Source organism: Tenebrio molitor, chromosome 5, assembly GCF_963966145.1.
Source record: "Tenebrio molitor chromosome 5, icTenMoli1.1, whole genome shotgun sequence".
NCBI lineage: Eukaryota > Metazoa > Arthropoda > Insecta > Coleoptera > Tenebrionidae > Tenebrio > Tenebrio molitor.
This window is the reverse complement of record NC_091050.1, coordinates 19423340-19567518: the sequence shown is the minus strand read 5'-3', so window position 1 is coordinate 19567518 and position 144179 is coordinate 19423340. Positions and strand designations below refer to the sequence as shown.

The window sequence follows — 144179 nt, the reverse complement described above, 5'->3', positions numbered from 1 at the left end:
CATTCAATGAATTGCCTTCAGACAATGTTCTGCGGAATCGCTGGCTTGAAAGTTTAAATATTTGCCCAGGTAGGGATTTGAAAAATCTTTTAATCAGTAATAGACTTGCGTAGGGTTATTCTAAATTATTGTAGTCGAAGTAGGCCATGCCCAAGTTATTACACTTTTGCCGTCGCTGTCATTGTCATTTTTTAGGTGAAAAGTGCGGTGATGAGATTTTTATTTATTTTTGTTAAATTACCAATTGAATTCAGAAATATTGAGTTGTTTTGCACCCAATTTAACTCCCGTGTGTACTCATTTATTCAAGTCATTTTGATGTTTTTTTTTATGTGGAGCGGCAACCATAAATTTTACATTCAGTTTTCACGTCTCCGGTAAATTCCTCGAATGCAGTTGCTCGAAATCAAATGCTCGTAATCAATTGCTCGATTGTAACTTTTCTCGAAATACAAGTACCTTGAACTGCAATTTCTCGAAAATGTTTTGCTCGAATTTATATTGTCGAAAATGTGTAATTGGAGTGTAATTAGTAATTACGGACTAGTCGTAAGTAATATGTACCGTGCCTTCAAATAAATTCGGAATTAGAGTGGGCTGTGATTTATATATTTTATCTAGTAACGGTTGGTATACTCCGTATGCACGTTTTTTGACAGAAGACAGACACAGAAACTGGTTTGGCGGGAATTAATCTGCAGGCATACAACCGTTTTCTACATAACGTGAAACAATTGAGATGGAGAGTTTAGTATTTTTCACTGCTTTATGTTTTGGAACTAGAATTTAAAAACGTGCAATCTATCACCGTACGGAGTATAATAGACGTTTTCCGTTGACCGCTTGTTAATTTAAATATTAATGAATTAATTTGTCTAATATAGTGTACCTATTTATGCACGTCATTAATATACTATTTTTCATTAATCAACGATATTTGCGATTTTGACGTTTTGGTGATATTTTGACCTCGAATATGCATTCTTTGCACTTACCAACACTGCAGCAGGTAGTGCAGCAGGGTTTTCTATATTTTATAGCTCCATAACTGCACAATTACGAATTCACTTTTTCAAAAGCCGACCTTTTTGGTTATAATTCGCACGTCATATTTTTCAAAGGTAACTAGGTTTTCTTAGCAACTGTGATTTTTACGTGAAATTGGATGTGAATGGAGTTGACGTCTTCTGACACTCTTTGTGGAAAAGTGAATAGAAAGTGTTGAAAAATTTAAAAATAGCCCACCCTGAGGACACAAAAAGGATGAAGGTATTTTATAACGTCTCATCTTTATCGAAAAAGATGAAATTGGTTTTGATTTGACTTTAATTTGAAATTTTGTCACAAAAAAAAAGTTTGCGGTCAACGAAAAATTTTTGTAATCAACTCGTTTGTTAATGGGCGATTAATAATCTCAACTATTAAAGGCACTCACTCGCTACACTCGTTCGTGCTTTAAAGAGTTTCGCTTATTAATCGCCTTCATTAACAAACTAGTTTATTAAATAACTATTAACGCGTGTACTGTGCTGTCCAAGGTCACTGCTGTGCCTTTAAAAATTGCATGTTAAAGTTTGTCCAGCGAGAGATTGGTTGACATAAAAATCACTAAATTCTACGTAGAGAAAGTAATACCTAGCGCACCTAAAATTTGAAATATATCCTTCAAGCAGTAACATTTTTGCCCTGAAATGATGCTCTAATTAATGTATTCTAGTGCATTTTGTAGTGTTGGGTTAATTTAATACAATTTAAAATCTCCCAATCTCTCGCTGGACGAAATTTACCAACTTCATAATAAAGTCACAGCCAACTCTAATTCCGAATTTATTTGAAGTACTACTCAGTTCACGATTCCTCAGTTCTGTAATTTGTAACAGGAATAATAAAAAACACAAATTACAAATGATTACCTTTATTAACAAAAATGTTTACGTTTACGAGCCTGCATCGAAGTGGAAGGACATCATTTTGAGCATTTAATATTAGATATTTATGCATTAAGGCATGATTTTTACCTGAGGTTGACGTGTTTATAAACCGAGGGGAAAAACATGAATATCTCCCGTGGTGCATAGAATATTTTATTTTTTAGTGTCTGTACTTAAAAGTTAAAATTTTCTTAAAAATATTTTGCAGGAAAGATTGCGTAAATATATGGTTGCTATAGTTTGGTTCTCATGACTTTGTTGTAAACAATGTGGAGGGGGAAAAAATTTGAAATATCCCAAGGGAGTTACGAGTTGTTTTTCATAATGTGTATCTATGACGAAAAGAAACAATATCGTGTTACTAACTCAAAACACCATAAATTACGAAAGCGGCAAATTTTCATTGTATCGGTACCGTAAAGTAGGAATCCCTCTGTTCATATAAAACTGGTGCCACGTCCTACTTTCACCATCTTATCGACGAGTTAATCGTCATCTGAATCAAATTTACTAGATGATTCACCACTACTATTGCCAACAAATATTAATGGTTCCACTTGGTCTTCTAAAAGTGGATCTCGTTCCCACCATTCTTTAATTTTGCACCCGAATATGTTGAACACAGTTTTAGATTCACTGAGTTTCGGACAAGTGTCAAAGCAGGCAAGTTTTATTACAAAACCCAACATTTAAAATGAATGCTCTATAACATAAAATCCCAAGGCGCCTATCAGTTTGGACCCGAGTCGTTTTTAAAAGTCTGTAAACAAAAAACACTTGGTTAACGACTGAAAAACCAAGTAAAAAAATCACACTTGTCTTTTGAAAAAAATACTACAAAAAAAAATCAAGGCAACGATTCGCATTACGGTTTATCCTGTGCCAAACCTGATATGCAGGGAAGCGAAGTCAATTTTTTAATTGGTAAACAAATAAAACTTTTAAATGTGTCTTTTGATGAGCAGAAACTTATTAAAAAAAAAACTGGTCATTGTTCACTTTAAGGCTCGCGTTTACCTGAGTTTGAAACGGTCGAAAAAGTGGATTTTCGATTACGTTTTTTGAGAAAACAGTACGAGATGAACGTTTTCTCTCTTTACTACATAAATTATGAACATTTCTATTAGTGAACTATGAAGAGAAAAATATAATTTTGTTTTGACGAATTTGTTAAAAAACCACAAATAAAATGCTCTGCTTAGAAGCTGTGTAGGCAAAACGAAAAGAGATATCGAAAATATCTCACGTCATTCACTAGATATTGTTGTGAATGTGTCGCAGACGAAAAGTGGTGTTTCCTTCTTGAATACTAGTTGAAAAAACCGAAAAAAATTGAAGTCATTTTTCAACGTTAAAATTTTACGTTGTAGACAACCAACCCTACATGTTACCTGAGCTAACAGCTTACGGAAAAGGGACTATACAAGGGTACAAATTACATCGGCCTCCTCCTAAGAAATTAGGAAAAACTTATAATAGGTATTTGCATTTTTATTCCAAATTTATAACAAACGATTTGAGCTTTATTAACAACAGTCAATAATACTGCTGCTCCATCAGGAAAAGCTTCATCAGATTATTATATCACCCATTTTAATATTAGATACGCAAATCTCTGTCCTTTTTTTTTTAAGTGGAATAATAATTTCCAGTAATAATGCACTATAAAAATAAGCACAATTTTTTCCTTTATTTCATGTCAAAATTCACGATCTCTAAATATTTTATTTTATACTATCCGGTAGATGTTCGATTACATTATCAATTTGAGTCCGGTAGGTGAGTTATAAGTTATAACAGTATCAGAGCCGGAAAGTGTCGCTAAGCAACACTTACCGGACTGTTTTATTTTTCTGACATTGAAAATTGCAAAAGTCGAAAAATATCCACTTGAGTGCTTCGAAATGATCGATTTGTAATACGAAAGTTGATTAGCAACCACAAGTGTCATTTTTTGAGGTTTTAATTTCTCGAGAAATTTGTGAAAAAACGATACGAGTGTTGCGTTTTAATCAACTTGAGTATTACAACAGATTATTTCAGAAGGACGAATGTATGTAATTCGGTAAGATTATTTCATGAATAAAGTTGTTTAATTAAAGTCCTTTAAAATGTTTGCAAGTTGCTCGTCAGAAGCTGACGATTCATGTTGACATTTGATATAAAAATAAAAAATGTGACACTAGTATTCACCGTTGTCTTAAAAATAAAAAAATAAAACATTTGAAAAAGGACAATAAAAAATTATCGAAAAATTATCGCTGTAATCCAAAAAATAAAGCCTTACGATTGGTCGAAAACGATGATGAATGAAATAATCATTGTAAAAGCAGTAGGAACGGCCGTTGCCCCAGGAAAAAAGATGATGCAATTTTCACAAAATAATGTGATTTTTGAAATAAAATTATGATACAGAACAGACTTCCAGTATGAAATAATAGTACACATATTATTACATGAGCAAGTACAGAATAAGTAAAGAATAAAAATCGTTACTTGCCAGTACCTATAAATCCTATAATCCTATACTTTGTCTATAGCAAATTTATCTGACTCTAAAAGCCCGACTAATAAACCGATAATGTTCAATTATTCACCGAAGGGACACAAGATGAAACCAACCATTTCATTGTATTTTTACCTTAAAAATATTTTGCCATAAGGGTCATTTTTGTCTCATTCATAATTCTTGACAAATCAGGTAGAAACTCCGAACTAATATTCATTCCCTCATCTGCAGGGAGTAAATGCAGATTTAATCGTAATACTTTGGGAAAATACAACTACAGAACTACACAATGCTGCTCCCTGTATTTGGTGAATATTATACAGAAATTAAACAATTTTTTTTTCAAAAAAATCTTTGGACAGGTCAATTTTAGTTTATAAAAATACATATTTTAATACAAAATAAAATTCCAAGCAGTGATTTGTTTTCGAGTTATGACGTCATCGATAGTTTTTTTTAAATAGAAACCCCCTATTTTTGTTCTTGATTCTGATAGGCCTTTTAATTGTCTAAACGCCAGTATAAAAATTTTGTTATCTTACATAAGGAAATTTTTGAGAAAAAAAAAAATAAAGTTGAAAAAATAAATTTTATAACAAACAAAAACGAGTCAAAAACTGTGTTAGTAAGTACTTAAAATTATGGAATTCAATGTTCGAATTGCCATCCTCCAGCTTGTTGACAATAAGCAAGTTTATGAAGAAATTCCCCCTGTTTAATTTTCTCTAGTTTTATCCACACACCCAATCAAAATTGAAATTTCTATACGTTGTGTTTCTGATAAATGAGTCATTTTCGAAAACGTTTTGTAAAACAAATAACACATACGAATGAAATTGACAGTAACATTTGACTGTTTGATTTACCTACTTGATTTTTTGACTTGTTTTTGTTCTTTATAAAATTTAATTTTTCCAACTTTATTATTTTTTTTCTTAAAAATTTCCTTATGTAAGATAACAAAATTTTTATACTGTCATTTAGACAATTAAAAGGGATATCAGAATCAAGAAAAAAAAAATAGGGCGTTTCCATTAAAAAAAAACATCGATGACGTCATAACTCGAAAACAAATGACTGCTTGGAATTTTCTTTGGTACTAAAATATGTATTTTTATAAACTAAAATTGACCTGTCCAAAGATCTTTTTGAAAAAAAAATTGTTTAATTTTTAAGGAATTTATTCCATACTTTTGCCGCTCACTGTAGTTTTATTAGTCGGGCCTTCAAAGTCAGAAAAATGTACTATACGATGTAGGTATATTATGTACCTACAAAAAATAATAAAATTAATTCTTAGCTCAATATTTTTAATTTTTTAAAATTTAATGTTCTTTTTGTTAAAAAAAAAATAGGAGAAATACAAAGGAAAGTCGGAAAATTCGGACAAACTTCAAAAATTATAATTTTTGTATGCACTCTCGATCATTACTGACGACATTTGTAATTGATTCTCTTTTTTTTTGTTCGGTTTGTTCCCGGGATGGAAATAACTCAATTGAAAAAATGTTTTTGGAAAATTTGGAGAAAAATCTGGAAAAACGCATTCCACCCTAAATTAAAATTACATCCGTTTTTACTTTTGTGTTGTTTCGCGATCCGTCCAACAAATGTAGTTGTTTTATTTCTATACCAATTTATTTCACTGTCGGATTGTTCACTTGAACATCGATCTTGCAATCGAAATGTAAATAAAACACCTTGAGATTCATTGTAATTTCAAATTTAATGGAAGAAAATAAATCATCATCACAAACTAATTTGCTGAAATTTGGATTGGACAAGACAACGTCTGTCGGGTCAGCTAATAAATAATAAAATGGAATGAAACAACAGTTTGCAGTGCAGCCAAAGCCAATTCAGATTTGGCATTGTAGGACTTGTCTTTCCAACACAAAATTTTATTTTATCTCCGTATTTAGGTACGGAACAGGACAGGATCGTAATCGTAATCCTCTACCCCTACTGAGCGTTTGTGACCAATTCAAGGTACCTGCGTCCTCGGTTTGTTTGACCCAAGGAGGTTTGACCAAAATATAAATTTGTAAATAGAGGACCCACTGTACATCAAGTTCGAAATTTCTTTCAGGTAAACGCGAGCCTTAAAAATATTCTTCACTAACATAATGTTGTAGGCAAGCCTTTCCAATAGTGCTGTTAGTGTACCGATCCCGATTCAAATATTCCCTGTCTTCGCAAACAGTCCTTTGCTTACTTAAATTTTCTTTTCTTTTCCTTCGTCTGTTTCCAATGTTGTGCGTATTAACAAATACTGGATTTCGTGAAATAATTAAATTCATACTCACATCTCCATAAATTTCGTTGTATTTAAGAATATGTATATTAGGAATGATTATCTATGCAACTAATATACTTAACTAACCGAAAATTTCGATTAAAATGTAATCATTGTGACAGAAAGCCAAGTTACAAACCGCGTGGTTCCGATCTCAAATCCCCCGTTCGCTAGCGCCAAACGGCTTACAAGTGCATAATGGTATTTTTGTAATTTGCTTCTATTTTGATTCTCTAATAGACATATTAACGAACGCGACGTCATCATCTGAGATGTCCTTATAGCCATTATTTCATGGAACATTTTACGAAAATTTTTAGGTTGGCAAAGCTTGATTCGTCATGCGTGTCAATTTAAATTACAAAATGTGCAAAGAATGATTTATCAGGATTTATCAAGCAACAAATTCGCGACCATATTTGAAAGATTATCTTTCATATTCGTGTTTTGTGACAGAATTAGGATAAAACAAAAGGCGACTTTGAAGATTTGATCAAATTTTCACTTTTATTATTAAGACATTACCAACCGCCACGAAAATCCCTAAATCGAGGAAAGTAAACATTTTTGTTTAAAAACGGCTTAAAAAGGGCAAATTACAAAAAATAGTATAAAAAACTCGTTTCATAAGACTTTGAAGCACTCATTCTTTAAAATAACTCGTGGCTACGGCACTCGTTTTTTAATCTTGAATTCGTGCTTCAAGACTGGTCTTATGAAACTTGTGTCACCAAAAAGTGGTCAGTGACAGCTCCGGGCTCTCAGGGGGTTTTCGGGGCATAGGGCGTGGGTTCGGATTATAAAAAAATGGGCGCCAGGCAGCTATTGTCTTGAGCTGGTTGTTAAGCTTGTCCAGCTGCCGGGACAAGTGCTCAGTTTCTCGGATGCTTCGGAGTCAATACGAAAGAACTTAATTCCTTGCGAATTAAATAATTGGTTTATTCAATTTTTGTCCAACAGTCCAGGAAATTCGAAATGCTTACTTAAGTGTGCACTGGTCCGTGGAATTGGCAACGTTACTCTACGTAATTTTGTTAATTGAAATTTCGAACCAGTTCACATTAATGATCTTATTCAATACCTTATTCTGGTCTTATCAAGAAAGCTTTCCTTTACAGGTGACCTTGTAACTTATTTGTGAATAAACTTAAAATTAATACAACTCCGATAAAAAAAAAAACGAAAGGAAAATCTGTTGCATGCGTGAAACAAGAATGAAGCGCAGTCTTCTGCTTTCATAAATTTACAACGTTAATTTAACATCGATTCTATAATTGAAAAAATTGCAAATTTACTGGAAGTAGAAGAACTGCTACTAATAATTGAAATGTGAAATTTGAAAACTTGAGCTTTGTGAAGTCTTTCTAAAAATTTGAAATTATTGAAATGCGAGATTTTTACAAATTGAAACGGTTCTAAATATTGAGAAGCGGGATATTTGAGGCGTTCTTTGATTTTTCGCAAATCCGCAATTAAATTGTGCGACTTATCTTACGCCGGTAACGTGGTGTGACCTTGACGATTTTCTTTAGTCCTTGGTGAAACGGTACGTGGTCCGATGACCTTAATGGACGGTTTGCGGTCTGGCGACGACCACTCTGACGAACGATGTGGCGACGATCACCCCATATAACGATAGTCCTGGTGAACAATCACCCTAAAAGCGACGCGGCGACGAATGACCCTAAAGAACAACGTTCCTGGTCCGAACTATCGCCCCAAATAACGATGACTGGTCCGGCTGACCCTAAAGAACAACCCCTAACGAATTGTCGTTAGTGTTGCGAAACTCAATCGATTCGGTAATTACCTTTCCGCTGAAAGGGGTTGCTTCTCGATAATTCGAAGGAGGACTTTCCGGTTCTCCTTCGCGGTACGGTAACGGTAATCTGGCTCGAACTACCCCTAACGGACGAAAATTAGTGAAGTGAATTCGCTAATGAAGGATAATTACCTCTATCTCGCTAGATGACGAGGGGTTTCTCGACCACGGCAAAACGGTAAACGGTAAAACGGTAAATCTTCGGGCTCCTCGACGGCCCCGAAGGCTGGCAGCGCCGGACGATAAGCGCCATGGCGTTCGGCAATCCACCCACAGGGATGATTGCGGATCCCGAACGCCACGCACGTGATTCGCAGCTCGCGACTTGCGGCACCTGCCGCCCGCTCGGCGGTCGCCGACCGAGTCCCGGTTATTGTACTGACCGCGCATCTTGATGACAACTTCCGGCGATCCTACACTTGCACGCTAAATGACAGATGGTCGAACATGGCGCCGGTTTGTTTACGTTGGACTTCACCGATCGAAAAATCCGGATGTCGAAGCGGTAATGTGTCGGTGAGTCCACGCGTAACACACGATAGATGTTGACGGCAATTTCCCGCAGGATCTCAAAAGGTTGGACACCACAAGGATGAAGGAAGAAGGTTAGGGAAAAGAAGAGAAGAAGATAACTTTCCGGCAAGTCACGGGAACAAAAGGGAATCGGAATTAACTTTGCCGTACGGTTACCCGAGCTGAGAAGAAGAAGAGGAAGGATTGAAGGAAAAGGAAAGGAGAAAGAAGAAAAAAGCGAACGATGAATAGATAGGCCGCAGCTAGACAGCCTAGAGGCGTGAGGCCACCTCAGCCTAAAATTTAGGGGCTAACATGTGTGATTCCAGCCGCCCCAAAACTGGCTGGCACAAAGACTCTACAATGAAAACTCTAAAGAAACCGCGAAAGAAACAAACGAAAACCGAAAGTGAAACTGAAAGCGAAACCGAAATAAAACTGAAAGTGATCCGATAAACAAAAATGAACCCTGAACCGATAAACTCAAAATGAATTGACTGACGGCACAAACAAACTGAATTATTTCGAAATGAGCGTCCCCAAAAAAGGTTACGGCAGGGTGGGCGCGTCGCGACGTCATATGCCGTGCGTTGTGTTGCTTGTTCCTGATCTTCGAACAGCGATCTTATTGTCCCGCGAGCATAAGTAGGACCTCTTGGCCTCCTACCCCGGCCAAAACGAATAGTGGCACTTTGACCTGCTACACTACCCCCCTCCTCAAAAAGAAAAAAGAAAAGGTAACGCGGTTGCCTTTTTCTTTTTACACAAAACGAAGATGAAGTCTTCTCAAAAACGTCAAAATTTGTTCAATGGAAAAGTTTTGATTCCGCCACAAAATGGCTAGTTGATATCTGCGCGTATCAAACGATTGAAAACTGAATCTCAATGTCAATTAGTACTTGAGTACTGCGGTATGATGTAAGTCGAATTCGGGATATGTCATAAATGGGGTTTTTCAAATAAACTTTTCCTGAACAAACTCCACGGTAAAATTTTTGGTCTCGATCATTTCAAAAAATTCGACGAAAAAAAATGCAACGCAATTTTCGCTGCAGCGCTCGAAAACGGAAAGTGAAAATGCGACGAAGCGTTTTCCACGATTCCACGGAACGTCATCCGCAAAAAAATCGCTCATAGAGACACTTGGAGGTCTTCGAGTGTCTGACCTTGACATTGGCGAAATGTCCACCGTTTCTCCGATTGTGCGACAAGGATGGAACTCAAACAAACATGTCACCCGAAAAAGTGTTTCGCAGCGCGATAACGTTCTCAAAAAATTTCTTATCTGTGAAGACACGAGATAAGACTGAATACAATCCGCTAATTTTCTCTGCAAAATTCCTGCTTCTCTTACACGGTAAAAAAATTGAAAACTGAAATTTCTCTGAAACCCAAACCCAAAGCTCCGATTGTTGAACAATGAAAAATCTGTGATCTTGCCAAATCTGTAGTTGAGTCACAAACACGATAAACAAAGCTGAATGAGCCAAACTGACCAAATTTGCGGAATTCAAACGAGGAAGCAAAATCGTCAAAATTTGTGACTGCTACAAAGTTGACAAATCACACCCCTAACAAATCGCGTCAAAATTTGTGGCGGCTCGATTGACTTGACAGGCCCTCGAAAATCCAAGCGTCAAAATTTGTGGCTGTCAAATGCAAGCGAGCCCTCGAGGCCCAAATTGGTTTACAAATTTCGCGAAAATGAAGATGAGCGATAAACGAAAATTTGTGGTTGCTCCAAAAAGTCGGGAAATCGGGCCCCACGTTGTGGGCGTCAATATTTGTGTCACCAAAAAGTGGTCAGTGACAGCTCCGGGCTCTCAGGGGGTTTTCGGGGCATAGGGCGTGGGTTCGGATTATAAAAAAATGGGCGCCAGGCAGCTATTGTCTTGAGCTGGTTGTTAAGCTTGTCCAGCTGCCGGGACAAGTGCTCAGTTTCTCGGATGCTTCGGAGTCAATATACGAAAGAACTTAATTCCTTGCGAATTAAATAATTGGTTTATTCAATTTTTGTCCAACAGTCCAGGAAATTCGAAATGCTTACTTAAGTGTGCACTGGTCCGTGGAATTGGCAACGTTACTCTACGTAATTTTGTTAATTGAAATTTCGAACCAGTTCACATTAATGATCTTATTCAATACCTTATTCTGGTCTTATCAAGAAAGCTTTCCTTTACAGGTGACCTTGTAACTTATTTGTGAATAAACTTAAAATTAATACAACTCCGATAAAAAAAAAAACGAAAGGAAAATCTGTTGCATGCGTGAAACAAGAATGAAGCGCAGTCTTCTGCTTTCATAAATTTACAACGTTAATTTAACATCGATTCTATAATTGAAAAAATTGCAAATTTACTGGAAGTAGAAGAACTGCTACTAATAATTGAAATGTGAAATTTGAAAACTTGAGCTTTGTGAAGTCTTTCTAAAAATTTGAAATTATTGAAATGCGAGATTTTTACAAATTGAAACGGTTCTAAATATTGAGAAGCGGGATATTTGAGGCGTTCTTTGATTTTTCGCAAATCCGCAATTAAATTGTGCGACTTATCTTACGCCGGTAACGTGGTGTGACCTTGACGATTTTCTTTAGTCCTTGGTGAAACGGTACGTGGTCCGATGACCTTAATGGACGGTTTGCGGTCTGGCGACGACCACTCTGACGAACGATGTGGCGACGATCACCCCATATAACGATAGTCCTGGTGAACAATCACCCTAAAAGCGACGCGGCGACGAATGACCCTAAAGAACAACGTTCCTGGTCCGAACTATCGCCCCAAATAACGATGACTGGTCCGGCTGACCCTAAAGAACAACCCCTAACGAATTGTCGTTAGTGTTGCGAAACTCAATCGATTCGGTAATTACCTTTCCGCTGAAAGGGGTTGCTTCTCGATAATTCGAAGGAGGACTTTCCGGTTCTCCTTCGCGGTACGGTAACGGTAATCTGGCTCGAACTACCCCTAACGGACGAAAATTAGTGAAGTGAATTCGCTAATGAAGGATAATTACCTCTATCTCGCTAGATGACGAGGGGTTTCTCGACCACGGCAAAACGGTAAACGGTAAAACGGTAAATCTTCGGGCTCCTCGACGGCCCCGAAGGCTGGCAGCGCCGGACGATAAGCGCCATGGCGTTCGGCAATCCACCCACAGGGATGATTGCGGATCCCGAACGCCACGCACGTGATTCGCAGCTCGCGACTTGCGGCACCTGCCGCCCGCTCGGCGGTCGCCGACCGAGTCCCGGTTATTGTACTGACCGCGCATCTTGATGACAACTTCCGGCGATCCTACACTTGCACGCTAAATGACAGATGGTCGAACATGGCGCCGGTTTGTTTACGTTGGACTTCACCGATCGAAAAATCCGGATGTCGAAGCGGTAATGTGTCGGTGAGTCCACGCGTAACACACGATAGATGTTGACGGCAATTTCCCGCAGGATCTCAAAAGGTTGGACACCACAAGGATGAAGGAAGAAGGTTAGGGAAAAGAAGAGAAGAAGATAACTTTCCGGCAAGTCACGGGAACAAAAGGGAATCGGAATTAACTTTGCCGTACGGTTACCCGAGCTGAGAAGAAGAAGAGGAAGGATTGAAGGAAAAGGAAAGGAGAAAGAAGAAAAAAGCGAACGATGAATAGATAGGCCGCAGCTAGACAGCCTAGAGGCGTGAGGCCACCTCAGCCTAAAATTTAGGGGCTAACATGTGTGATTCCAGCCGCCCCAAAACTGGCTGGCACAAAGACTCTACAATGAAAACTCTAAAGAAACCGCGAAAGAAACAAACGAAAACCGAAAGTGAAACTGAAAGCGAAACCGAAATAAAACTGAAAGTGATCCGATAAACAAAAATGAACCCTGAACCGATAAACTCAAAATGAATTGACTGACGGCACAAACAAACTGAATTATTTCGAAATGAGCGTCCCCAAAAAAGGTTACGGCAGGGTGGGCGCGTCGCGACGTCATATGCCGTGCGTTGTGTTGCTTGTTCCTGATCTTCGAACAGCGATCTTATTGTCCCGCGAGCATAAGTAGGACCTCTTGGCCTCCTACCCCGGCCAAAACGAATAGTGGCACTTTGACCTGCTACAAACTTGTCTTTTAATATACTATTTTAGAATTTGCGTTTATAATACGTCTATAAACGTCAGTCAGTAGGAGTCGTTTATGGCTTTATAAAAGTACACTGTACTTTAATGAAATTTTTATCAATATTTCAGTGTATTAGACCAAAAAACTTCCAATATTAATGTTCAAACTTTACTTTTTAACATCTGTTGCAGATGTAGTTGCATCCGTTACCCTGAATTACCAATTAATACGAAATTCCCTAGAATTTGAAAATTTATTTTTTTTATTTAAAAATTAAAACAAGGGTGCAAATTCTAAAAAATAACAAAAAAAACTGGTTTTATAAGGGTATTGGCGCACTCGTCCCATAGAAAACTCCCCTGCGGGTCGTTTTCTACACCTGGGACTCGTGCGCCAAATCAACCCTTATAAAACTCGTTCTTTAATATACTTACTATTTCCTCAAATGAACAGGTCGGAGACAGCAAAGAGTCTCGACTATTTAGAAGGTCGTGCTTAAAAAAATTAGATGTTAAATAAAATTGGCCGATGATAAGTAGTGGAAACTGTTAAATATCGTTTATTTTATGGGAATTCCTGGTGTTTGTTTCTAAGGATCAATCCTTGGGACGCGTTCTCGAAATGACTTTCCATATATATATATATCTTGAAATAATATTAAATATTATTTACTTTTGAAGTATATTGTATGATGTACAGTTAAAACAAATAAATTTTAGTATTTACTAATGTTCACTTGTGCAATAAAAAGGTAATTTTTCTAACTTATTTGCTGGCGAAGCAAATTTCCTACATTGATGATTTTGAGCCTACTAGGTTGCCACAAATTTGGTTAGGTTGGAGGCTTATGTGATTTCTGGTGACAAACAAAAGATACCGTAACCGTAAGAGAGCGAATTCCTTGTAACAGTTGCATATGGCTCTATTTCTCGCCAAGTCATGGATGTTTTTTCGTTTCACAATCAATTTTGGTTTCTGGCGGCATATTTAGTTGGACTTAATCTCTCAATTCATAGTAACCAACCTTAAGCATTCAAAATTACTTTTGAAAATTTATTATTTCCCTAAAAGTTCGAATTCTAGGGAGTGATTTATTTTTGACACGAGAGTACATTATTCTTAAGAATTTTAGCTTAAATCTTCTTAGTAAAATGTTTGTATTAACGGAGATAATTGATTGTAAATTTTTATTGTTTTCTAAAATTTTGAGTCCGGTTCTGTCTATTTTTCCGCTGTACTAGATTAATAACTGACGTGGCCCAGGATGGTGTCTTTCTGGAAATCGCTCTGCGTACTCTCTGGACGCTGCAGCTGCATTCTGATAATGTGATAACATTGCTCATACATTAGCAACATATCTGTGAGCTCATAATTTTCCTAATGATAAAGCCATTCCGACTAATTAGATGACAACTCTGACAGTATTTTTGATTAACGTCCAAGCTCATTTGATTCTTTTTTGGTCAATTCTAATTACTAATAAATCAGCGCAAATTTGAGGACAGGTTTCAAAAATTTCAAAAAAATTAACTTATTGTATCTTCATTGTCGTAGACATTTTACTAAGGTGATTTTGGCTAAAACTCTTTACAACAACGCATACTATTACATGTTAAAAGGAACGCCTTATCTTCGAAAACACCCTATATAATTAATGACAATCTTTTGAAATTTGGGTCGGTAAAAGGATGTCCTATATACCGGGTGAGTTAAGTTTTACCGCCCTCACGATTAAGTCTATTAAAAAATTAGTAAAAATTACGAAACTTTAGGGTTACATTCCCTTGATATAAGGCTTCAAATGTGCGTAATCAATTTTCTCTTATCACCCAATTCAGAGCCATAAAATAAAAAAAAAATCGATTATGACAAAAAAAAAATTTTTTTTCCGTACAGGCTCATAATTCACAATTAATTCAAAGAGCACATTTATGAAATTCGCATCAAAAGTAAATTATTCGTTTTTGAATTATTTCAATTTTAACATTAAGAGCGAAAAATGACCAAGATGTACAACTGCAGTGTCATAAATAAATCTCATTGTTGGGAAATATCTGTTGACCACTTTTCTAGTAATTAATCCCTAAATTAAGTCCCTAAAGAGTACCATAAACAACCTACATACGTCAACTTCTTTTGTGGAACTGACCGCCCAATTTAATAATAAATCATAGCTAAATTTTGCACTTTAGTATCAAATTCCATTTATTTCAAAAACCGGTGATGTTTTCATCATTTTAATGACATCAAGTTTTTCCTGAATGTTTGAAAGGACTCTCAGTGAAAAATTATGTAAATTATTGTAACGGTTATTGAATTAAAACAGAATCTTTACCTGTTTCATTAAAAAAATTGAAATTTCTAGACCGTTCTACAGTAATACACAATCATTTCTAAATTTCTTGAGAATTTTAAATTGATTAGAAGTGGGTGTTTTCGCTCGGGCGGTAAAACTTAACTCACCTGGTACAGTCAATTAAAATACGGGGTCATAAATGATTGTCTCATCGCAGTAGGCGTGGGTGACATAGTTCAATGTGCCGCAAGCTTTATAAAATGATAGGTAGCGCTGCTGGCGGTAGTGTAAATTTGTCTACTAGTTTGTCTAACGTTGCGAAGCTAGCGGCACATCCCAAATTTGTGTGGGTTTTCAAAGCCAACTGCGATGGGACAATAATTTATAATGATCCTGTATTAGGTGGTTAGTACTATTGCGGCCAATAAATTTCGTCCACCCTTTTGTTGTCATTTCACAAAAATTGGGTGTAGTTTAACCTTTATTGTTATTATGATGGACGTTTGCAAATTAAAGTTTGAAATGTATTATTAATTTATTACTGTCACCCATAAGAACATTGACATAATACAGGGTGTCCCAAAAATGGCGTACTAACTACTTACTACCGTATCCAGGATGTTTAAATGTACACGAAAAAAATATGGAAAAAATTTTTGAGACAAAAAAATTAATTATTATTATTTTTATTATTAACGGTAATACAATGTAAACAAAGATGTCATCGTACATCATTACCTTGCAATGTTACCGTAGTGGATTTAAAATATTTTTTTCGATTTCCAAAGCTTCTAAATTCACTATTGTGCAGAATTAGATATTGGTAATGAGTAATCTTGTACTTTGTGATAATATGTACGATTAGAGGTAGCTGTCATGACAATTTAATACATATATTTCAAAGTAATTTTCCTGTTAAGTGCCACTTTCAAGGACCGCCAAATGAGCAATTAAGTCCAATAGAATTTTTTGAACATTTTTCTGACGTTTACGGTAGTCTCTTCTACACCGTAGTGCACCGTTAGTACGCCATTTTTGGGACACCCTGTATGTCAAGATGTGAAGTGAGGTTATTCGTTCCTAAAGGCTGCTTTAGGGCACACGTGAGTGGAATGACAGTTGTGGACGAAATTTTTTGGCCGCAATTATACCTACTTAAAGTCTGTCTCAATTCTAAATTTCCACCAACACTGCATTCTACGTTACAAATACAACCGGCAACACTGTTTGGTAAAAAATGTGTCAGGTTGTATTTGTAAGGTTATCATTTTCTGTGTCGTCTTTACAACTCAAGATTTTAGAATAAAGGAAAAGAACGCTGCCAACCTTTTTATCTCTTCGAGACAGTTTACTAGACCATTTTTCATTTTAGCGTCAAGTAAATTACGTTGTTTTCGATATATGTTTATAAAATACATAATTACATTGCCAACTTTGGTTATAACAATCCCTAAATTAGATTTTTTTTATTATGCCAACATAATTCAACAGGTGGTGGAAATTTAGAATTGAGACAGACTATATGAAATAAACTAAAAAATTTACATTTAAAATTGCAAATGACAGCAAATGTCACGGGAGTTTTCTGAATAGCTAATACTAATGGAAAACTGTAGATATACATCCGTTCTCTATCCATAATTTTTTAATCAAATTAAATTAGATAACATTGTTCAAATTTGAATGTCGCAACAATCATGTCATATTTCTGACAGGAAAAAATATTAAATTGGGTCAGTTTATCCAACATGATAAAACCCCTTATTCACATTCATCGTGAATCGATTACAAATTTCAAATTTTAATTTGCAAACGTCAATCATAATTGTAAAGGTTAAACAAGGTACCTTACCTATACCTAGTGTTAGGAGAGGTATAATTAACCGTTGTTAATTAACCTTAATTGACGGTTAATTATATTGATAGAAAAAGTGTTAATTAACAGTGTTAATTAACCATGTTAATTAACAAAAATTGGCTGATTGTCCATGGATATATCTGTTAATTATCCTGACTGGTAAAGTAAACTCAAGTTGCAAAAAAAACACGGTTGAAAAATTAGGTTGGTATTAGCTGTCATCGTGTTTGGTAACTTTAATTTAAATCTATTTAAGATCTACCTAACCTCAAATAAATAATTACTAAAAAGTTCTAAAAGGTCGCTATAATTGAAATTTTTTAATAAACAATTGTCAAAACGTTATCATGTTGGTATGAGCCAAGTAGTGGTTTTCATGATAATACGATTAGTCACACTGAGTGTCAAAATTTTTTTAATCTAACTGAACCTGCGCCCTGACGAGCAAGACTTTATTTCAAATTCGAAAAATATTTCCGCTGATTTCTCATTAAATTTGTTTTGAAAATGAATTCGCGGAAAACAGGTCCGGAAAGTGAAATGAACATAACCTTAACTATGATTTAGTGTCAAATTGTTACACAGCTGGTCCATATGTGCACATTTTGGGGTGGTACAGAGTGGTTTTTTACTTAATTTTGACAATGACAATTGTTTATTAAAAAAATTTCACTATACTTATATAAAGTCCGTTTTTTTATAATGAATTGTCAGTGTCAAAATACAGAAAAAGACCAAACTGTATATTAAAAATCATTGACATTTGGTCCAGTTCTACCTCAGTTTCCCCCTAGATTATTATTGGTTATGTTGCATGTTGCATCATGGCCTACTAAATCTGAACTGCGCTGCGCTTATTACGGCCCACTTACGGCCGTAACAAACTATAGTCCAATTTTTTTTTTAAATCAATTGTCAAAGTGTTGTCATGTTGGTATAAGCAACTGGTTATTTGATAGTTATTGGATTGGCAACGTAAAATGTCAACTGTATGTCAGTCATTTTGATGTGAAGGCGCCTGCGCTATTGAAGCCGCAATTACATTTAAATAAAAATACAAAGTTAAATGAGTTTCCGAAAACAAGGATCTAACACAACGAGAAAAATTGGCTATGATTAGATTACGTGAAGAAATGCAGACAGAAAAACCGACCATGCTAAATTGCAGTAAAGATGCACATATCATATTCGAGGTAGTTTCTTTTAATATATGGGTTCGTCACTGCGAGGAACTGATTAGAGAGGACTGAAAAAAATTGATGGGAAATCTACCAATTGAGGACATTCCTCTTCCGCAGAATCATAATCAGAAGATGATTGGGAGTTAGATTCTGAAAATGAATAGGTAAACTGCTTATATAACCCAAATAAATTCCCATTTTCCTGTATATGTTCAGTTGCACTTTTCAGTGTCATTAATCATTATCGTCTTTATTTCTTGTCTTTTGGTATAAAATTTGGTTACACCTGAAACTTTCCTGACATTTGAAAATTACTGATATAACCTCAAACCTGATCTAGGGAGATTTTACGATAGAGGTGTCCCGAAACGAAAGGTTTTACGGTGTTACAGCCTGGTCTTTGAGGGAATTTTGACATTGACAATTGATTTAAAAAAAAAATGGACTATAGCTGAATGATTGATTCGGCTAACCTCAAAAAATCTACCATAGATAAAATAAAGACAAATAGAATGAAAAGAGGCCTATCAATTTTGTGCAACAGAATCCGTGGTAATGGTTTATCGCACCGTCCACAAGCCAAGAGATGGCGCAAATTAAACTTTTGAAATCAAAGTTGTCTCAATTCATTTCATTTACTTTCATGCCACGAAGTATTGTTATCACGTCTTTTCTAAAAATTTAAATACGACAATTCGTGTTCGTGGCTAGAACTGTAATACTATGAAGCTGTGTAGTGTTCAAAAGTGCTAGCACCCGCCACATGTTCCCCAATCCTTTAAAATATCCTGCGCGGTTTCGGGAATGGTTACGAAGAATGGGCAATGTTTATCTCTTCGAAATCGATCAAATGAAAGTTTACAATGGATATACGGTTTGTGCATCCACATTTCAGACTTTCCGATTACGACACGAACAATAGAGTGAAAAATACGGCAATACCTAACCAGATATCCGGTAACCAAATACAAACTTCAAAAGAAAGTAACCAGTTTTCTGTTGAAAAAATCAAATGCCGTGTGAAATTATTCTCAAAATTTGAAATGAAGTTAAAAGGTAAAGTTTTGGGGGATGATGCAATACATTTTTGTTTGGCACAATCGAAAAAAAGAGACGTTAAACTAAAAGGGCGCAAATACACTACAGAAAATAAAATCTACAAACAATCTAGGAGAGCTTATCCAATATTAAGAGAATTTTTTGCACTTCCTACGCTGTAGAAATGTATAAGAAGATGTTGAAAATAAAAAATAAACCTGTTTTTTATTATCTTTTTTAAATTATTAAATAATAAAAATAAAGTAATAATGGAAAACATCCAGTAGGCTATGGAATATTGCACCGTCCACAACTCAACAGATGACGCCACATTTGCTGCTCAAAAAAAAATCAAGGGACTTTGCATTCTATCATGGATTTATTAGTACTGGATACGGTGTACAGCCATCATAGTTGAACAAGACATACCATCTATTTCTGTCGCTCTCAACGCATTATCTGGGTATTAGCACCATCCTTTAGCGAGTCCCCCGACTCTGATTGGTTTACATTCTCAATCTATCAATTATTTATTACTCTCCTGTCATTCGTGTCATCTTTTTTCTAATCTGTTTCTCTGAAGTTTGCATAGTTCGAGAGTATTTAAACCGTTAACTCTATCAAGTATTATTGTTTAAGAACTTGAACGTATTAAGAATGACTAATTCGTCTAAAGCCAGGTATTTTTCACTCTAATGTGAAACACTGACAATGCTGTTGGTAAAGATTTCACAAAAGAAAATCCAGGTTTGGACTACAAAGGTGAAGAGAGTTGTCTGCCTTCAACAACTATCTATATTTTTGTGAACCACTTAACTTTAATTTGTGCGTAAATTCAAACTCACAAGTATCCATGAAACTTAGAAAAAAACACCAAAATAAATATTAATCGTAACAGATTCTTATATTTATTCATTATTAAATAATACAACTTTGTTAAGTTTACTTCTTATCTTGTTTTTGTTTAGAGCTTTCGCAGTTTTCTTACATTCGTAGTATATTTCCCTTTGCTCATCAACATGTTGGATCATATTTACATGTCGTTTTGCTTTTCGAGGGCTACTAAAATGCTCTACTGTTACATCTGCATTATATCTCGAATCTGCTGATTGAGTAGCCGTAGTTTTATTTTCTAACAATTTTTAAAAATAGGTAAGTAAGTTATGAAAGAGAAATTAAATATTTAAGTTTTATACGCTCTACCTTTGTTGCCACTACAATGTTCTTCTGCGAAATTGAAATTAAAGGGGGCATTAGGTGTGGTAGGAAAATTCAGGTATTGTGAAGATACCTATACAAACCCTTTTTACAATTTTGCATGGTTTTTTACATTCATCCTAATCAGAATTCCGAAAATGTTTTGAACAAATAACCGCATCGTTTGCAACTTTGATTGTCTCTTCCACACTGATATCCATTTGTTTCTTAAGAAGGTTTCTTTTGGAAAACTGAAATCATTTTTTCACCCAGGTTTTCGGTATTTGTAAAGAATCGTCTATTTTAGGTACATACCAGTGAAAAGATAAGTCTTGTCTTGAAGAACTATAAGGAGTAGAACAAATTCTGCAGGTTTTCATTATTGCAATTATTCTATTTTACGAATTCAGGAAGTTTTATGACAGTTCAGACCACAGGTTCAGACTTTTGAATTAATTTCAAACTTCAAAATTGACATTTGCGAAACATCAAAAACATCAAAACGACATACGTATTGTAATAACAGAGAGAAACATATTTTAATACAGGTTAGAATGAAATGGGGGAAGGTACCGAAGTCTGTGATATGTTTTTTCAAAGTCGACATACGTTTATAGGGTATTGCCGTATCGAGTACTAATAAATCCATGCATTCTATTTATCTTTATTTTATCTATGAAATCTACCCTTAACTAGCGACATCTCTTTAAAAATATTAAACTACAAATCAAGTAAATTGTCAGAATAATTTAAATTTCCTTGAATTTCATCAAGGTTGAAGTACTAACATGGGAAAATAGTGCGTTGCATGTGGAGAAAATAAAAACAGTTATTTTCAAATTCCCAGCAACCTCTAAACCAAATCCAAAATTGATAAAATTATAACAAAAACTAAATGAAACATTTCATTGTAATACATGTTTCTTCTTTATTATCTACAGCAACTCCAGAACCCTTGTTACGATTAGTTTGGCTTCAAGACCGTGGGGTCTGTAAATTTGGGGGGCTTTTAAAAAACTTGGCTAATATTGCCACACAAATTTTATAATATTTAATTCCAAAAAATCCTTGTCAACCACTGATTACTACTTTGCATCCACATTTAATACAGAATTCCATATTTACCTGTGATAAACACAAAGATAAAATTTGTAAAGTTATTATCCAATTAGTAATGAAACCAATTTTAAACATTTGTTTATAAAAAAAAAAACAGATTACGATAAAAACGAAATCCATTCAGAATAAACTCACAAGTAGGAAGATTTTAAATTGTCTTCCTGCAGATAGTTTTACTTTTAATTTTTCTACTGTGCTCTATCCATTTTCAGATTTTGCAATTCCATTTTATATTTAAATACGGAGTGATCAAGAATGACTGAGTCTGTTAGTAACAATGAAATTTGGCAAATTTAAAATTTACCAACGAAGGTTAATTTTTGTAATAGTATAAACATAACTTGCATTACCAAGAATGTTTTTAATGTCATCTCAAGTTAAAAAATCCGGTCAGTGCGTGGTCAGTGCCAATTACTAGACAAAAATCACCAGTATTTTCAATTGTTTCATTGCCAACAGACTCAGTCATTGTTGATCACGCTGTATTATGTTTCATAATTTGATTATTGTAATTATTAGGTATTCTTACGTTCATGAAACGTAAGTATAATCTGTTTCAAAATCAAAAATCCGCCACCTGTTGAATTATGTTAGCAGAAAAAAAGAAATCCCTAGAATAAGTTTCATTTTTTGGGTTGGCCCAACCTCCCGCCAAAATTTGACATTGAACTGTTGAGTTTATTTACGTAACACAAAATAATTATTATGTACAAAAAGGTGGTAGCTACCGTATCATAACTTTTGAGTGATATAATAAAATGAGAATAAAAAACACGAAGAATTACGACCTAAACAACTGTCAACAGTTTTCTTTCATAACCCCACTTTTTTCTGACATTTGCAAACACACTAAAAACAAAAGTTGGGGACGTTGTCGGTTGTATTTTCGAGGTAGAATGCAGTGTTGGTGGATTTTTGATTTTGAAACAGATTATATACGTGAAAATTTATTTTACGTCAAAATGACAAAATAAAAAGTGTTAACCCAACAAAATAAACACGTTATGTGATTGTGATTGGATAATTTCAATTCAAATTACATTTTTCTTTTCCATTTCGCTAACAGATGGAGTTGGTTAAGGGTAAATTCAAGGTTGGTAGAACTGACTAATTTGTATAATAGGTTGCCTCGTTGCCATTTAAAGCAATATAATGCATTCATTTTTGCAATGACGAACTAACTGAAACTTTTTTTTTGTGAGATTTTTTTACAAAATAAATGAAAATTCGACAGTTGGCAATGATTTAAATTGTAATATTATTGTCTTATTGTCACTGCCAAAATGAATGAATTTCCAAAACGGAGTAAAGCATGAATAAGCAAGCAGACGAACCAGCACATTTTAAAGGCTTTCAACAAAATAAAAGAAATTACTCATGGAGAAACGTAAATACGTAAAGTGCAAAATTGTAGAAGCAGTGGCGGATGTTTCTTTTGGTAAATCCAAATCTAAAATAAAACTCTCCCTAAGTGCTGTACAGGCTTCAGTCCCAGAAGTATGTACAAAATTTTAAATGAAGAACAAGAACAAGGCTTATGGGAAACTTTAGCATCCATGACATATCCCCAATTATTGTTAATTTGGTTGAAGATTCCGATTCGGACTTAGAAAACAGCGACGATGACGAGGATGAGTAGCAAAATGCAAAATTATTTCACTATGCTTTGATTGGGATCAGTTTTGACAGAACAAATGACATAACCCATAACCTAACTTTTTAAAAGCCCAAATTCGCGGTAAAAAGATGTGTTCACAAGACTAAATTTAGTAACTCTAGTTCGTCATTAGTCATTACTAAAGTGAATTGATTATAGTTTGAATTTTTTCCCCCCGCAAAAGTTACTCGTGACGTTACAGTGTACTAAACTTTTACCACAGAGTCTGTCGATCATGCATTAGGTGTTCCCTCGCTAGAATAAAGCCCAAAAAGCCCCCCAATAAACTCCACGGAGCTTATAAACCTTGGGTTCTTTTCGAACACCCAAAATGTCTGGGTTGATTTTACGTCACGAGTTACTTTCCCCCCCGCCCCGCAATTTTCAAAGAGGTCAGTTCTACCAACCTTGGGTAAATTTTTTGAGGTTAGCGGAATCCGAGCTTTGTTACGGCCGTAATAAGCGCAGCGCAGTTCAGATTTAGTAGGCCATGGTTGCATATGTTTAAGAGTTTGAGACACGTGTTTAATTTAAATTGTCCAATGGGACAATCGGTGTCCAGCGAAATATTGGTCAACATAAAAGTCATTAAATTCTACGTAGATCAAGGACTAGCTAGCGCATGTAAAATTTGTCGAAATATATCCTTCAATCAGTGAAGCAGTAACAATTTTGCCATGGCATGAACTTATTTCGTCCATCCATTTTCTGTCAATTCATAAAAATTGCGTGTAGTTAGCCTTTATTGTCATTATAATTGACGTTTGTAAATTAAAATTTGAAATTTATTACTGTCATGCATAAAAACATAGACAACACATGTCAACATGTGAAGTGAGGTTATTGCTTCCTAAAGGCTGCATAAAAGTGGAATAACAGTTGTGGACGAAACTTTTTGTCCGCCATTGTACTTACCATTAATTTTATCGGAGTAGGAAAGGAGTATTCATAGTTGGTGTGTATTTACTAGTCAGTTGTTCGTATTTCTGTTTAGTTACTCATCACGTGGACGGCAACGCCACAACACAAAACACGTGCAATATAGTGTAATCAGAGAATACAGTGTAATCGTCTGAATCACGTCTGAATCGTCATTAAATATCATAGTCATAGATAAAGACCAAAAATAGATAACTAACTCGAGTCCCAGAGGTATCCATGGAGTTGGAGGTATCGAGCTTCTGCGCCATCTATTTTTCCTACAAAAAGTTGAAGGAAAAGTCGGTAAATGTGTTAGCAGATCTCTGTATAATAAAGAAACCATTGGTCTGTGAAGCACGTACACTAGCGCTCTGCGGGGATCACTCAAATTACACTTTTGAACAGGCCGGTTATAATACAGCAGGTCGTGCTGTGAAGAAACCCACAGACCACGACCCACAGATGATTAAACATAGTAAGACTGTCTAGATCTATTCAAATTTCAGCGACGCGCTAACGTAGGGTCGTACTAGATGCTAGATGTATAATAAGTTGCATATTCTTCAATTATCGAATCGAATGTATAATTAGTTGCATACGGCCATATTTTTTTTTTATTTATCTGTTTTTCATATTATGATTTTATTTGTAATAATAAACAAAGAAGCAAACAAACTATTATCCAAACATTTTATTCCACATTTTAACATTAACAATACTGTAATAAATAATAACATATGTAGGTACATAACATTTTTGTTTTACAATACAAAAATTTCCGATAATAATGCGGAATCTGGAAAAGTGCCCCGAACGCTTGCAGCGTTTCCAGGTTGAATGGCAAGGGAAATCCTCTCGAAAAGGAAGTTCTTTGATTTTGAATCGCCTGATTCCACAATAAGTCGGTTTCCGATGGCATTAATGAAATCGATGGGTTCTTTGCCCCAAGGGCCCAAGGTTTTAAAGGCTAAACCTTTAAATATGTAATTTGACGAAATAATTGAACTGTTCCAAATTCACACAATATAACACTGACATATAATACAAAAATTAATAAATATTTAGAACTCTGCTATGAGAAATCTTTGGTGTTTAGAAAAAATTTCGATTTTACCATTTATAATTTCAGCAACAGGAATAGTACCGCAATCTTTTTTTAAAAATTTAAAAATTTTGGACTTAGAGAACACATTGGTGGTTGAGATTCAAAAAGGTAATGAAAAAAATGTTGTTACACAGTCTAGGACTGATTTACAAATCTATGAGGGGCGTGATGACCAACTCAATAGACCGGGACCAATGGCTTAACGTGACTTCCGAATCACGAGATAGAATATAGCCTTTTTTTTTTTCGCCCTGGGTCGGAATCGAACCCGCGACCCTTGCGTCCCTGAGCCGAAACGGACTCCCTTAGGCTATATTATGCTCATGTCATATCGTAAGGAAATTCCTTAACATTGACACAGAACATAAAACACAAAAAAGTCAAAATGTGGAGGCGAGACGCCGGTAATTATGTTGATAAGCACTGCACTATTACTTGATAGTATTATCCGTAATAGTGTATGTACTCCGGCAAAATTGCCGTGCCGCCGGGTGGAGATGGGATAGTAAGAATGAAATGAAAGACGAAACATAGAACCAAGAAATATTTATAACATTGAACCAGTTACATGTTGAAAAATATTTAGCCGTCTCTCATACTTTTTTCCCGATTTTTTTTTGTCAAATTTTCTTTGAATATCCTGTAACGTTTTAAAAATCACTAGTTTAATAGTTACTGTTAAAATTTCATTTTTTAAGTCATTATTGTGGACGTTACATGTTATCCAATCAAAGTTAATTTTTTTAAAGAGGATTTATTTCAATTTTTGCGTAAAGTTATTAACTGTCCCGGAATTATTAATATAAAATTGAACTGCATCAAAAATTGCAGCCACACAAAAGCATAAATCTTCAGTTGCATAATTTAGTCATAACTTTTTATCATATTCTTTATATAACGTAAAAATGTGCCGTTGATCTAAATTTTTAGTTGATAAATTTTTTATGCAATAGTCACAATTAAATTTCGTTTTTAATTTATTCATCAAAAAACCACACACATAAGTCAATGATTGATAATCAAAATTGTCCGTAAAAGCATTATTTATATTAAAAACAGGGACTTGAAAATTCATCAGTTCATTTTGACTATCAGCAACAGTTGTATGTAATGGTAACATTAAATTTTGTGACAAAAAGTTTCGTAGATTGTCCAAGATTCTACCTTCATCCTTTTTGCAATTTTCGTTGTAACTTTTGTTTGAACTTAACTTATTTAGGACGGTCGTTTTCAAACAGGAAATAAATTGAAAACAATTTGGTTTAATATTGCCAGCCCCACATTGTCTGATAACAACAAATAAATTTTCTATTGGGTCTTGATTTAACATTCGTGTTCTTAAAAATTTGAAACCCGCTTTTTTACAAATTTCCCAGACATATTTTACGGCTTCAATATTGTTAAGCCAACCATGCTTAAATGGTATATCCTCTTTGGTTAGCCCTGTTTCTTCACTATAAAATTTCCAACTTCTAATTTTGTATTTAATTTATTCCCAAAAGTTCCAATGAGTAGAATTTGAAGTTAAGGCACATCTTAAACGTGGATTACACTTATTAATTTTGATTCCCGTCGAATTAAAGCTATCAAATAAATCGTTTACATCTTTAATAAAATATGCAGTTTCTAATGCTTCAGATGGTATGTGGCTACAATCCACCATAGTCTCTAAAGCTGCCGCCATGGAGGCACTAAGGGTTTTTGCAGCCACAGAAACTTTCATTTTTAAAAGACGATATCTATTTATATACCGGGTGTATTATGAAAAACCTTTGGTGCTGTAACTTCCTTATTTTTCATACGATTTTAATAAATGATGTGTCAAACAAAATTGTTTTAAATGGGCTACAACTTGAATTGATCCAATATTTGTTCTTGAGTTCTGTTTTTACACAGATGATAGTCAACTTTTTTTTTCAAATTGCACTATTAAATTTTTTTACTCAGTTTTATAGAGAGTTTTATCTTGAATATAAAAATGTAAACAACCATGCTCATGCATAGAAACAAAAAGAAGAAATTAAAAAATAATGTTTTTTTTTCAGAGATGATTTAGTAAGAAGAATCGTAGCAGTATGTGAACAAATACCACCAGAATTTTTATTAAACGCCGCAATGGACGTCAGTGGAAGGTGTCGAATATGCCTTAGAGAGAATGGAAGTAATTGCTATAGTAAAGTTATGGTTACTTGATTTTTGGAATTTTTTATTTTTTTTCATTAAAAACAAATTTTTGATTTTTTATTTTAATGTTTGTGTATTCAGAAGATAAACATCTATCAGAATAAAGATAAAAAAATATACAGTGCAACTTAAAAAAACAAAGTTAGCTGCGGTCTGTCAAAAAATATAATGTAAAAAAAAATCATAGCATGTCGGGCTATAGTGTTTCTAAAACGATTTTGTTTGACGTATCATTTGTTAAAATCGGATAAAAAATAATAAAATAATAGCACCAAAGATTTTTCATAATACACCCGGTATCTGACGTTGTTATGAGAACTCTTCAAATGATCATTGTGACGGGTATTGCTAAAAATATGCAAGAAATGCTGAAAGTAAAAATTCACAAATTTATTAAGAGTAGATGAGATTATGAGTATTAATTGAGATCATTTAAATTTATAATTAGAGCAGGCTATGACTTTAAAATTATATTGGCAACACCACTGACACTTTGATTTGAATTGTCAAAGTGACGCTTCAAAATTCAATAGAAATTATGAAACGGCGAGTTAACAGTTGTATCCAAGCCGGATGTTCGATACAACAACTGTTAACTCGCAGTTGGATATTTTTTGTTGAATTTTGAAGCCTCACTTTGACAAACCAGATCAAAATGTCAGCGACACATGCAGAAACACATGCATTGCCGGCCTAGTCCGGCTAAAAGTAGGGATTTTGAGTTGTCATCGGTTTCGGTTGGCATTTGTTATCAGAATTCTATCAAACGTCAATGTTTGTTCTGTGGATGGCTCGTTAAAAATGTTTTTCTATTTATAACAACGTACAAACTACAAAGAAGCATTATTTAACTAAAATTAATTAATTAAAATTACGTTTCGAGCCACTTCTTGAATATGGGCTGATGTATTTATTACAACAAATGTTTCAGAAAAATGTCAAAAACAAAACAAATTAATTAAATTCAATAAATGTCAGGAAACAAGAGCGATGTTGATTTTAAAATTTAAATATTTAAATGTAAGTGTTGCCAACACAAAAAAAGTCCCTAATACCAATTATTAAAACAAGTGCTTTAACTTCCATTTAACAAAAATCCGCAGAAGTCGGCACAAAAAATTTTGTGTATCACACGTCCAGAAACTGTTTTGCGAGCATTCGTACTTACAATACTCGTCTATCGACTCGTATTCCAAACCGCACTCATGCTCGCAAACGTGCAGTTTCTGGCCTTGTGACACAAATAACTATAAATGATCTCACGCCTCACGGTATAATAAAAATTAAATGTGTTCCCCGGTTTCATCCTCTTCTATCGCATTTTCATCAGAAATAGTTGCTACAGGTTTCCCCATTACAGTTCCCACAAGCTCGCGTGCAAAAAAGTCCTGTTTTCCTACATCCACAATTTCCTTCGCAGCCAGATTTACGTTTGCAGAAAAATTTGTTTCACAGTCTAGGACTGGTTTACAAATCTATGAGAGGCATGATGACCAACTCAATAGACAGGAACCAATGGCTTAACGTGACTTCCGAATCACAAGGTAGAATATGGCTTTTTTTTTTAATTTCGCCCTGGGTCTGGATCGAACCCTCGACCCTCGCGTCTCTGAGCCGAAACAGACTCCCTTAGGCTATATTCTACTTAAACAATATACATATACAGGATGTTTTCGAAGTTGAGGTGTTCCTTGTAACACGAGGTACGGTGGCCGGCAAAAAAAGTTAGCCTGTTAGCCATCATTTAAATGTCAGTGTCATTAAAGCATTAATTACACATTTGGATTTTGACGTAACAGAAAAGTGATGGCTAGTTTTTATTGCCGGCTATACATTATTCTTAAGAGTTTTAGCCCAAATCTTCTTAGTAAAATGTTTGTATTAACGGAGATAATTGATTGTAAATTTTTATTGTTTTCTAAAATTTTGAGTCCGGTCCTGTCTATTTCTCCGCTGTACTAGATTAATAACTGACGTGGCCCAGGATGGTGTCTTTCTGGAAATCGCTCTGCGTACTCTCTGGACGCCGCAGCTATCATATCTGTGAGCTCATTATTTTCATTTGATTTTTTTTTGCCAATTCTAATTTCTAACAAATCAGCGCAAATTTCAGCAGGATCGGTTTCAAAAATTTCAAAAAAATTAACTTATTGTATCCTCATTGCCGTACACATTTTACTAAGGTGATTTTGGCTAAAACTCTTTAGAACAACGCCTTTAGAAGAACGCCTCAACTTCGGAAACAACCTGTATACACGGTGTCTCAGCTAAGACTTTCGAGCCTAATAACTCGGTTATTTTCCAAAGGATTTTTGTGAAATTTAAAATGCAGATATTTTTGACGCCGAAGAATAAAATCCCATTAATGCAATTACCCAAGTCTTAAAAACGTAATTTTTACATGCCTTTTTAAAATGTTGAATCACTTAAGATTTACATCAAAAAAATGCTATAGGGAGAAACTCGTCCTCGAAAGACGTCTTGTTTGCAAGAAAAAAGCAAAAAATTGTGTTAAACGTAGCTGCAGATGCAAAAACGTAGACGCGTATGAAACAAACGCGCTATTTTGCAGAATTTTGGTCATCCCTTTTCGCACAAACGCAGGTGGCATATTTGACGTTTATCTTGCTAACCTTACAAACATTTACAAAGTTAAAGACGTAATTTATTATACTGGATTATTTAATTCTTCCATAAAGGACTAAAACACGATCGGGATATTTTAGCAAGGTAATTTAGTTCACGTACGCTTTCTGTGTCGTCAAATAAATTGACGACTCTCTTAACCTTACATTTTGTAAAGCCTACATTTGGATAGTGTTCCAGGAGAAAACGAACTGTATCATTGAAGTTCTTACGACACTCTCCATGGGCAATTTTTGTTTCCTTTTTCAACAATATTGAAATTTCTGCCGCTGTAGTCTATATAGTAGGTACTATGCCGGCCAAAAAATTTTGGCCGTCATTGTCTGTCAATTAAAAAAACAATATTTGTAATCCGTACTTTAATGTCATTATGATTACCGTCTTGATTATGAACGTTATTTTTTGGGTGGTAAATTTCAAAACTCAAAATTATTTTGTCATTTATACTACACAGAACGTTTACCTCAGGTTATCTATGTACGATTGTTCTAATTTCGTTTATTCATGTCGGATTTTTGGAATATCTGAGCTTCAAACAGTTTAAATTGATTGTCAAAATGACAAGAATCGAAAGTGGGGTTACGATTCCTAAATTATTATTATTTACACTTTACTTGAATGTCAAGAAAGTGACGGCCAAAATTTTTGGCCGCCATGTACAGTGTGATGTGATCACTTTCGATTCTTGTCATTTTGACAATCAGTTTAAACTGTTTGAAGCTCAGATATTCCAAAAATCCGACATGAATAAACAAAATTAGAACAATCGTACATAGATAACCTGAGGTAAAGGTTCTGTGTAGTAGAAATGACAAAATAATTTTGAGTTTTGAAATTTACCACCTAAAAAATAACGTTCATAATCAAGACGGTAATCATGATGACAATAAAGTACCTACGGATTACAAATTTATTTTTTTTTGAATTGACAGACAATGACGGCCAAAAATTTTTGGCCGGCATAGTAGGTACGTACGTACTAAGGCGAGCATGGAATTTCACGAGAGGCTAAATAACCCAGGACGATCCTTCCCAATACGCATGCGTTAGTAACTTGGGTGCTTTGTTGTTGATGTACCGCATCCGCATGGTACTGTACCACGTGCTGCACGTAAGGCAAAGAACAGTAGATGAGTAGAACACAAACTAAAGATATAATTGTTTTTAGAATCTTTTAATAGGTCTATTATTGTATTCAATTTGGAGTCGTTTATGGCTATCTATTAAAGCACTCGTAGTTTAATAGATCTCTAAGAAAATTTTTATCAATATTTCAGTGTATTATTGTGATTTACACCAAAAAACTTCCAATATTAATGTTCAAACTCTACTTTTTAACATCTGTTGCAGATGTAGTTGCATCCGTTACCTTGAATTACCAATTACATAATACAAAATTCCCTAGAATTTGAAAATTTATTTTTTTTATTTAAAAATTAAAAAAAAAATCTAAAAAATAACATAAAAAACTCGCCCACGGGTCGTTTTCTAGACCTGTCCAAACATTTCATCACAGTTTTTTTAGCAGCAACATCTAAAATCGTTTCCTCGGAAACGCATACATTTAGTAGAGTTACCTTCAGGCAGGCGTGTGGGATTGGTTATCTTAAATCGTTTTCATTTCAAAACTAATATCGTTTTCCTACTACGTATCTAGAAAGTTTCATCTACTGCCCTAGCAACACACTTGTAATCGAAAGTGAATCCTATCTTGCGTGTGGTTGCTAGCTACGAAAGTAAAATACTTACGCGACTAGGAGATTCCTTACTAAATGGAAAACAGCAACACATTTTATAATAATATGTAGTTTAATTAGTCCAATTGAATACAACAAAGGAAAATTAATCTACTTATTCACATTTATTGTGATTTATGAATTGTTGGAAAGTTAGGTTATATCGCTCACCCGACTTGACAGGCGACAATGAGCCTAACGTAATTCCAGCGGTTCTTTCAATTCCGTCACATTCCATATTTTGCGGGAAGACTTGTTGCATAAATACCAATAACCGCAAACTATCAAACTAACATTATTACGGATTACACGCACTTACACAATTCACGCCGTTTGAAGACGAAAAATAAAATGTTTGTAAAAGCTGTTGCTATGGTTTTTACTTCCAAGATCCAAGGACGGTCGCGATACGGCACAATTTTTGCTATTTTTTTTTAACATTATAAAATGTTGGTGCTTCGTAGTAGGAAAAATTTAATACAATATACACGATGCGCAAGTTTCTTCTTTCACCGCGGAGGTTTCACGGCCCTCGGCTGTCGCCTCGGGTCTTGAACTACCTCCTTGGCAAAAAAAGTTCACTTACGCATCTGGTAATGTAAATAACTATCATGCAACTGCAATATGTCACAAGCCACAAAGCAGAAATTTTTCAGGAGACGATTAAAACTTGTTAATTTTAGTTTAATTCATAGTTAATTTGTTACAACATATTGGTTACAAGCAGATATAATACAGAAATATTTGTTTCTAGGTTAAGACATATTGCAGGCGACTGAATAATCATGTTCTCTGTCCAATGATACAATAAAGTATATTTTCACTTTTTTGAGGGTTACGACAAATTACGGTTGCATGAACGATATGCTTTTCACGTTTGTTGTTGCAGAATCCTTCTTGGATTAAATATTAAAATTCACAGTTAACAGCTGACGCGCGAGTTCTGGGACACCTGTATAAATGAGTTTACTACATAAAGGTCTTTTATTAGATACGCAAGTGTTGTTCTAATTTTTAAACAATAAATTTGCGATATTTTCTAAGTCCGTGAACGTCAAATTTAAATAACGCGCAAAATTATAGGACTTGCGCACAAGTATGGAATGGCCTGGGTCATTTAGCCTCTCGTGGAATTTCGGGCAGCAATTTACATGTCATTTAAAAAAACCCAATGTAGTCTAAGCTTTATTGTCATAAATGTCATAATAATTAATTTTGACGGAACTTCAAAATAAACTGTCACAATTATTTTACATTTTAGTTATTGATTTCCAAAGTTTAATAAAAAAGACGGTTTAGTTCTCTGAAAATCACATCTAAGCCCTTGCAGCGTTTCAGAATTGATGAATGCAATTTGCAAAATGATATGAGACAATAGCTGATATTAAAATTAGGTTATTAATACGTCTAGCACCTAAAGCCTATTTCACATTTTATATCAGTCAAATTTCAAATTTCAAGTCTGCCCGAAATTCCGTGCTCCCAATAGTACTCACCTAAGTACGATTCAATTTATACACAAAAACAACTGGACTTCATTGTAACTTACTGAAAATATGTTCTGCAGCCTAATACAAACACCATCAATACGTTTTAAAGTCGCTTATAGTGAAATTTTTTTAATAAACAATTGTCAGTGTCAAAATGAAGTAAAAAACCATACTGTACCACCCTAAAATTTGGACATATGGACCAGCTGTATAACAATTTGACACCAAATCATGGTTAAGGTTATGTTCACTTCACTTCCCGTACCTTTCTTCCGTGAATTCATTTTCAAAACAAATTTAATGAGAAATCAGGAGAAACCTTTTCGAATTTGAAATAAACTCTCGCTCGTTGGGGCGCAGGCTCATACCAACAAGACAACGTTTTGACAATTGTTTATTAAAAAAATTCAACTTATAATTATGATTACGGTTTACGGTAAATTCGGCAACATGTTACGTCCATTTTGATAGGTCCGCATGTCAGGCACTTTAGTGACAGCAGAGATGACAGAAATCAAACATGTATCCAACGTTAAAAAATGAAATCATAGCCTCCCCTTATGCCAAAACATCGTGAATGGTAGGTATAGAGTGTCTATAAATGATTGTGGCATCCAAGTATCTAGGCTTTGATTGTGTGCCGACTCTTTCACCAGAAATCGAATAATATTAGCCTGATCTACGATGTGCAACCCCAGAACAAACTGGTTTTACTGGTTGCCTATTGCGTAGCTTGACAAAATTAATGCTTGCAAAAAAATTAAATAAAAATAAATTAATGAAATGCATTATTGATAAGTCTCAACACTCTCGACAAATTATGTATTTATTAAACACTTAAGAAGGTGAATAACATCAGTGATTCAGTTAAAAGAGTAACAATATAAATTAAAGGAATGGTTCGAAGTGTCCTCCATGTTTGTTTTCAGCAAAGGATATTTGCTTCGAGAATTGGAATCGTTAATTACAAAGGTGGTAGGTATATTGAAATTAATCATAAAAACAGAAATTTATTCACCACACGTTAATATAAGTAGGTACCTACCTATACAAAACAAAAAAAGAAAGAAACAGGGTTGGTGTACAATTCCACTGATAAAGCAGAAGTCCGTTTTTCTACACCAAGCCTGCCAACAGAAAATAAATAGAACAACACGTATTGTTTTAGATAAACTTTTGTCCTCGACATTTATACATATTCACAATTGAAACATGTTGGATATTGTGTACTATTTAAATTGTTTCTGTACTTTGTTTGGAAATTACATTCGTCACACCTGACACACCGATCTATATTGTTTGGAAATACTACGAACAGTTCTTATTTGAATCTTTGTTTAATAATCTTTTAGGTAGTCCTCTTGTTTCTTGACAAACCAGACGTTTATGTCGTTTTAAGTGGACTTTCCGTTTCGTCTTAAATTCGCACTTGCCACAACTGTACCATTGAAGAGCATCAGCTGAGGGATGAACAACTGTCTTATGTCGTTTTAAGCTGTAGCTCCGTACCGTCTTAAATTCGCACTCATCACAGGTATACCACTGGATGGCATCTGTTGAGAGATGGTTAATTATCTTATGTTGTTTAACGCTTCCCCTATATTTCGCTTTGTATTCACATTTATCACAGCTATACCACTTGGCCGTATCTGCTGAGAGATGAATTTTCTTATGTACTTTTAGATAGCTGTTTGCTTTGGTTTTAAATTCGCACTTATCACAGCTAACAGTATCTGCTGACAGATGAGTTATCTGATGTTGTTTTAGGTTGTTCTTTGTCTTCGTTTTATATTCGCACTTATCACAGCTATACCACTGAACAGCATCTCCTGAGAGATGAACTAACTTATGTTGTTTTAAGTGATCGTTCCGTTTCGTCTTAAATTCGCACTTATCACAGCTGAACCTTTTAACAGTATCTGCTGACACATGAATTTTCTGATGTTTTTTTAGGTTGTCCTTGGCATTCGTCTTAAATTCGCACTTATCACAGCGATACTGCATCACAGCGATCACAGCATCTACTGAGAGATGAATTCTATGATTATGTCGCTTTATCGAATCGATCCATTTCGTTTTAAATTCGCATTTATCACAATTATACCAGTGTATGGCATCTGCTGAGAGATGATTATTCTTATGTAGTTTTAAGCAATCGCTCCGTTTTGTCTTATATTCGCACTTATCGCAGCTATACCACTGGATGGCATCTGCTGGAAGATGAATTGACTTATGTTGTTTAAGGCCGCTCTTATGTTTCGTTTTGTATTCGCATTTGTCACAACTATACCACTTGACCTCATCTGCTGAGAGATGAGTTTTCTTATGTTGTTTTAGGCAGAAGTTCCGTCTCGTCTTATATTCGCACTTATCGCAACTATACCACTGGATGACACCTGTTGAGTGACGAATTGTCTTATGTTCTCTAATGTTTCTGGTAAATTTCGTTTTGTATTCGCATTTATCACATCTATACCACTGGACAGCATCTGCTGAGACATGAATTATTTTATGTTGTTTTAAGTCGTAATTTCGTTTTGTCTTAAATTTGCACTTATCACAACTGTACCATTTAACAGCATCTGCTGACAGATGATTTTTCTTATGCTCTGTTAGGTAGCGGTTTTGTTTCGTTTTAAATTCGCACTTATCACAATTATACCACTGGATGGCATTTGGTGGGAGATGTATTGCCTTATGTTTTTTAACGTTCTTCTTATATTTCGTTTTGTATTCGCATTCATCACAACTATACCACTGGACCGCATCTGCTGAGAGATGAGTTTTCTTATGTTGTTTTAGGTAACCGTTTCGTTTCGTTTTAAATTCGCATTTATCACAGTTATACCAGTGGATTGCATCTTCTATATCAAAACATGAACTTTCCAAGTGTTTGATCCAGAGTAAAACAGAATATGTTTCAAACGAGCACTTTTGACAAATGTAGCTTTTCACTACAGTGTCATTTTTTGGTTGATCTTGCACAGAATGATATTCTTTGAGATGTTGCTTTAAGATTACAACAAGATAGGTTTCAAAATTGCAGTCCTTGCAGTAGTACTTTTCCAAATCGTTTGTTTCGCATCTGGATGATTCGAGTGGCAACTGGAGACGTTTCGCGTTATTCACCATTTTGAAACGTGATTTGGTCACGTAAGCACATCTCTTGGAATTGTGAATCTTTCCGTGGCCACATTTCGGGATACTCTCGCTATATTCCAAATTTGGCATTTTGACCTGAAAAATTTAATTTCATTTCAATGCAATTCTAAATTTCCACCAACACTGCATTCTACATTGGAAATACAACCGACAACACTGTTTGGTGAAAAATGTGTCAGATTGTATTTGTTAGGTTATCTGTCAATTTCCGTTTTTACAGCTCAAAATTTCAGAATAAAGGAACATAACGAAAACATTTTTTAAAATGCAGCAAGTGAGTAGGTAGAAAATCAAATTCTAAAAGCAAAATAAACTTATGAACTAATTTTAATGTTTTCGAATCATGTTTATAAAATAATTATATTGCCAAATTTGGTTATCAGAATCCCCAATTTAGAAATATTTTGATTTTACCAACATAATTCAACAGGTGGTGGAAAGTTAGAATTGAGACAAACTATAAAGTCCATTCAAAAATCAAAAAACCACCACCTGTTGCTTTAGGTTGGTAAAATTTAAAAAACTCTAGGTAGATATTTTTCATACTATGTTGGTAACTATAAATTATGACATTTATTTGATTCAAAAGAAAATTAACTTGATTTGAATTTCGTTCATATTGTTTTATTAGCAGCACGTATCATTTATTTATTGATTCTTATTATTTTTACTTAAACATGCCCAGAAACACAAGACACTCAATAAACATTTAACCTCAAAATTACAAGTCTCACCAAATTTTACACTAAACAGCGTTGCCGATAGTAATTATCGAGGAAAATGCGATGTTGCTGGTTTTTTGATTTTTGAATGGACTTTAGTGATGCGCCACGCCATGAATCGGGTGCATATGAAAGTACCTGGATGGGTGCATACACCTAAAGTCCATTCACGTTGGATTTTCCTTTCAAGGCCAATTAATTAATTTTTTTGGCTCTGTAATTATGTTTTGTAAATAGTGACATACAGATAAACACCGTACAGGTTGGATTGAGCATTGCTAAATCGCATTATGTTGGTTAGCTGCATGTCACTATTTACAAAACATAATTCGAGCCAAAAAAATGAAATTATTTGACCTTGAGAGGAAAATCCAACGTGAATGGACTTTAGGAACATACCTGAATACATCGGGTGCAATTGGAAATCTTAACATCTGTTTTTCGAAAGAAGATCAAGATAACATTTTGAAATTTTTCTTTGATAGAAAGAATTTCATTGAAACTGATATTCATTCAATTATGAATTTTGAACCTTCACTTTGACAAGCCAAATCAAGATGTCAACGGTTTTAAAGTCACTGCCTGCTTTAATTATAAATTTTAATGATTTCACGGTCCTAATTTTAGTTATGAGATCTGGTAACATTGTTGGTAGTAGCTACAGAACAAACAAATTCCCTAATAGGTAAAAACTGATACATCGTGATACACGCCAGCTTGAACGTATTTCGAGGTATGATGTCTCTGAAATTCGACCTTGAGTATATACAGGTCGCTTTATACCAAGGCGGTCTCTACTATACAAATTATGGCAACAATTAAATATCTCGAGAATGGTTTCTTGGAAATCCTTGAGATTTGGTATGGAGTTAAGAGTTAAATTCTATTCTTTGCAATTTTCTCAGCCCGCATGCCCCTCCTGAGAAACAGAAACATGATGCAGGGATTGGATCTGGGAAAATTTGTAAGGGTGGAAGTTTAATTTCTTCTTTAAAATGGTTAGGCAACTTCCATAGGACAAGCTTCAAGCTTGTACAGTAAGGAAAAGGAATGACGGGATTTTTAATGGTAAGAATTATTAGGCCCTGCATTAAACGTGCCCAACAAAGAACTGTAGATGCGTATGTTTTAGATAAGAATCACACCTGTTTGGAGTGAAAGCTTTCGCACTGACTTTCGAGGGTTTTGTTCCATTCTACCTCGAACATTCTCGACTGCATCTTCTGTAAGTGTAGATGATGTTCTACCAGTAGCTTTTGCCTTTTTCCATCACTGGTTTGTAGGTAACGTTGCACCAATCTCGTGCAATGCTGCCTAAACGCAACTATAGTAATTAACGTTATAAGTCCGGGAACTCATAGTTTACAGTACGAGTTAGACGTTTAAGGACGAGGCGACGAAGGAGCCGAGTCTTGAAACTCGAAACGAGTACTGTAAAAAGAGTTCACGGACGAATGTCGTTATGTATTTTATTTCATCCTGCCTCAAATTTCGTTTGAAAGAAACATTGAAATTAATTTCAAAATAATTCAACAAAAGCTCCAAATCTAGTCACATTTTTGGAACATGATTAGCAACGGCTGTTTGGCAATTGTTTATTTTGTTGAAATAATTTTATGCGTCAAAATGACTTCTAAAGCAAATCCTCCAGAAATTGTAAGAAAATCTGCAGAAGCCTGTGCTGAATTAATACCTAGCAAGTCTGGTGAAAGGTATCAAAAACAATTCAGCCATTTTTGTAAATGGAAATCAGAAAATAATGTGAAGAAAATTACGGAAGAGGTTGTGCTGGCTGGCCTATTTTTTTAGATTTGGTTTAAATGGTTGTATTATTTTATTTGTGAACTAACGTTTTTAGTCTGAGAAAGTAAGTGCATCTTCTTTGTGGCCGAAATAGTTAAATTGTTAATTTGCATTTAGATGTAGTTTTGAATAAAACATTTCTTAAACCTGAATAATTGTTATTGCAATTGTTACTTTTGTGTTTCCAATAGCAACACTTAACCGGCGTCCGGCCGTTTTTTGCGTTTTCCCGGATTCAAACTGATGACGTAAAGTATTGAAATTTGACACAGGATGAAATAAAGGTATATAACAACTGGCTCAGGGAACATTTGTTGAAATTGGTGAAATGCATCATCCGTGCTCCGTGGATACTACCAACCGTTACCAGCATCAAAATTTCCAGTCCGAAAGTACGCCATACCAATAAAAATGTCTTGCTCTAGTGTAAAAACCATTTTAATAAATAAATTGATACAAAAATGACACTTGATTTTGAAGTTTGAATTTGCCCGTCAAAATTGACAACTGAAAATGTAATGCTACCAATTTCACTGAAATTTTCATTATGTTGTCATTGTTGCCAACAGCTTCAGTCCTTGTTGATCACTCTGTATTTTTTATACAACTGGTTTGCATTGCATTTAAAAACGCAGTCGTATTTTTGATGTTTATTTTAATTTCTGCGGCAAAAATCAGGTAGCTTGTCTTCTATTGACATTTGTTTATTAGAAACGTCAAAAAAGTTTTCACTAAGTTTTGTAAAACACTTTCAATTCCACATTATTGCATTCGTAAACATGGAATGCAAAGAAAACGACGTTAACGATGCCGATATCGACGACAGATTTCCCGCAGATATTGAAAAAGCGGCAAATAGAGCCACTTTAACGTGGAAACGTTGCAAGCATTCGGGGCACTTTTCCAGATTCCGCAATATTATCGGAAATTTTTGTATTATAAAACAAAAATGTTATGTAATTATGTTATTAATATTTAATAAAAAATAACTAGTGTTAAAATTTTTTTTTACTAGTGTTAAAAATACTTTTAACACGGCAAGTTATAAAGAGCAATTTTTAATCAAATTAGCTTCCACTAAAAACGTCACTTTTAATGTCAGTTGTATAAATAGTTATTTATATAGCAAGGCTGCGAAATCCTACTTTGACGAACCGAGAAAAAAATTGTCGTCAAGGCCGCGTTGCGGCCGGACAAGAGATTCTCGAGGTCGTCAAAGGATTTCGTAGCCAAGGTGTACACAACATTTTGTGTGCAACCCGAAAATTTGTAATTATAAAATGAGCAAGTAAAATTTCCTTCACTGTCAATAAAAATAAAGTCGGCCTACATGTCGCCATGTCGCTATGGAAACGACATAAATAAAACAATTCATTTTGAGAAAAATTGGAAAAATGTCGCAAGAAAATTACAACGTTTTTGTTCCGTCTACTTCCCCGGAGTTAAAAAATATTGCAGATTGTGCAGTGTCCAATTTAATACCAGAAAAGTCCAAACGGCAGTACGATAAGTGTTACAATGACTTTAAACAGCGGTGTAATAAAAATAATGTGAAAACGGTGTCGGAGAATGTTGTTTTGGCTTATTTAATGGAAAAATCAAAAACTGTGAAAAGTTCAACTTTATGGAGCACATATTCAATGTTGAAGCTCACGCTGAACATACGGGATGGCATTGGTGTTACGAAGTTTTTGAAATTGGTACCTTTTTTGAAAAAAAGTCAGTTGGTTATCAGGCGAAAAAGTCTAAGGTATTGACACGAGACCAGATCAATTTGCTGTATAATCTGCCCTTTTTTAGGTCATTTTAATCATGGGAATATCAGGAGCCATGCGAAGAGACGAACTAACATTCTGTATTAATAGTGGCCGTTCCTGACACAAAAACTGGCATAAAACGAACTTTTACTGTCACCAATCCAGAATTTGTAAGATTATACGGCAAATATGCAGCTCTTGTTCCGTGTAGTCATCCAGATTTAAAAAAATATTATAAATTGAGCAGTGTCGCATTTGAAACCTGAAAAATCGAAACAGCAATATAAAAAATGTTACAGTGACTTTGAGACTGATGTGACAAGAAGAATGTGAAAACCGTATCGGATAATGTTGCATTGGCTTACCTATTTACTGGAATTTATTTATTGTGGCAGGTAAATGTTAAATTCAGTTATGATAAATTGTATCATCTGCTCCTTTTTAGGTTATTTTAATCGTGGAAATATCAGATGCCGTGCGAAGAAACAAATAAACCAAAATGTCTGTTGATGCCATTCAGGATTCAGGATATGTTACTATGTAGTTACTAGATATTTCCCTTTTTGACCGGTGAAAAATTAACCTAATTCATACGTGTCTGTTCTAGATCGATAATGGGGATCTTTTTTACCGACTCGTCATTCATTAGGCGAATGAGACGACCACTCCATTTGAAATTGGCGGGAACTTCAAACCGGATGAAAATTCTGTACTAATAGCGGCCGTTCCTGACACAAAAACTGGCATAAATCAAACTTTAACTGTACCCAATCCAGATTTTGTAAGATCACACCGCAAATATAGAGATAGATATGTTGTAATTGTGATAATAAATAAATATTGAAATGACTTTTACTTTTACGGCCGTCGCCAAGGCAACGGCTGCGAAATTCAATTTCGCGGCCTGCTCTAGGCACGCGAAGTGCTCATTTCGCGTACGGTTGCACACAAAATCAATTACTTATTTCCAATGGTTCAAGAGTTATAAATTTTTTAATGAAGCCCTGCAACCTCATTTTTTTGCGAATAAAATGACATACCTAGGTCAAAAACGATGGCAAGTCAGTATTAACAGAAGGACGTTCTAAACTCAAAATTTAACGTAGCATCCAAATGTGAAATCAAAATTGGGCCTTTGCATTTAAAAAAACAAATATGGCGTCGATTTCCTGCATTTCCGGACGTGTCGTTATTTTGACAATATAATTAATGTATCACGTGATCATGAATGATCCAATCAAAACGCGTAAAGTCCTTAGTTTCATGGCTATCACAGCGATAATAAAAAACAAAAAAAAATATTATCTTGTTTACTTTCGTCGTTCCGATTTTTGATTGAAATAAATTTGTCAGTTTGACAAATAAATGAATAATTTTGTATTTCATTCATTATATTGTCTCATCGAATATAAACACGTGGTATGATTAATCATCGATGATATTAAATTCGTGAAATTGAAGCAGGAAGCAGCTATTGAAGATAATGCCAAAATAGTTATTTTTGTATTAAGTGCGCAAAATGATTGTTTTTTGTTGGGGCATGAGAATGAGTTTTTGGTCGAGACCGTCAGGTCGAGACTTCAAACTCATTCGAATGCGCCAACAAAACAATCATCTTTCGCACGAAATACAAACACTATTGTTTCTACAATTTCTTCTGAATTTTTAAATTTTTGTAAAATTTTCCTTGGATGCTAAAATATAACCATTTTAGCATCGAAGGAAACTTTTTGACAAATATTTTTTCACTATCAAAAATGAGATACTTTGCGACTTGATAACGATGCATAAATGTCACGTTTTTTGACGGTTGTAGAAAAAAAATATTTTTTTTATCAAGCAATTACATATTTTAATATTTGAATTTTTATTTAAAAATCACATGCAATAAACAGTAGATAACAACGAAATAATGAAAAATAAACAAATTAACAAAAAAATATTTTCAATGAAAACGGTGCACATTTACATTATTTTTTTTAGTTTGCTTATTTTTTATTGTTTTGTTGTTATCTAATATTTATTGCAATGCTATTTTTGAATAAAAATTCAAATAAAACAAAAAGAATATTTTATTCAAAAAATTGAAATTAATTATGCCTTAACGGCTGCAAATAGGTATACAAAATGTTAATAAAAGTGACCTTAGAATTTAATTTGACATTTATATCTAGTGTCAGAAATGGTAGTTGCCATTTAAAAAAATAAAGTTTGCGACATTTTTTTATTAGCAATTTTGAAAAATTACAGTAGGCGTATGAAACATAAAAAAAAATTTCAATAATGGCGGAGAAGGTCGGCCAGGTCTTTAGGAATTCAATTAAAAAAATCTATTATTTATTTCCGATGGTTCAAGAGTTATAAATTTTTTAATGAAGCCATGTTACCTCACTTTTTTGCAAAAAAGATGACATAGGTCAAAAACGATGACAGATAAGTGTTGACATATAAAGTCCGTTTTTTTTATAATGAATTGTCAGTGTCAAAATACAGAAAAAGAGCAAACTGTATATTAAAAATCATTGACATTTGGTCCAGTTCTACCTCAGTTTCCCCCTAGATTATTACTGAGGTTATGTTGCATATGTTTAAGAGTTTGAGACACGTGTTTAATTTAAATTTAAATTGTCAAATGTGACAATCGGTGACAATATCAAAACTCAATGTTCCAAACGTGATTTAAGTATAAAATTCACTGTTTCGATTTTCTGCCAACCTGACAACACTTTGACAATTGATTCAGTAACATTTTTGCCATGGCATGAACTTATTTCGTCCATCCATTTTCTGTCATTTCACAAAAATTGCGTGTAGTTTAACATTTCTTGTCATTTGTCATTATAATTGACGTTTGTAAATTAAAATTTGAAATATATTACTTTCATTCATAAGAACATAGACAACACATGTCAACATGTGAAGTGAGGTTATTGCTTCCTAAAGGCTGCAGCTGCATAAAAGTGGAATAACGGTTGTGGACGAAACTTTTTGTCCGCCATTGTACTTACCATTAATTTTATCGGAATAGGAAAGGAGTATTCACAGTTGGTGTGTATTTACTATTCAGTGTTCGTATTTCTGTTTAGTTATTTGTCACGTGGACGGCAACGCCACAACCCACAACACAAAACACGTGCAATCCAGAGAATATCGTGTAATCGTCTGAATGTCTGAATCGTCATTAGATATCATAGATAAAGAATAAAAATAGATAACTGACTCGCTGAGTCCCAAAGGTATCGAGTTTCTGCGCTATCTATTTTTTCCTACAAAAAGTTGAAGGAAAAGTCGGTAAATGTGTTAGCAGATCTCTGTATAATAAAGAAACCCACAAACCACTACCGACAGACAATTAAACATAGTAAAACTGTCTAAAGTCCATTCACGTTGGATTTTCCTTGTCAAGGTCAAATAATTTAATATTTTGGCGGTGTGATTTTTAGTTCAAAAATGCTTTAGCCGTGTATGTCACCAATACGGGCTGATAAAGTAACAAAGTCATTCGTAGACTGTAGAGGTTATGTTATTCGCTGTCAGCGAAGAAACAGTCATTTTTCAAATATTGTTATTAAACTTTTTAGAGGATAACAATAGGTAATAATACATCCATTTTGTTGTTATTTACACTAAAAATAGTGTCAGTTGTTAATCGGTATGACAGGATTAGGACCATACAATAGGTACAGTCGATGGACGAATAAAACTGGGACAAAAATGACAATCACATAAGTCAAAATTTACAAATTTGCATCGTTTAATTACGGCTTTATCACAAATAGGTTAACTTTGGTATGACATATTATATAGACACTGACAAATATACTGACAATTCAATGGTCTGATTTACATAGATTAAATTTTAAGTGTCCCAGTTTTATTTGTCAACCGACCGTAAGTACTATCGCGGCCATCCAAAAGTGAACGTTTTTTTTTTATAGTTTGATTTTTACTTTAAATCATAGGCGTCCTAAAATGTCAATGTTTGACACTAGCGTTAAAAAAATTATTGAAACATTTTTTTTTAAATGCTACATCTTACTCCGATTCAGACAGCTAGGGCTATTGAAAAGCTAGAAGAAAATTGGTCGTTGGCTGCTGTGGCGAGAGAATTATACATTGCAGTAAGACTTGCATCTTCAATATAAAGAGTTGTTGGCAAGAAAACAGGCTTGAGAGGCCAATACGAATAGGTGTGGAAAAGTTTCTTTACTAAAGTTTACTTTCATTTTTATTAAACATTATTTATTAAAACTTTTTATTATTAAAATAGTAACGTCTGCTGCACGAACGCCAGTGAATACAGCTTGATTTAATCTAATGAAAAATACGGAAATTTTCGCAAGCTATCGTTCACTTTTGGATGGCCGCGATTGTACCTAACTCCTACCTTGTATTTTTCTGTTGTTGATTAAGTGAAAAAACCCTTGGTAATTGTTCACTTTAACTACTTCTGGAATTTTCGCGTTTTTTCTGGCTAGACAGCCTCAGGACGTCCTCCTACACCATTTCCCACCAGTCACATAGAAACATAGAAGTATTTATAACATTGAACCAGTTACATGTTGAAAAATATTTAGCCGTCTCTCATACTTTTTTCCCTATTTTTTTTTGTCAAATTTTCTTTGAATATCCTGTAAGGTTTTAAAAATCACTAGTTTAATAGTTACTGTTAAAATTTCATTTTTTAAGTCATTATTGTGGACGTTACATGTTATCCAATCAAAGTTAATTTTTTTAAAGAGAATTTATTTCAATTTTTGCGTAAATTTATTAACTGTCCCGGAATTATTAATATAAAATTGAACTGCATCAAAAATTGCAGGCATTTTAGAGAAATTGTATCGGGTTATTTTTTAATTTCTCGTTTTTGATTGGTCAATATTTGTCACGCAATTGGTTGCTAAACACATGAAGGAAATAATCAGTAGTAATATAACGAGTGACATGGACAGTGCCGATTATATTTCGACTGAATTTTACGAGTTGCTATGATTTTGGAAATATAACGTGTGCGAAGCGAAACGTAGCACGAGTTGTATTTCCAAATATCATAGCAACTGTGTGGATTGAGTATTGTTAAATCGCATTATGGTGATTAGCTGCATGATGTCACTATTTACAAAATATAATTACAAAGCCAAAAAATAAAATTATTTGACCTTGAAATGTTCAATCCCATGTGAATAACGTTTATATAATCAATTCACTTTTGTAATGACGAACTAGAGTTACTAAATTTAGTAACTTTTGTCTTGTGAACACATCTTTTTACCGAGAATTTGGGCTTTTAAAAAGTTAGGTTATGGGTCACGTCATTTGTTCTGTCAAAACTGGTTCCAATCAAAGTATAGTGAAATTAAATTTGTTTAATTTAATTTACAAACGTCAATTATAATGACAATAAAGGTTAAACTACACGCAATTTTTATGAATTGACAGAAAATGGATGGACGAAATAAGTTCATGCCATGGCAAAAATGTTACTGCTTCACTGATTGAAGGATATATTTCGACAAATTTTACATGCGCTAGCTAGTCCTTGATGTACGTAGAATTTAATGACTTTTATGTTGACCAATATTTCGCTGGACACCGATTGTCCTATTGGACAATTTAAATTTAAATTAAACACGTGTCTCAAACTCTTAAACATATGCAACCATGGCCTACTAAATCTGAACTGCGCTGCGCTTATTACGGCCGTAACAAAGCTCGGATTCCGCTAACCTCAAAAAATTTACCCAAGGTTGGTAGAACTGACTAATTTGTATAATAGGTTACCTCTTTGAAAATTGCGGGGCGGGGGGGAAAGTAACTCGTGACGTAAAATCAACCCAGACATTTTGGGTGTTCGAATAGAACCCAAGGTTTATAAGCTCCGTGGAGTTTATTGGGGGGCTTTTTGGGCTTTATTCGAGCGAGGGAACACCTAATGCATGATCGACAGACTCTGTGGTAAAAGTTTAGTACACTGTAACGTCACGAGTAACTTTTGCGGGGGGAAAAATTCAAACTATAATTAATTCACTTTTGTAATGACGAACTAGAGTTATTAAATTTAGTAACTTTTGTCTTGTGAACACATCTTTTTACCGAGAATTTGGGCTTTTAAAAAGTTAGGTTATGGGTCACGTCATTTGTTCTGTCAAAACTGGTTCCATTCAAAGTATAGTGAAATTAAATTTGTTTAATTATTTTGAAAAAAAAGCAAAGTTGCACTAAACAAATACGAAAAGGCAGTTGCACGTAACAATGAAATAATTTTGCTGTTTTCGAAGTCCGAATCGGAATTTTCAACCAAATTAACAATAATTGGGGATATGTCATGGATGCTAAAGTTTCCCATAAGCCTTGTTCTTGTTCTTCATTTAAAATTTTGTACATACTTCTGGGACTGTACAGTACCTAGGGAGAGTTTTAGTTTAGATTAAGATTTACCGAAAAAACATCCGCCACTGCTTCTACTTGCACTTTACGTATTTACGTTTCCATTATCTCCATGAGTAATTTCTTTTATTTTGTTGAAAGCCTTTAAAATGTGCTGATTCGTCTGCTTGCTTATTCATGCTTTACTCCGTTTTGGAAATTCATTCATTTTGGCAGTGACAATAATATGACAATTTAAATCATTGCCAACTGTCGAATTTTCAGTTATTTTGTGAAAAAAATCTAACAAAAAAAAAGTTCCAGGTAGTTTGTCATTACAAAAATGAATGCATTATATGTAAATATTTCGGATTTAAGCAATCATCAACGATTACCCATACAGAAGCGAAAAGTCAGTTAGAAAAACAGTTTTATACTTATTCATTTGATATGAATGTTACTATCCCATCTCCACCCGGCGGCACGGCAATTTTGCCGGAGTACTTACATACACTATTACGGATATTACTATCAAGTAATAGTGCAGTGCTTATCAACATAATTACCGGCGTCTCGCCTCCGCATTTTGACTTTGTTGTGACTTCCGAATCGCGAGACAGAATGTATTATTGAATGGACAAAAACTGATATTAGTATTATTAACATTAAAATGAGAAAGTTATTCACAAATTAAATAAATTTCCGGAATAAATTGAATCTTTTCCTAATAACTTATTTCGGAAGATAGGTATTTAATTAAAATTGAAAAAGCGACATTCTGTTCGTGTCATATTTTTCGAATATTTTTTAACAAGGAACAAGATGGCATTGCAAGTGCATACTCGTATACTACGTCCACTGATAGAATGCAGTTTTTTAAATATCCTTAGATAACAAAATCCCCAAACCATAACATTGAAATATTAACAAAGTATTGTGTTGGTAATATCTTGAAACATTCGCGCCACTGATTCTCATTGGTTGTTATGAAACCCACGCGAAAAATAAATTATATGACATTTCAAATTTGAAATTTTCAGTTCTGTCAAGTGGTTTAAGCATTTAGATTTGCGATTTTTCATCTTTAGAGCTTTGTTTTGCGATTCTCTGGTTTTAAAAGTTATTAGCTTTAATCGTGTTGCTGTTTTGATCTGTTCCGTTGCGATTTTTTGTTGATTTTTTTAAATTTGTGAAGTGAGTGCGTGCCTCAAGAATCCAATTACAAACATCGAAAATGATACAGAGGTAATTTTTGTTCATGCATTAAATAGGAGTACATATTAAATAATCTCTTACTTGTGTTTAGCCATTTCCGAAAAAAGCTGGATATTTTAATTTCAGTAGCCAGATGTTTCGGAAATTCGAAAATGTATTGTGGATTGCATTTTTAATTCCGTCGGGCACATTATCACTCGTGAAATACCCTCTATTAATAAAACCTAATATATTACTCCTACTGTACTGAAGTTTTCTTTCGTCTTTCTTAAGTACAAACATGCAGAATAATAATAAAACATCACGTGAAACCTGCTCTTTCCATTTTTTTAAATTTCGCGCCGGATCTATTTGTTGTAGCGTAGAGTGAACATTTTTAGTAACATTTATGTCAAGCAATCTATGAGTGGACATACCATTCACTTTGGATTTACCGCAGGATGGCGCGATGTTAAAGAGAAATACATGGGTTTCAGGAAAATTTTACTTACACTCAGTATTTGTAATAAATTTTATTCACAATCAATCATTTAGGTAATAAAACAAGCAACATTATAACAATAAAAAATAAATAAAAACCAACCTCCATAATATAAACGTTTATTTCGGCAAAATACATACTTAGTAGGCGCTGCATGATTGAGATTGTATTAAATTTTAGTTCACAAAAGTCAAAGAAAATTGACATTTGCTCAGATTTTTTAACAAACAAAATGTACGCAGATTTGTGGGAATCTGTACACAAATTAACACTCTTACCTGCGAAAATCAAACTACGATACCAAAGTAGCGTACAGAGATTTTCGCGAATGGTGCGCCCCCACAGGTCAGTTGGGTTGGGTTTCATCACTGACCGATTACGAATTATTACTGACTCCCTTTTTCACCATTACTGACCGGTTAAAGTGTGCGCGTGTATAATCGCTCATTTAGAAAAGCTGTGTGTTAGAGTTAAGCCGGCCTGAGATATGTCATTTGCTAGGGGTGCGCGAAGACGGAAAACAGTCGGACGAGTCCATCTTTCGTAAAATAGGGATGTTCAACAGATTAAAAATCAGCTGATTTTTTCAGTGACCGGTGAACGAGTAAAAGTTTCCATTTAGCTGTTTTTTGAGTAATTTAAGTGATTTGTCCGCGCAGATTTCCCCCACCAAATGACATATCTCAGGCTGGGTTAACTCTACTAGAGTGCGTTTCAACGAGAGGTACACAGGCGTGGCTACCGTGATGCGCCAGATGTAGGGGAAGGACGACCCAAAATCGAGTGCATTGGCGTAGTTCAGTTTTATTTTTGTTCTTACTTTCACTTCACAACACAGAAAATATCAGATTTTCACAACAGGGATTAGAAGTCGAGTTGTATGAAATAAAAAAGAAGACGGTAAATAACAATAACCTGGCTGTGATTTGCGACAAAATGACGACAAATCAGCTGTTGAAATGAAATTCGAAAATTCCCTAGAAAGTACAAACTAACGTCGCTACTGTCTAGGTAAGCCACGCTACCGTAGACCGAAACAGATTTCTGCGCAAGTTTATAGACGTGTACTTCTCGTTGAAACGCACTCTAACCGATTGGGAATAACGCGCTTTATTTGTGTTATTACCGGCCGTTGCCATGCTAACATACTAACGTTGCCATACCAACATTCATCAGATGTTTTCAATGGCTGCACTACCCTACAAAATGCAAGACATTTTACGACCCAATATACAGTAAAACGTTGTACAATGCTCGATCGTTACCGAACTTTACATGCTCGCACATAACAAGCGCGCTATGGCTCGCTCGTTAGCTACTGCTCAGATGTAAAGTTCTATGTATTAGGCATTCACGATGTTTTTGGGACCGAGTTGGCTATGATTTTTTCTTTTCATGTTGGACTAACTGACTCAGTGATGCAATGGATGCAATTTTTTTTTCTGTCAGTGTCTGTTCGACATTTTCTTACCACCGCATTGCCAGATCTATTATTTTAATATTGTAAGAAACTACATAAATGATTTATTAAGTGTGTAAAAATAATTTAAATCTCCGTCAAAGGTACAGTCAAAATTGTTAAAATAATTTCATTACGATAAACAATTTCTATTAAACGATTTAATTTAATTTAAAAAGGACAGACCACATTTAAGAGATCCGGCAACAATGTACCTATTCAGAAAATATAACCCTAAACTGAAAGCAACCTAACCTAATACAAAAAGTGTCAATTTCCTTTAGGGAATATAGTTATCAGTTATCACCGATGTACTGCCAACAAAATCACTAGTTGGTCGTAGCCAACTCGGTCCCAAAAAGAACGTGAATGCTTTATAGGTACTGGCCTTGCATCGTAAATACCTAACTATTATTATTCGTAATGACTAATGATACATTAATTTGGCGTGAATGCGTGTCATAGGTGTATGGTTAATAGCGCTGCTAGGTGATTTGATAAATAATTTTTGTTAAATAACAAAATCACAACAGAAGGTTTTGGTTATGTCTCCGAGTACATTACCTAACCATTACTAATATCTCATCTCAATTTTAAGCCGACTTTCACACCATTAAGCGATTTTAACACGGATTCTGCAGCTAGCTCCAATTTGTGTTCTGGAAAAGCTGGGACCAACTCAAAATTTCTCACGATCTTGGCAATCACGCTCTTGGTAACTAACATGGCAAATTTGTTACCTGCAATCAAAGTGATAGACTTTTCTCTCTTTAAAAATGGAGCTAACCGATGCAATTTCTGGGACCTGCACCAAACGGCATAAAAGCAGATTGTTTCCTCTCTACATTGTCAAATCTGCTAGGATCGAATTTTTCCGGATCAGGATAAAATTTAGGATTCATGTGTAGACCCCGAATAAACACAAACACAATCACTCCTTTGGGTATAGTGAAGCCATCTACAAAAATGTCACGAAATCAAAGATTTCATGATAGGTTACGCAATATACCAAATTCCACATCTTGTACAGTTTCCCTTCCAATAAGTGGTAAAGAAGGATACAATCGTAAACCTTCCTTTATGACATTGTCCAAATATTTCATTTCTTGTAAGCTAGCGTATGTAACTTTTACGTTTTTATCACTTCCAAAAAGCAGTTCTTGTTCTTCCAATATTTTATCCTAAAAAATGAAACAAATTGAAAAGTTTCGGTTTGTGTTACACTACCAAATGCTAAAAAACTTCCCTGAACTTCCTTATGTTTGGCTAAACAAAACAAAATAAAACTTGTTGCCGCGGCTGTCGTTTCATAACCCTAAATCAAATTGCAATTAAGATGATCTCACAAGTTGACAATAATTACAGTACCGCAAATATTAAAGTGTTTAATTCTTCTCTCAGCTCCTTGTGAGACAAAGTTCCGTCAGTTTCAAGAATCGTGTCTAAAAATGATTTTTGTTTTTCGTCTCCATCTGCTTCAATAGAACTGTTCGTCGCTTTGTTTTTCAATTCTTCCACCTTTTTACGTATCACGCTGTCAGTAAAACCATGCAAATGTTTTAAAGATTCTTGTTCTGTAGCGTAATCGCTAGTAAAGCGATAAATAAAATCGTAACCTTTTGTGATCGACATTGTTCGGTTCATAAATATTTTGCTCATATTTTTAACACTTTGAAAGTAAAGCGAATTTTCTTTGTTTTGTACATCCATCTGGGTGCCCGTAACAGATTCTAATAAAAGTAAACATTTTCATAATGTATTTTTAATTAAATTTATGTATATTTAATGAAATGAAAAAGCCGGTTATAACTTATAATACAGCAGGTCGTGCTTTCAACGAAGGAAAAAATTATTACCACACACAATGTCGAGAGTACAGCGAGTAATGTACTGATGAATATCAAAGCTTCTCGTGTTGTTCATTTCCGATAATTTTTCAATCAATATGGAACATTTAGATTCAAAAATTTCCATAAATTTACCCAACATTTTGTAACCAAAGGCAGGATTCATAAGTCTACGACGTGTTTTCCATTTTTCACCTGTAAGTGCAACACAAAATTTTCTAATGCATTAAAATAAATTATACTTATTTAAAATATAATTGACTATTTCCTTCGAATATTTGAATTTTAGCCAATAGCGATCGAATTACTGTGATAATACTGCACTAGTGCAATTATCGATAATTTGCACTAGTGCCAAATTTTCGACAACATAAAAATTTAAAGAATAACCAATTTTTAAACACAGAATTACGTTTGTTTATTTGATAAGTAATTATCATGTAAATTTTTCTCAGGAAATAGTCTGCCAAAATATTTTCTCGTGCATGTCAAATTGTCGATAACTTGACATGCACTCGGGATATTACTAGTGATGATTTTAATAAAATTTCAGGAAAAAGGAATAATGCCACTTATACTATGAATAATAAAAAAAATACCATTTGCTACAAGAAGTCCATTTCCTAGCCAAGACTCTAAAAATCTTATTTGATCCGGTCTTTTCAATACTTTACTGACAGTTAATAGAAATTCAATAAAGTCGCAATCGGTGGTTAACAAGATATGACCTAAAGAACCCAATTTGACATGCACCATAGTTCCATACTCATTAGTGTACTTGTGAGCTGTTTTCAATGCAGCTAAAATTTGATCAAACTACAATAAATAATTATGTAAGGATTAAATGTTACCTGAAGTTGATAGAAAATCCTTTGCGTGTCCAAGAATCGGCAGCATTGGAGGAGTAGGAAATTACGTTTAAAGTAAAGAATACCATGATTAAACAAAAAAAAAATGAAACTAAATATCACAAATTCTAAAAACACTTCAAGTAAATTACAAATGACTTTATTGTATTTTCAGAACAGAACATTATATTATACAAAACTATCAAGGTAAACAACTCCGGTCAGATGTGTAGGTACTAAAAGCGTCTGGTTCGATGTGCGTCCCGAACCTGTATTCGATAAATGCATAGTTCCAATAAATTAATTTCAAGTCGACTGAATAAGAATTAAAGTAATTAAATTCATACTGTCATAACAACTCATAACTTATTAACAATTCGATATCAGCGTGTTAGGCAGAATTGTTATTTAAATTCCACAATCTTGCAACATAGCCCTATAATTTTAAATATTGTTGCTTTAAAAATATGTTATAGTTATTTATTGTATAAGTGTCTTATTAAGCATATAAAACACGAAAGAAAAAAGTAAACGCGAGAGCGTTAGCTCGAGCTGTTTGCGCTTTTCTTGAGTGTTTTAAGCTACAGTTGCGGACAATAAAAAACCGTACACTTTTTTTACATCGTACAATTTGGGTCTTTTTTGACATTGTGATTTATGCCAAACGTCTAGAAATAGGTTAGGTGATAAATGTTAGTTGATAGACGAATGATGTTAATGATTAATGTTGACATTAGCTGACAAATTAGAGCCTCATTTAAGCAGCTAAATATTTGGCGAATTTTGAGCAAGAGTTGTACCGAGCGATGATTTAAAAAATAAATCGAGTTTGCTTTGGAGCCTATGCTATAGCATGGGTTGCCATAGGTAACACGCCGACTCGATTTATTTTTTAATTGATCGCACCGTACTATTTTTTATTGTCCGCAACTGTAATAAGACAACGAATGCAATACAAATTTTTATAATTTAAGTAGGTATAACACATGAAAAAAAAAATGCAAAAATTACATTGCATTGGAAAAATATTTAATAAAAAATTTGTATCAGGTCATCCTGACATTTTTCACTGCTGTTGTTATATTTCTAATATTTATGTATACAACGTGTAACAGAAATAAGTACATTAATTTTAACTGGTAATAGAACTCGTCAAAAGGAACAACTTTTCTATCTACCATTTTGCCGAAAAACGATGTTTAATTCAAAAAAAAAATTGGAGAGATTTTTCACTAAAATAGCCCTAAGCCACTAAATACTGCAATGGCTAATTGAGATCAGCGCTAATATGAAAAAAACGTCCATTTAATCCAGAAAACGTGTTTTTTTGTTCGACACTGTCAGAATTTGAGAATTTTCTCCTGTGTGAACGGATTTTGATAAATTTGACAACTTGTCAAAACGAAACGTCAAGCTAATTTTAAAGATTTTTTAGCGATTTGGAGCCTTTAAGGGGCTCGTCGAACAAAAAACGTTGTATTCAACTCGTTCTTGTGTAATTTGGGCTTTTTTTGGCACTCGTGGACCTTTAAAACTCTCGTTTCACTCGAGTTTTAAACTGGTCCACTCATGCCAAAAAAAGCCAAAATTACACACGAACTCGTTAAATAAATAACTATTAACGCAGAAATCGAAATTCAAAGAAATCTACCCGTATAGCAAAAAATCCACTTCGTAAGAGTCTGGTTGTTTCACGTTTTTAGGTAGCATAGTTTTGGAGATATGAATGGTTTTAGGAAAATCTTTCCTAGTTTTTTAAGCCACTACGCAACGTTTTTCGCCAAAATGGCAGAGAGAAAATTGTTCCTTTTGATAACTGATCGAAAAGGGATATTGCTGAATATTAAAGTTAACTATTAAAATGCATCAGTAAGTTTCTTTAAGAAGAATTATTGAAATGGTTTTTTAATAAACGTTTTCACACATATAATGAGTTTTTTTTCCTAATATTTTCATGGGATACATTATGAAATATCAATATCCCTAACTTTTTTCGATCAGTTTATTTAAAATAAAACTAGAAATTTACGAAGGCACATTGACGAATACGACATAATATTAAATTAAAAACAACCGCCACGAGTTTTGATTGAAATCGTTGCTCTTACAATGGCGGACAATAAATTTAGGCCGGAAAATTTTTGACATTGTAGTGACCCAGTTTAAAATTTAAAATTTTTAATTTCCGGTACCGCCACGAGAGCGCGCCAAATGGGAAGGTACTATAAGGTAACTAGATCAACACACTGCGTATAGAGGTACCGCCATTAGTGATTTTTTATGTCTGTCCTTGTCGCACAATCTACTCAAACTGGGGATAAAAAAAAACACAATCTAAAAATGATTTGACATAATTTGACAAAAACTAGTGTCATTATTCTGCTGCATATTTAATAATCCTCGTTCAAGATTAACTTATTATTTCGTTACAGTTTTCGTTTGTGTTTAAGTATTGTCATTTATTTCTTTGTTCTTGTTACATCTTTTAACTTGGTTCAGTTACTTGCGTTTATTTTAATACTTTAACATGGTCAGTAACAAGTGTTGTGTTAGCGGCTGTTCAAGTTCTAGAAAAAATGGATTTAAATTGTTTTATGTTCCAAACGGTAAGACACCCGTTACATATACTTATATACAGTAACAAGCATTAATATTAGGAGTCAAAAACAGAGTACGGAGGGAACAGTGGCTAAAAAAATTGAGACTGTCTGTGAGTTCGTGCTCCAACCGGCATTACCTAGTCGTTTGAAATTACTTTAAAATTGTACTTATATGGAAAATATTCAATCCAAACTATGATTTTCATGTCCCTTTGTGCCTTTATTTGGTTCAAAAATATTGAAAAAATGCTGTTGCAAATGACAAGTGGTTTTTTGCAACTTGAGTCGACTATAGGAAAATGTACTTACCTACTGAAATTATTCAGTTGTAATAATTCTGGATACTTAATCGCACTTTTATGTAGTAACATTATCTTCAAATTTAAACTGTATACTTTTATTTTTACTTTTCAGTGAAGTTATGGAATTTTTAGGAAAAGCAGAAATGCATATAAGAAAGTATGCTTCCAAACTGATACAAGGAGAAACAAAACTAAAGTTCGTAATAGCATTATTTTTTAAATCAAATTCATTCAGTTTTCCAACTTGCCATAATCTTGCATACGGACTTGCAAATATTTATTTTAAATCAAGAATATATTTTATGTTAAGAAAAGAAAATAATACTTTATCAAATTTAAAACAAAGATCCGCAAAATGTGACAGTAAAAGTATGGGAATGAGAAGAGCAGTTCAAAATATATTTTGATATTGTAATTTTAAACTATTAAAAATTTGGTAACTTGTTTGGGTTTTATTAGTGGTTTTTGTAAATTTTAATTAAAAAAATATCTGCAACCAGTAAAACATTTCAGTTAAAAAAATTTGATTAATAATGGGCGACATAACCTAACATATTTTTGACATTGTAGTAATGCCATTATTTCATTCAAAAATCCCCAAAACTATTGTCTTCCTTATTTCACTTATGAAATTTGCATTTGATATCTTTATTTACAATCCACTCTCGCGAGGAATGGAATGGCGGTACCTCTATACGTAGTGTGTTGATCTAGTACCTTAAGGTACTACCGGCTAGACTAGGAACTAAGGGATGGGGTTGGTAATCTTGGCGAGTTGGCGACGCTGTTGAAAAGCGGAAAGATAGCGGGGATAAAAACGGGCTCGCGCGGGCGGTTGAAGGGGGTAGGTCACTTTTGTTTGGTTTTTCGAAACGAACAGACTTTGCGAAGAGCGATCCAATATTCCAAAAATCTGTAAGTTACATCTGAACCGATTACACTACCGTTCCGAGTAGATATTTTGTGTCCCCGTGAAGAATTCGACGTTTTTAATTCACCTGGGTAATTTATCCCACTTTCGTTGCCCTTTTTTGTGTTTTGCTTTTGGGACCAGGACCACGTGGTAAGGGTATGTTGTAGTTTTCATTTTGTTGCATGCTGTTGCTTTAAGAAGCGCCCCTTTGTTAATTTTAAACGTTATCTTTCTTCTGGGAGGTTCATTTTTTTTTTAAATCTGGTAATTTCGAAGATTCGGAGCCGTGGTCCGAACCGCGTGCGTCCATTTTGTTTTTTTCTTCACTAACATTTTCTAACGGCACTCGACCCGCCATTTTCTTTTTGTTTAAGCTTACCAGCGATTATTGTATTCGTGATTTATGTTGTTTACTGATATTTGTGCCATTTAAAGTGGTTCTATTTTATCGTTATTTAACTTCGCGTTTTGTTCTCTTTTATTTCCTCATTGTTTAATGTTGCGGTTTGTTTTGCTAATGTTATCCTTGTTTAATGTTGCGTTTTGTTTTGTTTATTTGATCCTTGTTTAATGTTGCGCTTTGTTTTGTTGAATTTTCGCATCGTTTAATGTTACGCTTTGTTCGATTGAATTAAACTCGGGTTTTCTTTATGTTGTTGTTAAGCACCGCTAGATTTCGGAAGAGTTAAAGTAAAATGTTGTAAGTGCGCCACTATGGGAGTTAGGTTTCGATCAGGAAATCGTGGGGTTGTCTAGTAAATTTCTGGGGAGGCCACGGTTAAGTTACGGCCGTTAGCGGAGGCGGACCTAAGCCCTGCTCGATGCGGCTCTGGGATGCTGACGTGAAACCTCCGTCGCGGTTCTAGAGATCTTAGGTTTTTGTCGGTAAACGGTTGGTTGGGGAAGGCGGAGCAAGCTCTGCTCGAAGCGGCTTGGGAAGCTCATCGTACAACCCCGAGGCGCTCTGTCACTCTTTCTTGGTCGGTGAAATAGCCTGACGTTCATTATTAACCCGAGTATCTAGAAACGTCGCCGATTCAGATTATTCTTCTGAGTCCCCTCGCGGCCGAGAGTTTGTTACCTCCAGCTCTAAGCTCCCGTTGGCGTACCTTGACCGCGTAGTTTCAAATAACCATTGTTTTTGTCATTAATCTAATTGTGAAATATGAGTAATACCTGGGATACGGTTTTTGAAGAGGGTTTTTCATCCGTCCCTGTCTGTAATAACTGCACCATAATTTGTTCACTTGTTTCGCAAGCTTTAACTGTCATTTTGTCTGTCATGTGCCCGTTTTTCTGTTATTTTAAATATTGTTGCATTCATCTTGTCGTTTATCTTTGTGATGTACTCAACTAGTTAATTTCTTGTACTTCGTTAAACATAATTTCTGTCCTTTGTATTCGTTTCAATTTCTTTTTCATCAAAGTTATTACAGGCATTTTTAATAAAAGGTATTTTGCGTCCCTCACATGTGTGTTTTATTTGCGGCACTCTTCCAACTGGAACCCTCATCGTTTGCATTCCGAACCTTTTTTCCGCCAAAAGAAAGACACAACGTAGGGCTCCTCCGATTCGATGACGATCACGACCACATTTGTTACCGTTTTGCGCAGGTTCGAATATTTGGCGGAAAAAGTAATGTATTCAAATCATTACAACATTTCAAAAAAGTTAATGCAAGCGACCATTTATTGTCATTATGACTGGTGTGTCAGTTTGTCAAACTGAAGGTTTTCAAGCTGTTTGGCGTTTCCTTCGCCCTTTTCGTAACTTACAGATCATGACGCACTAGCGTAACTGATTTGTAGTAGCACTTTTCTCTGGTGCACGCTTCTTTTCCCAATTTTAATTTTGGTTATCGCTGTCACGATGACAAGAATGACAAAAATCGAAAATGGGGTTAGTTGAACATAATGACAGCTTTACATTTTGATGTCAAGCCAATGACAACCCGGCCTAAATTTATTGTCTGCCATAGTACATCCCAAAGTTCATTCACGTTGGATTTTTCCTGTCAAATTGTTGTCATGTTGAAAACCTTCGCCTCCTTTCCTAGTAATTTTCACATTATCATGTTAGAGCGATTTGACGTCTTTAATTTTAAATGTTAGTTTGACGTGTGTAATAAAGTCACAGATTTTTTCATAAAATTCTATTCCTACCCTATACATGGTGGAAAGAAAAACGAAGGTTTTATTAATACGTAATTTGAAAATTGCGTTAATTAAATGTAGCCATGAACTGAAAGATGCCTATCCCATCCCAACCTAACCGCTACAGTCTACCCATGACATCGTTACTTTATGAACCCGTATTGGCGACATGCACAGCTAAAATATTATTATTGAAGTAAAAATCACACTACCAAAAAATTAAATAATTTGACCTTGACGAGGAAAATCCAACGTAAAGGAACTTGTTATACAGCGTGATGAACAATGACTGAGTCTGTTGGCAATTAAACAATTGAAAAATATTGGTTTTTCTCGTAATTGGCACCGACCGGATGTTTTAACTTGACACAACATTAAAAATTGTGCCAAACCCAAATAACCACCACCTGTTGAATTCAGTTGGTGAAAACAAAATTATACTAAATGTATAATGGCAATTTTGATATTACTAGGATCAAATCTACGTACACAACGTTGCCGGTTGATTTTCTGGGTAGAATGCAGTGTTGGTGGTTATTTGGTTTTGGCAAAGACTATATTATCTAATGGTTTCGAAATTGTAATAAAACTCTACTAACCGTACTGTCTCTAGCCAGATGAAATTAATTTTTCTAATCGACAAAAATATTCAACATTTAAATTTCAAAAACATTCCTCCTGTAATTTATCCCTTTTTTACACAACTATATTTAAAAATGTAGGGTGTCGTTTATAGCTATTAACATACCTAGCGATGTTATGACTATCATAACTACCGCAGATGTCGGTTTGAAATCCGAGCTCGTAGAGCGAGGATTTTAAGACATCTAAGATTGTTATGATTGATAACATCCGTGGTTTGTTCAATAGTTCAATAGATTGAGTTGATCGCGTTTGCATGATATGTTCGAGTGTCATAGTTACATTTGGTTGTTTATACAAACAGACATTTCGCAAAATGAGAGAATGATAGTGTTTTACCAAAAAACGTCTTAAATGAAGAAGAACAAGCTTTAAATAGCTTAATACCGGAAAAATCGAAAGGCAGGAGGTACTTATCTGAAATCATAGAGACACTCAAACAAGGGCAGGATCTAAATAAGGTTACAAGTGTAAATGACAGTGATGTTGGCGTATTTTCATGAACTGGTAAGTGCTCGTAGTGTTAGTTTCGTAGCGTATTTATCTTTATGTTTATAGAGTCGAAGAAATATAGCCCCTCTGCCCCTCATCATTATGGACGTAGGCACTACTCGATGCCCCATGCTATGAAGTGCAGTTCACTTTTACTATGGCAGAGTTCCGTCTATTTAAGTAATTATTGTTGTTTTTAGTTCCAATTGTTTGTATTAATAATGAATAAAGTTAGATATTGTCTTCATTTGTTGATTGTTGTTGACATGTCACTATTGTCACTATGGCAATATTACCTTACAGCATAACTGTACTAGTACAGTTATGATTCCATGACTGTACTAGTACAGTTATGACTCACCTACCATCCAATGTAAACCAACGCTTAACTATACTGAAACCGGTAAAATATTTTTTTTGTTCTACACTCAGAATTTGAGAATTTTCTCCTTTGTGAACGGATTTTGATAAATGTCACAACTTGTCAAAACGAAACGTCAAGCTAATTTTAAATATTTTAAGCGATTTTGAGCCTTTAAGGGGCTCGTCAAACAAAAAAACGTTGTATTCAACTTGTTCGTGAGCAAATTGGGACTTTTTTGGCACTAGTGGGCTTTTAAAACGCTCGTTTCACTCTCGTTTAATAATGGCCCACTTTCTGATTTCCCAAAATCGTATTCATATGAAAATTGGTAGGCGACTATGATCGATTGCTCAAATAAAATATTTTCAAAATGGCGACACTTCCGGAAATACCGGAACTCGATGCCATCTTTGTTTTTTTAAATGTGAAGGTCCCATTTTGATTTTATTCTTGAATTCTACGTTAAATTCTGAGTTTAGAAAGTCCTTTTGTCAACACTTATCTGTTATAGTTTTTGACCTATGTCATCTTTTTCGCAAAAAATCGAGGTTGCAGGGCTTCATTAAAAAATTTGTAACTCCTGAACCATTGGAAATAAATAATTGATTTTTTTAAATTGAATTCCCAAAGGCTTAGGCGATCTTCTGGGCTATTCGTGATATTTTTTTTATCTTTCATACGCCTACTGCAATTTTTCAAAATTGATAATAAAAAAATGTCAAAAACTTATTTTTTTTAAATGGCAACTACCATTTTTGATACCAGATATAAATGTAAAATTTAATTCTAAGCCGTTTTAGCGTAATTTTAATTTTTTGAATAAAATATTTTTTTTTTTTATGAAGCAATTGTTTTATTTTTATTTTTATTCGACCTGACGGTCTCGACCAAAAACTCATTCTCATGCGCCAAAAGAAAACAATCATTTTGCGCACTTAATACAAAAATAACTATTCCAACCTCTGAACGGTTATAGCGTTGCATGCATTAGAAATTACCTAGAAATAATCTAAATTAGAAATTTAAGGGCCAATTTATAGAAAGAGAATTAAATATTTAATTCGAATTAAATTAAATAATTAATTAATGCGCGATTAACCCATGAATCCGAAACTTCGATTGGTTCAATCTGATCACGTGTTCAGTTAATCTCACATTTTATTACGATTAACTTAATTTCGCTTCTATAAACTAGCCCTAGATGATTCAAAAACCACTGTCAGTATCTTATTCGCGTAGGAAAATCTCGTGGTAGCAGCTCTTGAACGATGGTAATGTCATAGGAATAAAGATTTAACTCTTGTTTTAATATTTTATGAGAAGTTCAGAAGTACAGAATACTTCCATTCGCCATTCTCTTGTTCAGTGTTTTTAAAATAACTTTCAATAAGAAAAATGTTATGTTCTAAATCAAACATTTTGAAACGTCACTTTGACAATTCAAATTTTAAATGAAATTGTCAATAGTTAGTAGTGCCAATCTAATTTAAAATGCACAGCCCGTTCTAATTTATAATTTAAATGATCGCACGGTATAACAATGTTTTCGTATATTTTCATCTGTAGTTAAATTTAACTCACGTTGGTGAAACCGGCCCATTATCGTCCAAATTGTTGAACATATTTCTTCGATCCTTACAAAGCTACGTCAAACAAATCAATAACAGGTCGTCAAGACGAACATTTCGACCATGACATTCAACAACTCTGTTGCTTACTTAAGGAGTTGCGACCATTAAGTGGGTTACACACGGACGTGGATGTCTTGATATACATGCACGTACATACATTAGCGTGCAGGCAAAACTTCTGGCAAACACAGAAACATCATCATCGTTCTTCTGATTGTGCATCGAACAACGTGGCTTTATTTTGTGTCCACATTAACGACGTTGTTTACCGGCTTGCGCGTTCACTATGCACCTGCATGTCTCAAGGCATCCACGTCCGTGTATAGAGGCCTTTACAAACACTCTTGCCTATGCTTTTTGTGTTGATGCATACTACTTTTACGTAGACGTCAGTTAAGATCAAAACTGAAATGCCAAAGTTGAGTTCAAACGGAATTTTAAATTTTCTATACATATTTATAAATCAAAAATAAATTATCTAATAAATTTTGTTTGCTTAAACGTTTTACTTTTTTTTGTCAATGTAAATGGACATGTGTTTCATTAAGGTTATGTAAGAACTGTCAATTTTTGGTTTATACAATATCAAACTGAAATGTCTCCTAATCGTGTGGAGCAGTGGTACATAGGTATACAGGGTCTTTCACAACTCGCGCCCTAGAGAAAAAGGGCACCTGCCGACGACAATAAGTTGTCAAAAAATAGAAAGAATTGACTACTGCTTTCATAACGGAGTTACAAGACTTGTAATTCTGCCAATCCCAGAAAGGCATCTCGAGGTGTGATGTTATTTCAACCAAATAAAGCCAGTTGCTAGGTTTCAAAAATAATACCATCAGCTACAAAAAATGTTTGGGTTACTGTAATTTTGACACTATTAGATTTGACTTTTCATTCTCAACAAATTTAGGTTAAAAATCTGAAATGTAGGGCGCGTACAGACTACGCGAACCGAGCATGTAATGTAACATGTAATGTAATGCTCGTCGCAAAATTGGTGCCACGAACAGCCAACGAACCGAGCACGCAACGAACAGCTATACTCTGTCCACTGATGATAGATTGCACGCTTTTTTACAGACACAGAGACGAGTGTCTACACTTTATAACATTTGTTATATCATTAATACTCGAAGAATAAATAATTCCAACAACAGTTTATAACAATTATTGAAAATACCTGTACTGAAACTTCATTTAGAGTCACAGCTGTAATTCTGTAAACAACATCATAGGCATAGGATAACTACTGGCGGGATGGAGAGTTTTGTATGTTTCAGTGCGTTGTTTTTAAGTGATTTTTTTTTATAATCGTCTCAGTTCAGTTCGATAGTTCCAAGGTTGCGTGTCATTACAGCTACATTATACAGGGTCGCTAAAAAGTATGGATTTAGCTAAATATTTTCAGAACGGTTTAGCAGAGCTCATTGAAATTTTGCACACAGCTAGAAGTGTTTAAATTTTATCATTTGATAGTTTTTCAATTTTTTAACGTCATTTATTTTGAAGATGCAAGGCTAACTTGTTTTTTTTTAAATGGCACAGGGGACTTAAATGTAATATTTGGTTAAAAATTATGTACATATTTCGGGTTTAAACTTTTTATCTTTTTTATTAAAATATATGTTTCAATTAAATGTCTTACTTCTATACTTATTATTTACTTTTATTAATTTTTTGACCAAAGTGCAGGCGGCAAAGAATTAACAATGGCTAAAAAAACATTCTAAAGGTCAAATTTTTTCAAATTTTATTAATTCGATAATTTTGTTATAAAGTTTCGAGTAAATTGAGATATGCATGTGCTACATCACTAGATTCACAAAAAAATATTTTTTTTAACGATGTTAAATTTAACCTCTTGTGCCATTTAAAAAAAAACAATTTGGCTTTGTATCTTCAAAATAAAAGATGTTATAAAATTGAAAAAAATATCAGCCTATAGAATTTAAACACTTCTAGCTGTGTGCCAAATTTCAACGAGCTTTGCTAAACCGTTTTGAAAATATTTAGCTGTATCGATACTTTTTAGCGACCCGTATGTGATAAGAGTGATAACGAAAAACCGTTAGCTTTAATTCTGTGTAGTGATGCAGTATAGTAGAGTGCATTAATATGCTTTTTGTGACTTCCGTGGGGGTTTTGTTGTTACAAGCTGAATTATATATAAAATAGAAGCTTATGTACTGAGGTTTCAAAATCCCAAGGCCGTCAAAAAACGTCCTGTCCCAAAGGGCATTAAACTTAAAAAGCGAGTTAGATAGATGATCATCAAGAAGAATAAATGACAAAATTTTTGGTATATTTTTCACAAAAAGTTTTGTACAGTAAATATTTTTTTTTATATTTCTAAAATGGTCCGTGATTAAAGTTAACATTAGTCTCTTACGGGAGAATAAAATCGAACAAAACTTTAAACCCCAATATCTCAGTTTCAGATGGTTGAAAATCTAATTCATTTTACACAATTTTTTCGTTTCTATCGCGACATCTCTAAAACAAAAGCTCTAATCAAAATTTTGTATTCTTTAGAAAAGTTTGTATTATCTTTTGTGTTCATACTAGTATCGGTTTTATAATTTTGTGAATTATAATAAAAAAGAAATACTACTTAAATAGTGTGGGTGTGAATGATTTCTCCGACGATATTTTCGGTAATAAGCATGACTTTGTCCTTAACCTGTACTCAAAAAATGCAGATATTACGTCAATTAATACCTTGCGTGGACTCATGGCAGCTTCGACATCATTTCCTAAGCTACCACCAACGAAGGATGCTCTTAAGCAACATTGCTTAAGAGTGCATTATCAAACTAAAGTGTGGCTGAATGCCATGGTTCCTTGTCCACAATTACCTCCAATTGAAGAATTCGGTTGGCATATGGACGAGAAAGGCGAAGTTTTACCTGTTTTAACAACACTGCCTCCACTTCCAGAGAAATTAACAGTTTTAACTTCTTGTGGGTGCAAAAAAGGTAAGATATTGTTTTACTAATCATTCATAGGTCTACTAATAATCTGGTAATTTCAGATTGTGCAAGTAAAGTGTGCACATGCAAGAAAAGTACATTAGGGTGCATAGGTGCTTGTAAGTGCATGGCCCAGAAGTCCTGCAGGAATGCATTAACAATAACAGCAGCCGCATCACTTCCACCAGTTCCACAAAGTGATTCAGAAAGCTCTGATGACGAGTGAAATTTTATTAACTTTAAACGTTTCATTTAGAATTCAATATCTATTTAAGAGTATCATAACTAGGCTATATACATATTTATTATAATATGTTTATATTTTATTGATTGGTATTCTACGCGAGTTTATTTTGTTTCTATCTACCCCTTGGTTAAATTTGAAATATTGTATAAAGATAGATTTGTTATAATATACTAGTTATATACTGGTATTGTTATGAGTACATAAATAATAGTAATAATTAATACATAATATCCGGCGATAGTATCTGTAATGTGTGGAAGCGCAATGGAGCTACGGAGAAAAGTGCAATAAAAGATGGTTCATCGGGGTGGGGACGCCTACTAATGACTTATAGCGAATCCCCGAAAATTTACATTGCATTGCATTAAATTATATAACTTTTTTATTATAATTCACAAAATTATAAAACCGATACTAGTATGAACACAAAAGATAATACAAACTTTTCTAAAGAATACAAAATTTTGATTAGAGTTTTTGTTTTAGAGATGTCGCGATAGAAACGAAAAAATTGTGTAAAATGAATTAGATTTTCAACCATCTGAAACTGAGATATTGGGGTTTAAAGTTTTGTTCGATTTTATTCTCCCGTAAGAGACTAATGTTAACTTTAATCACGGACCATTTTAGAAATATAAAAAAAAATATTTGCTGTACAAAACTTTTTGTGAAAAATATACCAAAAATTTTGTCATTTATTCTTCTTGTTGATCATCTATCTAACTCGCTTTTTAAGTTTAATGCCCTTTGGAACAGGACGTTTTTTGACGGCCTTGGGATTTTGAAACCTCAGTACATAAGCTTCTATTTTATATATAATTCAGCTTGTAACAATAAAACCCCCACGGAAGTTATTTTTATGCATATATTGGAGCGCCGAGCACTCTACTAGTAAGAATTATGTGGAATCTGATGAAAAAAGAGAAAAAGGCTCGACGAACTTTAGAAAGATTTAAAGTCCCAACATATTAGCGGACAGCATAAAATTTTTAATAGAATGTCTCCCACAGACGGTGAGAATTTACTAACCAAAATAGGACCCAAAAATCTCCAAAAAGAATACGCGTTTTCGATGTGCAATCTCAATTTAAGGCAGGTAAGTATTAACGCAAATATTGTTAGTTCAGAAATTTGTTTAACGAATTAAAAGTAGCTATAACAATGAAGAAAATGAAGAAATTTTTTTTTCTTTACCATTTTACAGGTAAACATTCGTAATGACAATTTGTCAGTAGAAAACGTTTTTGCACCACCGGTCATTTTCACGTGTTTACCGATTTCATGAACATGTTTACTTATCAAAAGACGGTAAGTAATCAAATAAGAAATTATTGTTTAGATTCGGCATCGCGTGCAGAGCAATGGGCCATAAACTAAAGTCCATTCATTTTGTATTGAACTTTTCAAGGTCAAATAATTTAAATTTTGGCTTTGTAATTATGTTTTGTAAATAGTGACTTGCATCTAACCAACATAATGTGATTTAGCAATGCTCAATTCAACGTTTACGGTGTTTACCTGCATGTCATTATTTACAAAACATAATTAGAGCTAAAAAATAAAATTATTTGACCTTGAAAAGTTCAATACAAAATGAATGGACTTTAGTATGAAAAATGTAAAAAATGCCTTCTTTGGAAAAATCAAACAATTTAATAAATTAAAAAGAAATTTTTATCTATTTATTAATAGTTCCGATGATGCAAAAATATTATTAAGGCATCAGGCATCACGGCTGCTTGTCCGTCAGAATAACTGGATGCCCATTTTGGGGCCGATTTCTAATTTTACCTGAAAAGGTAGGAGCGAAGTTGCTGTTGATTATAACATTTACTCATTAATTTGTTAGGCTGTCTTACAAATATGGTGATCCATACATTTTATTAAATAGATACCACGGCGAAGCTGTGAACCTCGAGAGCGCATGCGCGCCACGAATGGTTCGCAGTGCTCCGCTCAGTGTCGGTTTTCTGACGAACCCAAAGCGCCATTCACAAACGCATCTCGACAAAGGGAGCTGACCACAGTCATAAACTCATAAATCTAATCTCCAACAATTTCAGTTACCATTAGTTTTTGTCCCTTATTTAAACGGTCTTGATTGTCAAATGAAACACTGTAGTTTTTTATGCATTTCATTTATGCTGAACAAAATAAATAGGTTATTATTTTTGAAAGCAACTCTTTACAGTAACTAATAAATAAGTTTCACTTTTTATAAAATAATGCGAATTGTGTCAATTTGTTATAAAAATGCATAAGTCGAGATGGAGCATGCCATCAGCTTCGCAAATCAATCCGATATTTAAGTAAATTATTGTTATATTACTACAGATTAATTCTCACATACATCAAACGTGCGTGTTCAGCGCTTGCTTTCATCCAATCAAAAATGTTTATCGCGGATAAATCGTCTTCCTAGTCTGTCTTCTGTCAAAAACGAATAAAATTGCATGTTACGCCTGTCAGATTCCCAAATTGCTTTTAATAATTGTGTTTTTAATAACTGTAAGTATTAAAAATAAATAATTAACGTTAAAGTTTGAATTCTGGAATTAATCTTGCCAAAAATAACGCGACCTAATTTGTTAAATCTGATAAAAAAATTAGGTCTTGTTATTTTACCTTCGATTATAATTTAATTTTTTTAAACTATAATTCGTTTTTTTTTTTGATGACACGGAGTCTATTTTCGGTACCAAAACTAAAAAACAACCAACATTCTACCTACTTTCTCCGAAGATGTGCAGTTATGGCTTTGCCTTTTTTTTAATTTTACGATGGGTGCAATATGATTAAAAAAGAGAAGAAGCGGCGACGTTGGTGGCGAACCGAACTCTATAGAAAACGCGTCGGTAATGAACTTATGCAAGATTTAAAATTTCAACATGTCAGTGGACATTATACAAATTTTGCAAGAATGTCTCCTACAGACTTTGACAAATTATTGACAATGATAGGACCGAAAATCTCGAAAAAAGATACTACTTGAAATGAAAGCCAGTCAAAATAGCGATATCAGCGCCTCTTGTAGCGAAAAAATCGTTACGGTTGCCTTTTATCTAAACGTCAAATCGTGTCGGTACTTTATTAATCGACTGGCTTTGGGTTTCTGCATAGACAACACAGTAAACCTATAGAACGCAAACTCCTATGCATTTTCCTCGTTTTTTTGGAAACGCACCCACCACAAGCCGTCAGGGGACGCTGCGGTTTTATAAAAATAAAAATCGCGGAAACTTGTGCCAAAATTTAAAAAATTATATTTTGACATATCAAGTCATAAGTAATAAATTTACTATTGTGAGACTTTGCACCGTGCAAAGGTATTATAAACCATGTGGAACTCGCCATAAATTTCCAAATCCAATTAAATATCCTGGGCGTTTTATGAAATGTATTAAAAAGACGGGTAACAAGCAGTTATAAACTTTGGAGCCTATGAAAGTGTTGGTATAACAGCTATACTGTGTGTGGACTTCATTTTACCAGCAAAGACTTCGGCACGAACGAATCTGGCCGTACCCTCGATACAACTTCCCTCCTTTTCCAGTCCACATTTACTTCCAGTAATAGTAAAAAAATATTGATAATTATATTTTAACTGAAAACTACTTTTTATAGAATTTTCATCCGATCTACTGATCTACGACGTTTCTACTGAAGACACTATAATTGTGTAACTCCTGTTTTATGTAGTAATGAAGCTGAAGATATAAATTCTTATGATGTGAAAGTTTCAAAAAGAAAATAAGAAAAGCTGAGCATATTCAACATTTTAAAAAGCCAAAATATCGATCCAAAATTCGGACTGTAATGTACCGAAAACGTATAAAACTTCATGCAAAATTCGATGAAAATAAAGAGCAAAATTTAAAGAGCAAACTTTTGGGTGAGGATGCAAGAAATACCAAACCAAAATTTATAAAAATGCAATGGAAATGTATTGAAAAAGATTAAAAATAAAAACTTCAAAATAAATGTAGTCTTTTAGTTTCATAAATAAATTACTTTAAATTAAAATAAATAAAAAAAAGCCAGGATATCCAGCTGGCTGTGTCTTATTTTGCACCTACCACAAGCCAGTAGATGGCGTCGGGGCACAAAAAACTCTGGGAGTTTGCGTTCTATAGGTTTACTGTGTTGTCTATGGGTTTCTGGGTACGGCAGCGCCGTACCTCGTTAAGGTTGTACAATGCCCAAAAATATTACGTTTCACCAACGTAAGATGGCTCTGAAGTTTCACACTCTGATAGTTGGCGTATAGGCAACACACCAACCTTCTATGCTCCCCTTTACAGATTTCAATTTCCTTATACAGGGTTATTCTAAATGATTGTAGTCGAAGTAGGCGTGAAAACTGAATGTAAAATTTATGGTTGCCGCTCCACATAAAAAAACATCAAAATGATGTGAATAGTGAGTACACACCGTTCACACACGGGAGTCAAATTGGGTGCAAAACAACTCAATATATCTGGATTCAGTCGTTAATTTAACAAAAATAAATAAAAATCTCATCACCGCACTTTTCACCTAAAAAATGACAGTGACAGCGACAAAACTGACAGTTCACATGAAAGCGGCAAAAATGTAATAACATGGGCATGGCCTGCTTCGACTACAATCATTTAGAATAATCCTGTATAAATAAGAAGGGTTGATGTGCAAGCACCACGGCCTCCTAGATATAACGATAGACTTTTAGTCTTACCGGCCGTGCGCATTCGTAGTTCAAGGCATTATTTTTGTTTTGAAGGGTGCGCTGCGGTACGGTGCACGATTGGTTGCCTACTAGAATTTATTTTTTTAACAATTTTTTTTTTTGCCATTTATGCAATTAGAAAACAAGAACAATGGAAACTACACATTGTAAAATTTAATAAAAGAAGTACTGCAACGATTAACAAGGGTTTAATGCTTGGTTTGAGTTAAAAAAAGTATGCAACCAATATTACACATTTTTGTGCTTTTGACTTCGTTTCAAAAGAGGGAGCTTAGGTACTCCCGTTACATGACCAACTTCATTAAACTATGTTATGGCCATCCCAAATGTCGAAAAAACGTAAACCAAATGACAAGCCGATGATGGAGATGAAGTGGCGATATCTAGTGAAATTTAGAATAACCACACATTTAAAAAGTTAAATATCAGGTTATGTTATATGCCATTTCATTGTCAAAAACTGTCAGTTTATACTTTTATGACACTATGGCAGGAACATGAAAAATTAGTTGGCGTCTTAGAACCTCGAATTCTGTAATTCTTGCATCGTTTTACTCCGAAATGATCAAGCTCCACGACGAAATTCCCATTCGGAGCAGTTTTGCTGTGATCTTTCATACTTGCGTGTGTAAAAACGTATTTAGAGGAAAGTTAGCGTCTTAAAACCTCGAATTCTGTAATTCTTGCATCGTTTTACTCCGAAATGATCAAGTTCCACGACGAAATTCCCATTCAGAGCGGTTTTGCTGTGTTTTTTCATACTTGCGGGTGTAAAAACGTATTTAGAGGAAAGTTAGCGTCTTAAAACCTCGATTTCTGTAATTCTTGCATCGTTTTACTACGAAATGATCAGGTTCCACGACGAAATTCCCATTCAGAGCGGTTTTGCTGTGTTTTTTCATACTTGCGGGTGTAAAAACGTATTTAGAGGAAAGTTAGCGTCTTAAAACCTCGATTTCTGTAATTCTTGCATCGTTTTACTACGAAATGATCAGGTTCCACGACGAAAACGTATAAACTGACAGTTTTTGACAATGAAATGGCATATAACATAACCTGATACTTAACTTTTTAAATGTGTGGTTATTCTAAATTTCACTAGATATCGCCACTTCATCTCCATCATCGGCTTGTCATTTGGTTTACGTTTTTTCGACATTTGGGATGGCCATAACATAGTTTAATGAAGTTGGTCATGCCCGTTAAATGTCATTTCGAAATCACAAACATTTTGCTGACGCGCAGGGCCGGATAAGAGACTTGTCTCTTGTCATATCTAGGAGGCCGTGGCAAGCACAATTGTTGTTATGTCTATTGACCGGTAGGTGGATTCAAAGTCGACCGCTTTCCTTCACCTCCTTTCCGCCCGAAGCTATGGCTATAATTTATATTTTTACTGTGGGTATAATCCTGTTAACAGGTGTACGAGCCCCGTCCAGCTTCAGTTGGCCCACTTACTACTAATTAAACAGAAAATAAAAAATATTATTTAGACGAACGTGAATGTATTTTTAACAACACTTAGCTAGTCTTTTATCTAAAGTAAAATATTCGCTCTGAGAATTCGAATGATAAATTTTGATTTGTAGATCTTTCTTTAATGTGCAACTCCAAAAACTTTCATTTTTCTGTTTAATTCCTGGTTTACTCCCCGGCAAATTTTCAAAACCTTCTTTCAAAATTTTCCGTACTTCCCCTTCAGATATCTGAAAGAGATTGAAGCTAACATTTTAAATTGGTCAATTTAAAAATCCAAAAATCTCAACCATTCGGTAAACTGGCATTTTCCCCAAAGTTTGACCATTTACTTTTTACAACACCAATGAACACTTTATTTTGTCTTTACAGTGAGGCATTTTCTCTTTATAACCCTACCTATCCACCCATTTATAATCTGTTTCAAAATCAAAAATCCACCAACAGTGCATCTACCTCGAAAATACAATCGACAACGTTGCCGACTTTTGTTTTTAGTGTGTCTGCAAGTGGCAGAAAAAAGTGGGGTTATGAAAGAAAGCTGTTGGACAGTTGGAATCAATTTCAACAATGAAAATTGGCATAATGTTACGGCCTTATGGAGTGCAGCCGGAGCTAGATGAAGTTGGCCATGCATCAGCATAACATGAAACGCCAAATTAAGAGAAAAACATTTATTGAAATGTCAAACTTGTCAGTGTCTAAGGTGCAACGGAAAACAAAGAATGATCCATAGCCAACCCTAAGTGAAAATTTTAATAGTCACTCGTTATAATATATGAGTGAAAACGCCCTTTGAAATTTAATGGGAAACGTAAATACAGGCATTACGAAATTATCGTTTCTCGTTTGCTTTATCTTCAAAAGTAGGTATGCAGTGGCCGTCTTTCTCGTGAACTTGTTTAAAGTAAACATAATACCAAAACAAAAAGTTAGTTTACGCGAATAAATATTAGTGGAAAAGCAAAAAAAAATGGTATGAAATAAAATCAACCCAAGAAATATTTTGTAGAGCTTGTGGTAAGCTGGTAATTTATTCATAAATCATAATTAAAAATATGCAATTTAATATTTGAAAATTATTATTTTTTGTAGTTTAAACAATGTATGTACTTACAATTTATTTTTGTTTATTAAACAACAACTTTAACGACCTACATCTGGACAGCATCTGCTGAGAGATGTATTTTCTGATGTCGTTTTAGGTTCTCCTTCGATTTCGTTTTAAATTCGCATTTATCACAATTATACCACTGGACAGCATGTTCTGCGAGATGAATTGTCTTATGTCGTTCAAGGTGCCTGTTATATAACGTTGTGTATTCGCATTTATCACAGCTATGCCACTGGAGAGCATCTGCTGAGAGATGAAGTTTCGTATGTCGTTTTAGGTTTTCCTTCCATTTCGTTTTAAATTCGCATTTATCACAATTATACCACTGGACAGCATGTGCTGAGAGATGAATTTTCTTATGTTCTTTAAGGTGGCTGTTATTTTTCGTTTTGTATTCGCACCTATTACAGCTATGCCACTGGACAGCATCTGCTGAGGGATTAATATTCTTATGCAGTTCTAGCTTGTCCTTCCGTTTCGTCTTAAATTTGCACTTATCACACCTATACCATTTAACATCTGATGTTGACAGGTGATTTTTCTTATGTCGTTTTAGGGAATGGTCCCATTTTGTTTTAAATTCGCATTTATCGCAATTATACCACTGGATGGCATCTGCTGAGAGATTAATTACCTTATGTTGTTTAAGGTCGCTGTTATATTTCGTTTTGTATTCGCACTTATCGCGGCTATACCACTGAACAGTATCTGCGGAGTGTTGAAGTTTCTTATGTCTGCAGAGACTGAAATAACTTTTAGATGTAAACTGACATTCGTTACAATGAAACCAATTTACAGCTTCGAGGGTGGCATGTTGATAGTTTACGTGTTCCCTTAGATGATTTTTGGTTTTTCCTTTGTACTTGCAATGAAAGCAACAAAATCTTTCCTTCTGGTGAAGTGACTGCTTCGCGGTCTGGTGTCTTCCCAAAACTGTTGCCTCCTTTGTCTTAAAGGAACAACATTCGCATCGGTACCACTCTTCATCACTACAAGACACAGTACGTAGGTTCTCACATTCTTCTTCTGTATCAAAACAGGAACTTTCCAAGCGTTTGATCCACAGTAAAACCCACAGACGTAAAACCGGATATGTTTTAAACGAGCACTTTTGACAAATGTAGTTTTTCACTACCGTGCCATTTTTTTGTTGATCTTGCACACACTCAGTGTCCTTTCTGTGATATTCCCTAATGTGTTGCTTTAAAATTACCACAAAATCGGTTTCAAAATTGCAGTCCTTGCAGTAGTATTTTTCCGAATCGTTTCTTTCGCATCTGGATGGTTCGAGTGGCACTCGGTGACGTTTCACGTCATTCGCCATGTAGTTCTTGCAGTTGTGAATATTTTCGTAGCCACATTTCGGAATACTCTCGTTATATTCCAGATTTGGCATTTTGATCTTGTACTTAATCTGAAAAATTTCATTTCATCTCAATTCAAAAAACTACTCAAAATAATTGCATAATATACAACTCTTGTCCTATCTACTTGTAAATTTTTATTTATATAAACTAGGCAAAAATGAATAGGGAATTTTTCCTTTTTTGATTTTTTTTTAAATACAGTTTAAAATTTGCAATGAAATGTGTGAGAAATATATTAATATACACATTAAATGTAATGTTTCAAGTACTTGTAACATTTTAAATTTATTTTGTGTTGAAGAATAAGTGGGAGGATTGGGGCAATTATTTTGTTTTCCAAGAAAAATTGTGAAATTCCCTATTCATTTTTGCCTAGTTTATTATACAGGGTCGCTACAAAGTATGGCAACAGTTAAATATCTCGAGAATGGTTTCTCGGAAAACCTTGAGATTTGGTAAGGAGTTAAGAGCATTTAAATTCTATTCTTTCCAATTTTTTCAGTTTTATACCTTCATTTGTTTTCGAGATACAAGGCTGACTTGAATTTTTTTAAATGGCAACAGGGGTTAATTTTATGATTTTTGAAAAGAGGTTTTTTTTCTGAATTCAACGATGTATCACATGTAATAATAGTTTACATAAGAATGGTCAAAAAAAATTTTTTAATTTTAATTCAAAAATAAATAAACAGTTATCTTTGAAAACAGTTTCTATTATTAATTTATTTATTACTTATTTATTTATTATAAAAATGTCTTATTTAAGTGAAACCGAGCGGATAGAAGTTCTAATGATGATTGGATATGGTGATAGGGGACGAAGCTGTGCTGAAGTGATGACACTTTTGATGACACACAAAAAATGAAACGGTCATTATGTGATAGAGTGTTGAATTAAAAAAAAACACTCTTTATCATGAAATTAACCCCTGTTGCCATTTAAAAAAATTCAAGTTAGCTTTGTATCTCGAAAACAAATGAAGGTATTAAACTCAAAAAAATTACAAATTATAGAATTTAAATGCCCTTAACTCCGTAGCAAATTTCAAAGAATTCCAACAAACGGTTTGATAGATTTAATAAAAAGAGCCTCAAACGGTAGCTACGTTTATTTATTTTTGAATTAAATTTAAAGATTTTTTTTTAGGGTTGTTATGTAAACTATTATTACATGTGATACATCGTTGAATTCAGAAAAAATAGTTATTTGTATAGCAAGGCTGCGAAATCCTACTTTGACGAACCGAGAGAAAAATTGTCGTCAAGGCCGCTTTGCGGCCGAGACAAGACAATCTCGAGGTCGTCAAAGGATTTCGTAGCCGAGGTGTACACAACATTTTGTGTGCAACCCGAAAATTTGTAATTATAAAATGAACAAGTAAAATTTCCTTCACTGTCAATAAAAATAAAGTCGGCCTACATGTCGCCATGTCGCTATGGAAACGACATAAATAAAACAATTCATTTTGAGAAAAATTGGAAAAATGTCGCAAAAAAATTACAACGTTTTTGTTCCGTCTACTTCCCCAGATTGTGCAGTGTCCAATTTAATACCAGAAAAGTCCAAACGGCAGTACGATAAGTGTTACAATGACTTTAAAGAGCGGTGTAATAAAAATAATGTGAAAACGGTGTCGGAGAATGTTGTTTTGGCTTATTTAATGGAAAAATCAAAAACTGTGAAAAGTTCAACTTTATGGAGTACATATTCAATGTTGAAGCTCACGCTGAACATACGGGATGGCATTGGTGGTACGAAGTTTCTGAAATTGGTACCTTTTTTGAAAAAAAATCAGTTGGTTATCAGGTGAAAAAGTGTAAGGTATTGACACGAGACCAGATCAATTTGCTGTATAATCTGCCCTTTTTTTAGGTCATTTTAATCATGGGAATATTAGGAGCCATGCGAAGAGACGATGACGAACTAACCAAAATGTCTATCGATGACATCAAGGATGAACATTCTGTATTAATAGTGGCCGTTCCTGACACAAAAACTGACATAAAACGAACTTTTACTGTCACCAATCCAGAATTTGTAAGATTATACCGCAAATATGCAGCTCTTGTTCCGTGTACTCATCCAGAGTTAAAAAAAGATTATAAATTGTGCAGTGTCGCATTTGAAACCTGAAAAATCGAAACAGCAATATAAAAAATGTTACAGTGACTTTGAGACTGATGTAACAAGAAGAATGTGAAAACCCTGTCGGATAATGTTGCATTGGCTTACCTATTTACTGGAATTTATTTATTGTGACAGGTAAACGTTAAATTCTGTTATAAGTTTTAGGTTATTTTAATCGTGGAAATATCAGATGCCGTGCGAAGAGACAAATAAACCAAAATGTCTGTTGATGCCATTCATGATTCAGGATATGTTACTACTCACTAGTTACTAGATATTTCCCTTTTTGACCGGTGGAAAATTAACCTAATTCATACGTGTCTGTTCTAGATCGATCTTTTTTACCGACTCGTCAATACGTCAATCATCGAATCATCAGGCGACCACACCATTTGAAATTGGCGGGAACTTCAAACCGGATGAAAATTCTGTACTAATAGCGGCCGTTCCTGACACAAAAACTGGCATAAATCAAACTTTAACTGTACCCAATCCAGATTTTGTAAGATCACACCGCAAATATAGAGATAGATATGTTGTAATTGTGATAATAAATAAATATTGAAATGACTTTTACTTTTACGGCCGTCGTCAAGGCAACGGCTGCGAAATTCAATTTCGCGGCCTGCTCTAGGCACGCGAAGTGCTCATTTCGCGTACGGTTGCACACAAAATCTCTTTTCAAACATCATAAAAATAACCCCTGTTGCCATTTAAAAAAATTCTAGTTAGCTTTGTATCTCGAAAACAAATGATGGTATAAAACTGAAAAAATTGCAAAGAATAGAATTTAAATGCTCTTAACTCCATACCAAATCTCAAGGATTTCCATTCTCGAGATATTTAACTGTTGCCATACTTTGTAGCGACCTGTATATTTATATATTCAACTATACTAAGGACAACGTAACATTTTATCTGCCCCGCCCATTACATTTTCTTAGTTACCAATCAAATACCGGGTGATCAAGAAGGACTGTTTAAGTTGGCAATACAATTAAGAAAAATTTTTAATTCGGTTATTTATAACACTGCAACCGGATATGTTTTGTTGGTTTATTTGATAAATATCTGATGTAGGTATAGCATTAACAACGACAAGCCATCAACAACCGAAAATTACTCCTGTTATACGATTTAAAATACAATTCAGTGTTACCAACTTAAACAGTCCTTCTTGATCAACCCGTAGGTTGTTCAGAAGATCTGATTTACACAGAAAAAAAATTCTAACATTCAAATTATCTTAATGACATTTTATTTTTTAAAACCTAAAACAATAATAATTGTGGACTTGACAGCAAAATTCTAACCTTAACTTTTTTACGTGCCAAATGTGACGAAAAATTATACAGATTGAATCTGGCTTTGATTCTCATTGGTCAATTTATGTGGGCGGAGCATTAACGTCAAGTTAACATTGATGACAGTTTCATATTACAAATTGACTTTTCTCTTGTCAAAAATTTAGAATTGTCTCCCTCGCTTCCGAGGGATTGTCCATGAGCCAAACTACCTTGTGGAAACCTTTTCAATTTTCCCTCGGAATTTCTCATTCAGCGGTCCATTTTTCGGTATTTAACATTTTGCAATGATGAGTCTGACAGTGACAATGGTTGACAGTAGTAAAAAATAAGGTTAACCATCCTAATGCTGGATTTACAACTTTATGTTACTCATATGATTTTGACAACGGAAGTAATTTGTCCCCAATAGTGCACTAGATTCAACCTCTTCAAATAACATGAAAATAAAAAACTTCAACATTGGCAACGTTCGTTCGCAGAGCCTACATTGAACCGTCCCGTTCACAAATTTATACTAAGGAAAACAAACATTTTATCTGCCCCGCCCATTACATTATCTTAATTACCAATCAAATAGGTTGTTAAGATGATCTGATTTACACAGAAAAAAAATCTAACATTCGAATTGTCTTAATGAAATTTTATTTTTTAAAACCTAAAACAATAATAATTGTGGACTTGACAACTAAATTCTAACCTTCAGTTTTTTACGTGGCAAATGTGATGAAAAATTATAGAGATTGAATCTCGCTTTGATTCTCATTGGTCAATTTATGTGGGCGGATAAAAAGTTATAACGGCAACGGCAATACTATAGTAACCTCTATAACTCTGTTTGTCAACAATCTGTCATTGGGTATATCGGTGATCAAGAAACTTGTAATCGAATCTGTCTCGGATATGAAACACGCCTTCTCCGATTGATATGTTTAATTGTGGCATGTAAAGCTGCATTATTTGAAAACTGATACAATTAATTATAGTTACTAAAAATTTGATATTCTCAAAGGTTCAAATACATATACCGGGACATTTTTTTAACATTGAACATAGTCCATACTTACTCCCTATGTTCAGTTTTAAAAAGCACATTGTGAGTTGCTATGCAACCAATTATACACACCCCTGTCAAAAATGGTCGCAATGTTGACTAGAAATGTCATTCAAGCATTCAAGATGATTCAAATTTCAAGCAAAGGATAAGTGACTGAAAAAAATGTCACGCACATTTATAATGCTCTGATTGCCATGGTATTAATGATTATGGCTAAATACGGCAACCATGTACGAAAATGTATGTGGCAACTGTGAAGGTGGAGTAGAGTTGACATTTGTATGACATTTCCTAGGCGTGCATTTGATTTTTTTATATCATTGCACATTGACTTGACAATTTTCAAACTTCCGCGACTATGAACTCTCAAAGAAATGTCAACTCTATCTTACCTACAGGGTTGCCACATAAATTTTCATACATAGTTGCCACATTTATCCACAACCATTTTGAATCAACCAATATAAATTCTATTGAAACACCACCTGTTGATTGTCAGTTTAGAAACGCGGCAAAAATGTTTAGTACCTAATTTTTATGTTATACGGGGTGATCAAGAAGGACTGTTTAAGTTGGTAATGCTGAATTTTATTTTTAAATGGTACAACTGAAGTAACTTCCGGTTGTTGACGGCTTCACACTGACAGCCGCATCAGTGACAAGTCAAATTTGACATTTCAAATTAAATTAAACATGCTGGTGAATCATACGAGAGAAGAGTTAATTTATGTTTAGGGCCAAATGGGGAGCACTTCGAAAATTTCCTTTAGTTAATTTTTAGATTATTATTCCGAATTCCAACTTTGATTTCTTTTTGCCGTTAATTTTTACTCTCATAACCCACCATTTTGTCGTTATTAATGCTACGTCAGATATCTGTCAAATAAACCCACAAAACATATCCGGTTGCAGTGTTGTAAATAGCCGAATAAAAAAAATGTTCTTAATTGCATTGCCAACTTAAACAGTCCTTCTTGATCACCCGGTATTTTATATACCTACGAGTATAATCGTGTCAAACATAAATTACTCCCTAGAATTCTAACTTTTAGGGAAATAACGTTTTTCGTGTTGTGTATAACTAGAATTTTCAAAAGTAATTTTGAATGCTTAAGGTTGGTTACTACGAATTGAGAGATTAAGTTCAACTAAATATGCCGCCAGAAACCAAAATTGATTGTGAAACGAAAAAACATCTATCACTTAGCGAGAAATAGAGCTACGAGTATATGCAACTGTTACAAGGAATTCGCTGCCTTACGGTTACGATATTTTTTGTTTGTCACCAGAAATCGCATAGCCTCCAACCTAACCAAATTTATGGCAACCTAGTAACGAATATCTCTAAATCCTAGCACAGCAAATTTGAAATCATAAGTACTGTGGCGAGCAATAAATCTTGGTCGTCAATGCCATTTCAAAACTTGGTTAGATTGTCACAAATTTAAAACAATTCGCTGCCTGATTATGCCCATGTTAACAAAGTGTCAAAAAAAATGAGAAAAAAAAGACAATTAATGTCATACAACATGATGATACTATCCATTTACTAAACTACCGCACTGTCAAAGTGTTTTTAAGTTGCCGCACTGCCATTCTGAGACTAGTAATTTTTACTTTAACGTTGTCACAAAAATTTGAAATTTCATATTTTAAGTTAAGTTTAATAAATTCGCTTTCTTTCATTCAAAGTATGTATTACTTACACGAAATGGCTGAACAAGAAAAAGATATGAATCGTAAAAGAATACTGTTAACGGCCAGAGAGAAGCAGGGTATTGTTAATTATTGTTGGGAATGAAGAGAATTAACTTCCATTGACATAACCAAACTTTTCTTGTTGACGTTTTTATAACTATGTAGATTTTGTGTACAGACAACTGAAATAAAAAAGATACTATTGCGGGCAAAAAAGTGGGACATCAAATTTCTGTCAGTTTTGAAAAATTCGATGTAGTTCAAGCTTTATTGTAATTTTTTTGACACTATTCCAGCTGACAGTTTAAAAATTTATTTTACACCCCAATTTTCCTTTTCCAAATGCCCTCTTGTTTTGATAAAGGTAGATTTTGATTGGAACTTTGCATTAAATAAATATTCACTACGTGCTTACTTACAATCATTCCCTACAACCTACAATACTTAATGACAACGTCAATCAATTCAAAGTAGGGTTAGAATCAGGTAAGGGTTATTTCACATTAAAAGTCACGACAATGACGTTGATGTTCCACTTTTTTTGCCCGCAATAGTAGACTTCAAAAAAAAATCAAAAATTTTACACTGACAGTGCGGGAGTTTAATAAACGGATAGTAGGTTATGATATTTAAGACTGTTTTACAACGGAGCATTTTCGATTGCGTCAAAGAATGACCTTGACGACGATCAAAATTTATCGCTCGCGACTGTATATACCATCGGTTGACATTAAAAGCTGGGACATCCAAAAATTTTTCATTATGTATCAAACTTTCGCTTTGTCACAGATTTATCAGATTAACTATTGCCACATTGCCAGTCTTGTAAAATTAAAATAATAACCACCACCTGTTGAATTAAGTTGGTGAAAACAAAATTACACTAAGTGTATAATGGCAATTTTGATATTACTAAAATGCTAGACCAATCAAATCTAAGTACACAACGTTGCCGGTTGATTTTCTGGGTAGAATGCAGTGTTGGTGGTTATTTGGTTTTGGCAGTGAACTCCATACTACCTGGAAGGGACGGGAACGTATCGGCGACTGAGGCAATCTACAGATGTATGCAACCCGCCACTGTGTAGGATTTCTATCCTTTTCTGGCTTGTGGCCGGTATTGACCCATCATACGACACATCATACTAATAATGCTAATAAGAGGCGATAAATAGAGGAAAGTAATAAATAAAAGCCATTTTAAATAGAATGACAATATTTACTGTTACGGGACACAATTATTACTTTAAAAAACACAGAACATGAACAATTTTTGAATAAAATTAATTTTGTCATTTTTTGACATATACTTGAGGCTTTGCCGTGTAATCGAAAATTTAAAAATTTTGCATGGTGATGCATTCTGCATTTTAAGAACACATCAGTTATGTTCTTAACTAGGTAGTTGTATTACATGCAAATCTTCATCTATAAATTCTTCCGTCACCGGGTGTTTTGGCAAAAATAGTTCCAAATTTTGCGCAAAATTAGTAACGGCTGCATTTTGCATCAATTTTTTAAAATTTGACTTATGTTGTAACAAGCTTACGTATGAAAACTTATTTTAGATCTCGAATCCTGTAAATTTTTGCAACCATAAGCAACACAATTCAGGACCATTTTGGAACTAAACTCGGTACAGGTTGCAAAGACACACTTGTCATTTGCAACAGCATTTTTTTCATATTTCTGAACCAAATAAAGGCACAAAGGGACCAAAAAATCATAGTTTGGGTTGAATATTTTCCATATATGTAAGTACAGTTTTAAAGTAATTTCAAATGACTAATGCCATAAAAGTGACAAGTGTATCTTTGCAACCTGTACCGAGTTTATAGATAAGCACAAATACCATTTAAGTCTGAAAATCACTGCACACGACAACGAAGTGATTGTCAGTCAAACCTGTATATTTAGAGATTTCACCTAGTATAAACAGTAAAAGCGCTATCAAAGGTACACCTGACAACGAACGCAGCACTCTTAAACGAGTTAGACAGCGACGCAAATACTACACCGCGAGTCTGTCTTTGTTCATGCGCCTGACACAAAAACTGTTACGGTCGGCAATAGGACGGGTCCCTTCCAGATACGAGTAGTATTGAGTTCACTGGGTTTTGGCAAAGACTATACGTGTAGTTTTTGGGAGGTTAACAATAATAATTATAATCTGGCAACAGCGCTAGCAAAATGCGCGTGAAATACAACGTGATCAAGAATGACAGAATCTGTTGGTAACAATGAACATTTGAATGATTTTGGTACCACTGTAATCTAAACGCATTTCGGGTTGTCAGCTTTGACAGAGTTGACAGGCGAATTTGACGTTTACCATCAAAGGGTCATTTTTGTAGTAGCATAAACATACCCGACATAACCTATTTTTTTTTTAATGTCGTGTCAAGTTTAAACATCCGGTCAGTGCCAATTACGAAACAGAAAAACACCAATATTTTTCAATTGTTTCATTGCCAGCAGACTCAGTCATTGTTGATCATGCTGTACAATCATTTGCGCATGCGTCGGATTTGTCGACATAAACTGTAACTGTATAATTTAGTAATTTATCGTAATTTACCAACTCTTCTCGAGTGCCAGGTGGGGGTTTTCAAAATTATTTCATTTGATGGCTCATTTATTCAAATCACATAAAAAATAAGCAAGATACAGCATCAAAGGTTTTTCGTCGGTCACCTGTTATAAGTAACCTTACCTTGTTATAAACTGCGTCTATCGATATTTTAAAACGACCTTTTGCTTCCTTCAGTGGTTTATTGCCGGCTAACAAAGATTGTCGTAAAAGTAGTGAGTAACCGATCCTCAATAATCCGCAGGTACCATCAAGAGTTTTTGTTACGGCCACAGGTAAATTGCGCACAGCGGTCAGGGATTAAGCAGGTATATTCCAAATTGACCTTTTACGCCGGTAAATTGCACACAAATCCTCTTGGGTTGGTTCGACAGGGTTGAGGATTTAAATTCAGGTAGGTATATGTATATAAAGAAATATTTAGGCCTGTCATCACATTTAATCACTTTTTAGTAAACAAACTTTTTACCTTTTATTTCCCTATGAATGAGTTTGGTTGGTCTAACAGATAGGTATATCCTTTTCAGCCTTCCTTTTAACACTGTTGCTTATCCTTTGCCGATATATATCAGATGGATCATGATTATGATTGAGATTGCTCTCAATCATGTCATTCCGGCTCGTTATATAGAAGTTTGCTTTGCAATTTTTGTTACTACAACGCCAATACGTTTTTCCCGACGAGAGTGTTCTACCTTTTCTAAACTTTGCACCGTCTATAACCATTAGGGTTTTACCCCGTTCACTCAACATTGTTTCCATGTTATAAATTGAAACAGCCACTTCTCACTTGCACTGGATTCGAGGGGTGCTACCTGTACTTGTACTCTGGAGGGGGTCGATAATCCCTCCGCCCCAAGTATCTGGTATACTTTTCTGGATTTTTGACCGCTGTGCGCAATTTACCGTTGCCGTTTGTTACAGTAATGAGACCATCATAAACGACCCAAAATGTTAACTAGTGTTTAAAAAGTCGTTTCAAAATATCGATAGACGCACTTTACTCGAAATGTTTTGGATATGGATTGTCAAACTCAAGGTCGCTTAAAACTTATGATTGAACTGTACATTAGTGAGATCTGTCATAAATTCCAATAACCTTATTGGCGCGTTTAGTTACTTTTGCTGGTAGTGCCAACTTAACGACAAGTCCCCAATCCACATCCATAACGTTCCGGCTATATTTCAGTTGACAATAGAGAGTTTTCGCGTTACGCTTTTCAGATAACCGTGTACCGTTTACGCTAACGCCGGTGTTGCTAGGCAATAGCGTAACCGATTCATTATTACAATAAGCGATTACGGTAATTACTCGCGAATAGCGTACCGGTTATTTTAACGGAACGTAACGCGAAAACTCTCTATTAATTATTATCGATGCGGTTGAATATCGAACATTTCCAAAGCTGACCCGATTACAAATTTTCTTGATCACACAAGGCTACAGCGGCACAAACGACTTTCGGTAATTATAACGTGCTCTATTTTTTATGTTTAATTTACCTATCGAAATTATGTGATACCCTATTTTATATACAAAGCAAGTACGTACTTACCATTAATTCTCTCAGAACAGGAAAGGAGTATTTAAATTGTTCACAGTTAGTGTGTATTCACTATTCAGTGTTCACATTTCTGTTTGGTTATCTATCACATGGACGTGGACGCGACAGACAGAATTGTCATATTCATAATGGAAGGAAAGGGAAGGGAACTATGAATATGAAAGATCAAGACGACCCCTAGGAGTGGGGTTGCCAACTTTTCAACATAATGGCGCATCTTTTAAATTTAATCTCCTTATTGTAAATGTTTATTTCAATTTATTTTAATTTAAATCAAAGATGTTAGTGCATAGAAACAAAGCTAAAGTCAATAAACACACTTCCAAGTGTTTTACAATTTTTTTTATAAGTGTCATTACACATCAACATTATTATGTAATACCGTGCGATCGAATAAAAAAAAATCAGATTAGGCGAAAATGGTGGTTTGAACCAATCAAAGCATCAGAATAGCACAATCCAGGTAACTCGATTTTTTTTTATTCGATCGCACGTTACTAATATGTACTTACTAATAAACCTATTGTGAAGGAAAAATAACAATACCATAAAATAAAAAATATATTGAGTTTAAACATGTTTTACAATAAGTTTCTGTTAGTTTTGTATTGCTATGGGAAAAGTTAATTATTCACTAAGTATAATCTGTTTCAAAATCAAAAATCCACCAACACTGCATTCTACCTCGAAAATACAACCGACAACCTCGCCAACTTTTGTTTTTAGTGTCAGAAAAAAGTGGGGTTATGAAAGAAAACTGTTGACAGTCGTTTAGGTTGTAATTCATCGTGTTTTTCTTATTCACATTTTATTATTACACTCAAAAGGTGGTAGCTATACCTATATTATTTTGTGTTACTTAATAAACTTAACAGTTCAGTGTCAAATTTTGGCAGGACGTTGGGCCAACCTAAAAAAAAGAAATTTATTCTAGGGATTTCTTTGTTTCTGCCAACATAATTCAACAGGTGGTGGATTTTTGATGTTGAAACAGATTATAGGTACTATGGCGGACAATAAATTTAGGCCGGCAAATTTCTGACATTTCAAAAAAGTCAATGCAAGCGACCATTTATTGTCATTATGACTGATGTGTCAGTTTGTCAAACTGAAGGTTTTCAAGCTGTTTGGCGTCTCCTTCGCCCTTTTCGTAACTTACAGATCATGACGCCTAGCATAACTGATTTGTAGTAGCACTTCTCTCTAGTGCGCGCTTCTTTTCCCAATTTTAATTTTGATTATCGCTGTCACGATGACAAGAATGACAAAAATCAAAAATGGGGTTAGTTGAACATAATGCTAGCTTCACATTTTGATGTCAAGCCAATGTCAGGCCGGCCTAAATTTATTGTCCGCCATAGTACCTATAGGCTTTGCCATTTCTATTGAAACACCACCTGTTGATTGTCAGTTTGGCAACGCTGCAAATATGTTTAGTAATTTTTTGACTATTATTGTCAGTCTTGATTTTTGTTGAATGTCATGTCATATTTGACTCAACGCGTCTTTCGTTCAATTATAAACCAATAATTATCAAGAATTTATTGTTTTTTCGCGAAAATAGAGCAAAATAGAAAAAACGAGTCCTTATGGGTGCTGACATGAAGAGAGCTCTTATTAAATTATATGATAAACTGCATTTAAGTCACCAAATGTGGTCAGTCAGAAAAATTTGTGTTGAAATTTCATAAATCTTTTCTGTAAGTTAAAAAAGGCGTCTTTCTATCATTCTAAAAAGCGTGAGCGTCTTCGGCTTAGAACGTATTTACATTTGCTAACATTTAGCTATAACATCAAAATTAAATCCCGCACTTTTTTTCACACGCCACTTGGCACATGCGCCTTAAGGGGACATCTTAAATTATTGTTCTAAAATCTAAATTTTAACTTTGATATTCATCTCTTCAGCTAAACTTTCAGCGAGTGCAGTTTTATTTGTTATTATTATAACTCATTTAACTTTAACAGCAGAAAAGTGAGGTTACGTGTAAGTTTCGTTCATCCTCTGCGGTTTCACCATAAGAAAAATTCAATAAAAAAAAGCATTTCAGCAAGTGTAGTTTATTAAAATACTTAATACATATAAGTACATTGAAATAAACCAAAATAATTATTTTTTTACTTAAACTTTTCCCCAATTCATTCAATTATGAGTTTTGAGTTCCTCAAAGTCCTGATTTTTTTTAATCCTTACAATCTTACCCCACATTGCCCACATACCCCCATAATACCAAATTCTTTTTCCAGATATCTGATATTACTGTCTACAGAATTATCCAATCACACCTGAGAGGCGAAATCCTTCAAGATTCCAAAACTGGCGCCAATCCTTTGATTTTGTAATTTCCTTGTTCATTGATTAAAATTCTTTGAGTTTCCCTTGGGTTTTACCTTCCAGCAGGAACACTAACAACGACAGATAACCACGCTAAAAACCACTCACTCACATTTGTGGTGGTAGGATTCGCAGGCGTAAAATTTTTAGATTTCTATTAACATTTATATTAAATTATATTAAGAATGCACGATGCGTCGACGAGATAAATATGTAATTGCTAAATGTGTAGTTAGATCATTGATTTATCAATTTAAAATATTTATTTTGACAGCGATTTGCTTTGACGTTTTAGGAACTAGAAAATGTCAAAATTTCAAATTTCTCACTAAAAGCCGTTTTACAACCAACCGAACCTGTTACACATTGCTAAATTTTAGGAAAAATCCAACAGGTGGTGTTTCAATAGAAATGGCAGAGCCTATATACTGAAATGTAGATATCGCCCTTGTTTATTGTTGGTCAAAGCCAGTCGATTAATAAAGTACCGACACGATTTGACGTTTAGATAAAAGGCAACCGTAACGATATTTTCGCTAGAAGAGGCGCTGATATCGCTATTTTGACTGACTTTGGCATGGATTTATTAGTAATAAATTACTAATTATTACTAATAAATTACTAATTATTACTAATAAATCCAGTCAAAATAGCGATATCAGCGCCTCTTGTAGCGAAAATATCGTTACGGTTGCCTTTTATGTAAACGTCAAATCGTGTCGGTACTTTATTAATCGGCTGGCTTTGTTGTTGGTCATAGAAAAAATATTGGTCACCGACATTTTTGGGATAATGTTTTAGCGAAAAACTACGAAACAAAAAATTATGAGAAATTACAGTATTTTACAGTAGAAGTCCGTTAGGACAGCCTTTACGGCCTACCCAGAGAATTTGTTAGACGAGCTGGAACAGTGAGTCGAATAATATTGCGTCTTTACATGGGAGATATTTTAAAGAACTGGAACAACCAGAAATTAATATTCAGGCTTCTCATACATGGTTTAAGAAATCAAATATTCACCCTGAGACTGAGGGTTTTATATTTGCAATACAAGATCGTGTTATCAATACAAGAAATTATAAAAAACACATATGCGGTTTAAATCGATCATCGATAAATGTAGGATTTGCGGAACTGAAGGGGAAACCATTGAACACATCATTTCTTCTTGCATCGTTTTGGCTCAAAGCGAACATAAGAAACGTCATGGTATATTCGCTAAAATTATACACGTGAATTTAGCTGTTAAATTCAATTTATTAAAGGATACACAACCACATTATATTTATAAACCAGAAAGTTATTTGGAAAATGACAATTACAAATTTATATTTTGATCGCATAGTTTTAACTGACATTCACATTCAGCATAACAGACCAGACATTATTATTTTAAATATACAACAAAAGCAAGCATATCTTTTAGATGTAGCTGTTCCAAATTCCCATAATATAACACAGACATATAACACAAAAATTATTAAATATTTAGAACTCTCCGTTGCTATGAGAAATCTTTGGAGTTTAGAAAAAATTTCTATTTTACCACTTATAATTTCGGCAACGGGAATAGTACCGCAATCACTTTAAAAATTTTAAAATTCTGGATTTAGGGAACACATTGGTAGTTGAAATTCAAAAAGGTATATATATATATATATATGTACTCATGTCATATCGTGAGGAAATTCCTTAACATTGACACAGAACATAATATACAACAAAGTCAAAATGCGGAGGCGAAACGCCTGTAATTATGTTGATAAGCACTGCACTATTACTTGATAGTATTATCCGTAATAGTGCATGTACTCCGGCAAAATTGCCGTGCCGCCGGGTGGCGGAGGGATAATGAAAACAATTTGATTGGCCGATGACCTCTCAATAAAGATATCTACCGCATTCCAGCAGTGAATTGTTTGCTGCAGATGTCAAGAATCACTATGTTTAAGCTATATTTTTTATACAATCTGTTGTCTGTTGTAGATAAAACTACTGATGTGTGACTTATCTAAGAGCTACATACTTGTAAATAATAACCAGATTAAAATTGTGTATGGTCATTTTAAAGAAAGAAAGTGTCGACACTATCACTTTGATTATTCCAATTCATTCAAGTGTTTACCAAATTTTGTTACAGTGCAGTTTTCATAGTGACAAACAACTTTGATTTTAACCTTTCGACCAAATGTAGTGTTTGTTTGGTAATTGTACAAAGTCCACCTTTATTTTACCACGTAAGTGTTTGTCAATTAGGTACCTACTATTCCGGACACGGAATCTTGGCCAACATTTTTTAGACATTTCTAAAAAAAATGATGTAAACCAATCATTAGTGTCATTAATAAATGACAGTAATTAAAAATCACTTTGAAGTTTTTCTTGTGGTATTAAAAAAGCAGGGAAATGGCATTATCGAGTCAAAAGTTGGGTTATATTCAATAAAGGGCCGTTCACACATATTTGTCAGTTAAATGTCAGTTGTGGCCAAGATTCCCTGTCCGGAATAGTACATGCCTGCAAATATATCGGGTATACACACGAAAACCTCGAATCGGTTTGTTTAAATGGGAGTAAGCGCGTGGTGAGACGTATAATAGTTTACTACAGTAGGGATGTTTCGTCATTACTTTCCCTCCAGACCCTCCCACACTTCAAAATTGACAATGACACCCTATACGATTATTATGAAAGAGCACCTCCGTTTTAGAAAGTTTGTGTGGAAAGTTTTCGAGATAATTGATTTTGAAGCTTAAAAAGTCGTTTTATCGATTGGAAAAAATTAGAGCAATAAATAGTTATTTTAAGCACCCTTAATGAAAAAGGTCATTTTACGTACTCCTATGCGGATAAGAAGTAACTCTTTTTCGGACGTATTTTTCAGGGCATTGACCGTGGCGCCATCTATTGGTCTGTTTAGTAAGTTAACAACGAAACCGACTAAACCGAGTAAACCGACTGAAAACAAATGAATATTTAACAGTTAAATTTAACCAAAGTATTTTATTTTCCCGAAAAAGTGTTGTATCGTTTATTTCTGGTGCTTATTTGGTGCATAATAAGAAAATGAACGTTCATATAATCGATAGCAACATCATGATGAAGAAATATCTAATACAACAGCCAAAGTGATGTCTAATGTCTAAAGTCTATTTTTTCCTGGTAGGCGCGTGCGTGCGCATCTCCGAAAGGTAGAATCACATAGCTAAGATTTTTAGCAGGATGCAGGAATTGTTAGTATTTTTGGTTGCATATTATCTAGGGGGATCAGTATTTGTGATTGCACATAAAAACTCATGTTCATGATTTAATTTTTGTATAATTTGTAAAATGTAAACAAAAAAGTTTATGAATAAACTCGTGGAAAAATTGATAACAAATATTTGATGTACAACATTTTTTATTTTTATTTAATACATACAGGAGTTAAATTGGGTACAAAACAACTCCATACTTTTGGATTCAATCGTTAATTTCAAATAAAATAAAATAAAATAATCATCACCGCACTTTTCACCTAAAAATAATTACAGTGACATCGACAAAAATTGACAGTTCACATGAAAGCGGCAAAAATTTCATAACATGGACATGACCTGCTTCGACTACAATTATTTATTAGAGTTAAGCCGGCCTGAGATATGTCATTTGGTGGGGGTGCACGAAGACGGAAAACAGTCGGACGAGTCCATTTTTCGTAAAATAGGGGTGTTCAGCAGATTAAAGATCAGCTGATTTTTTCAGTGACCGGTGAACGAGTAAAAATTTCCATTTAGCTGTTTTTTTGAGTAATTTAAGTGATTTGTCCGCGCAGATTTCCCCCACCAAATGACATATCTCAGGCCGGCTTAACTCTATAACCATGTATCTTGCAAGAGAAAAGGAAAAGGCTTAATTTACACAGCATCAATTGTAGGAATTCTGTTTGCAGAGAAAAATTAGTGCACTGTTTTTCGAATCAGATATTTTTGATGTTCATCCAATTGAATCATATATTTCCTATCAGGTTTCTTCGGTGCCTGTAATTGCCCACACTTCTTTTCTTCCGCCAAGTATCGTTGAATGGTTCTAAATCCACAACCTTCAACACAAAGTAATTAAGCTGTGATACAACAAAAAAAAATCAGAAAACAATACCAGTATAATCTGCAGTTTTTTCCATTTGAGCCGTCTTGGTTAACTCGGCAAAATCCTTGGAGATTCCACGAAATACTTTAACTTTAATATGCATTAATAAAAAACTGTTACTTGCTGTTAGCATAAATCCAACTTACGCCGTTTATTTGGTGATCGAAATTGAGACATCTTGTTGACATTTAAGAACTTCTTAACCTCTAAGAACTGTTTTTCTTAATAAATAAATGGACACAACACAAAACAAACAAAAAAACACACAAAACACGAAAGGAAAATTAAGACACGATGAAACAAAAAGGGCAGCTTGGACCTGATTGACAGTACAGAACACTGTAATATTGCACATTTCTCTAGTGTAAGTAGAAAAATAAAGTAGCCAATAGGAAAGTCGCATTTCGTTGCAGGATTTTGTAAATGCGCACGCACGCGCCTACCAGGAAAAAATAGACTATAATTCGCCGCCCGACATCGCAGATGATAATCGCAATAATTGTCCTGTCACCATAAATTATGTAAATACCTAAGTAATTGTATTGCAAATATGTAGTAAATTTCTTATTTTGTTGGTAAGCAAATAAAAAATACTATAAAAAATTATTAACATGTATTAGTGTATCTATTTGAAAAAAGCAGATACAAAATAAATTTGTAATTTTTTTTAAGCTACCTTAGACCATTGTTTTCGGTGACAGAAGTCAAATTTTAATCACAAGTGAGATAAAGTACTCACTAGTGAGTTAATTTGACAGTTGCCATTTAACTTGACATAAATTACTCACAAGTGACTAAATTTGACAGCCGTCATTTTACTTGAATGAAACTGCATTTCTTGGATTTTTTGCAATAGTTGCACCTGTAAGATAAAACGTTGTATATCACACGTGATCGAAATGCCATTATGAAACTCGTGAGAAGTGTCCCTCTCGTGCGCAAGCGCACTCGACGGTCAAAATTCTCACTCTTGTATAATGATGCATTTCTATCACTTATAATATAATATACTATTTTCAGTGATGTCTTTTGCTTTGTAGTTAATGTGCACCTCGGCCAAAAAGTGCCTTTTGTCCTCGCCTGTTTTCAAGTCTCGACTGCGCCTCGACTAGAAAACCCAGACTCGGACGAAAAAAATGCACTTTATTTAAACAATAGTACATCCGATTCTCAAACTCATTTGTAAACATTTTCAGAGTTTTTTTGGTCTTAATTAAATTGGGCTAATTTGATTTTTCAAGTCCATAAAAATATTCAATATTTCATAAAATACTGAATATTTCTTTTTAGATAAGTATTTGACTTTCAAGATATGAAAGTCAAATATCTAAAATCTTTCTTTTGTAATTTTTATTGCGAGGAGGTACGACAAACGATGGCCTCTTTTATGGTCTGTTATTAAAAGTGAGTGACACTATAAAATGAATCAAATCCTAACAAATTGGTAACGTCAAAGACACAAAGAGATAAATTTATCCAAACTTGTCCCGCGGACACCAAAAGTGCCTTGTCTTTGGGAATAGCAGAATCTTTGTAGACATCGGTATTATTGTCGCCATGTCGCCTGGGCGGGATGACGATTCCGACTCGAGCTCCGAACAAAGTAATGAAAAGTGCAGAAAATGCAGGCGAAAAGTGTTACATGCATCAGTTAAGTGTGCAAAATGTAATGAGATGTATCACGAAAGGTGTTTTCAAATATTAGTTGGCAAGGGTAAAAAGTTTTGTGTGATAACCGACAGCATGATGTTGTGCGAGGAACACTGCAGGCAGATAAGTTGCGTTGAGGAGACCTTTCAAAGAGTAGTGAAAGAACTCAAGCAGGAAAATTTGGCTCTGAAAAACGAAAATAGTAAGTTAATAACTGAAAATTGTAGTCTAAGTTCCGAAATCGAAGCCCTCGCAATGGAGATTAATAAGTTAAAAAATTGCGATAACAGTTCCGAGTTGAAGGAAAATAGTACTGATATCACCCTTATAAAAACGATTACAGATAAATTTAAGGCTGATTCAACAGAGTACTTCTCTTCGCTAAAAAATGATATAAACATACACGTTAGTCAGAAGTTTAATGAGCTGGGAACTGGGTTATCGCCGTCAATATCTTCGCCAAAAACTTACAGCGAAATTGCTAAACAACCCAAGGATGTAGTAATTCTTCAACCAAAGGTTCTTCAAGACTCTCTTTCTACTATGAAAAATTTAAAAGAACAACTTAATTTAGCTGAAGTTGGAGTAGGAATAACAAAGATTAAGCATCTCAAAAATGGAGGAATTTCAGTCGCATGCAACAATGCTGATGAAAGGATTAAATTGGAGACTGAGGCAAAAAAAAAACTTGGAGATGCGTACAGTGTTAAGAAAACAATCCTGTACAACCCAAAAATCAAAATTGTAGGTTTTAGCGAGGAAAACCTGAGAAACTGCTTAATTCAACAGAATTTATCTCTCAAAAACATCAGCGGTACCTTTAAACTGATTACCTGCAAAAAAATGAAAAAAAATTACTTAGCAATTATCGAAGTTGATCCTCTTACTTTAATACTAACAGCAAATATGCACAATCGTTTTCTGATTTACTTCAAAGTTATGGTCTATATTCGCATGTTAAATTCCCTACTAGAGGGTTATCCGCAATTGACAATGTATTTTCTAATATAATTACTGAAGACATAGACGTTACTCCAGTAAATTTTCACATATCAGACCATTTAGGAATATCAGTTAATTTACGTACCAATCATTTTATCACGAGAAAGTCTAAAGTAAAAATTGTTAGACCTTTGTCTGATGAGGGTAAATTTATGTTCTTTAAATTCTTAGAAAATGTAAACTGGAATTTTGTAGATTTATCTTTTGATCTCAATGTTAGGTTTCAAATGTTTATGAACACTATTATGTACTATTACAATTTAGCTTTCCCACAAAAACAAATTTTCAGTAAAACTGGTTCCAGATCTAACACTTCTGTGAAGTAGTTTACACCTGTACTAGATAAGATGCGTAATACACTAGGTCTTATATGTGACGCTTATAATTTACATAGGACTCCGGAATTGAAATCACTTCTAACAGATTATAAGAAGCGTTACCATCTTGCTATTAGAGATGCTAAAATTGAAGCAAATGCCAAGTTTATTTCTGATAATAAAAACAATCCCAGAGTCCTATGGAACCTTATCAACAATAATCGAACATCAAAGAACAAACACAACAATTGTGAGATAAATCCCAATGATTTTAATAATTTTTTTTCGAGAGTTGCTGAAAATATCATTAATTCATTACCCAGTGGAAGCAGAGATCCGATTTCTATTATGACTAATGAGAATAGTACAAATAATATTTTTTGTTTTAAAGGGAAGTTCAAGTATGGGATGCAATCACCAAGTTACGTAATACTCATTCAAAAGATATTTATGGTCTTTCTGTACCGATTATAAAATGTGTTCAAAATATTCTAATTCCACCTCTTACTAAATTATGTAATTACTGCATTAAAGAGAATATTTTTCCTAATTGCTTAAAAAAGGCCGTTGTCATTCCACTGCATAAAAAAGGAAATGCAGCTGATATGAATAACTATAGACCTATTTCTCTCTTGCCCGCTATATCAAAAGTTTTTGAAAAATTATTATTTGAACAAATTTTAAATTTTTTGCATGATAACAATTTATTGTCTCCTCAGCAATTTAGTTTTCGTACAGGATCTTCCACCGTAAAAGCAGTTACTAATTTGGTAGAGAAAATAATAGACTGTTTTGAACGTAAAGAATATTATTCAACATCTTTCCTGGACTTGAGCAAGGCTTTCGATTGTGTGTCACATGACATCCTATTGAGGAAACTCTATACGTATAATTTTCATCCGTCGAGTACACGATTAATTTTATCATATTTGAGTGACCGCAGTCAGTGTGTTAGAATAAACGAAGTATTATCTGATTTTTCACGCATTGTTTATGGGGTGCCACAAGGTTCTATCCTTGGCCCGATTTTGTTTTTAATTTATATTAACGATCTATCTTCTTATGTTTCGTGTGCTGATATTACATTGTTTGCCGATGACACTACTGTGAGCAATGCGGAAATATCCATGGAGAATCTTTTACTTAAAAAAAATCATAGTATTTCATTAACTGAAGAATGGTTCCTGGCAAATCGACTAAATTTAAACAAAGATAAAACTGTAGGGGAAAGGGGGGTACATTCAACCACGGGGCACATACATCCACTTGGCATAACTTTTTTAGCGTTTGAATTTACCACCAGTGAAAATTACAGCAGACTCGTTATTACCGACAGTCACTGTCTACTTAGTGTGGTCGCCATCACGTGCTATTTGTTTTATTTAAAAAATAAAGTGTTCCAACTGACAATTGAAGGTAAGTTTTTTGTCGTTTTTATTTTCTTATTAGCTGACGTATATTTAGTGTAATCAGAATGCGATGGATGACATTAATTTTAGTTGTTATTACCATTTAACACAACAAGAATCATTTAACCTTAAAATTACATGTGTTCAAATGGAACACCATATACTCTTTTAGATTAGTGTGGGGCACTTTCAACCATCAGTGGGTGGGGTACTTTCAACCAGTGGTTGAAACTGCCCCACGACCAACTAAAAGGAAATTTCAATCCAATGGGCGATTTTTTATAATTTCAGAGGGTGGAAATTACAAAAGTAAGACCAATAGAGCAGATATAGACGAACAATGTATTAAAAATGCGGTTCGAGCGGTTTTATGCAAACAAATGTCTGAGAGAGTAGCAGCTAGAAATTTTAACATTAAACGTGGAACATTGCATTCTAGAATAAAGAAACTGAAAGACAAATTTTCCCCAGGAGAATTATTAAAATTATTTAATGATGACTCTGGCAATGAAAGCAATGGGGAGGAAGACATACCCAGTTTTTCAAGCAAATATACCGTGTGTCAGGTTTTCACAAATGATCAAGAATCTGAATTAGTCAAATACATTAAAGCATGTTCAGACATGAATTATGGGTTAACGTATAAAAATATTAGGATCTTAGCTTATGATTACGCATGTGTTCTACCTAATTGCAAATTTCCTAATCAATGGCACAATAACAAAAAAGCTGGCATAGATTGGTTGAAGTCCTTTATGAAGAGGAATAAAAACAAAATTACTTTACGGAAACCTGAAAGTACCAGCTTGGCAAGGGCAACAGGTTTTAATAAACGGTGTGTCTCAGAGTTTTTTGAAAACTATATTTCAGTACTGAAGAAATACAGTTTAAAACCTGAACAAATATTTAATGTGGATGAGACAGGAGTAACTACTGTTTTGAAACCAGTTAAAATAGTTTCTGCCAAAGGAAAGAAGCAGGTCAGCTTAGCTGCATCTGCAGAGCGTGGCGAATTAGTCACATTTGTGGGAATAGTAAATGCAGTAGGAATTGCATTGCCTCCCATCTATGTTTTTCCTAGAACACGTCATCCTGATCAATACCTAATAAATGCACCAACATCTAGTCTAGCTTTAGGAAATCGTAGTGGTTGGATGACTGGCGAATTATTCATTAATGTTTTGGAGCACATCCAGAAACACACACATTGTACGAAAAAAAATCAAATACTCCTTTTGTTGGACAATCACGAATCTCACACAACTATAAGAGCTATTAACTTTTGTCGCGACAATGGCATAATTATGGTGTCATTCCCACCCCACACCTCGCACAAGCTTCAACCACTAGATGTAAGTGTGTATGGGCCCTTCAAAACATACTGTTCTATTGCTTTTAACGACTGGATGACATCAAATCCTGGAAAAGCCATCACAATTAAAGACATTGCTTATCTAACAAAGACTGCATTTCAATCCGCGTTTACTCAAAAGAACATAACACAATCATTTGAAAAGCCAGGGTTGTGGCCTGTAAACAGGCTTGGATTCAAGGAGTTTGCAGCAAGCTATGCAAATGTGTCAAATAACGAAACTATAGAGGACCAGTCTGTTCGTTCCATCCAATCTTCATTTTGTGCAGACCCTCCAACAACTTATCCAGATCTACCATCTACGAGTATTTGTACACCACAGACACCACCTAGGCATGCATCATCCACCTGTGAAGACACATCAACCACTCATGCAGTTACACCATCATCCATCCACTCTGTTACACCACCATCCATCCATGACATACCAAAAACCACTCTCACACCGTCAAGAAACTCACTTATCAGAAATTTCAGTCAAGGTAGATCTTTCAAATGTAGTTATTGTTTTTAACGATAATTTTACGTTTCAGCTACACCCACTATTACACCTGAGACTGTCAGACCATTTCCTAGACCATGTGTAAAAAAACAAAAGAATATGAGGAGCCGAAGGGGAAAATCCAGGATTTACACTGATACCCCAGAGAAAAATCGATTGGAGGAAATTGAACAAGAAAGGGAAAGTCGGAAGAAGAAACAGGAAGAACGGGCCAGAAAAAGGGTGTTGAAGAACATTTTTCCAGAATCTGCCGACAAACCAAAAAGTGGAAGTCGATGTAGTAGAAAGAGAAACTTAAGTCTAAGTAGTTCCGACTCAAACCAGTCATTACTTTTGGAATCAGATGATTATAGTGAAGCAATTAGAGATGAAGAAAATACAATAGAGCTAACGGATGATGAAGTAATAAATCTAAACGATTTCTTGTTGGTTAAATTTCCACTAAAAACAAGTATCAAGTATTACGTAGGCAATGTAATACAAGTATTTAATCCAAATGAATATCAAATAAAATTTCTACGCCGTAAGTCGCCAGATAAGTTTGTATATCCACCGGTTGAAGATGTATCAATTGTTGATCGTTGTGACATAGTTATGAAGTTACCAGCCCCTAGTTCAGCCAAAACGGCCAGAACTTCAGCGTTACTCTCTTTTAATGTTAACCTTTCCTTATACAATGTCAACTAGGCCAGATTAATGTGTAGTTACGTTGTTAAATAAACATTTAAATTAATGTTTTTGCTTAATGTACATATGGTTGAAACTACCCTCCTACCTGGTTGAAAGTACCCCACCAGGGGGGCAGAATCGACCATTTGTAACGATTTTTAAAAATGGTGATCTAAGCTAATAAACGTAAGATTATCAAGATCAGTATGGAGCCAGATACTCCACAAAGGTCTATAGTTTGCTGTCAAGTGGAGATAAATTGGTAATATTTTAATGACAGCTGGTTGCATAACAATTTACAAAAATTGGTCGAATGTGCCCCCCTTTCCCCTACATATGATGTTTACTTTAAAACAATTTGTTAGAGGAGTAGAATACTCAGAATAAACAAAATATTTGGGAATATATGTCGATATGCAGTTAACCTGGAATGCACACGGTGAACAAATGGCTTCTAAAATATCTAGAAATATATATCTATTACGTAATCTAGCTAACAATCTTCCTCTCCAAAGTCTTAGACTAGTATATTTTGCATTAGTGCATTGCCATATTGAATACGGTATTTTAATCTGGGGTCACTCAGGTACTCTGTACAGAATTTTCCGATTGCAAAGAAGGGCTGTTAGGGTTATTGCCAACCTTGGTTTTAGAAACGATTGTCGGCAACATTTTGCTAAATTGAAAATCTTGACTCTTCCCGCCATATTTATATATAGATGTTTGGAATATGTTATTAAAAATCCGAAACTATACCCCAAACTATCATCTTATCATCAATACAGTACTAGGTCTCAACACATTGATCATATATCTCTACGTTTAGCTAAATCGCAAGATGGAATCCACTATTATTGCATTAAATTTTTCAACGCACTTCCGGACTCTCATAAAAATTTACCTCCACACCAATTTTTAAAGCATATAAAAACTTATTTATTAAATAAAATAATTTACTCTTTTGATGAATTTTTAACCATTCGTCTAATGATTTGAAATAGTCAAATTTGTTTTATTTGTTCTTTTTTGTTTATTTATTTATTTTTTTTTCTTCTCTCATTACTATTCTTTATGTAATTAATTTTTTCTTTCGTTTTGGGACATGTGTGAATACTATTTTGTATATTAACACGAATAAACAATTATTATTATTATTATTATTATTATATTTAATCTATTCCTTGTTTAATGCAATGATCCTTACACCTTATCACACCACGCCATAAAGTAGAGATACATGAAATGAATCTGTGTATCGTTTCAGTAATTTTTTCAAAGTGAGTGTTGAACCATGAACTTCTCAACCGAACTCATTTTTGCTCTCGCAACAATTCTACTGATACCCATTTATTACTACTTCACCAAACTGCGCAGGATCGAGAAGTTTTTCGAAAATTTTCCGAACCCTCCGACGGTACCAATCCTTGGAAACGCGCGAGATTTTCGATCAGGACCAGGTAATGATAATAGTTTCAAAATCTTAGTAACAACTCTAAATTTGACCGTTTAGCATTCTTTAAAAGCATTCACGAATACACACGAAAATATGGTAACATGGTTCACATAAAAATTGGACCAATCGGACACGTGCTGCTGGCTTCCGATTACAAATTTCTAGAGTTTTTACTGTCCCACAATAAACTCCTGACAAAATCTATTAATTTGAAATTCTTGGAACCGTGGATTGGCACCGGACTAGTGACTGCCAATGGTAAGTTCTAAAAGGGAAACTTAGCATTTTGTTTACTTAGTTCTTGGGTTAAGGCGGGCCAAAATGGAAGACGCATCGAAGACTCATAACACCCGCTTTCCATTTCAAAATTTTGGAACAATTTGTCGACATCTTTGAGAGCGCTGGCAATATATTGATTCAAAAATTATCTAAAGAAAGTGGAGAGAAGAGTGTAGATATCTATCCCTACGTAACCCGATGTACTCTCGATGTAATCTGTGGTACATCAAATATTTTTTAAATGAACTAACTTTCAAACTTCTACTGGTTCTAGAAACTGCCATGGGTACTAAAGTAGATGTCCAAAATAGTGAAACCTCTTTGTACTTCCACAGCGTTAAAGAAATGTGCAGAATTTTTTTGGCTAGGACAACGTCGATACTAAAGCGTTACGATTCCATTTTTCGTTTTACCAAAGATTATGAAATTCAAAAGAAATCTGTGGAAGTTCTCCATGGTTATACCAAAAGCGTAATTAATTCAAAACGTAAGGAATTGGAAGAGACACGTAAAGAAGGAAATTATAGTGATGTGGACGATTTGGGAAGGAAAAAGAAGAAAGTTTTTCTGGACTTGATACTCGAAGCTACAGTTGATGGTCAATCTTTGTCTGATGAAGAAATCAGGGAAGAAGTAGATACTTTTATGTTTGGGGTATATAAATATATCATATTAAATAAAAGTAAATATTTAATTTATGTTTTTAGGGACATGACACCACAGCAACAGCCACAAGTTTTATACTATATTGCTTAGGTCAAAATAAAGACGTTCAGGTACAAAACAGTTTTCTTGTGTGTATTCTTACTCAAGTATCGTTATATTTTATGTTTTAGGACAAAGTGCTGGAAGAACAGGAACAAATTTTTGGTGGAGAAAAGTGTCCCAAAGTCACGTATACAAACCTCCAAGAGATGAAATACTTAGAAAACGTTATCAAGGAAGGCTTGCGTTTGTATTCACCAGTTCCACTCTTTGGCAGACGAATAGATCAAGATGTAGAATACGGTAGATCAGGTAGCTCTAAATATTAGCAATATTTGACGTTCCTTTTTAGACGGGAAGATTATTCCCAATGGAGTAGGAGTTATAGTTTTTTCACATGGAATTCATATGAATCCTGAATATTATCCAAATCCTGAGAAATTTGATCCCAGCAGATTTGACAATGTAGAGGGTAAACAACCATTCGCTTTTATACCATTTAGTGCCGGACCACGAAATTGCATTGGTATGCTTTTCTCTAATTGAGAGCGACAATTTCTTTATGTAATTTATTTTAGGACAAAAATACGCCATGTTAGAGATAAAATGTTTACTCAGTAAGATAGTACGAAATTTTGAATTATCTCCAGCTTTTCCTCGACACGAAATGATTCTGGCTCCTGAAACTGTTCTCAAATCGTTGAACGGCGTAAAAATTGGCATTAAGTCTCGATAAGACATTTATTTTTCCAAGTTGTATGCAAATTATGTCAATGTATGTACAGTCGATGGGCAAATAAAACTGGGACAAAAGTGACAATCACATAAATACAAAATTTACAAATCTCCATCATTTAATTACGGCTTTATCATCACAAATAGGTTAACTTTGGTATGACATATTATACAGACACTGACAAATATATTGACAATTCAGTGGTTTGATTTACACAGATTAAATTTAAAGTGTCCCAGTTTTATTTGTCCACCGACCGTACTTTAAAAAAGAAAAACAAAAATAATATTTGTTTTTTTAAGAAATCATATTCCTGCAAAATAAAGATACATTTTAACTTAATGACGATGAATTATTTTTCTAACCCCGTTTGAAACAGTTGACTTTTTGATGAAAGAAGATAGAGCGAAAAAGGCATGATGCCTTCTTTGACAGATGCTAGTTGTGTTTTGCGATTGTATAGGCTGTGCGCATGGGTACAAGTGGCGCCGCCTGGTGGCCGGAATTGTAAACCATTTCTAGCGTCTCAAACGCGTGTATCAAGCGGCAAGTCCAAGTTTTTACTATTTTTATAAATAAATTGTGTGCCAGGAAATGCTATTTTGCATTATTATACACAGTAAGATATAACAAGTGTATTTATAAAAAAAACTTGTCGCATAATCAAAACAATTTTTAAATTATACTCGAAATACTACAGATGGATATCGTCCCTCGAACGGGGTTCCAATTTATCGAAAATCGGAAAATACCATAGATTTTGCACTAGCAACGATCGAGAAAGGTATGAAACTTGGTAAGAAACATGTCTGCCGTGTTCAGGAGAAAAAAACTTACTTTTGGGGCCATAATTGATGGTTTTGTGGTGCGGCAAACTTTTGTTACCGCAACTTCGTATAATGTTCAAATAATGCACTTGTGTCGCCAGCCAGTTCCAATGTAATTTACGTTACGTCATTGTCATTGTCAAATAGTATATTATATTATGACTTATGAGGAGCAAAAATGTAGTTCTAACCAATTTTGCTCCGAATACCATATGTATACCTACTAATTTTTCTTCAAACCTTCATAACAAATTATTTAAGAAATGTTACGAAACCAGATAGAAGATTGGGTAGACTGATAAATTAATATAGCTCGTTTTGCAAAGCGTTACCATGACTATGACTAGTATAAACAACGTTGTGAACAAAATACGAAATAATTATCCGTCTGTCAACCCATTTTAGTTTGGATAGATTTTGTAAGTTCGTTTTGCAATAATGTACAAGTTTCTTGATTAAACCTTATTTATTCACTTCAGCTTTCAATATCTCACATTCAGACACGAATTTGTTACAATTTGAGGTAGGAATTTCAAATGATTTAGCTAGTTTACTTCATAGCCGCTCATCAGTGGAGATAATAACTTACACAATTACATATGGACGTATTGAAATAGTATATTATTTAACGAGTTCATGTGTAAATTGGGCTGTTTATGGCATGAGTGGGCCAGTTTAAAACGCGAGTGAAACGAGTCCACCAGTGCCAGAAAAGCCCAATTTACACACGAACGAGTTGAATACGACGTTTTTTTGTTCGACGAGCACCTTAAAAGCGCCAAATAGCTTAAAATAATTAAAATTAGCTTGACGTTTCGTTTTGACAAGTTGTGACATTTAACAAAATCCGTTCCTACAGGAGAAATTTCTCAAATTCTAACAGTGTCGAACAAAAAAGTACTTTACTTTCCGAGATGCGAGTACGAGTTTCAGTGCACAACATGTGTTTTATTAATCAAAATATAACTGGCCACAATATAAAGCTGTGCTTGCTACGCTTGAGGGCAGTTACAACGGCCGCCACCATGGGCGCTGCTGTAACGTGTTTCGTTAACCACGCCTCCATGCACATAGCCTATAGTTATTATGGTATGGTATCAAGGATGTTATAAGGTTGATAACGCGCGAGGCCGGCAGAGTGAAACCCGAGCGCCTCTGGCCTGAGGGGAGTACGCCGACCGAGGGCGTATCATTATAACACGTGGTGCCTTCAAAACTTAATGTCCGACTGGTTTTGTGTGTTTTTGGATTGACAATGATTTGATTAATTTATACCTATCAGTCAAAATTTGGTCGTAACTAAGCAACGAAGACCTTATAACGCCCTAGAGCCTGTTATTTGAAGATAATGCCCTAGGGGATTATTTCTCTAATAACGTATCAGAAAACTGTGTCATTATTCATTATCGTTCAATAACAACACAGTAGGATATTAACGCCTTTTTTGAGTTGAGTTTCGTTTTTGTGGAATTATACTAAATCAACTGCTTTCACAAGTAAACAACATTCGCTTTTTCTATTTCACGATCGTTTTCACCCTGGAACATAATTTTTTTTTCATGCCGCCGGCCCTTATCGACGGTTTTGTATGATTCAAAATCCGCCGGGAAGGTTAAATTCCCGGCCTAGTACTTACAAAAGTAACTTTGGCAGAATTGATTCTTAAATGTCAACAAAGTTTGACATAGAAGTTACTTTGGTTGAATTAATTAATAATAATTTTTTACATTTTAAAATGATTTAAATTTGTCGGCATAAAAATTTTTGTGGATTACACGTCCAGAGCGAGTGCTCGGATAGCCGCCTGGGCTAGGCGCCTTGACTACGCAATACCACTCACACTCGCAAAATATTATTTTCGAAACGGTACTAAAGTTGGGGGAGTTTGGGTTTATTCGGTGTAAAATTGTATTGAAGAATTTCAAATTGAATTTCTAAATTTTGTTGTAGATTACATACGTAGGTAGTTTAAGAAAACTTTGGACAGAGCTGTAAATTTGTTTCTTGGAACTGGTAGTGTCTTGCGAAAACCAGTGGAGCAGTTTGAAAACGTTCAGACAAAATTGTTGCTAATGCTCAAGATGCAAAATGCACCAAAAACATCTCTCCGACAATTGAGTCAGTAAATTAATCTCTCTGTTGGAACAAAGTACACAATCTTACACAAGAATTTACATCTTGATCCCTACCGTACTACCGTGTCACACAAGTGCAGGAATTGAAGTCAGCAGATTATCCAAGCAGATTACATCTTTGCAATTAGTTTCTCGACAACGTAGGCAATAATGTCTTGGTGCGTTTAAATACACAAAAGCCTTAAATGGCTTTCAACATAAAAAACACATCTAATTTAAAATTGTACAGATTACACATCGCTGAAACTTTCGTCAAATCAAGAGGTTTTATATCCGATGTTACGAAACATGTAGCGAGAGACATGTTGTCCTGCTCTAATTATAAACCTCTTTGATAACCTGGCACTCACATTAGGTACATAATTATAAAATAAATTTAGTCAAAAATGTCACTTCTTAAAGTGGTCCTAACTTAACTTTTGTCATTGATCTTCTAAGACATACTTTACAATGTTGTGAAAAATTCAAAGGCTCCTTGATGAACGTTTCAGTTGAACACTCAACATTTGTTTCATCAAGGTACAACATCAATAAGCAAAAGTGATAAAATTTTTCATTAAATTTTGTAATTATGTGACAAAAACCGGTCCAACATTGGATTAAATAAATTCTTTGTTCTAAAGACAACATTTTGAAACAGTAATAAGTTGTTTGTCCAAATTAAAAAAAAAAATAATCTAAGAATACAGTGTATCAATATTGAGATTTTAATAACGGAAATGGGGGTTTCAGATGAAGCAAAAAATGTTATTCCTCTGAAGTTTTTACGTAAAATCAAAAATAAAAATGTTTAACCCTTAAAAGTCTGTTTATTTACGGCCATTACATGATCCCAGAATGAAAATTAAACGTTTTGTTCATTTTTATTTATTTATTTGCTTTGTTCCCTGCGAGATTTATTTTTTGACGTCTGTCAGTTGACAGTTCACGCTACCAACATCAATACAGTACATTTTACTAGTCTATTCTGACACGCCAACGACCTATTAAAGCACTCAAATGACATCATTTGGGTGCTAGAATTAGTATATTAAAGAACGAGTTTTATAAGGGTTGATTTGGCGCACGAGTTCCAGGTGTAGAAAACGACCCGTAGGGGAGTTTTGTATGGAACGAGTGCGCCAATGCCCTTATAAAACAAGTTTTTTATGTTATTTTTTAGAATTTGCACCCTTGTTTTAATTTTTAAATAAAAAAATTAAATTTTCAAATTCTAGGGAATTTTGTATTAATTGGTAATTCAATGTAACGGATGCAACTACATCTGCAACATATGTTAAAAAGTAGAGTTTGAACATTAATATTGGAAGTTTTTTGGTGTAAATGACAATAATACACTGAAATATTGATACAAATTTTCTTAGAGATCTATTAAACTACGAGTGCTTTAAGAGATAGCCATAAACGACTCCAAATTGAATACAACAATAGACCTATTAGAGACGCAGATTCTAAAATAGACTTATTCTAAACGCAAAATAGAAAAAATGTATTAATTACATAAGCCAAAAGGGACCATGGAATGAAAAATAAATACAGAGCAGGTGCTCAAAGTGGCCACTATTCGTTTGCAAGCATAACCGTGCCAGTCGCAAAAAACTCAGTTTAGAATTCGCAACCGTTTCAGGAGTAATTGTAGCAAAAGCTTCCTGAACGCGACCCCTGAGTTGTTCCTCTGTAGCAATAAGGCTTCTGTATACAATATTTTTAACGTGTCCGAAAAAAAGAAATCCAGAGGATTTAAATCGGGGAACCGCGCAGGCTAGTGTCGTGGACTTCCACGACCTATCCATCTATCCATGAGGATACTGTTGATCCAAAATTTGTCGAACTTGTCGACTGAAGTGTGGTGGTGCCCCATCGTGTTGAAACTAGCCGTTACCACAAAAAAGAAGTGACATGTCTTCAAGCAAATTGGATAGTTTGCGTTCAAAAATTCTGAGTAAATGTCTCCGGTTAACCGTGCAGGAAATTTAAAAGGTCCTACCAAAAGAGGGAAGTTAGATGACATGTAAACTAATTTCTGTTGAAGATGAAGACCAACCCATAAATTTATAGAAAATCGTTCTTGAAATGCTCTTGCATTAGAAAAAAGTATAGCAATGAAAACAAATTAATAAGGACTCGAAGCCTAAACAGGGCAAAAAAATGTTTAATTATGTTACATATTAACATTATTATTATTAAAGATACGATCGGGCAGAGGCAATGCCTGTTATGCCCGCGCTAATTCAGGCGATGAATAGGGACTCTACAGGTGCGTCCTAAAAAACGCCGCAAGCGATATCTCCGTTATTTATGGCTCCATTTAAATAAAACGAAAACTAAAATAAATCACTTTAAAAGCGCTATAAGCAAAACATAGACTTTTTTTTCAAAAGGTTATTCAAGGTCAGACGATAGTCAACTTTGTTTTTTCAAATAACTTGGTATATTTTTTTTATACCCATTTTGAAAGAGATTATTTTTCTGAATCTAATGATATGTCACATCCATATGTTAGAATGCATTTAACAGTAACAACGAAAATAAATTAATAAAATAGCATTATTGTAAAATTTTTTCTCCAAAAAAAAATCAGGTTACTATGGAAAACAATCCTAAACGCAATAGCAATACTTTCTGAAGAGCAGAACAAAAAATAATGGACAGAATGTGTAATAAATACTGCGTTTAGGATTGTTTTCCATAGTAACCTGATGATTTTTTTTGAAGAAAACATTACAACAATGAGTGAATAATGGTATTTTATTTATTTATTTTCTCGGTTACTATTAAGCGCATCCTAGAATGCGGCATATCGTTGGATCCAGAAAAATAATGTCTTTCAAAATCGGAATAAAAAATATACCAAGCTATTTGAAAAAACAAAGCTTACTATCATCTGACCTTGAATGACTTAAAAAAAACATTAGTCTATATTGTGCTTATAGTGTTTTTAAAATGATTTATTCCAGTTTTCATTTTATGTAAATCGAGGCATAAATAACGGAGATATGGCTTGCGGCGTTTTTTAGGACGCACCCTGTATAACATTTAACAAAAAAAAAAATTTTGTTACAGTTTAAAAATAAGTGGGTAATAAATTCGATTTTAAAACTCATTTTTAAGCATTTTTTAAATTTTCTCGTCTTAAATTTGGCTAACTTGAATTTTCAAATCGATAACAATATTAAATTCAAAGTCAAATTTTTGTTATAATGATAAAAATGATGTGGCCTTTCGTAGTCCATTATTAAAAATGTAGAGAAGTGAAGTGACAACTATATTACCAAGTCACGTCCCGGCCTGGGATGAATCAGATTCTAAAATTTCAAATGTAAGATAATTTTATCCGAACATTTCCCGCCGACACCCGGTATATTTATTTTATATAAATACATATCTTTGAGTAGTTTAAGGTACTCCCAAATAGATAAAAAAGTGATTTGTTAGCGGGGAGAGCATCAAATATAAGCATATGTTTTATTAAAGCTAACCGATTCCTTGTTTAATTCAATGATCCTTACACCTTATCAGTTATCACACCACGCCTTAAATTACAGACACATGAAACTGTGTCGTATCAGTGAGATTATCAAAGTGACAGTTGAAACATGACCGCCTCAACCGAAATCCTTTTTGCTCTCGCAGCAATTCTACTGATACCTCTTTATTACTACTTCACCAAACTACGGAGGATCGAGAAGTTTTTCGAAAATTTTCCGAATCCTCCAATGGTACCAATTCTTGGAAATGCACGAGATTTTCGATCAGGACCAGGTAATGATAATATTTTCAAAATGTCACTATGAAATCTAAATTTGACCGTTTAGAATTCTTTAAAAGCATTTACGAATACACACGGAAATATGGAAAGATGGTTCACATGAAAATTGGACCAGTGGGACACGTGCTGCTCGCTTCCGATTATAAATTTCTAGAGTTTTTATTAACTAACAATAATATCATGGCTAAATCGACTGATATGAAATTTTTGGAACCGTGGGTAGGTAAAGGACTAGCAACTGTCAGTGGTAACTCCTAAAAGGAAGAGTTTGCATTTTATTTATTTATTCCTTCACTTAAGGCGGACCAAAATGGAAGATCCATCGAAGAATAATAACACCTGCTTTCCATTTCAAAATTTTGGAGCAATTTGTCGACATTTTTGAAAGCGCTAGCAATATATTGGTTCAAAAATTATCCAAAGAAAGTGGGAACAAAAGTGTAGATATCTACCTCTATGTAACCCGATGTGCCCTCGATGTGATCTGTGGTAATAAACATTTTTAAAATGAACTAAAACGTTTATAAGTTCATCTGGCTCTAGAAACTGCCATGGGTACTAAAGTAGATGTCCAAAATACTGAAGCCTCTTTGTACTTCCACAGCGTTAGAGAAATGTGCAGAATTTTTTTGGCTAGGACAACGTCGGTACTAAAGCGTTACGATTTCATTTTTCGTTTTACCAAAGATTATGAAATACAAAAGAAATCTTTGGAAGTTCTCCACGGTTATACCAAAAGCGTAATTAGTTCAAAACGCAAGGAATTGGAAGAGACACGTAAAAACGGAAATTATAGTGATGTGGATGATTTGGGAAGGAAGAAGAAGAAAGTGTTTTTGGACTCGCTACTCGAAGCTGCAGTTGATGGTCAATCTTTGTCTGATGAAGAAATCAGGGAAGAAGTGGACACTTTTATGTTTGGGGTATGTAAATGTGACAAATTAAATAAATGTAAATATGTAATTCCTGTTTTAAGGGTCATGACACCACAGCAACCGCCACAAGTTTTCTATTATATTGTTTAGCTCAAAATAAAGATGTTCAGGTAAAAAAGACGTTTCTGGAAAATACGTGTAGTTTTACTTAATTACCCATCGTTTTATTTATTCATGTTTAGGATAAAGTACTGGAAGAACAAAATCAAATTTTTGGTGAAGAAAAGTGTCCCAAAGTCACATATACAAACCTCCAAGAGATGAAATACTTAGAAAACGTTATCAAAGAAGGCTTGCGTTTATACTCACCAGTTCCAGTCTTTGGGAGACGAATAGATCAAGATGTAGAATACGGTAGATCAGGTACCTCTAAATATTAGCCAGATTTGACGTTTATTTTTAGAAGGGAAGATTATTCCCAAAGGAGTAGAAATTCTGGTTTATTCACACGGAATTCACATGAATCCTGAATATTATCCAAATCCTGAAAAATTTGATCCTAGTAGGTTTGAAAATATAGATGGAAAATACCCCTTTGCTTTTATACCATTCAGTGCCGGACCAAGAAATTGCGTTGGTATGTTTGTCTCATTGATTGACTTTAATTTTTCTATTCATTGCATTTTAGGACAAAAATACGCCATGTTGGAGATAAAATCTTTACTCAGTAAGATCATCAGAAATTTCGAATTGTCTCCAGCTTATCCTCGACACGAGATGATCCTATCGCCTGAAAATGTTCTCAAATCATTGAACGGCGTAAGAGTTGGTATTAAGTGTCGATAAGACATTTATTTTTTTACTGATGATCTATTTCAAATGGACCAATAATATTGTTGTTAAAAATCCCAGCCCATTAATTTTTTGAGGATAATGAATTCTAGTAGGCACTCTAGGGTTTTCCTTAGCCCAATATCGCGTGTTTTGAACATTTGGTTTGTTATGTATGTATGTATGTTAGTGTAAAAGTGCATTCGCCAGTGTGAAGCAATTTGCCGTCAGAAAGCGGTACAAATTTCTGAATAGTACCAACAATGGGTTAGGTCTGGTGTTATGAATGTTACGGCCGATGAAAGCAATGCCCACTCACGGGGGTTGGGTGCTACCTACGCCAAGATTATAAATTGTAAGAGGAGACAAAAATTTTAGTTTCCTTGTTGTACTCTCGTTGGCATTGTAATTTATATAGTGACGTAAGGGTTAAGTTAAATAAACCAAAAACCCAAAATCGAGGTATTTAATTGGGTTATCCAGTGTGACCCTCAACCACTACACAAAACATTGGTCCTTCGAGCGTTCAGCCGGGTCATCCATTGTGATCTACATTCAGCACAAAACATTGGTCCTTCGAGCCTGATCATCCATTGTGATCCAAATAACGTTTATAATAAATTAATAAAAAACCAAAATGTACTCTGTCAACTTCAAGGCGTTTGCAAACTCTTCGAACAATTGCGGTACTGACAACATTTGAGGATTATTATTACATAATTTCATCTATTTTCGCAACTATTGCCTCACGCAACTCATCCAGGTTATTTACCCCATGCTGGAAAATCGAGTTCTTTTAATAGGGCCACGAAAAGAAGTCACACGGAGTGAGGTTGCAGAATCTTGAAGGGTAAGTTATAGATGGCTGTCTTTCGGCTGATGACTCGTTTATAAAAAAATTCTTGTATGCTCCGTTCAGCGAGAGATTGGGAGATTTTAAATTGCAGACTTGTAACCCAGCACTACAAAATGCACTAGAATACATTAATTAGAGCAAAATTTCAGGGCAAAAAATGTTACTGCTTGAAGGTAAATAAACAAATAATTTACGCTAGGTAGAACTTAGTGATTTTTATGTCAACCAATCTCTCGCTGGACAAACTATATCATATTCATGGTCTCGTATGTGGTGTGTGCAGGGGCGCCGTCTTGTTGGAAATACCCGTTCACAATTTCATCATCATGAAACTATTCAAGAAATTGCTGTATGATTTCCCGATACCTTCAAGCCGTCAAGGTTCCTGAAAAAATTGGTATCGTTAACTTTTTTGGGAAGAAATTTTTTAAAGTATTTGTACCGTTAAAAAAATTGGTCCAATAATCCTACGTTTTGAAATACCCACCCACACTCCCACCTTGTGAAGAAATTAGGTTTTTCTGAATTCCACCATTGCATTGCATTGCATGTTTTGTGAGTTAATATAACCGTCCAAGTAAAACCAGGATTCATCCGTGAAGAAATTCCAGTTCAGCAAATTCGGGTTTACAGTGTTAAGAAACCAATGGCAGTATTCAACACGTACAGGATTTATTTATTAATTCCTATCCTCACCCCTTTCTTTCTCTACCCTTTCTCTCCTCTTTCATCCATTCTATCTCTCTTCCGTTTTCATTCGGTATTTCTCCCGCTCCTTTCCCTCCCTCTCTCTCATTTCGCTACATCTGTTCCACATGTGCTCGATCGTCTCACACTCCTCGTAGCACATCCTGCACCTCCTCTCCTCTCCTTCCGTCCAATACCTGTTCTCTCTCTCCTCATTTCCACATCTGAATCTCGCCATCATTTTTCTCTTTCTTCCACTCTCTTTCCTCAAGTACTCCGGAATTTCCTCTGTCTCATACTGCCTGTTGTACCTTGATTCTTTGTTTCTCTCCCTTCCTTCTTGCTTGTCCGTGTCTTTGTTCCTTTCACTCAGTTCTGCACTCATCCATCTTCCTTCTGCTCTCAATCTTTCCACTTCCTCACTGACATACTCGTTCCTCTCTCCTTCTCCTTGTTCTTTTTCTTTTCTCTCCAGCATTCCGTCAGTATCCTGCACTCTTCCTTTCTATCCATTTTGTCTTCAAACTTTGCCGCTCTCTTTCCCGCTTTCACTCTCAGTCTGTTCCTCTTGTACTCTTCCCTTACTATGTGATCTGGTGTTTCTCTGTCTACTCCTAACACCCATCTCAAATATTTTTCTTGCATTCTCTCCATCTCCTCCTATTCCTTCCACTCCCAGATCTCTGCCCCGTACTTCAATACACTCTCTACCATGCTCTCGAACATCATCATTCTCCTCCTGAAATCACCTCCCCACTTTCTCTCTTCTACTCCCCATACACATCTCACTACCTTGTTTGATTTCCTCACTACCTCTCTCACATGTGTCTTATCCGTGGCTCTCTCGTTGAAGATGCAGCCCAAGTACTTGAACTCGCTCACTTGTTCTACCTTTGTTCCCTCCCACTTCCACTCATTCTCTTCACTTTTCGTTTTTCTCTCTCGACCCCTTCTACTGTGATTTCTGTTTCATCTGGCGCCGTCTGTTTCTCCTTCATTTGCGTTTCTGCCTTTCCTTCTTATTTTCTTCCTTCCTGCGGTTTCATAAAGTACTCTTCACTGATTCGTTTTTATTTCTCTTTCGGTTTATGTATTTATATACCTTCTTCTCTGCTCTTATTTACATTACCCTCCCCCCTCTCTGTCTTCTGCTTCTTCTTCTTTCTACATCTCTCTCTCTCTCTCTCTTTCTCTGTATATTCTTTTCGCTTCTAGGAATGTATTTCTGTCGATTTTGGTCCTCTCAACGCCTTTACTTGTTCCTTCAGCAAGTTTTTTAACGTATAAACAAACATGTCTTAACATGTTGCAACCATGTGAATTACACTATTCTTTGAGTACTAGTCAGGCTCCAATGGTCAATTCGCCCTTTGGCTTGACAAATGTGTTCATACAAAAAAAACCGAAACAGTGAAAAGTTAACAATTTTATTGTCCGCCTAATAAACGCAATTGTTAGCTGCATATGTGAAACATGGCTACGTATATTAAATACCTAAGCTATATTTATACAAACTGTTGTCTATTGCTGATAAAGATATTGATGTGTGACTTATCTAACAACTACTTGTAAATAATAACCAGATTAAAATTGTGTCTTGTTATTTAAGAGAAATCACTTTAGACAAGTGTTTACCAAATTTTACCAAATTACAGTGCAATTTTCACAATGACAAACAACTTTTGTTGCTGTTCGTCAATTAGGTACATACTTGCAAATATACAGGGTGTCCCCGCGAAAATTTCGAATCGGTTTATCTTCGTGGTCTTTAACGTTACAAGTTTGAAAATCCAAAATGTGAGTAAGCGCGTAGTGAGACGTATCGTGGATGTCAATGACATCCTAGTGTTAGTGAGTACTTGTGAAAGGGGACTTCTTGTTCAGTACGTCTATGTGGAAAAACCGGCAGATTGTAAAGAACAGTTTTCAATATATTTGACATAGAAGTTTAAACAGTTCAATCATTTTATCGATTAGAAAAAAATATAGCAACGAAATAGTATATTAAGTATTAAGAACGGAAAGACATTATACCGATCGAAGACAAATGTTTGGAAGAGGAGATCGGTACATTGTCCTTAACGTTCCTGATACTTATGATGTTTTTTGCGCAAATGAATAGATATTTAATACAAAGCATTCATATCTAGAATAGGCAATGCGATATGTGTTATCTTTCACATCATGTTGCCATAATGTCGATTTTTGTATTCTGTGAAGTGGCAACTATACTACAAAATCACGTCCCCATCCTTTCCAATGTGACGTTAAAACCACCAGACATAAATTTATCCGAACTTTTCGTGCTGACACTCGGTATATTTATTTTATATAAATATCTTTAAGCTGAGTTGAGAAATTGATTACAGAAGTGATTTGTCATTGGGGAGAGCATCGTCGATGTAGACACATTATTACATTTAATCTGTTCCTTGTTTATCAACGATCTTTACATTTTATCACTTCACGTCTTAAAACAGAGATACATGAAACTGTGTATCGTTTCAGAGATATTTTCAAAGTGACAGGTAAAACATGAACGTCTCAATCGAACTCCTTTTTGCTCTCGCAGCAATTCTACTGATACCCATTTATTACTACTTCACCAAACTACGCAGGATCGAGAAGTTTTTCGAAAATTTTCCGAATCCTCCGATGGTACCAATCCTTGGAAATGCACGAGACCTTAAATCAGGACCCGGTAATGAGAATATTTTCAAAATCTCACTATGAAATCTAAATTTGATCATTTAGAATTCTTTAAAAGCATTTATGAATACACACGGAAATATGGAAAGATGGTTCACATGAAAATTGGACCAGTCGGACACGTGCTGCTGGCTTCCGATTATAAATTTCTAGAGTTTTTATTGACCAACAATAAAATCATGGCAAAATCGAGTAATTTGAAGTATTTGGAACCGTGGGTAGGCACAGGACTAGCGACTGTCAGTGGTAAGTCCTAAAAAGGGGAGATGGTATTTTATTTATTTATTCCTTGACTTAAGGCGGACCAAAATGGAAAATGCATCGAAGGCTAATTACACCTGCTTTCCATTTCAAAATTTTGGAGCAGTTTGTCGACATTTTTGAAAGCGCTAGTAATATATTAATTGAAAAATTATCCAAAGAAAGTGGAAACAAGAGTGTAGATATCTACCTCTATGTAACCCGATGTACTCTCGATGTGATCTGTGGTAAAGTAAATATTTTTAAAATGAACTAAAATGTTTATAACTTCATCTGGCTCTAGAAACTGCCATGGGTACTAAAGTAGATGTCCAAAATAGTGAAGCCTCTTTGTACTTCCATAGCGTTAAAGAAATGTGCAGAATTTTTTTGGCTAGGACAACGTCGATACTAAAGCGTTACGATTCCATTTTTCGTTTTACCAAAGATTATGAAATACAAAAGAAATCTTTGGAAGTTCTTCACGGTTACACCAAAAGTGTAATCAGTTCAAAACGCAAGGAATTGGAAGAGGCGCGTAAACAAGGAAATTATAGTGATGTGGACGATTTGGGAAGGAAGAAGAAGAAAGTGTTTCTAGACTTGATACTCGAAGCTACAGTTGATGGTCAATCTTTGACTGATGAAGAAATCAGGGAAGAAGTAGATACTTTTATGTTTGGGGTATGTAAATGTAGTAAATTAAATAAAGTAAATATTTAATTTCTGTTTTTAGGGTCATGACACCACAGCAACAGCCACAAGCTTTCTATTATATTGTCTAGCTCAAAATAAAGACGTTCAGGTACAAAAGACGTTTCTGGAAAATATGTGTACCCTTACGCAAGTATCGTTTTGTTTTATGTTTTAGAACAAAGTGCTGGAAGAACAGGAACAAATTTTTGGTGAAGAAAAGTGTCCCAAAGTCACGTATGCAAACCTCCAAGAGATGAAATACTTAGAAAACGTTATCAAGGAAGCCTTGCGTTTGTATTCACCAGTTCCACTCTTTGGCAGACGAATAGATCAAGATGTAGAATACGGTAGATCAGGTAGCTCTAAATATTAGCAATATTTGACGTTTCTTTTTAGATGGGAAGATTATTCCCAAGGGAGTAGAAATTATAGTTTATTCACACGGAATTCACATGAATCCTGAATATTATCCAAATCCTGAAAAATTTGATCCTAGTAGATTTGAAAAAATGGATGGAAAACACCCTTTCGCTTTTATACCATTCAGTGCCGGACCAAGAAATTGCATTGGTATGTCTGATTGATTGATTTTAATTTCTCTATCTATTACATTTTAGGACAAAAATACGCCATGTTGGAGATAAAATCTTTAGTCAGCAAAATTATCAGAAATTTCGAATTGTCTCCAGCTTTTCCTCGACACGAAATGATCCTGTCTCCTGAAACTGTTCTCAAATCATTGAACGGCGTAAGAGTTGGTATTAAGCCTCGATAAGACATTTATTTTTCCACGCTACCAAATAAATTGAGTCTAAGTTGTATACAAATTATGTACCTACCCAAATAGTTATCCTTTTCCTGCACAGTCAAGACACATTTTAAATTAAAAAAAAAATCAGTAATAACGATGAGTTATTTTCCTAACCTCGTGTAAAACAGTTATAATCAGAATTGATGGTCAGTACTGATCCTACGATCCATGTAAAACGTCACTGAAAACCATCAATGACCAAAGTGAGTATTTATTGCAAAATGAGTATAAGTGTCATCTGGTTCACCTCCTTTTTTATTCATTAGTTTTAGTTCTAGTTCATTAGTTCTAGTGAAGTTTCATTAACCAGTTATTCATGTCGTAACTGACCTATCGCAAGTTTCAATGTCAAATCAAATTGTGTTATCTGTTTGTGGTAAATTATTGTTGTTTTTAAGTCGATGTCTATACATTGGTAGGTAGCAGTGTTCGTGACAAATCTATTTAGATTTATATATCCCGGAGGAGGCCTTTTTAAGGAAACTGTTATAAAGACTAGTTACGCAAATTAATACTATCCCTCCGCCACCCGGCGGCACGGCAATTTTGCTGGAGTACATACACTATTACGGATATTACTATCAAGTAATAGTGCAGTGCTTATCAACATAATTACCGGCGTCTTGCCTCCGCATTTTGACTTTGTTGTGCATTATGTTCTGTGTCAAGGTTAAGAAATTTCCTCACGATATGACATGAGTATAATAATATACCTTTTTGAATTTCAAATAATTTCAATAATCTATTATTATTATTATTGGTTAAAATCTTTGCATTTATTTCATAACATTGTTTTTTCTTTGAATAAAGATACTTTCAGTTCATTTGTCTGTTACGTGTTACATGTGTCAAGGAGACCTAGAAATACTCGTAATATGTAATATGATAAGAATGTTTTCCAACAACTTATCTGAAATGCCTTCTGCACAAACAAAATTAACCAGTTATGATATGATTCGTTCGAATGTTTCTATAGTGTCTCTTAAATGAAATTTGTATCTTAAATAACCTTGCCATTTTATATTGATAGTGCTGCCGTATGATCAGTAGATAACGCACTCAAAAAGATTAACAGATTATATCGTCGTTGCAGAATTGGTAAGTGTATTCGTTATATTTAATCGACTCGTCCTGAAATTTCTTTTTTTGACCAGCGACCGATTTTCATTCATTTCGCGCTTCGGTAACAGGCACAGCAAGATCAACTTCCCAAATCCTTGTCGGTAGCCATGGAAACGACAAAATAACAAAACTGTTGTACCTACTTAGATTATAATGGTACAAGTGCAGTTGTGAATAGGAAATACGTTTAAAAATTAATGGTGAATGGAAACTGTTTCGAATATGTTCATGAATTAAAACAAATTAAGTGTCAATTGATTTAGGGACCTAACTTTCAAGAAAATTGAGCCGCATATTTTTGATTAAAAAATTTGAAAAACTCGACTCTTCAGGTCCTATTTCACCAATTATTTCTCTATTATAACTTATAAGTTATTAGGCACTTACTAAACTTGTATCCTGATACGAGTATATCATCACCATCCACGATTCATTAATTACTCCTCCCCCAATTTTTCCTTTTATCCATCAAGCAGTTCTTTGACATTTTATCTTTTCTCGAATTGACTAATTGACATTTGCATCATGAACGTTCCGACCGAATACATATTTGCTCTTGCAACAATTATTCTCATACCGATTTACTATTACTACACAAAATTGCACAGAATCGAAAAATTCTTTGAAACTTTTCCGACTCCAACAACAGTACCAATTTTGGGAAATGCAAGAGATCTTCGATCAAGCGCAGGTAACAAACTGAAATTTTATTACCAAATTGTCACTAATTCATTGATATTTCAGCACTCTTTAAAAATTTACATGCATATGTAAGAAACTATGGAAAGATGGTTCACATAAAAATTGGACCAATTGGACATGTCTTAGTGTGTTCCGATTATAAGTTTATAGAATTCCTACTAACCAGTAACAAGCTCTTGAAGAAATCGTTCAATTTTAAATTATTGGAACCATGGTTAGGCACAGGACTAGCAACTGCTGATGGTAAGTGGTTGAGAAACAGTCCAAAATGATTTGTCTTTGTTTTGTCTTGAGGGGGAGTAAAATGGAGGGCGCACAGGAAACTCATAACGACAGCTTTTCATTTTAAAATTTTGGAACAGTTTGTCGATGTTTTTGAAAGCACTGGCGATATACTGGTTCAAAAGTTATCCAAAGAAAGTGGAAATCAAAGTGTAGATGTATTCCCTTACTTAACTCGATGCACCCTTGATATCATCTGTGGTGAGATAAATGTGCTTAAAAGTAACAATTTTAATTTAAAACAATTTAAATGTTCTACTTCATTACTTAGAAACTGCAATGGGTACAAAAGTAGATACACAAAACAGTGAAGCTTCCTCGTACGTCCAGAGTGTTAAAACAATGTGCAAAATATTCTTAAGTAGAACTATGTCAATATTAAAGCGTTACGACTGTATCTTTCGTTTTACCAAAGACTATGAAATACAACAGAAGTGTTTGAAAATTCTTCACGGTTATACCAACAATGTTATTGATTCGAAACGTAGAGAGTTGGAAGAGAAGCGCAAAGACAAAAAATGGAGGGATGTTGATGATTTGGGAAGAAGGAAGAAGAAAGTGTTTTTGGACTTGTTACTCGAAGGTACAGTTGATGGTCAGTCTATGTCTGATAAAGAAATTAGAGAAGAAGTAGATACTTTTATGTTTGGGGTAATGAACAATAACAATTTAAATAACATCAAATTAATTTTTGGTTTTGTAGGGACATGACACCACAGCAACAGCTGTAAGTTTTATATTGTATTGTTTAGCTAACAATAAAGAAGTACAGGTATGACGTACATCTCCTGAAATCGTGTACGTATTGTATTATTTTATGTTTAGGACAAAATCCTAGAAGAACAAAAAGAGCTCTTTGGTAATGAGAAGAATCCAAAAGTTACTTACTCAAATATCCAAGAGATGAAATACTTAGAAAACGTTGTCAAAGAAGGTTTGCGTTTGTATTCACCTGTTCCACTTTTTAGCAGACGTATAGACCAAGACGTAGAATACGGTAGATCGTGTAGCTACAATTGTAGCAACATTTAACACTCATTTCTAGATGGCACGATTATACCCAAAGGAGTGGGAGTGTTAATATTTGGACATGGAATTCACATGGACCCCCAATATTATCCCAACCCTGAAAAATTTGATCCCAGTAGATTTGAAAATTTGGATGGAAGATACCCCTTCGCTTTTATACCGTTCAGTGCAGGTCCGAGAAATTGCATCGGTAACAGTTTCTTACAATTGAAAGAAAGGACTTTGTAATGTTGATGTAATACGTTCTAGGGCAAAAATACGCCATGTTAGAGATAAAATGCTTGCTGAGCAAGATTGTGAGGAATTTCGAGTTGTTTCCAGCTTCGCCACACCACGAAATGATGTTAGCTATCGAAATTGTCTTGAAATCACTTACTGGAGTAAAAATTAGTCTTAAATCGCGATGAAACATTATTTCACATGTTTTGACTTCACTTAAGACACAGTGAAATTAATTATTACATAGTGATGGTTTTATTCAATTTTATATTGTATTTTTATACTTCTAAGTCTTCTGTTGAAATCATAAATACTTTACACATATTATGTTAATTTGGTATCCTTCTGTGAGTACATATTTGAGGTTTCTTTGATTAATGTCACTTTAAACTCTGCAAACTATTCTATCTCACTGCACTTGACGAAACTCCAAATTTTCCGACTGTGGGTTATGTCAGAACAGAAGCCTTCCTGTTGTGACCAATTAATTAAGAACACCTAAAATGAGGTTTTTCATAGCTAGATGCTCGACTAATGTCTTCAACTACTCTGCTGAACGTCTTCTTCTTAAATCTCCTTCTTAGATGCTTAGATGTATTTTTCAATATCTTCAATGAAGACGCCAAAAACCAGAATGCTGAATACCATGTTGGTTGAAAACAGAAAGATAATTTTTTTGATCAAGAGTTCCAATAAACTACTCCAAAGACTCTTGGAACTAATCTTTTGTGTCTGTTTTGTTGTTAATATTTTTTCAATAAATGTGGCATTAGGTACATATTATTTACTTAATGTAATCTTCATATTGTCATTGTAATTACTGTGATTAGATTTAGGACAGAAAGCGTTTTTTTTTCAACACAATATGCAGTTAATTTTGAAGCAGCCATGTTGGATAATAATTGGTTCAAATTACATGAAAACATTTATTTTCTCCCTGTTTTAAGTTTCAAAATAAATTACATAAGAATAGATTTACTGAGCTGCATAATTTATCAGTCCACAGCTACTGCATTTATAATCCATCAAACCCCCCTCAAATTTGGATTGGTACAACGCACATACTTCAACAAATCCTCGTTCTCTTCGCACACGAAGGGCTTGCGATGGTGACAAGCCACATCATGCCAGTTGACCTCATCGTTGTAAAACTGGTTAAGAATAGCGAGACAATTTTCTGAAGCGCCATAAAGTAGAGATTCATGAATGAATCTGTGTGATTACAGTGATTACAGTGATTTTTTCAAAGTGAGTGTTGAACCATGAACTTCTCAACCGAACTCATTTTTGCTCTCGCAGCAATTCTACTGATACCCATTTATTACTACTTCACCAAACTGCGCAGGATCGAGAAGTTTTTCGAAAATTTTCCAAACCCTCCGACGGTACCAATCCTTGGAAACGCACGAGATTTTCGATCAGGACCAGGTAATGATAATAGTTTCAAAATCTCAGTAACAACTCTAAATTTGACTGTTTAGCATTCTTTAAAAGCATTCACGAATACACACGAAAATATGGTAACATGGTTCACATAAAAATTGGACCAATCGAACACGTGCTGCTGGCTTCCGATTACAAATTTCTTGAGTTTTTACTGACCCACAATAAACTTTTGACAAAATCGATTAATTTGAAATTCTTGGAACCGTGGATTGGCACAGGACTAGTGACTGCCAATGGTAAGTTCTAAAAGGGAAACTTGGCATTTTATTTACTTAGTTCATGAGTTAAGGCGGACCAAAATGGAAGACGCATCGAAGACTTATAAGACTTATACCGCTTTCCATTTCAAAATTTTGGAACAATTTGTCGATATCTTTGAAAGCGCTGGCAGTATATTGATTCAAAAATTATCCAAAGAAAGTGGAGAGAAGAGTGTAGATATCTATCCCTACGTAACCCAATGTACTCTCGATGTAATCTGTGGTACAACAAATATTTTTTAAATGAACTAACGTTTAAACTTCTACTGGTTCTAGAAACTGCCATGGGTACTAAAGTAGATGTCCAAAATACTGAAACCTCTTTGTACTTCCACAGCGTTAAAGAAATGTGCAGAATTTTTTTGGGCTAGGACAACGTCGATACTAAAGCGTTAGGATTCTATTCTTCGTTTTACCAAAGATTATGAAATACAAAAGAAATCTGTGGAAGTTCTCCATGGTTATACCAAAAGCGTAATTAATTCAAAACGTAAGGAATTGGAAGAGATACGTAAAGAAGGAAATTATAGTGATGTGGACGATTTGGGAAGGAAGAAGAAGAAAGTGTTTCTGGACTTGATACTCGAAGCTACAGTTGATGGTCAATCTTTGTCTGATGAAGAAATCAGGGAAGAAGTAGATACTTTTATGTTTGGGTTACTGTTACGAGGTCTAATGTACCACCACATTAGGGCCATCGTACGACGGTTGGTGAGGGCAAATGACGGGTCAGCGTGGGGGAGAGAGAGATTTGGTCACTCGAACACGGTCGGCACAAGAACATCAACGGTAGACCCGCCGCGAATCAGTGTCCCAGGATATTAGTGACAAAATCCGGGAAAAAGGTTTGCGTCATCGCCGTCGTGCGGATCAACCCTGGGACACTCGTATTATATATCGCCGTTGAGCGGATCAAGGGGGGTCACCAGACCGAAAGAGTAAGTTGAAACTCCTTATCTCTCCAAAAGTAACAACCACGCCATTTTGTGGCGAGCAGGCTTCACCGTCAGCAGTACCATCACCGGGGACGAGAGACGCCGTTACCTCCCCCAAGGTCCACCTGGACCCATCACGCAGCAGCAATCAAGACCACCGGCCCACACCATCCAGCCCCGACATCAACCCTAGCCGGAGACTGCTCCGGGCGAGCACCGGACCCAGCACCGGAAACCCAGCGATCCACAGTGTGAATCAGATGAATATCAGCTGAACAATATACCATTAAATCAAGCACAAGTGTAAAACTATTTCCCCCCCTGCGGAGTTACACAGCGTTATGTACAAACCCTGGGCTTCTCAATAAGAAGGGTTGTAACAGTACCTATATAAATATATCATATTAAATAAAAGGAAATATTTAATTTATGTTTTTAGGGACATGACACCACAGCAACAGCCACAAGTTTTATACTATATTGCTTAGCTCAAAATAAAGACGTTCAGGTACAAAACACTTTTCTTGAAATGTGTGTTTTTTTACTCAAGTATCGTTTTATTTTATGTTTAGGACAAAGTGCTGGAAGAACAGGAACAAATTTTTGGTGGAGAAAAGTGTCCCAAAGTCACGTATACAAACCTCCAAGAGATGAAATACTTAGAAAACGTTATCAAGGAAGGCTTGCGTTTGTATTCACCAGTTCCACTCTTCGGCAGACGAATAGATCAAGATGTAGAATACGGTAGATCAGGTAGCTCTAAATATTAGCAATATTTGACGTTCCTTTTTAGACGGGAAGATTATTCCCAATGGAGTAGGAGTTATAGTTTTTTCACATGGAATTCATATGAATCCTGAATATTATCCAAATCCTGAGAAATTTGATCCCAACAGATTTGAAAATGTAGAGAGTAAACAACCATTCGCTTTTATACCATTCAGTGGCGGACCACGAAATTGCATTGGTATGTCTGATTGATTGATTCTCATTTCTCTATCTATTACATTTTAGGACAAAAATACGCCATGTTGGAGATAAAATTTTTAGTCAGCAAGATCATCAGAAATTTCGAATTGTCTCCAGCTTTTCCTCGACACGAAATGATCCTGTCTCCTGAAACTGTTCTCAAATCATTGAACGGCGTAAGAGTTGGTATTAAGTCTCGATAAAACATTTATTTTTCCACGTTACCAAATAAATTGAATCTAAGTTTTATACAAATTATGTACCCAAATAGTTATCCTTTTCCTGCACAATCAAGACACATTTTAAATTAAAAAATAGTAATAACGATGAGTTATTTTCCTAACCTCGTGTGAAACAGTTAAAATCAGAATTGATGGTCAGTACTGACCTACGATCCATGTAAAACGGGACTGAAAACCATCAATCCTTTTTTATTTATTATTTCTAGTTCTAGTTTATTAGTTCTAGTGAAGTTTCATTAACCAGTTATTCATGTCGTAACTGACCTATCGCAAGTTTCAATGTCAAATCAAATTGTGTTATCTTATTTGTTTGTGATAAATTATTCTTGTTTTTAAGTCGATGTCTATACATTGGTAGGTAGCAGTGTTCGTGACAAATCTACTTAAATTTATACGAGTATATCCCGAAGGAGGCCTTTTTAAGGAAATTGTTGTAAAGATTAGTTACGTAAATTAATAATCTATCGGTTAAAATGTTTGCATTTATTTCATAACATTGTTTTTTCTTTAAATAAAGGTATCTTCAGTTCATTTGTCTGTTACATCTGTCAAGGAGAGCTAGAAATACTCGTAATATGTAATACGATAAGAATGTTTTCCAACAACTTATCTGAAATGGCTTCTACACAAACAAAATTAACCAGTTATGATATGATTCGTTCGAATGTTTTTATAGTGTCTCTTAAAGGAAATTTGTATCTTAAATAACCTTGCCATTTTATATTGATAGTGCTGCCGTATAATCAGTAGATAACGCACTCAAAAAGATTAACAGATTATATCGTCGTTGCAGAATTGGTAAGTGTATTTATTATATTTAATCGATTCGTCCTGATTTTTTTTTTTTATACCAGCGACCGATTTTCATTCAGTAACAGGCACAGCAAGATCAACTTACCAAATTCTTGTCGGTGGATATGGAAACGACAAAATAACAAAACTGTTGTACTTAGATTATAACAGTACAAGTGCAGTTATGAATAACAAACACGTTTAAAAATTAATGGTGAATGGAAACTGTTTCGAATATTTTCATGAATTAAAACATATTAAGTGTCAATTAATTTAGGCACCTAACTTTCAAGAAAATTGAGCCGCATATTTTTGATTAAAAAATTTGAAAAACTCGACTCTTCATGTTCTATTTCACCAATTATTTCTCTATTATAATTTATAAGTTATAAGGCACTTTCTAAACTTGTATCCTAATATATCATCAGTCACCATCCACTATTCATTAATTACTCCTCCCCCAAGTTTACCTTTTATCCATCAAGCAGTTCTTTGACATTTTATTTTTTCTCGAATTGACTAATTGACAGTTGCATCATGAACGTTCCGACCGAATACATATTTGCTCTTGCAACAATTATTCTCATACCGTTTTACTATTACTACACAAAATTGCACAGAATCGAAAAATTCTTTGAAACTTTTCCGACTCCTCCAACGGTACCAATTTTGGGAAACGCAAGAGACCTTCGATCAAACGCAGGTAACAAACTCAAATTTTATTACCAAACTGTCACTAATTCATTGATATTTCAGCAATCTTTAAAAATTTACATGCATATGTAAAAAAACATGGAAAGATGGTTCACTTAAAAATTGGACCAATTGGACATGTCTTAGTGTGTTCCGATTATAAGTTTATAGAATTCCTACTAACCAGTAACAAACTCTTGAAGAAATCGTTCAATATTAAATTATTGGAACCATGGTTAGGCACAGGACTAGGAACTGCTGATGGTAAGTGGCTGAGCAACAGTTCAAAATGATTTGTCTTCGTTTTGTCTTGAGGAGGAGCAAAATGGAGGGCGCACAGGAAACTCATAACGACAGCTTTTCATTTTAAAATTTTGGAACAGTTTGTCGATGTTTTTGAAAGCACTGGCGATATACTGGTTCAAAAGTTATCCAAAGAAAGTAGACATCAAAGTGTAGATGTATTCCCTTACTTAACTCGATGCACCCTTGATATCATCTGTGGTGAGATAAATGCGCTTAAAAGTAACAATTTTAATTTAAAACATTTTAAATGTTCTACTTCATTAGAAACTGCAATGGGTACAAAAGTAGATACACAAAACAGTGAAGCTTCCCCGTACATCCAGAGTGTTACAACAATGTGCAAAATATTCTTAAGTAGAACCATGTCAATATTAAAACGTTACGACTGTATCTTTCGTTTTACCAAAGACTATGAAATACAACTGAAGTGTTTGATGATTCTTCACGGTTATACCAACAATGTAATTGATTCGAAACGTAGAGAGTTGGAAGAGAAGCGCAAAGACACAAAATGGAAGGATGTTGATGATTTGGGAAGAAGAAAGAAGAAAGTGTTTTTGGACTTGTTACTCGAAGGTACAGTTGATGGTCAGTCTATGTCTGATAAAGAAATTAGAGAAGAAGTAGCTACTTTTATGTTTGGGGTAATGAACAATAACAGTTTAAATAACATCAAATTAATTTTTGGTTTTGTAGGGACATGACACCACAGCAATAGCTGTAAGTTTTATATTGTATTGTTTAGCTAACAATAAAGAAGTACAGGTATGACGTACATCAGCTGAAATCGTGTACGTATTGTATTATTTTATGTCTAGGACAAAGTACTAGAAGAACAAAAAGAGCTCTTTGGTAATGAGAAGAATCCAAAAGTCACTTACTCAAATATCCAAAAGATGAAATACTTAGAAAACGTTGTCAAAGAAGGTTTGCGTTTGTATTCACCTGTTCCACTTTTTGGCAGACGTATAGACCAAGACGTAGAATACAGTAGATCGTGAAGCTCCAATTTCAGCAAAATTTAACACTCGTTTCTAGATGGCATGATTATACCCAAAGGAGTGGGAGTGTTAATGTTTGGACATGGAATTCACATGGACCCCCAATATTATCCCAACCCTAAAAAATTTGATCCCAGTAGATTTGAAAATTTGGATGGAAGATACCCCTTCGCTTTTATACCGTTCAGTGCAGGTCCGAGAAATTGCATTGGTAACAGTTTCTTACAATTGAAAGAAAGGACTTTGTAATGTTGATGTAATATGTTTTAGGGCAAAAATACGCCATGTTAGAGATAAAATGCTTGCTGAGCAAGATCGCGAGGAATTTCGAGTTGTTTCCAGCTTCGCCACACCACGAAATGGTGTTAGCTGTTGAAATTGTCTTGAAATCACTTACTGGAGTAAAAATTAGTCTTAAATCGCGATGAAACATTATTTCACATGTTTTGACTTCACTTAAGAACAGTGAAATTAATTATTACATAGTGATGGTTTTATTCAATTTTATATTGTATTTTTATACTTAAGTCTTCTGTTGAAATCATAAATACTTTACATATTATGTTAACGTACTTGAAAGGAATTACAACAAGTTAGAACAATTTGGCGTTAATTACTAAAAGCATTGAAAAGAAAATACACAAAAAGAGTTTGTTAGATTGAAAGTGTTTTTGTTTTGAAGCTTTACAACAGAAGAAGCAAAGGAGAATCTGGACCAAAAAATAAGGCGCTTTAAAACTGTTCGTATTTTTTCCTTTTATCAAAACACTTTTTTCTAATTCACTCTTACTATCTGTTCATGGGGAAATAATCATCCAGAGCCTCCACAAAAGATACCAAAAAACATAAAATAGGTCAGCAGACAAATATGCTCCAAATTTGGTATCGCTCTGTGAATATATATTTGAGGTTTCTTTGATTATTGTCACTTTTAACTCTGCAAACTATTCTATCTCACTGCACTTGACGAAACTCCAAATTTTCTGACTCTGGGTTATGTCAGAGCAGAAGCTTTCCTGTTGTAACCAATTATGTAATTAAGAACACCTAAAAGAGGTTTCTCATAGCTAGATGCTCGACTAATGTCTTCAACTACTCTGCTGAATGTCTTCTTCTTAAATCTCCTTCTTAGATGCTTAGATGTAGATGTATTTTTCAATATCTTCAATGAAGACGCCAAAAACCAGAATGCTGAATACCATGTTGGTTGAAAACAGAAAGATATTTTTTTTGATCAAGAGTTCCAATAAACTACTCCAAAGATTCTTGGAACTAATCTTTTGTGTCTTCAAAATGTTTTGTTGTTAATATGTTTTCAATAAATGTGGCATTACATATTATTTACTCAATCTAATTTTCATATTGTCATTGTAATTAGTGTGATTAGATTTAGGACAGAAAGCGTTTTTTTTTCAACACAAGATGCAGTTAATTTTGAAGCAGCCATGTTGGTTAAGAATTGGTTCAAATTACATGAAAACATTTATTTTCTCCCTGTTTTAAGTTACAAAATAAATTACATAAGAATAGATTTACTGAGCTGCATAATTTATCAGTCCACAGCTACTGCATTTATAACCCATCAGACCCCCCTCAAATTTGGATTGGTATAACGCACATACTTCAACAAATCCTCGTTCTCTTCGCACACGAAGGGCTTGCGATGGTGACAAGCCACATCATGCCAGTTGACCCCATCGTTGTAAAACTGGTTAAGAATAGCAAGACAATTTTCAGAAGCGCCCCCTTGTTGGGCTTCCCTGTTGTCTGGCTGGGGCTTGCCGATCCCCCCGTTCTCAGACCAATCGTTCTGGTCCCTTTGCGTGGTCGGTGCCAGTTTTTGCAAGACGGCGGTCCAGAACCACCCGTTGATGGGTAGAGGTTGGAGGTCAGCTCTGTCGCAGCCTTGGAAGTCGCACAGTCGGCCGGAAGTCCAAATGTACTTGACCTGTCAAATTTGAATTTGATTAGTGGTGGTGATGTAATCGCGGTGTAACTGGCCGAAGAAGGTACTACTTTATTTGTAATTAAGCTCTAATACGGATGGGTTCGAATAAGTGAGGAATAGAAAGCGAAAAGTGAAAACGGCACGTTTTTAAGTGGATGATAATGAGCGAAAAAAAATCGACTTGCCTTTTCATCGACAATACGTTTTTTGATCCATTCGTTCTCGGCGCTGGTTTCTAATGAGATGAGGTCCATGCAGCGCTGTCTGCAGTAGTTCCTGCCTCCGAGCCAATCCTCCTGGACGTCCTTGAGGGCGGGGTCGCGCCAGCTGAAGAAGTATCCTTTGCCTGCAGTTCACAATCACATTTAGTTACTTCTACGAGTATGCATTGCACGAAAGCAAATTCTTTAAATACTAAGTGTTAGGAAAGTGTTAATTGATGAAGCATCGTTTGCTTCTTGTAAACACATGTACTGGTTACGGAAGTGGATTTTAATTAGTTACTTTTCAAATTAGGTGCAATAATTTTTTGGAAAATATTTGACGATGTCGTCGTCTCTTAAGACGATTGCTTATTTTTATGAGTAAGCTGTGACTTATTGATAAATGATAACTTTGGAACAGAATACCACATCAAAGTAAGAATAATGATATAAAAATTGTTGTAGATCGTTTTTATGAAATTTTTGTAGATGTTGGTAAATTGTGAAGAATTAAAAAAATACAAAAGTGGTTCATAAGATCTTTTCAGGGTTCTCTAAAACTTGTTACATACGTGGAATAAAATTATATATAATTATCAAATCAAGAGAATGTTAATTGAAGTTATTAGTTCTAGCGTTCTCATGCAATGAGGTAAATGGTTGAAGAAAAAATACAACTTTTTAGACAAAAGCAGTCAATAACCCATAATTGCTACTTTTTTGTTGAGTTCCACTTTTAAAATACATATTTGAATTCGTTGAAAGGGTTGGACATGAAAGTACTTAAATATACATTGACCGGCGCAAAAAACGACTCATTATGATTTCTTTAATAAATGATCTTGAAATTATATTTGTGCTTATTTTTCTTTATTATAGTTAAATTGGGATATTTTCAATGATCGGGAGTGCTATGGTCACCATGGTAACCGAATTGTTTTGTTTAAATAAATTATTAGAAAATATGCGCTACTTCCATGTTATGTTTCTGTCGGTTGATTTACGTGTTAAAAGATTTAATTTGACAATAGGAGATACTAATTCAAAATGCTCTTCAAATTTTGGCAATTTTTCATAACATAAATTTTTTTCTAAGAAATTACTTTTATTTTTTTTTTTCATTAAAATTTTATTTGCTGTGTTTAATGTTTTGTTTGTCGGATATTCTTTGGCAAAGAATAACTTAAATAACACTTATCAATACAACATGATATCAAAAAATTTTTGACAATGAATTACTTACTTAATTATATTAATAAAATTTGTGCCGGTCAGTGTATTTCAAGATTTTTAATAAGGCAAATGCAGACATAAAAGCTTTGATAATTATTTTCCAAAAACTATTCCTGCTTCTATCCTGAAGATTTTGCAACTTGTGTATGAAGGAAATGAACCGATCTGTTTCTATTTATGTTTTTATTTATTTATTTTTCTTTTATTTAATTTTTTCAATTTCTTGTTTATTTTTCGTTTCAATAGGTGCTTTTGCACCTTAATTGTTTCTGTGTAAAAAAATATATTCATTTAAAAATTAGCAAGTTAAATAACAATAAAAAATACACCTAATTATTTTTATCTCAGACAAATAAGTGTTTATTACCATGAAAAAGATAAATAAAAACAAAATTTTATGTTGAAATTTTCTAGTTAATTGTATTCTAATTAAAAATTATTTTCAAGTTCCGTGTTTACCATTACTTCCCCAATACAAAACATATTTAAAAGGTTTCCATTATAGTCGTTGTCAATATTTTGTAAACTATTTGTATGTCCTTGAAATACCAAAAAATTGTTTATCTACGATCGTGTCAAAAGTAGACACTTTTTGCACTAAAAATCGTTGTCAAAGTTGACGTTTAGTGAACTGACGGAATCGTGCCATAAAACTTTTAGTGCACGCTTTTATGACACAGAACTGTCAGAATACAACAATACAATTTGTTGGAAACATTGTTTAGAAGTAGGTTGCTAAACGACGTGGTTCTCAAACGACTTTGGTTATTCATAAAATATTCAATCAATGATCATTATTTTATACAAATTTATGTTGAAACCGGTGCGAGGGTCTCACGATCGTAGATAAAATGTTGTAAGACATACGTGTAAAAAGTTCCTTCGTTGCACTCACATCCTTTAAAATACTCCCTCATACCTCGGTCGTATTTTAAACGTGTATATTTTAAATACTCGTAACTAAATCGACATTAATGAAAATATAAATTAAACTAGGATTTAAAATTCAGCATATTGAATGTTATGTTAAATGTCTTAAAAGATAAATAACAATTTTAAATTAAACGAATTGAATTAAAAAGACCTTAATAAAAAGTTTGCTTTTCTTGCAAAATGTTGACTTTATGATTTTCTAGTTTACGACGATTTAACAGTTGAAGGACGATTCGTTCTAATTGATTTCTATGTTATTTTTAATGGGAAAATAGAAACAATGCAATGTACACTGCGTACAAAATAATCAAATTTGCATTTTGATTAATATTTTTTTTAAAAATTCCAGATTGTTTTGTTGAATAATAAATTACATTAATATAAACATTACACCAAAACAAATATGTATTGCAAACAAGCATTTGAAATGTTTAATCAACGGGAAGTTAATTAATAAATTTTACATTAATTGATTATTATATCTTCACAAACATACATATCCTGTTCATGATCTTGTATTTAGTTTTATTAATGTACTGCAACAATTTTGCATTAACCACTGTTTCAGTTCCACTTTATTATTTTTAAAATATTTGATATTTTTCACATTGTACATATTTAATAAAATGTAGTAAAATAACAATACATTTTTTTTAAAGTCAATTTAAAATATTGATAAGAAAACTATTAATTATAAAAAAATTCAATAACTCACCGTCAGGAGTCCTTTCGTGGACAATTCTCTGGGCGCACAGGGCCGGCACCGGGGGCTCGAGGATTCTTCCATTAGGGAACTGGGCCAGAGCCAAGCCGACAAACCCGACGATCAAAACGACACTTTTCATTTTCAACTACAACACACTCAGTTACGCCTAAATAAATGAAGTGACCAGCAACTTACCATGAGTGACAACAGAAAATGAAGCCCAAAACCAATAAAGACCCCTATATATAGGAAGGTGGGGTCACGGCACAGAGAAAGAGAAACACACCGATTACAGGTAGCGTCTTCTTCGCCTTGACCTCTGAAATTTCTTGGCGCGAGAATGCGAGTGAACGAGTGAAAGCGTAGATCTTATCGAAAAAAATTGTTCGAATAGGCTCGAAGTCGTTACTTGGCGATGATTTTTGGGTCCCTTAAGACGTTTCGTGGTCACTTTCTCCCTTCGAGTAAGTCGACGCGTTTTTCAAATATTTGTTCTTCGATTTGTTCCAAATTACATGTTAACAACTTTCTTTGACTCGCGCTTCCGAAGTTATGTGACTTGGTTTCCATTTCGTTTGGCGGCTGGTGCAACCACCAACAAATTTTTGATCTTTTTCAATATTGCTATCAAGTACGAAGAAAGTTGTGTCTAAATAACGGTGGTACTTGAATGGGTTCGAGGTGATATCTGACACAAATATTTGGATGATGTCACAGCTTTTGCATACAGGAAATAATCAATAATTCTTGCGACTATAAAATCACGGCCAAAGGTTGAATGTAAACAAACTCCTAAATGTGTCGAAGACAGATCCGTAATTAGCAAGCTTATCTATTTTAAGTATCGTGATGGGATGAAAGTACTGCAACATCAATCATCAAAAAAAAGTCCAGCTTGTTGTAAGTTGTGTAAATCTTTTTATGACAAGACAAGCCTCAAAAAAATTTTGCATTCATCCATCAATTAAATATTTTCTGTTTATGCTCACGAACAAATAAAATTTCTCCAACAGGTGTGTACCAATGAACACGAATTCTGAAACAACAGCAACTGAGGAAGTACCTTGCAATAAGATATTAATCAAATTAAGGTTCTAGTGTGTATAGTGTGGAAATTATTGAAAACGAATAGTTTCAAAAAAATTAAAAATAAGTCTGTATTTAAAAAAACAAACAGTACCCTTTAGCTACAATGTTGGTATCAATGTAGGTATTTCAATTTTTATAGGTTGATTTTTTCCTGTAACATAACGTTAATTAAAATATTTGTGAAAGAAGACTTATTCGCTTGTGTATAAAGATATGAGTGAAGTGTTAACTGAATCTGAATCTATGTTAATAGTTATTTATGTAACAAGTGCGTCAAGTAATACTTTTTTTACGAGAAGGAAAATAGAGTTGACATTTCTTTGACAGTTCAACAAACAACAAACAATCGTTACCTAATTTAAAAAAATAAAATAATTCTCATCACCCCACTTTTCACCTAAAAAATGACAGTGGTGACAGCGACAAAAACTGACAGTTCACATGAAAGCGGCAAAAATTTCATAACATGGGCATGGCCTGCTTGGACTACAATAATTTATAATAACCCTGTACAATAGTACAATAGTACAGGGTTATTATAAATTATTGTAGTCCAAGTAGGCGTAAAAACTGAATGTAAAATTTATGGCTGCTGCTCAATATAAAAAACATCAAAATGATGTGAATAAGTGAGTACACACCATTCACACACAGGAGTTAAACTGGGTGCAAAACAACTCAATATTTTTGGATTCAATCGTTAATTAAAAAAAAAATTAATAAAACCCTTATCACCGCACTTTTCACCTAAAAAATGACAGTGACAGCGACAAAAATTGACAGTTTACATGAAAGCGGCAAAAATTTCATAACCTGCTTCGACTACAATCATTTATAAATTATAATAACCCTGTGCTATTTGAATAGTAAATTTGCAAATGGAATACAAATTCTCATATTGCTTTCCCGAACGATTTGTACGTATTGTGCCACATTCTTTAAATATCAAACGGTTTTACTTTAAATTAAATAAAATAATTCAAAATTTCTATTTATTTATACAAGCAATAAAATTAGATAATAAATAAATTGAGAGAATTAATAAAAAAATAATAGGTAGATTTCTATTCTAAGTAGGATATAATGTAAACAAACAATACAAAAACTTTGAAAGGAATAAACTTAAATGTGATGTAACAATTTTTAATTTATTCCTGATTAGCTAAACATTTAGTACCTATAAAAATGTTCTAATAAAAAAAATGCTTGTAAATCGCATTAAAATAAAAATAGCTATTTATGTAACCAGTTAGGAAATGCGTTATTTTGTGTAACGAGTGGAATATTTGCGGGACGAGCGCAGCGAGATCCCGCAAAATCACACGAGTTACACAAAATTGCATTTCCTAACGTGTTACATACAAGATTTTTTCTAATTTTGACAAAAAAAAAGTTTCTTTAAACGTTAAACGAAGTAATGAATTTCATTCTTTTCATATCCCACCTCCACCCGGCGGCACGGCAATTTTGCCGGAGTACATACACTATTACGGATAATACTATCAAGTAATAGTGCAGTGCTTATCAACATAATTACCGGCGTCTCGCCTCCACATTTTGACTTTTTTGTGTTTTATGTTCTGTGTCAATGTTAAGGAATTTCCTCACGATATGACATGAGTATAATAATATACCTTTTTGAATTTCAACCACCAATGTGTTCTCTAAGTCCAAAATTTTTAAATTTTTAAAAAGAGATTGGGGTACTATTCCTGTTGCTGAAATTATAAATGGTAAAATCGAAATTTTTTCTAAACACCAAAGATTTCTCATAGCAACGGAGAGTTCTAAATATTTATTAATTTTTGTATTATATGTCTGTGTTATATTGTGTGAATTTGGAACAGCTATATCTAAAAGATATGCTTGCTTTTGTTGTTTATTTAAAATAATAATGTCTGGTCTGTTATGTCTGTTATTAATAGTGCCGTGACAACTGTCTAAATGTCAATAAATTCGCTCTCTAATAAAAACGCGCCAAATGTTGTTGCAAGTGCTTCACTGCAATCCAATGGTGCTACAGAAGTTAAAAAACGCAAAAAATGGACTATGGAAATGAATATTTTCATTATACGGGAATATTTTCGGATCACGAAACTACAGGATGTTGTGAGTACTTACAGGCTTGATTTATTTAAAGCGTTCCAAAGTAAGTACCCCCAGTTTCCTGTTACTATTCAAAATTTAGCTGACCAGAGGAGAGCCATTATGAAGAAAAACTATATCCCTTCGGCAATTTTAGAAAAGATCAAAAATGATGTAAAGTTAGAATTGTCAATTAATTATTCTGACAATAATGAAGTTTCTAATAATTTACTCCAAAATTCTGTTGAACCGCAAAGTTTACAAAGTTTATCTAATCATAATGACTCTTTCTGTCCAATTATCGATTCACCAAACACCATACAAACAGACATACATAATTTAGACTTGAGTTATAATGATATACATGTTATTAATCAAAATTTTTACTACCATCAAAATTTTAAAGAACAAATTGAAGATGAATTTAATAGAACTCTGAACGAATTTGAACATATAGAACCATTTAATAGACCACTATTACCTAAACAACAAAGCTCCAAAAAATTCTTTGCAATGATTGAAATTTTAAATCAATTCATTTTACCTAAATTTGTAAATAACACCACAAGTTTTAAAAAATTACACAGTATTATATATAGTGGAGCTTTAACAATTATCAGATTAAATGGATCAAAAGAAATTGGCCAGACAAATAATATAAAAACGAAAGAATTACCAAAATGGGAACAAAGACTAAATAAACGTATTAATAATATCAGACGAGATTTAGGTAGAATAACTCAATATTTAAAGGGTATAAATTCTAATCATCTAAATAATTGTATTCAATCCATTTTAAATAACAACCGAATACATTGTTTAAAATATAATGAATATAATAAAACATTAATAGAAATCAAAGACACTTTATTACAAAAGTTACATATTTATTCTAAACGACTCAAAAGATATAAAAATAATAAACAACGGAAATTTGAAAACAAACTATTTAGAAATAATGAGAAGTTGTTTTACAAAAATTTTGCAGATAATAAAACTCAAACTAATAATGGTACACCAAATATAAACGAAATTAAAGAATTCTGGTCAAACATATGGTCAAATGAAGTTCAATTTAATAATCAGGCAGAATGGATTCCTCATTTAGAAAATGATATACCAGATAGTAATAATCGACATCATATTCAAATTAGCCTTGAAATTTTAGTTAAAAATATTAATAGTTCACATAATTGGAAATCCCCTGGAGGTGACCAAATTCATAACTTTTGGTTAAAAAAATTTACTTGTATTCATAAATGCTTACTTGATCACTTTAACGGATTTATTAGGGAACCTAACACATTTCCAGAGTTTTTGGCCCATGGTATAACATATCTGAAACCGAAAGAAAGGAAAGAAAGGAAAAATCCATCAAAATATAGGCCAATCACATGTCTGCCTACAATTTATAAAATTATGACATCTTGCATTAAAGTAATAATTTACGACCATTGTCAAAAATTAAATATAATTAATGAAGAACAAAAAGGTTGTGTTAAAGAGTGTTTTGGTTGTAAAGAACAACTCATAATAGATACGGTAATAATGGAACAAGCTAGAAAAAATAATAGAAATATTTATACCGCATTCATAGACTACAAAAAAGCCTATGATTCAGTACCACATTCATGGTTAATTAAAATTCTTAAAATTTATAAAATTAATTTGGATTTGATTAACTTTTTATCTCATGTTATGACATTTTGGAGAACTACTTTAAATTTATCAATAAACAATACTAAATTAAAATCCGAGCCTATTAAAATTAAACGGGGGATTTATCAAGGAGATTCTTTAAGTCCTTTATGGTTTTGTCTAGCCATTAATCCTTTGACAAATCTATTAAATAGCACTGGATATGGTTTCAATATTAGACTTAATAATACCACACTATCCAAATTAAATCACCTTCTCTATATGGATGACATAAAACTTTATGCATCAAAAAAGAATCACATTTTATCTTTACTAACAATAACTGAAAATTTCTCAAATGATATTGGGATGAGTTTTGGTATTGATAAGTGTAAAATGCAATCAATATGTCGCGGTCATTACGAACATTTAGAATATATAACTCAAGAAGGAGAAATCATTAAAAATTTAAATAAAGGAGAATTTTATAAATATTTAGGTATTAATCAATCAAATCATATTCAACACTCAATTATAAAAGAAAATTTAGAAAAGCAATTTTATTTAAGAATTAAATCTATTTTAAAATCAAAATTAAACGGTAATAATTTAATTAAAGCAGTTAATACATATGCTGTTCCATTACTGACCTATTCTTTCGGTGTTATAAAATGGTCCAAAACTAATTTACAGAACATAAACATTAAAACTAGAGTTCTTTTTACAAAATTTAGTAAACACCATCCTAAATCTGCTATTGAAAGATTTAATTTACCACGCGAAAACGGTGGTAGGGGTTTTTCAAATCTAGAAATACTGCTAAAAAATCAAATTGCTTCACTAAAAAATTATTTCCTCAATAGAGCTCGTGATAACACCTTTTTCAATGCTTTGGTTTCAGCCGATAAAGGCTACACACCTTTAAATTTAAGTGATAATATAATTTCAGACTTTGTTAAGCCAAATATACCTGACACAATAGCAAATATAAAACAGAAGTCTTTACATGGGAGATACTTTAAAGAACTGGAACAACCAGAAGTTAATATTCAGGCATCTCATGCATGGCTTAAGAAATCAAATATTCACCCTGAGACGGAGGGTTTTATATTTGCAATACAAGATCGTGTTATAAATACAAGAAATTATAAAAAACACATATGCGGTTTACAATCGATAATTGATAAATGTAGGATTTGCGGAACTGAAGGGGAAACAATTGAACACATTATTTCTTCTTGCACCGTTTTGGCTCAAAGCGAATATAAAAAACGACACGATATATTCGCTAAAATTATACACATGAATTTAGCTGTTAAATTCAATTTATTAAAGAATACACAACCACATTATAGTTATACACCAGAAAGTTGTTTGGAAAATGACAGTTACAAGTTATATTTTGATAGAACAATTTTAACTGACATTCATATTAAGCATAACAGACCAGACATTATAATTTTAAATAGGCAACAAAAGCAAGCATATCTTTTGGATATAGCTGTTCCAAATTCACATAATATAACACAGACATATAACACAAAAATTAATAAATATTTAGAGCTGTCCGTTGCTATGAGAAGTCTTTGGTGTTTAGAAAAAATTTCGATTTTACCACTTGTAATTTCAGCAACGGGAATAGTACCGCAATCTCTTTTTAAAAATTTAAAAATTCTGGATTTAGATAACACATTGGTAGTTGAAATTCAAAAAGGTATATTATTATACTCATGTCACATCGTGAGGAAGTTCCTTAACATTGACACAGAACATAATACACAACAAAGTCAAAATGCGGAGGCGAGACGCCGGTAATTATGTTGATAAGCACTGCACTATTACTTGATAGTAATATCCGTAATAGTGTATGTACTCCGGCAAAATTGCCGTGCCGCCGGGTGGAGGTGGGATAGTTGAATTATTATTGTGTTAAAATATCAAGTAGGTAAGTAGGCACGGTTATATTTCTTAAAAACAAAAAATATAACAGTGTCAAATTGATGATACAATAAATTTTTCCTAACCAGTTAGGAAAGATTTTACTTTTCGTAACCAGTTACGAAAAGTGTGACGTTTCCAAACGTCAATTAATTTTGAAAAGTGTCACTTTATATGTCAAAATTAGAAAAAATCGTTTTCTGGTGATTATTTATTAAATATGAAACATTATTTTACTTTTAGTTTTAAATGTGTTACAATTATCCACTGATTAGAGACTGAAGGCCAGTGCTAATTATTGCAAGTGATCCGTCGCTGCGTTTGGCCTTCTTTGTTGTAGTTTTTGAATTACATTTAATTCTGTTGTGTTGTGAATAACGCAGATACGCAAATTTCAAACATTTATCGAAATTCCAAGAAAAATGAGCTGCATTTGGAGAGGTTCAGCTCCAGAACGCATCACTTAATGTTTAGTTGGGTTGGAAAATTTCGGAGTGGAGATCTGAAATCTGAACGCACAAAAGCTCGCCGTCGTAACCAACATCTTGACAAAGACGTCTTCAAAATTATTAAGAAAGTTCTTCCTCGGATATTGCTGAGAAGGGTTGCTGTAAAATGAGCTGTTAACATTGGTGATCTTTTTTTGAAGAAAATACTACTTGCGATGAAAAATTGATTCTCTATGACACCAGCAAATGATCGGTACGGAGCTTGGCTTGATCAAGAAATCACCAGACGAAAATGACGTTGAGAGTAAAATGGGTTTCAACAGAAGTTGTGCTTCCACAATATGGTTGCAGGATAATGATAAACCCCATCACACAAGTAGCCGTCTCAAAAGCGTCCTGTCTTTCTTCAAGGAGCTGGATCACTTCGTAAAAACAAGTGTGCTGTTGCACATCTCTTCGATTTTGATTGAATACTATTGTTAAAAAATAAAATATATTTACTTAAATTTAACTTGCAAGGGCTGTCATTATAGGACTACCTACATAAAATTTTGTACCAAATCAGAGTAAAAGCAACTTCTTGCAAATTCGCTTGGAAATATTTTATCAAGCACACCTTTATACGACGTATGTTTATAAATAATTATGCGTAGATACAAATGTAGCACACTGTGTTTCGGTTCAATTGCCTCCTACGAAGTTTGACGGATGTTTCCGCACCCAGGAGTTTGAACCTATGACACGCCAATTGCGTGTCCGGTAGGGTTTTCTCTTTACGCGTAGGGGTTTCGCACAATGTGGACCGTGATTTCAAAATAAGGATAGATGCTTCAGATTAATGCAAAGATGTATTGGTGTTTCTGGTTCTACATTTGCTTATCAACTAACTTAAAACTAACGAAAATGTACAAAAAGTAAATTTGCACCCCCTCTCCGTCATGGGTAGTACGCTGGTGGTCTTTTGCAAGATGTGACGGAGCCAGATGGCGGGACTTTCCCACTATTGTGAAAGAGACCACCAACGTACCGGCACCGGGGATGATTGTCGACAGGAATATTGGAAGCGGCGTCATAAACTAAATTGGACCGGCCGCTCCAACACACTGAATGTTGCCATTTTTCCATAAGAAACCCAACTGTTTGTCCTATAAAAATATTCATGAATTTATTATACACCAATCTCATGTTGATGTGTGATTTATGATAGGTATAGCTTTTACCGTTGCGAACGGTCATTTCTCAAAGTTGGTTCTATTTGTTATTGTTATTCATTGAACAAATTTTAACTTTACTTTTTTCAATGTTACGACAAATTTATCTTCAAACAAATTCGTACTTTCTTAAATCATTCGCATTTATTTTTATTAGTGTCACTACTGTCACTTGACAAAATTGCCAGTGTTATAAATTAAAATATTGGTTATGTTTACGAGTATTTATCAAATTTAATTTGCGATCTTTTCCCATTCACTGGATATCTTTAGTTATTTGTATTAGTAATAAATTAGTGTGCCCGGATGTGTGGCGCCCGGATCTCTCCTATCGAAGGCACCAATTGATAATAAAAGTGAGATAACTAAAAATAAATATAAATACAATAGGTTGGATTTACAATTATGATGCATAACAAGTGCTAAATATTCAAATTTCTTGCAAAAATGACGTCACCCGCGTCACCAACGAGTCTATGCAAAACACAAACTAGATTCGACTAACAGAATTTAAAAACAACTTTAACGCATTTGTGTGCTACTGTTTTTTAGCTGATTTTATTATTTATCAGTTGAACTTTATTTGATAACACAGTTTTAATTCAGATTTAACGGTCACTATTGCTACTGACAAACTGACAAGACAATGTGACAATGAGACAATTTCTTGAAAAATACGAAGTACAGCATACACTTATATTTATTTTTGAATAAAATTACAACACATTCAGAGTTTCCAGAAAGCTCTAAGGTATTTACTAACATACTAACGTTTGATGTGTCTCGACAAAATGCTTGTAGAGGACACAGTGCGAGAAAATTACTGAAAACCTAGAAAAAGTGTTTTTCATAATACAGCAAGAAGATAACTAACATGTGTTCAATTGAAAAGTTCATCAAATTGGCTTTGATTTTTGTCGCTATGTTTGTCTAACCAACTTAATTTACGATGTTGTTGTCTCTTAAAAAATACAGTCATAGCCAACTTGATGAACAATTCAGTTGAACACTTGTTATAATATTTCATTTTTCAAGTCGTGTTTGTCTTATCGTGGTCAAGATGTTATTATTGAAAATGTTTCATCTCGTGTCGGTTCTATTACTTCTGGTGCCTCTCAAGGTTTCATCCTAGTACCAATTTTATTTCTTAAGCTTGTTTGACACGATGCTAAATTTCGTAGAAAATTTGTTAGAAAATGAGAGAGACCCTCGACAGGACCAATGAACGATCAGGATCATAGTCTGTCTTTGTCAGATCCTGACCGTTCATTGGTCCTCTCTCATTTTCTAACAAATTTTCTACGAAATTTAGCATCGTGTCATACAGCCTTTACATGTACATTTGAATTACTCATTACGTCAAGTCATACGAAAACAATGCCACTGTAGATGACAGCCAGTTATGTTTTTCGCTTATTGTCAGCTTATTGGTCATAAATATCCTTAAAAATATTATACCTACTGTCACTAGAATATTTTAAATTTTAAATTACGTAAAAAGCTTTGTGAAAGTTATTCTTGTCTTCAGTTTAAGGCTAAACAAAGATTGCAAAGAATACAAAATTCGTGTTTTAGGTTAATTGATAAAATAAGAAAATATGAACGTCTCTAACAATATTAATCATCTAAGATGGATAAAATTTATTAAAATCTTTAAATATTTATCATTTCTTTGTATTTATATTGAAAATTTTTGCTCTGTCCTCAGCTCCTTACATGAGACAGACATTTTATTTGAGAAAGAGCTTTCAATGTTTCAGTTCGTCGTGTTGATGAGCTTTCGATGCCAGCTTTTAAAACGTCACTTTTTGAAAGATCGTGCCAAAGTATATAACTCCATAGAATTATTTAGATAGAATTTAACTTTGAATAGCATTGAATAAATAGCTTTCGTATTCTAATACGAAAACTATTTAAAGTCAAATTCGTTATAAAATTAGAATTAAAAACAGTCTTGATTTTAAACGAAATATTATTTCTCTCTAAAATTTAATTTTTTATTTTATTTACTTTTTACTTTCATTCGCATTTTTTTAAGTGTGAACAGCTAATTAGATTTCGCCGCATGATATTTTCTTATTTCTTTAATAAAGGCCAATTATTATAAAAACTGGAACACTGCATCGAAGCAGGATTTATTACGGATATTTCTATCAAGTAACGATAATTTATTTAAAAGCACTTTGTATACATATAATAGTTTAATTTCTGTATGTCCATTTTGTAGTTACAATGGCCGGCAAAAAAATTAGCCATCATTTAAATGCCAGTGTCAAAAAAGCATTAATTACACATTTGGATTTTGACGTAACACAAAAGTGATGGCTAATTTTTTTTTACGGCCATTGTACATGACATCCACGTCAGTGTTTGTTCATAATACATCACGGATTACAAATAATACTAAATAAAATCAAGTAATGAAGCTATGAACTATCGAGTTTACACCGGAAAACGATTTCCTTTGGACGATCACCCATCCAAACCCTGACTGCACCCCACGATGCTTACTTTCACTGGTCGAATGACTAAATGAGTTATAACACCTCGATATTATTATTAGTGTCATAACATAAGTTATGTTCAATGCAATTTAAAAAACTTGAAATCTGAGAAAAACTGTAGGTACAATTTTAAACAAATATAAAGATTGAACATAAAAATTGCAAACATTTTCCATTCATCAAATATTAAAAATTCAAATGTTTTATTGACATCAGCCAAAAATAATAGTTACAACAGTGTGGTTTAAGCAAAACTCTCTGGCCTACTAATGTAACAATAAAAATTTTAAATTCGTGTATTTTTAGAGATGTGAAATCCTTATGCAAATTAAATTGTTTAATTGTTAAATATGCTAATATTTAAAAAGAAAATGATTTTTAATATTAATTTTATAACTCTTTATTTTATTTTCTATAAAGAACATTTTACAAAGTCTTTTGACTAAAATCATAAATCACACCAACAAAGAAACAGTTTACAATCCACTTACTGGTACTTACACTTACAATATTTGGCTGAGGTTATTTAACACCCCACTATAAATTACCCGATGGGGTGCTTTAGGATCTGTTTCTTTGTTGGTGTGATTTATGATTTTAGTCAATATTTCTAGTAGGGGTAAAAATACTATACACTGCTCCCAGAAATTAACGCATCACAACAAATCAGTTCTTATTCGGGAGTGTTTCAAATTGCAATAAGAGTTTTATTGAAAAAAAATAATTCAATAATTAAAAAAAAGAAAAAATTGTTACAACTGCCTATGCAAAATAAATTACAGAATATGGCTCAGTAGCGTATATTTCCACTTCTAGCATGAATAACGGTTTCACACCATCTACCGATGCTGTTAATAGTGGACAGGACATCTGTTTGATCCTGATTGTCCCAAACAGCGATTATCTGCTCACTAATCTCACCCAGCCTAGCTGGAGGTGGCTGAGGGGCCTAGACTCTTGGCCCCATCATGTCCCACGCATTTTCTATCGGGTTAAGGTCCTGACTCCTTGCTGGCCATTGCATAGAAGCAATACCAACTTCGTTCAGATACTCGGACATAATTGTGAGACTGTGCACTGTGCGGTCTTGCATTATCATGCTGGAAGATGAAATTATCCCCGATAAATAGGGCAAATGGTACCACATATTGTTCAAGGATATCTGTTACATAAACTGTTCTATTCATTGTCCCTCTGGGAAAAACATGCAAATCGGTACGAGCCGTAGAACGTACACCATCCCAAACCATAACCGAGCCACTTCCGCAAGGCTGCCTTCCAAGAATATTGCATTGGGCATAGCGTTCATGTGGTCGTCGAATTACTCTTACACGTCTGTCAGATAACTCCAAGCAAAATCTGGACTCATCTGAGAACAGTACTCGTGCCCATTCATTATCATTCCATCTGGCATGGTTTTCGGCAAACTGCAGACGTGCTTGCCGATGAGCTGCTGTTAATAAGGGTCCAGCATCAGGGCATCGGATGTGCAAGTTGTTTTCTAGAAGACGTTGGCGAATGGTTTCGAGGCCAATTCGAACGTTAGTTCCTCGGGCTAGACGTTGGGTATTGGGGAAGCTTTTCCTGATAGCGAGCAATCTTAGATATCTGTCCTGTGCTGGTGTTGTGGCCCGATGTCTTCCTTGTCCAGGACGCTTAACATGGTCTCCAGTCTCCCTGTCACGTTGCATGACCCGAGAAATGGTAGATTGCGCAACATGAAGCCTTTATGCCAACGCAGGATGGGAATATCCTTCGCCTGCTAATGTAACCATTTCAACACACTCATCACGGCTCAAATTGCGAGAAACTCAGTTCATTGTGACCAAAACTTATGATTTTTTACAAATCGCCAGCAGGATAATACAAATTATGATACAGTTCGATCAAAAACGACAACCGTTTACTGTACGTGTTATTGGGTAGTATGCATAAGAATAAGCATTTGCTTATACTATATATTTGTCTTTTTCTATCTAATAGAGTCCATGTATTTCTATCTCTCACTAATAAGTAAAAGCATTTGCTAATGGTTTATGCATATGACCCAATATCTTATCTTTTAATATGGCTTTTTTTAACAATCAATAAGTAAAGACAAGCTATCTACGAGTATTTTAGTTTTTGCACGTACTTTTTTAACAAATCACAGCATCCATGTTTGGAGGTTTTTGTAAACTTTTCGTTTATTACAGAAAATGTTAATGATGCGTTAATTTCTGGGAGCAGTGCAATTATAAAGTGAAATTTGATTTTTTTGCAAGATTTGAACAGACAGATAATTTCTTTTTAACATCTACTGTAGTAATAGCTCACAATGAACACATCTCTACATGATTTATTTAAGGGAAAGTTTAACTCATACACATTAAGTCTTGATTTCACCATAAATCAATCAAATATGGTTTTACTTAAGTGTTTTATACAGGTAAATTTTGAAACATTTCGACTTCCTTGGCTCTTCCTCGATGAATGTTTCCTCCCTCATTTGGTGTATTGTTGGTTACCGCATTCCCTCGGATTGAAAAATACGAAACAAAAATACATAATGAGAAAAGAAATGTTTATTTGCCTTATGTTGTGTTTTGTTTATAATTTAGCTTAATGAGGTTCTAACGAGAGGCCGCACCTTTCGGAGGATTTCAAA

At 34.2% G+C, this 144179-nt stretch overlaps 10 protein-coding genes, 7 long non-coding RNA genes and 1 pseudogene across 24 annotated transcripts in view; 10 read left to right on the top strand and 8 right to left on the bottom strand.

Annotated features, from left to right (window-relative positions):
* Nucleotides 1–44225, bottom strand: part of LOC138131885 (zinc finger protein 431-like) — a 49881-nt gene extending 5656 nt beyond the window's left edge. Inside the window, exons 1-2 of one of the 4 annotated variants that reach the window (XR_011159934.1) lie at nucleotides 44057–44225; nucleotides 34414–36841 (exon numbers count right to left, since the gene is read on the bottom strand). Coding sequence is in view for 2 of the 4 variants with exons in the window: in XM_069049156.1 (XP_068905257.1) it covers nucleotides 44057–44059 (3 nt within the window). In the remaining 2 variants the exon portion in view is untranslated. Of the gene's footprint in view, nucleotides 1–24437; nucleotides 24704–34413; nucleotides 36842–37887; nucleotides 38467–44056 lie in introns of those variants that run through there. The other 3 variants (XR_011159935.1, XM_069049156.1, XM_069049155.1) reach the window with 3 other exon arrangements.
* LOC138131894 (uncharacterized) lies at nucleotides 7651–8830 on the bottom strand. The gene is made up of 2 exons (XR_011159936.1): nucleotides 8691–8830; nucleotides 7651–8641 (listed from the first exon to the last, which is right to left on the bottom strand). It is a non-coding gene; the product is annotated as an uncharacterized lncRNA (long non-coding RNA).
* Nucleotides 8956–10840, top strand: LOC138131895 (uncharacterized). Its single transcript, XR_011159937.1, has 2 exons — nucleotides 8956–9070; nucleotides 9124–10840. It is a non-coding gene; the product is annotated as an uncharacterized lncRNA (long non-coding RNA).
* Nucleotides 12354–13001, top strand: LOC138131896 (uncharacterized). The gene is made up of 2 exons (XR_011159938.1): nucleotides 12354–12469; nucleotides 12523–13001. It is a non-coding gene; the product is annotated as an uncharacterized lncRNA (long non-coding RNA).
* A 4990-nt stretch (nucleotides 44226–49215) lies between the features above and the next one.
* Nucleotides 49216–53452, bottom strand: LOC138131265 (cytochrome P450 4c3-like). 2 transcript variants are annotated; one of them, XM_069048187.1, is made up of 9 exons: nucleotides 53268–53452; nucleotides 53016–53216; nucleotides 52426–52611; nucleotides 51938–52299; nucleotides 51818–51884; nucleotides 51579–51752; nucleotides 51357–51527; nucleotides 51134–51309; nucleotides 49216–50309 (listed from the first exon to the last, which is right to left on the bottom strand). In XM_069048187.1, the coding sequence occupies exons 1-8, from the start codon at nucleotides 53311–53313 to the stop codon at nucleotides 51152–51154; spliced, it is 1365 nt and encodes a 454-aa protein (XP_068904288.1). In that variant the 5' UTR covers nucleotides 53314–53452; the 3' UTR covers nucleotides 49216–50309; nucleotides 51134–51151. The 2 variants fall into 2 exon arrangements, with proteins under 2 accessions (XP_068904288.1, XP_068904287.1); XM_069048186.1 differs by having other exon boundaries at nucleotides 49216–51309; nucleotides 53268–53450.
* An 11013-nt stretch (nucleotides 53453–64465) lies between these two features.
* On the top strand, nucleotides 64466–66276 carry LOC138132049 (uncharacterized). The gene is made up of 2 exons (XR_011159970.1): nucleotides 64466–65337; nucleotides 65394–66276. It is a non-coding gene; the product is annotated as an uncharacterized lncRNA (long non-coding RNA).
* A 6512-nt stretch (nucleotides 66277–72788) lies between these two features.
* On the bottom strand, nucleotides 72789–84751 carry LOC138131882 (zinc finger protein 761-like). Its single transcript, XM_069049151.1, has 2 exons — nucleotides 84595–84751; nucleotides 72789–74308 (listed from the first exon to the last, which is right to left on the bottom strand). Exons 1-2 carry the CDS (start codon nucleotides 84595–84597, stop codon nucleotides 72935–72937), a joined length of 1377 nt encoding a protein of 458 aa, XP_068905252.1. The 5' UTR covers nucleotides 84598–84751; the 3' UTR covers nucleotides 72789–72934.
* On the bottom strand, nucleotides 75459–76643 carry LOC138131423 (uncharacterized). The gene is made up of 2 exons (XR_011159805.1): nucleotides 76495–76643; nucleotides 75459–76391 (listed from the first exon to the last, which is right to left on the bottom strand). It is a non-coding gene; the product is annotated as an uncharacterized lncRNA (long non-coding RNA).
* On the top strand, nucleotides 76387–76959 carry LOC138131422 (uncharacterized). The gene is made up of 2 exons (XR_011159804.1): nucleotides 76387–76524; nucleotides 76720–76959. It is a non-coding gene; the product is annotated as an uncharacterized lncRNA (long non-coding RNA).
* A 4163-nt stretch (nucleotides 84752–88914) lies between the features above and the next one.
* Nucleotides 88915–101503, top strand: LOC138132148 (cytochrome P450 4c3-like). Its single transcript, XM_069049543.1, has 9 exons — nucleotides 88915–89176; nucleotides 99253–99445; nucleotides 99499–99699; nucleotides 99753–99941; nucleotides 99995–100374; nucleotides 100428–100496; nucleotides 100557–100728; nucleotides 100778–100951; nucleotides 101004–101503. Exons 2-9 carry the CDS (start codon nucleotides 99280–99282, stop codon nucleotides 101159–101161), a joined length of 1509 nt encoding a protein of 502 aa, XP_068905644.1. The 5' UTR covers nucleotides 88915–89176; nucleotides 99253–99279; the 3' UTR covers nucleotides 101162–101503.
* On the top strand, nucleotides 91747–99148 carry LOC138132146 (tigger transposable element-derived protein 2-like). The gene is made up of 2 exons (XM_069049542.1): nucleotides 91747–97299; nucleotides 97351–99148. The coding sequence occupies exons 1-2, from the start codon at nucleotides 95826–95828 to the stop codon at nucleotides 98004–98006; spliced, it is 2130 nt and encodes a 709-aa protein (XP_068905643.1). The 5' UTR covers nucleotides 91747–95825; the 3' UTR covers nucleotides 98007–99148.
* A 6155-nt stretch (nucleotides 101504–107658) lies between the features above and the next one.
* On the top strand, nucleotides 107659–110055 carry LOC138132150 (cytochrome P450 4c3-like). 2 transcript variants are annotated; one of them, XM_069049548.1, is made up of 8 exons: nucleotides 107659–107885; nucleotides 107939–108136; nucleotides 108193–108381; nucleotides 108436–108815; nucleotides 108869–108937; nucleotides 109010–109181; nucleotides 109231–109404; nucleotides 109456–110055. In XM_069049548.1, exons 1-8 carry the CDS (start codon nucleotides 107720–107722, stop codon nucleotides 109611–109613), a joined length of 1506 nt encoding a protein of 501 aa, XP_068905649.1. In that variant the 5' UTR covers nucleotides 107659–107719; the 3' UTR covers nucleotides 109614–110055. The 2 variants fall into 2 exon arrangements, with proteins under 2 accessions (XP_068905649.1, XP_068905647.1); XM_069049546.1 differs by having other exon boundaries at nucleotides 107660–107885; nucleotides 107939–108139.
* A 667-nt stretch (nucleotides 110056–110722) lies between these two features.
* Nucleotides 110723–115691, top strand: LOC138132149 (cytochrome P450 4c3-like). 2 transcript variants are annotated; one of them, XM_069049545.1, is made up of 9 exons: nucleotides 110723–112844; nucleotides 113650–113842; nucleotides 113896–114096; nucleotides 114150–114338; nucleotides 114395–114774; nucleotides 114827–114895; nucleotides 114962–115133; nucleotides 115183–115356; nucleotides 115404–115691. In XM_069049545.1, exons 2-9 carry the CDS (start codon nucleotides 113677–113679, stop codon nucleotides 115559–115561), a joined length of 1509 nt encoding a protein of 502 aa, XP_068905646.1. In that variant the 5' UTR covers nucleotides 110723–112844; nucleotides 113650–113676; the 3' UTR covers nucleotides 115562–115691. The 2 variants fall into 2 exon arrangements, with proteins under 2 accessions (XP_068905646.1, XP_068905645.1); XM_069049544.1 differs by lacking the exon at nucleotides 110723–112844 and having other exon boundaries at nucleotides 113096–113842.
* LOC138130403 (octapeptide-repeat protein T2-like) lies at nucleotides 111191–111795 on the bottom strand. The gene is made up of 2 exons (XM_069046847.1): nucleotides 111694–111795; nucleotides 111191–111646 (listed from the first exon to the last, which is right to left on the bottom strand). The coding sequence occupies exons 1-2, from the start codon at nucleotides 111793–111795 to the stop codon at nucleotides 111191–111193; spliced, it is 558 nt and encodes a 185-aa protein (XP_068902948.1).
* Nucleotides 115692–116069: 378 nt separating the features above from the next.
* Nucleotides 116070–123334, top strand: LOC138130402 (cytochrome P450 4g1-like; annotated as a pseudogene).
* Nucleotides 123335–123445: 111 nt separating this feature from the next.
* On the top strand, nucleotides 123446–126197 carry LOC138132151 (cytochrome P450 4c3-like). 2 transcript variants are annotated; one of them, XM_069049550.1, is made up of 9 exons: nucleotides 123446–123601; nucleotides 123658–124298; nucleotides 124352–124552; nucleotides 124607–124792; nucleotides 124859–125238; nucleotides 125291–125359; nucleotides 125413–125584; nucleotides 125633–125806; nucleotides 125866–126197. In XM_069049550.1, exons 2-9 carry the CDS (start codon nucleotides 124133–124135, stop codon nucleotides 126021–126023), a joined length of 1506 nt encoding a protein of 501 aa, XP_068905651.1. In that variant the 5' UTR covers nucleotides 123446–123601; nucleotides 123658–124132; the 3' UTR covers nucleotides 126024–126197. The 2 variants fall into 2 exon arrangements, with proteins under 2 accessions (XP_068905651.1, XP_068905650.1); XM_069049549.1 differs by having other exon boundaries at nucleotides 123447–123601; nucleotides 124604–124792.
* Nucleotides 126198–127064: 867 nt separating this feature from the next.
* On the bottom strand, nucleotides 127065–130837 carry LOC138132152 (L-selectin). Its single transcript, XM_069049551.1, has 4 exons — nucleotides 130814–130837; nucleotides 130628–130763; nucleotides 127729–127889; nucleotides 127065–127543 (listed from the first exon to the last, which is right to left on the bottom strand). Exons 1-4 carry the CDS (start codon nucleotides 130814–130816, stop codon nucleotides 127178–127180), a joined length of 666 nt encoding a protein of 221 aa, XP_068905652.1. The 5' UTR covers nucleotides 130817–130837; the 3' UTR covers nucleotides 127065–127177.
* Nucleotides 130838–137352: 6515 nt separating this feature from the next.
* Nucleotides 137353–138483, bottom strand: LOC138131718 (uncharacterized). The gene is made up of 3 exons (XR_011159880.1): nucleotides 138361–138483; nucleotides 138028–138290; nucleotides 137353–137976 (listed from the first exon to the last, which is right to left on the bottom strand). It is a non-coding gene; the product is annotated as an uncharacterized lncRNA (long non-coding RNA).
* Nucleotides 138484–144179: the final 5696 nt, after the last annotated feature.

Coding starts and splice junctions, on each gene's coding strand:
- LOC138132146 (XM_069049542.1), top strand. CDS start 95,826: ATGTCTGAGAGAGTAGCAGCTAGAAATTTTAACATTAAACGTGGAACA. Junction 97,300..97,350: donor TATCAGAAATTTCAGTCAAG/GTAGATCTTTCA, acceptor TTTACGTTTCAG/CTACACCCACTATTACACCT.
- LOC138132149 (XM_069049545.1), top strand. CDS start 113,677: ATGAACGTCTCAATCGAACTCCTTTTTGCTCTCGCAGCAATTCTACTG. Junction 114,896..114,961: donor CTCAAAATAAAGACGTTCAG/GTACAAAAGACG, acceptor TTTATGTTTTAG/AACAAAGTGCTGGAAGAACA. Junction 115,134..115,182: donor AGATCAAGATGTAGAATACG/GTAGATCAGGTA, acceptor GTTTCTTTTTAG/ATGGGAAGATTATTCCCAAG.
- LOC138132152 (XM_069049551.1), bottom strand. Junction 127,890..130,627: donor CCACGAAAGGACTCCTGACG/GTGAGTTATTGA, acceptor TGTGAACTGCAG/GCAAAGGATACTTCTTCAGC. Junction 127,544..127,728: donor AACGTATTGTCGATGAAAAG/GCAAGTCGATTT, acceptor CAAATTTGACAG/GTCAAGTACATTTGGACTTC.
- LOC138130403 (XM_069046847.1), bottom strand. CDS start 111,795: ATGGAGAGAATGCAAGAAAAATATTTGAGATGGGTGTTAGGAGTAGAC. Junction 111,647..111,693: donor ACAAGAGGAACAGACTGAGA/GTGAAAGCGGGA, acceptor CAAAATGGATAG/AAAGGAAGAGTGCAGGATAC.
- LOC138132150 (XM_069049546.1), top strand. CDS start 107,720: ATGACCGCCTCAACCGAAATCCTTTTTGCTCTCGCAGCAATTCTACTG. Junction 107,886..107,938: donor AGATTTTCGATCAGGACCAG/GTAATGATAATA, acceptor TTGACCGTTTAG/AATTCTTTAAAAGCATTTAC. Junction 108,816..108,868: donor TGGACACTTTTATGTTTGGG/GTATGTAAATGT, acceptor TCCTGTTTTAAG/GGTCATGACACCACAGCAAC.
- LOC138131265 (XM_069048187.1), bottom strand. CDS start 53,313: ATGCTGCCGATTCTTGGACACGCAAAGGATTTTCTATCAACTTCAG. Junction 52,612..53,015: donor TGGACTTCTTGTAGCAAATG/GTATTTTTTTTA, acceptor TTGCACTTACAG/GTGAAAAATGGAAAACACGT. Junction 51,310..51,356: donor AGGTCCCAGAAATTGCATCG/GTTAGCTCCATT, acceptor CTTTGATTGCAG/GTAACAAATTTGCCATGTTA.
- LOC138132148 (XM_069049543.1), top strand. CDS start 99,280: ATGAACTTCTCAACCGAACTCATTTTTGCTCTCGCAACAATTCTACTG. Junction 99,700..99,752: donor CGGACTAGTGACTGCCAATG/GTAAGTTCTAAA, acceptor TCTTGGGTTAAG/GCGGGCCAAAATGGAAGACG. Junction 99,942..99,994: donor TACTCTCGATGTAATCTGTG/GTACATCAAATA, acceptor TACTGGTTCTAG/AAACTGCCATGGGTACTAAA.
- LOC138132151 (XM_069049549.1), top strand. CDS start 124,133: ATGAACGTTCCGACCGAATACATATTTGCTCTTGCAACAATTATTCTC. Junction 124,299..124,351: donor AGACCTTCGATCAAACGCAG/GTAACAAACTCA, acceptor TTGATATTTCAG/CAATCTTTAAAAATTTACAT. Junction 125,807..125,865: donor AGGTCCGAGAAATTGCATTG/GTAACAGTTTCT, acceptor AATATGTTTTAG/GGCAAAAATACGCCATGTTA.